This window comes from Cannabis sativa, chromosome 9, assembly GCF_029168945.1.
Source record: "Cannabis sativa cultivar Pink pepper isolate KNU-18-1 chromosome 9, ASM2916894v1, whole genome shotgun sequence".
Classification (NCBI taxonomy): Eukaryota; Viridiplantae; Streptophyta; class Magnoliopsida; order Rosales; family Cannabaceae; genus Cannabis; species Cannabis sativa.
Window position 1 is genome coordinate 15049374 of NC_083609.1, and position 144179 is coordinate 15193552.

Genomic DNA, 144179 nt, shown 5'->3' on the forward strand with positions numbered 1-144179 from the left:
ATATGGACTCCAAGCTTTCCTAATGGATCAAATATTAGTTCCCATATAATGTTAATTCTGAGAGTGTTATCAGTTGGATCCAAATCTGTAATAAGTTATAGATTAAGTGTTCACATTAAATTAATGGTACGTAAGGAATCAAGAGATAATTAGAAGGGTAAAATAATATTTTGACCAACTCTAGTTATGAACTAATAATTTGAAGACGAATTGCTTATATTGATTATATTAAAAGACTACAAGTAAGAACTCTGTAAATATAAATCTATATTGTCAAATAGTGTAATTTCATATTTATAGTGGAGTAATAATAAAATTATAAACCAAATTATTCTACTGATGAGATTGATAATAATCTTGGATTTATTGGAGCTTTAAAATATAGGTTCATTGTCCCCGAGTCACCTCTATACAACACTATACATGGGAAGGTTTTATTTGATGAATAGATTTTGAGTAAGAATTAATTTCTATGAGAAATAATTTTTAAGGGCAAAATAGTAATTTATGAAATTATTGTTTTGATTAATTATGGAAATTATGAAAGTGTTTTTTCTAAATATTATACCTAAAATTAAAATTTTATTTACAAAAATACCTTTAAGAAAATTATTTGCACAAATTTTGTTGTGCCACATCAGCATACATACCAAAATTCAAAACAATTACTGAAAATAGAAAAACTCGAAAAATCTCGTTTCCATAAATTTTTGTTTTTTGGGAGTTTTAAAAAAAGCAATCATTTAGATACTTTTGATGTGAATAAGACATTAATTGGTTACTTTTCTATTAAAAAATTATTTCAAAATTTTACACATATATAAATAATAAAATGACCATTTTAGTATGTGAGAAATATATAATTTTCGGTCTTCAGAAAAAGATGACTAATATTAGGGGTAAAAATGTTAAATTTTAATAGTTAAGAAAACATAACCTAACAAAAGCAATATAATTATGTAACTGTTATATTTTATGTAAAATTTCTAACAAAATATATATTTTAAGAGGCATGATTAAATAATATGGAATGTTCAAGAGATAAAAATACAAATTATTTATTATTCTAATTATTCTTATTATTATGTATGTCTATGTGATAAGAATAAATATGTAATATTATATATCATAATTAATAAAGCATTAATTATTGGAGTCTAGTCTACATTATTATTTTTGGCTTTTGGAGAGCTACACTTTTATTTATTTAGTCTATTTAGATACACGTGAGAAAAGACTAAATTAAATTATTATTATTATTATTATTATTATTATTATTATTATTATTATTATTATTATTATTATTATTATGTTATATATGTTATGATTTCTGATATTGAATATCATCCCACATGGGCACTAACTAACAAGTGACGCATTGTCTTCACTATAAATGATATTATTAAATTGAGTAGTTTGATTACAAAAATCTTTTAGTCTCTCTCGTGTTATATCTTATTTTCATTTTATATGGTAAGTGGGGAACTTTGTCGGCCTTGATGTTAATCTTTTTTTTTTTTTTTATTATTTTTTTTATATATATATATATATTTTATAGTTATAAAATATAATATTTTTATGTGTATTATTATATATAAAAAAAACTAATTATTATTTTTAAAATATATAAAAAATAATAATTTTGTGATAATTATTAAAAATTATAAAATTAATAAAAAAAAATTACATGTACTTTTATAATAAAATAAATGAGAAAGTTAATCATTTTTGAATTTAATAAACTTGTCTTATGGTTCATGATGAAGTTATTTTAAAAAAACTATTTAGACTTTTTTATTTACTAAAACTAACAATTTAACTACTATTATTATAAAGTTTTTATATTTTCGTTTGAGGTGTCGTTAAAATATCTTTTTCCATAAAGGTGAATGTAGTATGATATGTACAAAAGGAGCCGTCACAATATTGCTTATTTTTGAAAACTAAAAATTGAGGGATTTATATAAAAATATTAATGATAGAATTTTTTTTTATATGAAATGTTTAGATAAGATGATTAATTTTAATAAATTTTGTGAATGTAAAATTTATACTTTAAATTATAATGATGAAAAGGGAGGTCATGATCCTTACGACTATTTTCATAATAAAATATTTATATGTTTTACTATTTTGCGATAATTAAAATAATAAGTACCGTACGAAATTAATTGTTCAGTCACGCGATCGTTATAAATATCTTGTACCTAATGCAATCGTTATAATCTTTGAAAAATATAATTTACTTTATGATTACTTTTTTATTTTATTTCAGAAATTTATATTTTAAGTAGTTAATAATATTTTTACTATAAATAAGTGAAATAATATTATAATTCTTGATGTATTCACTATTTTTTAATTATTTGTAAATTAAAATGAATAAACTTTTAATTCTTATTTTATCACATTTTTTCTTATTGTTTCATTTAATTATTATTAAATATTATTATTTTTTTGAATAAATATTATTAAATATTATTATTAATTACTATAAATAAGTTGATTACCTATTATTAATTTAAATACGTTTAGATTCTAAATACATTTAAGTTGTATATAGTTTTTCTTTTTGGGTATAAATATATCAACATCACTTAAAAGATAAATGAATAAAAATTTTTAAAATATAAAATAAAAAAATAAAATTTTAGAATAATAGAATTTTGTCTCATATTTTTTGTCTTATAAATATATGGATATATTAGATAAATATATAAATTTGATTTGATGACTCAAACTAAATAAATGAAAATTAGAACTATTTGGGCAACATCAAGTTATCAACCACTCATATATTTTGACAAATCAAAATGAGTGTTAGAATATCGTTGAAAATATACTAATCATGTAGTTTTTAATCCATGTGAGATCTTTAAAAAAAAAATTACTAATAATATTTCTCAATATCAACAAATATATAAAATATACTAATTTTATTAAAATTCTAATAAAATCGATAAAATGGATGAAAAATATCAAAAAATGTAATCTCATATTTTTTTTTTAGTTGCTGAATTAAAAATAATGCAACCTAATTACTAATATTATGATAATATTTTTTTTGGTTAAAAAATAACCACTATGAAAAATATATTTCATTTTAAAATAATAAATAATTTAGACTAATAAATTATTATGAATAATTATTTTTTTTTTTTATCATTTTATATAATAATAGTCTTATATCTATATTAAACTGATACTAATAATATAAAATAAAAAAAATCTAAAATTAAATATATTATCCTATATTAATAAATTATTATGAATAATTATAGATTTTAATTATTGTATATACATAATAATATTATATATGTTCAACAAAATTAATAATTTAAAATTAAATTATATGTTTTCTTATTTATTGAGAAATATTAAAGATTTTTTTTAATTAGTAGTTGACACAAATTGAAAAATACGAAAATATGGGTTGCATTAATTTTTAAAAAAATTATAATTAATTGGACAAATTAAATTTACCAATTACTCACATAATAAATAAATAAATATCAAGCACATAAAAAATAATTAATACTAATTTTGGAACAAACAATAGTGATATATATACATATAATTTATAAATTTAGTATTCACAACAGTATCGTATCATTAAAGTATATATAGAAAAATATATATTTAAGAAGTGTTATTATTCTAATAAAATATTGATGATGATACGAAACATAAATATAAAAAGAATATATATTTTTAAGTAAATTAGAAAGTATGTGTATATGCATGGTATTTATGATGACATAGAAACTAATTTAAGTAATTGTATATATAAATAGGAGATATAGGTAAATAATTAATATTATGGTTACCAATTCGGCAGTTTGGAGTAGGTCGTTGTGATGACCCATGGAGTTAAGGGCTCTGTAAATAACATCTGTCTCTTTGAAAGCATCTGCCTCAACCACCACCGCATTGCTTCCAGCTTCCGACCAAAATGAGCTGCATTATCATTATTATTCATTTAATTAAAATTTATTATACACTAAATCATAATCTAAAGGGGTCCACCTTAGCTGCTACACAAAATTATTATATAATATATACTCAATACTAGCTCATTTATTTTTCTTCCACTTTTATATTCATATATTATATTATATGGAAGAGGTTTCAATGGTTACATTTTTATTGTAACTATCATGGTTACATTTTTTTTAAGCCATTGGATTATTATTAAATGGTTGTGATTAATTTGGAAATTAAATAAAAATAAATAATAAATAACTTGTAACCTGAAAATAACCTAATCATTTATTTCCTTATAAAACTTTAATTAAGATTAATTATATTTTAAAATTAAATTAATTATATTTATTAATTAATTTTTTTGCAATTTATTACTATATAAGGATCTTTTAGCAATTTATTTTTTTATACTTAAATTATTTAAAATTTTATACCAAAACTTTTTATAATTTAAAATTATACAAATATAATTTCATAATTTAAATTTTATTATACTTGTAATCTTAATTTTAAATTATTACACTTAATTATTTAATTTTTTTATTTAAATATTTAAAAAGTAAAAAATGAAATAAGTTGAAGGATTTTTTAGAAAAAAAATGGCTGCACTTGTTATCGATTGATTAACTTGAGGCCTCATACTTAGTTCATATAATTGTAACAAAATAATTAAATATCATTTAAAAATAATTAATTATTTGAAAATTTATTATAAGAAGAGAATTTTAATTTGTGTCAAAAGAAGTTTAATTTTTGTAAAAAAATAAATTTTATTGTAAATATTATAATTAAATGGCTTAATTATTAAAATAATTCAAGTAAGGATTTAAATATAAATATTAATTGCTAAAAGAGGTATCGTTAAATATTTAATTAATTATTTTAAGAAAATAGTTAATTATAATTAAATAATTCTAAAAAAGGAATGTCTACTATTTAATTAATTATTTTAAGAAAATAGTTAATTATAATTAATTAAATCTAAAAAAGGAAAGTCTACCTATTAGTAACCTGCTATTACAGGTTAAAAAAAAATGTAACCATATGGTTACAATAAAAATGTAACCATTGAATAGTCACCCTATATTATATATGTACCATACGTCATAGCATAATATATATACATGTATATCTAATTAAGATATATTCTAATCTAAGTCATTTATTGTGTATGTATAAGGCTAGTTTGGTACAGAATTAGATTAGACTAATTTCTCTAATTTAGTATTTTGGCATGCTAGAAGTCTTCATGATTAATCCAACTAATTTTATGTATTTGAAATTATTTATCCCATCTAGTAAAATGAGATAAATAATTTTATACAAGTGATTTTTTTTTTTTATGATTTTTTTTTTAAATTTTTTATTTTGTTAATATATTTTAAATTTAATAAGAATTTTAATAGAGTAATCGTTACAAATTTATTTATAAATTTTTTATTAAAAACTTATTTATTAAATTTAATAAAAATATATAATTTGGAATTATCATATATTAACTTTTAAAATTTAAAATAATATTAATTAAATAATAGTTACTTAAATTGATTCTAAAAGAAATAATATAATATAATTATATATTTTTTTAAAAATTATTAGAAAATTTATATCATTATTTTAGGAAATGAATATTTGTATTAAATTAGTGGTTAAAATGAATAATTTTATATTATACAAATATTTTTATTGTAATTACTTATTAACTATAAATATGATAAATTATTTTATTGTATATTTAACATTTTTACTTTATTTTTTTTTATTAAAAACAACTTAAGTATGCATTTTTTTTTTTAAAAAAGAGAACTTTTAAAAGTAAGTGTGAATTGTAAGAAAATTATTTTTTTAAAATAATAATAATTCTATATTATTTTCTTATATTTAGTTTAATTTGATAAAATATTCCTATCATATATAAATAATTGGACATATTTTACTTACTCTTTGAGAATGTCTTTGAGTACTGTACTCTTGCCAGCTCCCATGCCGCCGCCCATGAGCAGGAGCACCGGACTCCGCTCGCTCAGAGCAGCCGGCACCATGATGTCCGTACATTGGCCATCTTTATTCCTAGGGCTTCCTCCAATGGCTTTCATTTCTTCCACCAATGTAGAGAACAACCTAGTTACCTTTAGGTCTCTGGTTACTCTCTCAAACCTTTGTTTCCTATTTACCAATATACAATAAATTACTAATTATTAGATTCAATTTAACATGCACCTTGTTATATATAATAATATATATTTTATAATATTATACATATGTATAGTATAGAAAAAGAAGAAAAACAATTTCATGTTCTAAGATTATAGTGCCTCAATTATTGAGAACCAGAATTGCACCACCCATGACACATGGACGTAGTACTGCAGCTTGTCATAATACTAAACCCATGTGCGAATAAACTATACTTGAGGCTAGCTCAAGGGCCGTAGGTGGATGTGTGTTGAAAGTTCTGAGTTCGAGTCCCAAATAAAATATGGTTGTAATATATAAATGCTTATATTTAAAAAAAAAAAAAAACCATATGCGAATAAAATGACCAAATAAATGCGTAAGAAATCTACATTTTGTAATATATATTTTGCTAGCTACAATATTATAATGGTGTGATATGTCATTTTTGTCGTGATAAATATGGCAAAATTGTATTTCTTATTTTTATTATTACAAGGAGGGAAAAAAATTGTATAACAATAAAATTATTGTAGGAGAATTTCAATTAAATATTTTGTTTTATTTATATTCGTTGTCAACTCTCAAATCATATAAAAATTTGGTCGAGTGAGGTAGCCATAAAATTTTGTTAATTAACACTGTGGTGAATTGAATAATCCTTCCAACAAAAAATAGTAATAATGCATAAATGTTATATTAGATAGGAATTTATTAAAGTATAAGTTTTTTTTTTTTTTTTTAAGTACATGAATAATATATAAGAACATATATAATAATACACCTTTGGTTTGTTATTACATTTATTCCTGTTTCAACATGTAATAACTCTTTAATTCAACTTTTTCATAATCATATTGTACTTAAGACCACTTGAAATTTTTATTTTTTTTAATAATTTAGAAAATAAATTTTGAATAACTATTTAATAAAAAAAATGCAGATAACTATAAATAAAATATATATAATACCATTTAAAGAAAAACTGAAGTAAAATACTAGATTTCCTAACAAATATCAATTCTACCCGAAGAACACTTTAAGGATAAATTGATTTACCGCGTTGCTGCCAAAACGAAGCCTTTGAGCTTTGTTTTCGTTCCGGACTCTACACTGTAACACTGTAATAAAAACATAAAACACAATTAAATAATTTTTATTATTTATATAAAAGCATTAATTAGTCTGTACAAACACATTATTATGTACGGATAATATATTTATTCTCTTTTCCACTCTGCTAATCAATTATTCCCCTTTTGCTTAGTGGAAGAAAAGTTGTTAAGTGTTAAGTAGGAATGATCGAGACAACTTTAAAAGCTCTTTGCTTTGCCATATATTATATGGGTCAAATTGAAAAGTATAATAATAATAACTATATATACAATAAATTAAATACGTCAAAAAGTGAGTAAGAAAAAAGAAAAAGATTAAAATTAAGAAAGTTTATCCGGTATTATTATGTAAATTGTAAATTAGAGAGAAAATACCTGACTAATGATGAGAGAAGCTTGGGACCAATGAAAAGCAAAATAAGAGAGAATACATCTCTCAAACTCTTCCAGCAACATCACATACAGAGAATCCACTTCCTCTTCTTTACCAAAGTACTCATATATACTTTGCTCACATCCTTTTGGTTTTCTCAAATACTCCATAGCCAATCTGCATAGCTCTTCACACTCATTTGTATTCTCAAATCCCAGCTGCCTAGCTACAAACACATAATTATATGAAATGAAAACATTTCAAGTAATCGGAATGTTTATTAAGAAGATCATAAACTAAAGCATATATTATATATATATATATATATATGTATGTATATATACCGACGAAATGGGAGAATTTTTCAAGTTGTTGAACACGGCCAGACTGGGTTCTCTCTAAGCGAGGAATCAAGTGTTGGTCAACGAGCAACGGTGGCTGCTCAGACAACTTTGGCCGGCTGAAACGAGCGGCTGCCACCCTAGCCGCCGCATAACCGAAGAATGAAGCCGCAAGGATTTGTACCACTTTTCCTTTTCCATCTAAAGAAAAAAGAGATCGAGTATAAATTTATTATATATATATATATTATATAACGAAAATATAGATTGAAAGGGTAGTTTTGGGGGTTTACCTAGCTGAGACATAAGAACACACTGGAGGAGAAAGCACTAATAGCCAATAGGGTATTGAATGATAGAAGTTGTGACAAATTTTAAATATATATATATATATATATATATATATATAAAGATGAGAGAGATTGATGACCTTTCTCTTTTGAATGACTACATATATATCTTCTGCATATGAAAGAGATAAGAATTAAGGCATCCCATAATGTCATTTTCAAATTAAAAACCAATATATATATATATAAAGATTTTTATTTTATTTTATTGAGATATAAAGCTAGCAAAAGTTGAAGGGGTCAACTGTATCAATAACTTTATTTTAATAGAGAAATCGATTCCGGTAAGATTTTTAATCATTGCCATTTGCTTGAACATAATTATGTCGTGTATCGTGTGCTGCATGATAGATTATATAAATTTATGATGTGATCAATACATGATCACTCACCTCGCATACAACACAAGCTAAAGAAATTAATCAAGAGCAATACAAATTAAATACAATTGAATAATGCAGCTATGAACTAAGGCCTATAAACCAGTAATAAACCAGTAGCAAGAACCATAATTGAACAAGAATAAATAAGCAATTAAGAGCAATAGAAGTAGGAGGAAGAAATCAAACACAATCGAGTTTACGAGGTTCGAACAAGTGATGATGAATCACTTGCCTACTCCTCGGCCAGAACAGTCCCAATGGCTTCAGTCTTTATTGATGCTAGAAGAGAGGATTACAAGTTGTTTACAAGGTGTTCTTTGACACAATATTCACTCATGAAGCAAAGCTTCAATTACATAACAACTCATCTCACTAAGAATCTCTCTCTGTTAAACACTAAACTAGCTCTCAAAATCTCCCCAAGCATTGCTACCCGAATGCTGCGGCAATTGGCTATTTATAGCTTTTGTTTTAGGACCCGAATCCTAACTATCATAACTGACAGTTAGGTAAAACCGTTAGGGACAGTTGAAAAAATGTCTTAGCCAATGTTGATTATTCCTCTATTAGTGGCCAATCACAACAATTTATATGAATATTGGTTGTTAAACCATTTTAATTTATACCAGTTAATTCCAAAAATTAAAATTTTAACGTCATAACTCACTCAACGATGATTCTATTTTGCTTTAGCACTTTTTTGTCTTTTAGGCTCTGTTATAATAGCAAGTTTGCATACGTGGTACGATCCACGTCAGCGAATAATACCACCGTGTCATCAATTCTAAATAAATCCCTCCCCCCAAAAAATCTAAATTTAATTTTAAAAATAAATCAAAATCCCTCAATTAAATGAAAAAAAAAAAAGGAAAGATAAAATCTATACAAAATTCCCACTCCTTTAATAAAAAGAAACCTAAAATTAAAATAAAAACTAGATTAATACCCCTAATATAAAAACACCTACTGCTCGATTCATCCCCTCCCCCATTCTTCCTTTCTGTCATTGTCGACTCATCCCTCCCCCTATTCTTCCCTTCTGCCATTGTTGCACAGTCGAAGAAGAAAATGAAGAGGGCTCCACATCCCAAGTGCTCTTGTCAACACCCAGCAGTGATCAAAACTTTGTGGACAGATGCAAACTCAAGAAGAAGATTTGCGATGTGTCGTCGTCATAGGGCGAGTTGTAAATTTTTTCTTTATTCTTCTTTTTTTTCCTTGTTGGTCTGCTCGACTCCTCTTCTTGGTCTCCAATAGTGGTTTTTTTTTTCCACTACTGGTTGGTGGGTGTTATTTTTTAGAGTGGGTTGACCCACCAATGTGTGAAAGGGCTTCAAAGGTGGTTTCTAGGCTACGTAAAATTAGAAGGTTTGAAGGAGAAATTTCAATCATTTCAAGATCAAATATTGATGAGCATTATTACTTGAACAGTGTGGAAAATATAGATGAGCAATTTTTGCTTAACAATATGAGAAAAATTAATTACATGGAGAGTTTTAATGGGAATAGCAAAGGATCTAAAAGAAAAGATTTGCACTAGTAGAATTTTGATCATAAGTGTTGTTTTTGTCATTGTTCTCTTTTGTTTCATGTCATGAGTGTTGTTTGGATCCCAATGAAATATTAGGAATATATATCAGAATGTTTGAAAATATATTGTTCCATGTAATTTAAGGATATGTTTATTTCTTGAAAATATAATAGTTTTTTATTTAGTCCTGTTGTATGAGAACGTAATGAAAAACTTGAAAATTTTAAATGAAATGATTAATATATGAACATTGAAGCATTAGCAAAATATAATATTTATTCATTTGGTTGCTAGTGCATTGATCAAAGATCACGAAAAGGCACCTATACAATATTGTAGCATTAGCAAAATATAAGTTGAAACCCTATTTGTGATTTTGGTACATTGATCAAAAGATTACCAAAAGGAACCTATACAATTGATCAGTTTGAGCAAAATATAAATAAAGGCTCTATTTGTGTTTGGTGCATTGATAAGAAGATCACCAAAAGGAACCTATACAACAAATATCTAAAAGTAATCTAAAACAAGTTTCTGTTACAATAGGTTAATGTAAAAACAAATGTCAAACTTCTTGATGACAATCAATCCCGAGGCTAGCAACTTGAACCTTCGCCCCTCTGCCTAGCCTCTTTAGCAAGCTATTTCTCCCTTCTCTTCCTCCTCTTTAGTGATTACACATATAGATTTTTTACTTGGTGGCATACCTCCTTTATTCTTTTGATCCTATACAGACATATAATCTATGTCAAAACACAATACAAATGCAAAACTCAAAGAAATTGGCAAATCAAATTTTATATTATACTTCCTTTAGCTTCTCTGGTATATGGAGGTGTATGTAAATGACATGCTAGTCAAATCCAAAAAGGTTGAGGGCATGTGGAGGATCTAGATGAATGCTTCAAGATCCTCCAAAAGTACAACATGAAGCTTAACCCCTTCAAATATTCTTTCAGAGTAGGCTCATGTAAATTCCTTGGCTTCAACCATAACCTCTACCGAGGGATCATCCTCAAATTCTACCAGATCTTCAAACTTGTCTTGGAGACGAGCCATCATTTTCTTCATTTTTTCATTAAGTTTTTCTTGCTCAGCAAACTTTTTCTAAGTAATTCTAACTCTTTAGTCACTCGAAGCAGGTTTGGGTCATGGTCATAATAATAACCATCCTTATAATATCCATCTTTTACATAACCATCGTCGTCATCCTCCTCTTCCATGTCTTCAGGGTTTTGGTCATCGTCGATGCCATCACACAAGTTTTCAGCTTTTTCTCCTTAGTTTTCAATATTAGTAGTATCTCCTTCTCTTGCACGACCTAGTTAGAGATCGGGGGCGAGGCACTACAACAAATAAGTTCAATAGCGGCGGACTTATTAGCAGCGGACACAATCCGCTGCTTATTAGCAGCGAACACAATCCGCCGCTAATTAATAAAAAAAATTAATTACTATTAGCGGCGGACTATCCGCCGCTAATACCCCTATATATATCCTATCATACCCTCATTCCCCATTTCCCCCTCTTTTCTCTTCAAAACTCAAACCCTGATTTATCATCCCCATTCCGACCGCCCCTTTTGTTCTTGTTGTTCTTCCTCAAAAATCCTCCCAAGGTATGCGTATTTTATTACTCCGCCCATTTTTCTTGTTGTTTTAGTTGATTTTTGTTGAAGATTGATATGTTTTATTTAATTTTATTACTCCCATTCCGTTTTTCTCTTTGTTGCTTCAATTGATATTTTTTTGCTTTCTTTATTTTTGAACCTAGCACTGGCCAGAGATGGAGGAGGGTTGTTTTCGTGCAAAAATTCAAAATAAACGGCCCCAAAGTCCTAGACAACTCACTGTAAGTCATCTCCAATCTTCATTGTTTTTAACATTTTTTTTTTTAAATGTCTTTGTTTGTTTCAAGATCACTGTAAATTATTTAGGGTTAGTGTTCTTAAATTTTGGATTTTTTTTTTTTGTTGATCTGCTCTGTCTATGTATATATATATTTTTTTTTGTTCTGTGTATATATATTATATCAGTATATATATTTTTGAAAGATAATATATTTTTTGTGTATTATATATATAGATTATTTAAATGTATATGTAAAATATATATGTGTTTTTTATTTATGTGTATATATATAAGGTATATATAATTATGATAGATTTATTTATATTCTAAATATATTTTATAAAGTTTATATATATATATATTATTGTATGTTATTTGTATTTTTTAAATTTATTTGTCTTTAAAATTGTTATTTTTTCAAATTCATCAAAAAGATCTTTAGGAGTTTCAAGGAACTGGACACAATTTTGTTTTGGTGAAATGTATATTTTTATTAACGTGTATCTTTTTTTGTATTATTTTTTATTTTTAGTTTAGTTAATTATTTTTATTAGGTTTGTTAAAGATGTAATATCTTAAGAAAATGAGAATAATGAAAATATTAAAAAAGTATAATTTAAAATAAATTTGTTTTATTAAGATAAATTTTTAAGTTTAGGAACTAATTAAAAAATTAGTTTATATTTTAATCAATAATATAAAATTTTAAATTATATTAATATGTTTAAAAAAATAATAATTTATATTTATATAATTTTAGAAGTTAAGTTTAGTAATTTGACATTTTTTAAATAAATTAATAAATAACTTAAATATTTAAAATTCTAAAGCTTTTTTTTTTATGCAAAAAATTTAAATAAGAGGACTTTATTTATTTTTTAATTTAAATATAAATTATAATTAAATGAATAAAATTTTTATTTAAATTGTTAAGAAATAATTTGTTAATATAATTTTATGTTGGTTTAATTTTATTATCATAAAAAGTTAAGAATAATGAAAAATTAAAAAATATAATTTAATATTATTTTGTTTTATAAAAGTAAATTATTATTTTAGGAATTAAATAAAAAAATTAGTTTAAATTATAATCAATTATATAAATTTTTAAATAATAATAATTTGTTTTAAAAAATTATTAATTTATATTTATCTAATTTTAGAAAATATGTTTAGTAATATGTTATTTTTTAAATAAATTAATAAATATCATAAATACTAAAAATTAAAAAGGTAATAAAGAAGAATTTGTTAATTTTTTTTAATTTAATAATTTATTGTGATTAAATAAATAAATTTTTTATTTAAATTTTTAAAAAATAAATTGTTAATATTATTACTATACTTAAAAGATGAAATAATATGTGTCTAATTCATAAAATATTCATAAAATTTTATAATAATAGTTAATAATAAGTGGTTGAAAAGAATATATCAATGCTTTGGTATACTTATAAATATATACCATATGTGCATATGTGCTTTATTCAACTCTTATTTTTAACCAAGCTGAGCTGGGAAATCTAACACTGGGTTTATCATCAAATCAAGCATATGTGCCTTTTCCACCACAAGCTTCGGAAACTCGTAACGATAATAATCCGGATCAAGACTTTATAATTCGAGACCTTAATGAAGATGTTATGGAATAATTTGTTTATGCTTTTTAATAATTTAGTTTAATTTTGAGATAATATTGTAATAGAATTAATGTTAAAGTAATTTAGTTTGAGACAATTTTAAATTATTAATAAATTTTATTGGATTTAAATTATATTAATTGTAATTTGATTTATTATATATTTATAATTAATTAACTATTTATATATTTAAATAACTTATTTACAATTTTTTTTTATTTTTAATTAGCATTAGCGACGTCGCATTAGCGGGGGGACCCCGCTGCTAATGTTCTCTGCTGTCTCGAAACACGAAACTGACAAAGAGCATTAGCGGCGGGGTCCCGCCGCTAATGATATTATTAGCGAATACCATTAGCGGCGGGAACCAATTCCGTCGCTAATGGTATTAATAGCGGCCACTTATTAGCGGCGGACCATTAGCGGGGGACTTCCGCCGCTAATACCCTATAGCGGCCGATTTGGGGGTATTAGCGGCGGAGTGGTTCGCCGCTAATATAGTAAAATGTTGTAGTGAGGGAGTCCATCTCCTCCATAACAGTATCTTAAGGAGCTTTCTTGCCTATATGTTTTTGAGTGAACACCATGGTCAAGGTGTTGTGGTGGCTATCAAGCTTTCTTAAGCTCTTCATAATGTACCAAAACATTTATCGAGATTTTTGGAAACTAAATAAAATAGAGCTTTAGAAATAAATAAAATAGTAAATAATATACACGTGATTTTTACGTGGTTCGGGCGTTAATAATCCCTAGTCCATGATTCAGTTGTATTGGCCATTTGGCAAGTATTTGAATAATACAATATATGTTTAAAGTATAAACCCTAGCTCTTGTTGCGATATTTAGCATACGCAAGTGTACGTATCGTTTCAAGTAGTAGACTCACTAGGAGTGAGGTCGATCCCACAGGGAGTGTAGTTAAGTACTTTGAAATTAAAATTTTACTTCTATTTGATTAAATAAAAGATAGGAAAAAAAACAGTGAAGTATAAGAAAAATAGTTGGAAGCAACAATTCGAGAAAATTAATAGTTAATAAACTAGGGTGTCGATTTCAATTGTTTCTATTGAATATGGTCTAATATGATTATTTTCCTAATATTAATTCCTATGCAATAGCAGGTTTACTAAGGTAATTTATAGTCTTCTCAGATATATAAACCTCAATTACATGCAAACTTTCTACTCTCGTGATAAATTTAACATGCAACATGCATTAAACACAGAAACCCTATAAGCTATCTAAACCATATAGGTACTCTCGTCCTATATCGAAATTCAGTTCTATTCTACTATAGCATATTTGACACTCACTTCTCAGATCTCGCATCAAAATCATAAACAGTTAATTGGTGGCCAGGCAATTAAAAGTAATTAAGCACAAATAAAATAGAATACATAAAAATTAGGGGGAAAATAAATCATATTAAAACCATAAAATAATGTTAAATAATATCCATCTAACCCTAATTAAAGTGTTTAGTTACTCATGTTCAATGCAGCACAAATACACATATTAACTGATAGAAAAGAGATGAAAAATACAGAAGAGAAGAAAAGAAGAATGCTGAAAAATCCTGAGCAGTATGTCTTCAATATTGCAGCTGATCTCCCTATTCTGTATCTGAACTCTCACTTTTTCTCTCTGAGATTGCTTGCTTAAATCCACTCTCTACTGCTCTTTATATAGGTATTCAGGTCCCTCAAAAGGTGGAAAACCGCACTGTTTAAATTCCATTCGGATTTGAAATATCTGGAAAAATCTCACTCCAGCTTTTCTAGATATTTCTCTCTGTTGACAAAGAGGCGGGCCGCGGCATGCTAAATCCATGTCGCGGCCCGTGTGGCCATTAGATTGCTTCCGTGGACTTCTTCCAAGTAGGCGGGCCGTGGCATGCTAATACCATGCCGCGGCCCGTGTTGATCTCTGCACCCAACTTCCACTTGTTTCTATCTTTATCCGAATTTGATTCTGATATTTTCCACCAGGATATTTTCATTCGATATTTTATCCTTTTTCTTCTGATATTTTCTAACTCTTCATCTATTTTAAATCTGCAAAACTAAAAGATAAAAGCGTGAAAATGCTCCAACCATAATTTAAATTAAACCGAAAAATGTGCTAAAATTAACCTAAATTAAATACTAAAAATATCCTAACAAAATTCTCCCAAACTAAGGTTTTACTCGTCCTCGAGTAAAACACTCATTAAACAAGTCAATCTCCAAAACATGAGAAATTTCAAGTAGTCTCAATAACATGATTAAAAAAAAAAAAATTCACTTATGCATATAATCCAGAATTTTCATTTAGCTCGTGAAACCATAGAATGCAATTAACTAACAATTAAACCACTTTATGCATGCCAATTACAATCATCAATCCACTAACCCAAAATTCCATATGCTTGCAATACTTACTATTCTCCACTAATATAGATTAATGCACAACTAAGAATCAGAAGGTCTTTCTAGGCTTGTAATGTTAAGCTTAGGGTAAAGGTAGTTGAAATGGTCATTTAGACTTGTCTATACCATAAGCTTCTCCAATCATGCCAATCCCAATACCCCTTTTTCTAATTACATGAGAGATATATTTTTATTTCTTTTTTTCAACAAGATTGCAACAACTTTCTATTTATTTTTTTTTCTAGATTTGACACTGGTTGTCAGATTTTCTTTTTTTTTCTTTTCTGTTTTTTTTTCAAGTTGTTGCCAATCAATTTTTTTTTTTTTTATATTCTCTCAATTTTCACACCTTTTCCACACACATACAACAATTTTCCCATCCAAATTCCCCCAAACTAAAGATCCACTTATGGTATAATTAGGGTTGAATGTTTTGGATATTTATGGGTTTATCTTTTTAGGCTCAATATGTGTAGAACAAAGAATAGGTTAAGGCTCAAAAAGGGTAACTAGGATAATAAAAAAAAATTACAAGGATGGCTTGAAAGGCACAATCGATCCAAAAGAATGCCTAAATCACTTTCCTAGTCATGCATAATTTATTATTTCGCCTCAAATAGCAAGCAAGCAAGTTCTAGAATTTTCTAAACAACTTTCCACATTCCACAATCAGCATACATAAAATAATTCAATTACTAGCAAATTACCTAATATGATTCCATGTTCTTTCGAGTATAAAATTGAAATTAGTCAAGAATGTAATATCACCAAGCACACGGATGTTCCGAAAATAAGTGAACTTTTCAAATCATGCTATCTACCTACTTTTAAATTGACTCATATTAAGAAAATTGACTTAAAACAATAAAAAAACTAAAAACTAAAACTAAATAATTTTTTTTTTTTAAGTAACCCCCCCCCCCCCAAACTAAAGTGACACATTGTCCCCAATGTGACATTAAAGAAAAGAGAAAGGAAACTTACCTGAGCGCCACATCAGTATGGCGGTGGAGGTGGTGGTGGCTGGTATGGTTGCCACGGTGGGGGCTGCGAGAAATGGTCAGCATCCTCTGAGTTCATTGTCCACCTCGAAAAAGCAGAATTCAATTCTTGGACTTGTCTCTGAGCAAAATGATGTTGTTGCTCAAGATATGCATTGTAATACGCAGCTTGTGCTTGATGAGCCTGAACAAGATACTGGTTAGACTGAACCAGATAATGGTTTTGCCTTATGAGATGATCCAGTCTATCATGAGTGCCCTGGGTGTGGGTGTCCAATGGTGGCTCAGGCTGTGACATAGGTGGCACTGATGCACTGGTGCCAGCGCCTGCTACGTCCTCCTCCTCAACATCAGCATCACCCTTTTGGCATTTGCGTGCTTCTTCTGGCGGCTCTAATGAGGCAAGAGGGAAGTCATAGTAGATCCGACGAGAGATGGTCTGCATGGGCGCTTTTAAGACGTCTCCTTCAATCCCAGGAACACCCTGTTGCAAGCATAAGGCAGTGATTAGGGCACTGTGCACTGGCCCCGCTATTGTCTTCATCTCAGCAAAATGGTTGATGTTTCTCAAGATAACCCAACCAATGTCGAATGTCATTTTAGCCATAATAGCATAAACTATGACGCATCGCTCATAGTCTAAGGATGAAGTGTGTGACGTCGACAGTATTCTAGAGTTAACAAAATATGTCCAGGCTCTGGCTTCTGGGTTGAGTTGCCACCAGTAAAGGAATTTTTGGTTTTGATTCCCTTCAACATGAAATCGAGTGCCCTCCTGCCCCAACTCTTGGGCAATTGCAACATCAGATAAGACCTCTCTATCAAGTGCTATCCTTCTTTCATCTTGATCTGCACTTAGAGTAGGAAGGCTAAAAAAATTGTTGATGGATTCTACAGTGACTGAGACACTTACTCCCCGAACATAAACAGTGTTGTTGCCCCCTTTGTATGGGTAATTTGCAAAAAATTCACACACTATATTCTGATTAGCTTTCCCAACATGCTCTGCATCACAGAATTTCTGCCATTGCCGTCGGGCAATCTCCCCTCTAATTACTTCATACCCCAAATCACGCTCAAAAGGTGTATCTTGATATTCAAAACCCCTTTCCCGAATTATACTCCTCTTAATCAACTTCTCATACCTTTTAGCCGCTGGGTTATTCACAAACCTTGTAATTTGTTGATTTTGATCATCTTGAGGATTAGGGGCATGTGATGATGAACCTTGCATGCAACGATTTGCTCGTGTTTTGACTCTTTTGGTGGCCATACCAATCAATTAGCCAATAATAATTTTTAGTGTAAAAAAAAATTTTGGGCAGCACCTCCCCTGTATTTTCCTCTTTTCCCAAATTATTTTCTAACAAAAACTCAAATGAAATCCCAGCAATAATTCCACAACAGCCAATATAGTTCTCCACAGTAATCAAATAACACACAATCCAAACTAATTTCTCTTAAAACACCACTGTTATGAAGAGAAAAAAAACTTACTTGAAGAATAAAATCTGGTTGCACCCCAGATTTCCAATGAGCTTCTCTGAAATTGGTGGTTGGGTTTTGGTTGTGGATGATTGGTGAACAAAATTGGTGTTTTGGGAGAGAAAAAATGGAGAAAAATAGGATTTTTAGGGTGTTTTCTCGTGGCTGGTTCGTTGCTGGAAAAAAAAAAAGGAAAATTTGAAATTTTCATTGGGGACGAAGCTCTTTTCCCCTGATTTGTGCTTAGCGTGCCGCGGCATGCTTAATAAAGGGTGGAGCATGCCGCGGCCCGTGTCTCTTTGCAGGCATCTTCTAAATTGGGCATGCCGCGGCCCGTGTTTTAGCATGCCGCGGCCCGTGTGCTTCCTTCATGTGATACGACATGTAGTTCTCCTGCAGGGTTAAATATTAAAGAATTCTTTTTAAACACTAAAAATTAATTAAATTGACTAGTTTTCACGATTTCCACGGTTTTTACACAGCTTTTTATTATTTATTTTTTTTTCTTTTTATTTTTTATTTTTTTATTTTTTTTTTAACTAAGAATGTAAGATTTAAAACTAAAGTTTACTAAAAAAAACTACCAATAAATAAATAATTTAAAATGCTGAAGGTCCCCTTTACAGAGGCACCAATTGACTAACTTTCTTGGCTTCATCAATGTGGCCTCCCAAATAAGGTTTCAATCGTTGACCATTGACTTTGAAAGTCTCTGGTTTTTCTCCTTTAACTTCTACCGCGCCATATGGGAAAACTTGAACCACAGTGAACGGTCCTGACCACCTTGATTTCAATTTTCCAAGAAAAAGCTTCAATCTGGAATTATATAATAGAACTTGTTGGCCAGGCTGGAACTCTTTTCTTGCTAAATGTCTATCATGCCATCTTTTTGTTTTCTCTTTATAGATCTTGGCATTTTCATAAGCCTCGTTACGAAACTCATCCATCTCATTAAGTTGTAACAACCTCTTTTCTCCTGCTGCCGCCAAGTCCATATTTAATGTCTTCATGGCCCAGAATGCTTTGTGCTCTAATTCCACTGGAAGATGACAAGCCTTACCATAGACCAACCGATAGGGAGACATTCCTATTGGTGTTTTGAACGCTGTTCTATAAGCCCATAATGCATCATCCAGATTCTTAGCCCAATCTTTTCTTGACCGTTGAACCGTCTTCTCCAGAATTAATTTAATCTCCCTATTGGAAACTTCTGCTTGCCCATTACTCTGAGGATGATAAGGGAGTGCAGTTCTATGGCGTACTCCATATCTTGCAAGTAGAGCTTCAAACTGTTTGTTGCAAAAGTGGCTCCCTTCATCACTAATAATTGCTCTAGGCGTTCCAAATCGAGTGAAAATATTTTTCTGAAGAAAGTTGAGCAATGTTTTACCGTCATTCAAATGTGTTGCTGCTGCTTCTACCCATTTGGAGACATAATCCACAGCTAGTAGTATGTAGGCATTGTTGTAAGATGACGGAAAAGGTCCCATGAAATCAATGCCCCAAACATCAAAAAGTTCCACTTCCAATATTCCAGTCAAAGGCATTTCATTCCTTCTCGAGATATTCCCAGTTCTTTGACAACGATCACAGGATTGGACAAATTGGTGAGAATCTTTAAATAAAGTAGGCCAAAAGAATCCACTTTGTAAAATCTTTGCAGCAGTTCGATTCCCACTAAAGTGTCCCCCACATGGCAAGCTATGGCAATGAGTTAATATGGAAAACATCTCCTCTTCTGGCACACATCTTCTAATAATTTGGTCAGCACAATGCTTATAGAGGATAGGCTCCTCCCAATAATAGTGTTTGACTTCGGAGTAGAATTTCTTCAATTGTTGCCTTGTCAAGTCTGGTGGTATAATGTCCGCAGCCAAGTAGTTCACATAATCAGCAAACCAAGGTACAGTAGAATTCAAGAGAAATAGTTGCTCATCAGGGAAGTCCTCCTTAATCTGAACCTCCTTTGTATTCTGATTCTCTTCAAGTTCCAACCTTGATAAATGATCTGCCACTAAATTTTCCGTGCCCTTCTTATCTTTTATTTCTAGATCAAATTCTTGCAAAAGAAGAACCCATCGAATTAGTCTTGGTTTGGCATCCTTCTTAGTCATCAAGTATTTGATTGCTGAATGATCTGTATACACTATCACTTTATTGCCTATCAAGTAGGGTCGGAATTTGTCACATGCAAACACTATAGCCAGCATCCCTTTCTCTGTAGTAGCGTAATTCAGTTGAGCATCATTCAAGGTTCTGCTTGCATAGTAAATAGTTCTGAATACCTTGTCAACCCGTTGTCCCAACACTGCTCCAATCGCATAATCACTTGCATCACACATGATTTCAAAAGGTAATTCCCAATTTGGTGTAGTCACGATCGGTGCTGAGATTAACTTATCCTTGAGAATCTGGAATGCTTCAAGACAATTTTTCCCAAATTCAAAAGGTACTCCACTAGCGAGAAGATTAGATAAAGGTTTGGCAATTTTGGAGAAGTCTTTGATAAATCTTCTGTAGAACCTGGCATGACCCAAAAAGCTTCGAACTCCCTTAACTGAAACTGGAGGGGGCAAGTTCTCAATTGTAGATACTTTGGCTCTATCAACCTCAATACCTTCTTTTGAGATCTTATGTCCCAACACTATTCCTTCCGTAACCATGAAATGGCATTTTTCCCAGTTCAACACCAAATTAGAATCTTCACACCTAGTTAGTACCAATTCCAAGTTGCTTAGACATTGGTCAAACGATGAACCAAATACTGAAAAATCATCCATAAACACCTCGATGCATTTCTCTATTAGATCTGAAAATATGGCCATCATACACCTCTGGAATGTTGCTGGAGCATTACACAGCCCAAATGGCATTCGTCGAAAAGCAAAAGTACCATATGGACATGTGAATGTCGTTTTCTCTTGGTCTTCCGGTGCTATAGCTATTTGGTGATACCCTGAATACCCATCAAGGAAAGAGTAATACTCTTGGCCTGCCAACTTGTCTAACATCTGGTCAATGAATGGGAGTGGAAAGTGATCTTTTCTCGTGGCTTTGTTGAGTTTCCGGTAGTCTATGCAAATTCTCCATCCTGTGACTGTTCTGGTTGGGATGAGCTCATTCTTTTCATTCTTTACCACCGTCATCCCTCCTTTCTTTGGAACAACCTGGACTGGACTTACCCATTTACTATCTGAAATAGGATACGCTACCCCAGCATCTAACCACTTTAAGACTTCTTTTCTGACAACCTCCTTCATTGGTGGATTTAATCTTCGTTGTGCATCGATGGTAGGCTTCACTCCTTCCCCCATTAGGATTCTATGCATTACAGTTGAGGGGCTGATCCCTTTTATGTCTGCCAAAGTCCATCCAATGGCTTTCTTATGCTTCCTTAGAACCCGTAATAGCTTATCTGTCTCTATAGAAGATAGGGAAGATGCCACAATGACAGGAAGTGTCTTATTTTCTCCCAAATATTCGTACCTGAGATGATCCGGTAGGACTTTTAACTCTAGTTGAGGAGGCTTTTCAGTAGATGGGGCTGGCTTTGTAGGTATGACTCCTAACTCTTCATAGTATCTTCTATTCAAAGGTCCATAAGATTCGAGCCACATAGCATACTCATAAGCTTCCTTACCGTCTTGTTCCACCACCTCCTCTTGTACCAAAGTCAAATTAAGAGGGTCTTCAATGTGCGTCTTTGTCTCCACCAACTGGTCCACCACATCAATTGTGAAACAGTTGTCACTTGCCGTAGGGTAAGTCATAGCCTTGAGTACATTAAATACAACTTCATCTCCTTGTACTCGCAACTTTAACTCTCCTTTCTGGACATCAATTAGTGCTTTCCCTGTTGCCAAGAAGGGTCTCCCCAGGATGATAGGAACATTGTTGTCTTCTTCCATGTCAAGAACTATAAAATCAGCGGGAAATATAAATTTGTCCACCTTGACAAGAACATCTTCGATTACTCCTCTTGGATGGGCTAAAGAACGATCAACTAGCTGTAGTGTAACAGTTGTAGGTTTTGCTTTTCCTAGTTGAAGTCTCTTAAATACCGACAAAGGCATAAGGTTGATACTAGCCCCCAAATCACATAATGCATGAATATTCTCAATCTTTCCAATAGTGCATGGTATGGTAAAACTCCCAGGATCTTTCAGTTTAGGAGGGAGTTTCTTTTGAAGAATAGCACTACACTCCTCTGTTAGGGCCACTGTCTCAAAGTCTTCCATCTTTCTTTTCTTTGACAAAATCTCCTTCATGAATTTGACGTAGCTTGGCATTTGTTCAAGGGCTTCTGCAAAAGGAATGTTGATGTGCAGCTTTCTGAATACTTCAAGGAACTTACTAAACTGCTTGTCTGTATTAGTCTTGCGCAACCTCTGAGGATAGGGAATCTTTATATGATGGTCAATACTAATAGGGGGAGAAGTTTCTTTTTGCTGAAGACCATCAGTAGTCTTCTGCTTTTCTGGTGTAGGTGCTGGTTGTTCATCTTCATCATTCTCTGGCTTGGCTTGGCTCGGGCCATCATAACTCTTTCCACTTCTCAGAGTAATTGCTTTACAGTTCTCCTTAGGATTAACTTCAGTGGTGCTCGGCAGGTTTCCCTGAGGACGAGTTGCTATCTGCGTTGCTAGTTGCCCCATCTGAGTTTGCAAGTCTTTAATGGAAGATCTCGTCTCTGTCATGAATTGCAATAGTAAATCTGTTTGAAGACCAGAATTTCCACTATAGTTTTGAGTCTGTGGTTGCATTTGTGACTGGTTCTGATTTCTCTATTGATAGAACCCATTATTTCTACGATTACCTCCTTGATTAAACCCATAGTTGTTGTTGTTTTGAGAGTAATTTCCAATGGCTTTCGCTTCATCCATTGGCAAATCATCCACATCTGCCTGGCACTCAGAAAAGTGATGAAGACCTCTACATATCTCACAAACCACTTGAGCTTGTTTTACTTGATTGGACATTAATTTTGTTAGGGCCTCTACCTGAGCTGTCAACTTGGTAATAGCATCCACCGCATGCATACCTGCAACTTTTTTAGATGGACCTCTTTCTGTTGACCATTGTTGGTTAGTCATGGCCATCTCTTCAAGTAGTTCAAAAGCCTCATTAGCACTTTTCCTCATGAAAGCTCCACCAGCAGCAGCATCTATGAGTGTTCGGGTTTCATTCATCAACCCATTGTAAAAGTTGTGCACTTGCAGCCACTTCTCAATCCCATGATTAGGGCATTTTCTCAGTAAGTCCTTGAACCTCTCCCATGCTTCATAAAGAGATTCACTGTCCTGCTGGGTGAAGTTATTGATATCAGCTCTCAACTTGGCATTCTTTGCAGGAGGAAAGAACTTGGATAGGAATTTCAGGGCCAATTCCTCCCAAGTGTTGATAGAATGGGTTGGTAAAGAAATAAACCAACTTTTGGCTCGTTCCCTTAGTGAGAATGGGAACAACCTTAGTCTGATGGCGTCGTCGCTAACTCCGTTCATCTTGAACGTTTGGCACAGTTCTTCGAAATTGGCGAGGTGCATGTTTGGGTCTTCTGACGGCAGTCCCCCAAACTGGACTGAAGATTGAACCATCTGCAGTATGGCTGGCTTGATTTCAAAGTTGTTTGCGTCAACAGCAGGTGGCCTTATGCAGGATCGGGCCCCTGTCAAGTTAGGAAGTAAGTAGTCCCTCAGGCTACGGTCATTGTTGTTATGTCCATTAGCCTGGTCTTCTACACCTCCTCCGTTGTGTCCATTGTTACCATTATTGGCGTTGTCAGCCATGACTTCTTCTTGTTCAATCTCTAGTGCCGCTCTTTCCAATTTTCTCCTCCTTCTGTTTCTTCTACAGGTCTTTTCTATCTCAGGGTCAACAGGTAATCTGGCAATTGGTCCTTGACTTCTCATAAACTATTGAACCTGAAAGCAGAATAAGATCTTGAGACAACAGAGTTAGTACTTAAATTAGAAAGAAAAATCAAATTAGAACAAAATTTAATTTTTTTTAATAATATTAACTATCACTCCCCGGCAACGGCGCCAAAAACTTGTTGCGATATTTAGCACACGCAAGTGTACGTATCGTTTCAAGTAGTAGACTCACTAGGAGTGAGGTCGATCCCACAGGGAGTGTAGTTAAGTACTTTGAAATTAAACTTTTACTTCTATTTGATTAAATAAAAGATAGGAAAAAAAACAGTGAAGTATAAGAAAAATAGTTGGAAGCAACAATTCGAGAAAATTAATAGTTAATAAACTAGGGTGTCGATTTCAATTGTTTCTATTGAATATGGTCTAATATGATTATTTTCCTAATATTAATTCCTATGCAATAGCAGGTTTACTAAGGTAATTTATAGTCTTCTCAGATATATAAACCTCAATTACATGCAAACTTTCTACTCTCGTGATAAATTTAACATGCAACATGCATTAAACACAGAAACCCTATAAGCTATCTAAACCATATAGGTACTCTCGTCCTATATCGAAATTCAGTTCTATTCTACTATAGCATATTTGACACTCACTTCTCAGATCTCGCATCAAAATCATAAACAGTTAATTGGTGGCCAGGCAATTAAAAGTAATTAAGCACAAATAAAATAGAATACATAAAAATTAGGGGGAAAATAAATCATATTAAAACCATAAAACAATGTTAAACAATATCCATCTAACCCTAATTAAAGTGTTTAGTTACTCATGTTCAATGCAGCACAAATACACATATTAATTGATAGAAAAGAGATGAAAAATACAGAAGAGAAGAAAAGAAGAATGCTGAAAAATCCTGAGCAGTATGTCTTCAATATTGCAGCTGATCTCCCTATTCTGTATCTGAACTCTCACTTTTTCTCTCTGAGATTGCTTGCTTAAATCCACTCTCTACTGCTCTTTATATAGGTATTCAGGTCCCTCAAAAGGTGGAAAACCGCACTGTTTAAATTCCATTCGGATTTGAAATATCTGGAAAAATCTCACGCCAGCTTTTCCAGATATTTCTCTCTGTTGACAAAGAGGCGGGCCGCGGCATGCTAAATCCATGTCGCGGCCCGTGTGGCCATTAGATTGCTTCCGTGGACTTCTTCCAAGTAGGCGGGCCGTGGCATGCTAATACCATGCTGCGGCCCGTTTTGATCTCTGCACCCAACTTCCACTTGTTTCTATCTTTATCCGAATTTGATTCTGATATTTTCCACCAGGATATTTTCATTTGATATTTTATCCTTTTTCTTCTGACATTTTCTAACTCTTCATCTATTTTAAATCTGCAAAACTAAAAGATAAAAGCGTGAAAATGCTCCAACCATAATTTAAATTAAACCGAAAAATGTGCTAAAATTAACCTAAATTAAATACTAAAAATATCCTAACAGCTCTGCACTCCTTTTGTTTCTCTTGAAGAAAAAGAAATGTTGTCAAAGTTTTTGCTGAGGTTCAGCTAGTATCAATTTGTTCACCCTTTGTATATAAAAAGTGGGAGTATTTATATGCTTACATGTGGGTAAGGCCATTCCTTTTACCCACCTAGGGTTTTATCCCGTAGCCCATTGCAAGGACAAGTAAATACAACTTTGAATGTGACTGTCCGGTCTTGAAGAAAGTTCTTGATCGTGCGTTTCCCAGGAGTGGTGAGTACGTAGTACCGTCTAGATTAGTGACATGTGTTGCCCAAAGGTTTCTCCTTTATAAATTACTCTCTAGAAAAGTCGTCAGGAAAAAAGGCATGTCTAAAGGTGCGTATGCACAGTACCATGGCCTGGCACGGGGGACAAGATCTGATTCTGTGTTAGAAAAAAGGTGTAACCATCTATAAGTCAATTTCTGAAGAAATTTGATGTGGCCATCCATATTCATGTAGGAGTCGTCGTATGTGACCAATCTAGAAAGTCCTTACCTAGATGTCAGGTAGCCAAACCGTTGTTCTAGAACTTCATGGAGTTTGGGGACAAGTATGGTCCTTTCGCATCCTGGAGATGCTAACTGGGACAAAGGTAGCTCTCTGCACCAAACATTTATTAAACCCCTCCCGGATTAACGGGGCATCTCCACAAGGAATCGTGATGGTCATCTTTATTAATCCGGGAGGTTAACAAATCTTTGTCTCTAATTATGCCATGTTTCTCCTGCTAAAAAACATGGATAACAATATATATAATAAAATTGGTTTTTTTAAGTCGTATTTTGGCTTATGGAACATAGTAATTATTCTTATTATATATTAATATTTTCAATATAAAAATATAACTATAAACTATATAAGAAAATAATGTAAAAATAAAAATTAAGAAATAAAATGCAAAAAGATACTATATCTTTTTGACTTTTTCCAAAGAAACCTCATTCTTTCTGCGGCTTGGCCTGGTCAATACCTAGTTGGGTCGGGTTTCTTTTATTCCAATAAATCAAATTTAAATTATTTATTACATTTGAAAATATAAATACTTATTACTTATTATTAATATTAAATAATATTAAAATAATCATAAGGTCATAAGAAATATTGTTTTAATTCCTTTGATATATAATCACAATGTCGTTTTTTTAAATACTACTTAAATTACTTTGATCTAATTTATAATACACCAACACGTGTTTTTATCCGGAAGCTCACATCCATAAATTCTTTTGTTAATGTGATTTCGGGGATCATTCCCCTAATGCCTTCCCTTCTCTCCTTTGCCTTTTTCACGCTTGGCATCCAGGCATCTACGAAGGTCAACAGTAGACCAATTGTCTTCAAGAAAAATTTCTTCCACCCCATCATCCTAGTTAATTTAATCATTAGGGAGTTTTTTCTATCCCCTAACAGTAGACCTTTACACGAGTGTTGGGCCTATCATTTTGCACAAATCTGCCTCGCTAAGTAGAAGGGTGTCCAAGCCCAAAGGCATCAATGGCCTTCTTTCTCTGCATAGGTTGGTCGGTTGTATTCACATTTTTTCTAAGTGGAACTTGGAAAGTTTTTTGTTGGGGCTCACCTACCTTCCCATTCCCTTTGTCCTTTTAACGAGCAGAAGGTTTGATGTCGGCGAGGCTTGCCATTTTCTCTTTATGAGCAAGCTCTTCAAGAGCGTTCTCCTCATAATCTTCCTTTGTATCACCAAGTTTGGCTTGTAGACGTGCCAACATTTTTGTATCTTGAGTGAAAATTCTTCTTGCACCGCCAACTTTTGTGAGCCTCGACAAGCTCACCAACTATTCCAACCACTTCAGGGTCTTGTTCATAGAGTAATACCTATCTTTATAGTATCCATCCCTGATCTCACCATCATCCTCTTCTATTTCTCTATTGTCATTGGGTCAACATCATTCATTGTGGGATCATGGCCAGGATAAGTAGGTTGTGTGACAGTGGTTTTCCTGGTATCCACCACAGTTGCAAATACAAGGTAGCTTCAAATCTTCTTTCAACTCTGAATGAAAGCACCAAACTATTTACCAAGATTTTTGAAAAATGATTTAAATAAGAGCTTAAGAAATTAAATAAGTAAACAAAGGATGGAGATAAATGTTTTTACGTGGTTTGGGTGTTAATTAATCCTACTCCATGAGTCAATGTATTATGTCGAATGGCTTTAATGTAGTACAATGAGATCTTACAAGTTCAAAAACCCTAGCTTCTAGCTATTATTTACCTTCTAATTTTCTAACTTAGGCATTTTTGACTTCTAAAAGAAGAAAACCTAAAACAAGCTCTTTGAATCTCACTCCTTGCATGAAGGTATAAAGAGATATTTATAGGCTAGGATTTGGATTTGGGTACACCCATGACCCGCTAGGGCTTTTGTGTAAAAATAAGCCCACTATGAGGGTAAATACATGAAATACATGACTTTAGGCCCACTAGCAGATTTTTGGCTCGTGGGGCGAAGGCGTTTGTACGTCTGGCGACCACGTGGCCTGGCACAAATGTCCTACGGGTGTCGTACCTCTGAACTGTGGTGTCGGATACGTGCTGTTGGACAAAAGAAAGGTTTTCCTTTTGGTGGTGCGTGATCTATCATGCTCTACGTAGGCGACAAGATCTGATATAGTGGGGCTAGGCATTAAGAGGCAGCCACGTCATCTTATACTAGGCTTTTGAGGCACCTCTTGGAGTACCCTCTCTAGATGTGCCCTAACATTCATCCAGAAGGCTTTGTTTATTCCGACTTGGGAAGGCTGGAGGTTTTTCGATGTCCAAATCAGCCTCGTCTTCGAGGCAAGCCTTCTAGGCTTTGGATTGGCTCGGGCCCATCTTCTGTCTAGACTGGGCCTACCCTTGTGGAAGGGCTTTAGTCCAGGCCATTCTAGATTAATCCTATTTCGGAGATATCATGTGTTACCCTCCTAGAAACACAAATAAATATATATTTTTAATTAATAAATAAATATTTATAAACTTAATAAAAAATTAAAAAAATGAGAGAATTAAAGAGATAATTTATAGTGTTATTTAAAGAGACAAGGTTAATATTTTGTGCAATGTACGTAAATTTAGTTATTTTTTAGTTTTTATTTTAGTTATGTATATTTTTAGTTGTATAATTAATTTTTTTATATTATTTAATAAATAATATTATTTATCATGAAAAAATGTTTAATTTAAGTGATATTTATGTATATAAAACAATAATATTCAAAATTTATTGTAAACTATAATTTTAGTTTAGTCATAAATACTTTTAATTTTATAATTCTTTTTATTCTTTTTAAAAAATATCATACACTTTTTTTATTTTTTAATAATAATAAGATTTTTTTTTTGCTACCTGTAAAAGGTAGCAACATTACAACCGTGATTCTTTAAGAAACTTAAACATTTTCTCTATTTTATTGTTTAGAAATAAAACAAACAATAATAGAAATATATTTTTTTTATATATATATGTAGATTGGGTAAAAAAAATTAATAATAGAAATATATTTTTGAAATTTTTTCATTTTTACACTTCAAAACAGATTTTTTTTTTTTTTTTTTTTTTTTTTTTTTTTTTGCATTTTTACGGAATTCTATATAAAAACTCCTATTGCAACTAACGGAGCAACCTAAATTGCAACCAAAAATCGTATAGCATTCTACATAGAAATCACCGGAGAAACCACTTTAGAAACTCGAACCGTAAATTAAAAAAAAATTAAGAAAATAGTACATGGGGTATTTTTCCTATTTTTTTTTTTTAGATATGTGCAATAAGTTTAAATTTTAAATGCAATGTTAAAATAGACAATTAATATAAGAGATAAAAGATAAGAGAGATATTTGGAGTTTAAATTTGGATTGTAATGTTTTAAAAAGGAACAACACTTTTTATTATGTAGTCACATTTAATATAACATAGATATGTGGATGAAGTAAAGAATTGATAATAGAATGTCATTTTTTAAGTATGTGCAATGAATTTAAATTTACAATGTAACGTTAAAAAAATACAATTAATATAAGAGATTAAAGATAAGAGAGCTATTTGGTATTTATATTTGAATTATAATGTTTTAAAATTAATATTAATTAAATTTAAAAGTGTCATGTTATCATCTTATATCTCTCTTTATATATTTTTATATAAATAATGAGTTAATACTACATGCAAGATATACTTAGTTATAGTTTTAATTTTTATTTTAGTTGTATAATTAGTTTTTTTTATATATTATTTAATAAACGACATCAATTTTATTAAAAAAATATTTAATTTAAGTGATATTTATATTAAAAAAGAAAAACATAATAAAATCAAAATTTATTATTAATTATAATTTTAATTTAATTATAATATTTTTAATTTTATAATACTTTTTATTTTTATTAGAAATATCACACTTTTTCTATTTTTCTTTATAAAAATAATAATAATCAATATTTTTTTGGTAACGACAAAAGATAACGACATTACAATTATGATTTTTAAGAAATATAAACATTTGTTTTTATTATTAGAAATATATATTTTTTTAGATGTGTGGATTGGATAAAAAAATAATATAGAAAGATATTTTTTTAAAATATGTATAATAAGTTTAAATTTTAAATGCAATGTTAAAAAAAGTACTTCATATTATATAGCCACATTTAATATATATAAAATATAAAATAAAAGATGAAAGACCAAAGAGATGTATAGTAAATTTAAATTTTAATGTTTTAAAAAAGAATGCCAATTTTTGTTATATAGCCACATCTAAAATATCATAGATGTATAGATTTATAATTTAAAAAGAAAACGTGAATAAAAGATTATGAAGGATTTTTTTAGTTGTATATAAATACTTTTTTTAATTAATTAATTAATTAATATTATAATAAAAAAAATAAAAGAATTAAAGAGATAACCAATAATATTATTTAGAGAGATTCTAGTGTTATGTGACCGCTTTATAATTCTTTTTTTTTTTTTTTTATATATATAAATATATAATATTCATTTACTGTTATTTATTTTGTTCTTAAATAACAAATTTTTAAGCTAATTTTTTTTTACCACATTTCTATTATTTTCTTGGAAAGCTTGTGAAGTCTAATGTTATTGATCTTTTTCTCAACCATAATCATATTAGATAAAATTAAGATTTAGTATTTGCTACAATTAATAACTTTAGTTACTATTAATTTATGTGAACAATATCAATCAGTTCACCCTTATTATTACTTGGCCTAGCTACTAATTCAGAGGGAGAGTCAAAGTGGTGGAATATTTTCTGGCAACTTCACCCCAATGAAGGCTAATCTTTCTAAGAGAGGGATTAATATTAATACTGATCTGTCTTGCCCTGTTTGTGGTTCCCATATAGAGACTACAACTAATGCTTTGATCCTTTGCCCAAAAAAAGAAAAAGCCTTGAGTGGAAGCAATTGCAGAATGGTACAGGGTATGGCCTTCTTTATGCTAACTTTGTCCATGTGCATGTAGAGGGGTGGGAATTATTGTTGAACTTATTGACAGAGATACATTGGTCAAGGCAACTATCCCAGGTTGATGCGGCTATCGAACCGAACCGATCGATGGTGGCAGAAGCTGAAGCTATTAGGCAAGGGCTGTTATTTTGTATCAGAATGGGCTTTAAAGAGGTGATACAACAACAAAATTTAGATGCACATAGGCTGGCTAAAGAAAGGTTATTGCAGACAGCAGCTTGTGTCAAATATTTGCTCTATTTGAGTTCTGGTTTTTTCTTGTTCCAATGAAGTCTTAATTCCTATTCAAACTAGAAAAAAAAAAAATCCCAACACTGAACAATCAACAAAAAAATCCAGCAATAAACAAAAATAATTTGGAAGTTGATTTACTAAAAATGCCAACAAAGAACAATAAACAACAATAATTTATATTATACATAATGAATTAGTGAAGCGATACGATGAATCACCACGCTATTAAGTTCTACTTTAATAATCATTGTAGCTGGAATAATTATGATGGTATAGTATTTAGCTAAAACTCAATAGACAAAAATAAATAATATTTTTATAAAGAAAAAAATATATTCGTTTTAGATACCTAATAACTCATATTCCATTTACAAAGAATACCATATTTGAATATCTGAAATAAGAAAAATAAACTAACCTTGTGATTGAAGTTGGAGGGTCTCCAACTTCCTAAATAGTACCAAAGAATTTTCATCAAAATGCAATCACATGCTTAGTGTTACACAAAAAATTTGATCCCAAGTATAAGCTGAGAAAATATTAAGAACTTATGTACAGTTTGTACCAATCAGCCTAACACGCTTATGTTTAATTAATCACTCTATTTATAATTCAAACTATTCTGTATTTTTTTTCTCTTTTATTTTAGAAGCCTAACATGCTTCTTTTCTTTACCTTTGTTTGCAAATCTTCCTCCGAAGGAATTTTGCTGCCATTTCTTCGAATAGTTGACCACCATGCCATAAGCTCATCCTGCAATATTGGCAGACAATGGGAGCCAAAAACATAACTATCGATCACAAAAGTAATAATAATAATAAAATGAGTACCATCAAAAGTAATAATAATAATAAAATGAGTAACATATTTGGTCGTTTTGACTGTTTAATACTTGCTACGGAAGTCATAAACATTTAGAATAGTAGATTCAACCTATTTACTAAATAGGTAATTGGCTCCAAACAAGCTTTAGAAGAAAGCCTATGGGGCTTGACACGATTCAGCTATGTCGACATGAGGCCATCAAAGTCCCATAAGTACAAGAGTCATATCCGAGGCATGAAAAATAAAATAATTGCTTAAATACTTAAGTTTAACTTTTGATTGCAAATAAATACTAAATTTAACTTTTGACAATGATAACACCTAAATTATATTTTTAGAACTTTCATATGTATCTGACAATTAAGTGTCAAGTTATTATCTAAGTGTCATTTTCTAATTATTATATTTAAATTAATTTTTAAATGAAAAATAAAATAACCTGAATCAATCAACGATTGTCACGTGGTAATTTATTTGACACTTAACAGTCAAATGCTTACAAATATTCTAAAATTGTAACTTAAGTATTGTTGCCGTATAAAATTAAACTTAAGTATTTATCTGCAACCGAAAATTAAATTTAAATATTTATGTCACAAATTACTCTAAAAAATATTTGAAATAAATAATATCAACTCACATAGACAAGCAATCATGTGAATTTTCCCTATCAGGACAGTTTCACTATGTATTCATGGGGGTGGAGATAGAACAGAAAAGTTTATCTCTGTGTAAAGTATGATGATTGGATTGTATAATGTATTTCATAAAATAGTATACATTAATAATAAAACTAGAACATTAAATAGGAAATTACTAAATACATATAGAAAACTATTAAATATAATTTAATAACTAATATATAGTTAATATTATAACACTCCCTCTCAAGTTAGAATATAAATGCTAATCATGCCTAACTTGTTACAAAGATAATCAACCCACTGCCCATTCAAAGCTGTTGTAAAATCTTCTAATTGTTCTCCGATCTTCACATATCCTGTGGAGATCAGACCTTGTTGAATTTTCTCACGAACAATATAACAATCAATCTCAATGTGATTAGTTCGCTCGTGGAACACGAGATTTGAGACAATATGAAGAGTAACTTGATTATCACACTACAATTTTGCTAGAATAGAAGTCTTAAACTCGAATTCAGTCAAGAGCTGATAAATCCATATTACCTCACACAGACTGTGCCATAGCTCTATATTTCGATTAAACACAGGATTTATACACAACATTTATTTCTTACTCTTCCAAGAGATCAGATTGCCCTGACAAATACACAATATCTTGAAGTGGATCGTCTATTTACCTTGGAGCCTGCTCAAGCTACATCATAGAAACAATCAATCTATGTATGTCCATGATCCTTGTAAACTATACCTAGTCCTAGTGCTCCTTTCAAGTAACATAAAATTTGCTCTAATGCTGCCCAATGATGAATTGTTCGAGAAGACATAAACTGACTAAAGACACTAACTGGGAATGCAATATCTAGACGAGTTACAGTTAGATAATTCAACTTTCCAAGCAATCTGTAATTTTTCTTACGATCTTCAAATGGTTCCCCATCATGTGTATGATGCACAACTGGATTCATTGGAGCATTATAAGATTTTGCTCCCGATTTTCCTGCCTCAGTTAACAAATCAAATACATATTGCCTTTGAGATAGAAAAATACCTTGTTTACTCCGAGTAACTTCAATACCCAAGAAATACTTGAGCACCCCTAAATCCTTCGTGTAAAACTTGGTATGAATGAAAGACTTAAAGGATGATATGCATTCAGTATCATTTCCAGTAATAACGATGTCACCAACATACACCACTAACAAAATGATACCATCTTTTAAAGAACGCAAAGTGATTTGACTTACTTTTCAACAAACTAAATTTCTTAATAAACTGACTAAATTTACCAAACCAAGTATGAGAACTTTGTTTCAATCCATATAAGATTTGCGAAGATGACAAACTCGCCCTAACTTCCCCCGAGCAACAAACCCACGAGGTTGCTCCATGTACACTTGTTCCTCAAGATATCCATGAAGAAAAACATTTTTAATATCAAGTTAATGCAACGACCAATGATGAGTAGCTGCCATGGAAATGAACAATCGAATAGATATGAGTTTAGCAACAGGAGAAAAAGTATCACAGTAGTCCACTCCATAGGTTTGAGCATAACCCTTAGCAACAAGACGTGTCTTTAAGCGAGTAATTGTTCTATCTTGATTGAATTTAACAATGCCCATTGCACCCTATGGCCTGTTTTCCTGAATGTAAATTAGCGCCAAGTCTCAAGTACCATTTGAAACTAAGCCATTTATCTCTTCTATCATTGCAGCAAGCCAACCAAGATGAGACATTGCTTCACGAACAATTTTACGAATAATGATAGAATCAAGGGAAGCAATAAAAGAGCAAGAAGAAGAGGAGAAATAATTATAAGAAACAAAAGAAAAAATAAGATATGTACATTGGCGTTTACCTTTACGTAATACAATGAGAAGATTATCTTTGAGTTCTAGATTTAATGACGAGGATGCAAGTGCAGGACATGAAACGGGAGGTGGAGGAGGTGGATGCCTGGTGTACACTATAGGAGGCCTAGGAAGTGATGGAGGTGGTGAAGGTGTAGGCATTGACTATGATTGAGGCAGGTGAAGGAACAAGAGACTCGTTAGAACATATATCCAACGCTGAAGATGTGTCCGAATGTACCATCAAATTATCATTTTTCCCTGACGAGTAGGAGTAGGTGAAGATGAGAAATAAGGTGTATTTTTCACAAAAATAACATTAATAGAAAGAAGATATTTTTTGAGATCAGGAGAATAACACCTATACCCTTTCTGAAGATGAGAATAATCAAGAAAGATACACTTTAATGCCTTAGAGTCTAATTTGGTGGCATGTGAACGGACATTGCGAGCAAAACAAACACTGCAAAATACCTGAGGAGCAATTGGAAACAATGATTTACCAGGAAAAAAAAATTAAATGAGATCTCACCATTAAGTATTGAGAATGACATGCGATTAAGAAGAAAGTATGTTGTGGAAACTGCATCGACTCAAAAAAAATTAGGAACTTTCATTTGAAATAAGAGGGCACGTGCAATTTCAAGATGTCTGTTTTTATGTTCTACAACACTATTTTGAGGTGCAGTATCAAACCAAGAAGTTTCATGAAGCATGCCATTAGAGGTCATGTAAGATTGAAATTGAGCAGATGTAAACTCTTTGGCATTATCACTTTGCAAAGTACGAACAGACACATTAAATTGATTTTGAATCTCAGCACAAAAAGCACAATATAAAAAACAACTCAAAACAATTTTTCATTAAATATAACCAAGTTACACGAGAATAATCATCCACAAAAGTAACAAAATGTCTGAATCCAAGTTGAGACAAAATAGGAGAAGGATCCCAATCATCAGTATGAATTAACTCAAAAGGAAAACTAGCACGTTTATTGACTCGATGACTCAAACTAACACGATGATGTTGGGCAAAATGACATGACTCACAATCTAATGAAAACACCTTACTATATTGGGGATAAAATTTCTTAAGTAGAGGAATGGATGGATGCCCCAAACGACAATGAGCCTTAAAAGCAGAAGCAACACACGGATAAGTAATAGAGGCTGGTGGAAATGGATCAAGAACATACAGACCGCCAGATTCATGTTCTTTATCAATAATCTTCTTCGTCATAAGATTCTGAAACAAATAATGACCGCGAAAAAATGACATTGAATAGTTTAGATTACGAGTGAGTTGACTAACATTAGGCAAATTAAAGGACAAATTAGGTAAATATAAGATTGATGACAAAGTGAGCAAAGGTGTGGGAGCAACAATGCTAGATCCAAGAATATGAGATGGTGATCCATTAGCTAAAGTACCAGTAGAAGTAGACTGAAATGTGGAAAAGAGACTGGAATTACCTGTCAAATGATTTGTAACACCAAAATCAATAACTCATTTTTAAGATGTGGAAAGAAGACATACATCAGAGTTACCTGTATCAGCTATCGCAGTGACAGAAGGAGAAGAAGACTTAAAGTGATTCCTAATACCTTGAGAACTTGGCAAATTCATCAGTAGAAATAAAGATCGATTGGTGAGATGCATCACTAATGCTTGCAATATTAGCAGAGTGTTTTTGTCGATTTTTGAACTTTAACTTTCTACACTCAAACTTGGTGTAGCTTGGTTTCTTACAATAGTTGCACATGATGCTCCAGAATCTGTTGGTCGATAATCAGGTCCTTGTGAATTACTTCCTTTGTATCCACTTGGAGTAGAGTTTTTCCTAGTGGAAAATTGTTACGACTCACCAAGGCACTATAAAGAAGAGCTAAAAAAGTAGTTTTTGTGCGAAGAACACAAGTAAACACATCTTGTAAAGAGGAGACATCAGAACCAGAGAGAATTTCTAACTTTGCAGAGTCAAATTCAGATGAGAATCTTGCAAGAAAACTCATAATAACCATTTGCTTTCATTGGCGCTGTTGAACCTTCACATCAGACTAAATGTCAATAACACATTAAGCTCCACATATGTTTTTTTAAATGCCATAAAATAAGTCATAAGAGACTGATCTTGTTTATTTGCGCGATAAAAGGCTTTGCAAACATCATATATGCACGATATGTTGTCTTTACCAGAATATAAAAACTCCAAGTAATCCATTAGTTCTTTAATCAATTCACAATGATTAATCAAACTAGTTACCTCATTGTCAATAGAATTTCGAATTTGAAGAAACAAGCGAGCATCCTCATGTAGCCACACTTTCTTTAAATTGTCTTTTTATTTGGAGAATCATCAGTTAAGTGATCATCTTTGTCAATACTCCTTAGATATAGTCAAATTGTCTTACTCCATTCCAAAAAGTGAACCAATCAATTTATGGTTCGTGATTTTAGACATCACGGGAACCACATCGGAAACAACTAGTGGTTTTGAATCTAGTTATATCTCTGCCATAATCTCATAAACAAATATTGAAAGAGACGAGGTAGAATCGAGTAACGAAAAATAAGTAAAGAACGCCCAAATACGAAGTAGGGAGAAATACCAAACTACAACCTGAGACAGATGCAAGTAGGCTTAAGGGGAGCAAAAAAAAAAAAAACGAACCGGAGATGAATCGTCATCGAAACCTCTGTCACTTGCGCCTCCACACCCCAACGGTAGGTGGCGGAAGAAACGAGCGGCGCGTGAGCCACGCACGAGGAATCCGGGGACCGGACTTTGGGGTTTGGCAAATCGGCAGCTGGGCAATCCTTCTGAGTGGGTAGTGAGAACAAAAGATCCCCCTAAATATGGTTTTCGAAAAAGAACCCTAATTGAAAAACCCAAATTTGTAATGAACCCTAATTGAAAACCGAAATTTGAGATAAACCCTAATTTGGAATTTTGAATTCCTGATCTCACAACCAACTCTGATACCATGTAAAACATGATGATTGAATTGTATATTGTATTACATACAATAGTATGTATTTATATACAATGCTAGGAGACAAAATAGAAAACTACTAAATACAATTTACTCTAATTTCTACAACTAATATACAACTAATATTCTAACAATTTGCATTAAACATAGCAAGATGCTTTTGTTTTGTCAACTTTGAAACCACCTCATATGTACAATAATTTAGCATTTTCACCTACTAAAATTAAGGGCTTTGTATTATTATTTTTTCAAAAGAAGATAGTAGTGTAGCTAAAATATAAACGAGGTTCCATTCCTTTACAATTGTGTTTGTTTGTAAGGTTCTCTTCTTTAGACTTGTTGATTTGTCTTAGGAATCTCTTTATGGTTACCATTGTCCAATTAAACATAATACAGAAAATAAAATTCTAACTTACTTCTATTTGTATTATGGGTAACTAAGATGTCAAAAACATGGAACGTCAAAAATCTTGCAAAATTCTATGGTAGTGATCATAATCCTTCATTGTAAGAGGAGACGTTACAATTATGAAATTCTTTTAAAATCCTTCCTAGGAAAATCTATTTGTGAGCAATCTGGTCAAAAAATTGTGATCCACATTCCCTATTGTCAAATGGAATTATAAAATCCATGGATGAACACTTGACTTGAGAAGTGAGTGACCTAGTTAGATTATGTTTACCTCAAGAAAATCATGGTTGGAGACGTATTGACTCTCAACCAGGCATCTAAATCCTCCCACATCCACAAGAACAGAACTTTCTTGGTCTTGCGGTTTGTTCTCTATTTCTGTGCCTGCATATTTTGACAAGGAAAAGCTTCTTTGAAGTCAAGGCTTCAGTTAAATGTGTTGGTACAGTTAATAGCACACTGCTTGATCATTTAAGAGTTTCTCGATAAAAGATAGAAAAGCATGCTGTAATTCAAGGTGTTATACCAACTATGCAAGCGACATGGTAGCCAGTTCCCACTAGTCCCTCCTCCCACTTCCCAAGCCTCAGACGCAAAAAAAATCCACCAACAGGTGAGAGTGAGCTATGTGAATTCATCCACCTATATATTAAAATAACAAAATGTCAAGAATACAAGTAAAGAACAGTGGAGTAACAATGACTTTTAGATGCTAAAACCATTGTTGTTTTCCCTTAGATAACTCCATTCATTTCTAGCCGCTTAGTTTTTGTAAAGAAAGTACATATCAATGATAAAACTCCACCCAAACAAACTGGTTATTGGAATTTGATGGTAAGTAAATATTTCCTAAAAAAACTCTACTGATCAGTGGATATATTCCATTTCTAAGAACCATATGAATCATTAAGCAAAATAGAAAATAAATATACGGAAATATCTTTAGTTGGTCAAAACTTCCACAACTCATCTACTTGTCTGAACTCAAGCTTTCCTGTTTCAGTTCCATTTCTTTATCTCATTCAATAGCAAAACATAATTAATCAGTATGCGTACCATCAAGATAGTAAAAGAAATAGTATGCAAGTATTGTAAATGTTGTAATATAGTTAGTACTGTAAATATGTCAGTTTAAATAGTTACTTACTTCAAGATATTAGTACGGGACAAACGAAGTCTTCTTACAGCATCAAAGAGTCCTTTCGGCACATCTGAGTTCAGCTGACATGAGAAAGGAATTATCTGTTTTTCATTCAACAAGTCACCCCCAGAGCTTGTAGCAATATGTTTCTTAGATAACTGTTTCTCAACATCACCTTCAAATTGGGTGTCTTTACAAGTTTTGAAGGTCAAGTTTTCTTTGTTTACGATATCAAGCTGTAATTCGCCAAAAGAAGCATTAGATTCTGCTGGTAGACATTTTGTTGAGGATGTGTTTGGGCATGCAACAGCCCAATGATTACGTTGGAAACATCTTATGCACAAACAAGAGGATTCTTCTATCCCACCATATGTATTCACATTCCTTGAGAGTTCCTCAAGCTCGATTTCAGTGATATCTGAACAATCTTGTAAATGATGGTCGTTTAAGCCACAGAATAAACATTTCACGCTGGCACGAGCAGAATTACTCGTTTCTCTTGACAGATTAATGTGCTTAAGAGCATCCAATCTTCTTGCAAACACAGAAGCCATTGCACCCGAAAGTTTCAATTTAGTTGAAGGTAAGATAGGATTTAAGCTGTACATCGAATTTTGATCATCAAAACTTTCAACCTTATTAGCACTATTCTCCAATTCTTTACCCGAGACCAGCTGTAAATCTTCTGAGGACTGATCCTTAATCTCCAAAAGCTTTAGGCATTCGGTGGAGTGCTTAGGACTTACACCAGCATTCCAGTTGAGATGATCCATGTTCGGCGAGGAACTCAGGGTTTTTGGAGCAAACCGAGTTACCCAGGAGCTTCCTAGAGGATCATTTCTATGACAAAACTTAGAAGAAGTTTTTGCTGTAGATGGCAGCTGCTCTGCAGAAATAACTTTTTCAGCACTGATTGTGTTTTGTCTATCGAGAGAGGAATTCGAGCTTGTTTTCTCTTTCTCTTTACTAAACGACAAGTGCCATTTACTATTGTTATCTTCAGAGTTTGTATTGTCTTTTTCTTGACTACCTGCAACTTTATCCAATAGCATCATAGGCTGCATTGCTGAGTCCTCATTTACAGATGTGGATTCATTGAACCGTCTGCTCATGAGATGAAATGGTCTGCTTATGTTACTATTCTCTCTGTGACAGGCTATGGGTGTTGCATTAACATCACACATTTTACTTGATGATTCAAATTCCTTAGATCTTTCTCCAACTTGATACTCGACATTCTGCATTCTATGTTCTTGAACCCCAGCCTTTGAATAATACAAGGACTGAAAGATTGAATGGAAGCCAATACATTTGGATGCCGAATCTTTGTTCTTGTTGAGGGTGGTGAGTTTTTTATTAGGACTTTCAAGTTTATCATTATGAGGTGTAACACTAAGAGGAAAAGGCGCCTCGTTCTGTACTGATTTTGAGAAGCCCTTCATCATGTTTGATATCCAATTCATGAATGAACTATCTTGTCTGGTAAACGATGTCACACCCTGTGCACAATGAACTTGTTTCTTGAATCCTTTATCCCCAACAACCAAATCTTCTTCAAAGGTTCTTTTTCTCTTACCAGTTGGAAATAATCCAGCACTATTACAACTTTCAACACTCTCATGGTTGCCATCCTCTTCATCTTTAGAAGTAATTTCATTGAAATCCCCATCAGAAAAAGCTTTTTCCTTTCCCTTCCTCTTATTCACGTGCACTCTTTTTGTTGGAGAATTTTGATCCGGAAAAGTCTCGTTTGCAGTGACTATTACCTCATTCTTCTGCTGAGAACTTCCTTCAACTCCATGGGACAATTCAAATGCTACAATCTTATCTGTGGTCGCACCACCACAAGCATATTCAGTTTTGATATTCTGCAAATCATTCTCAGAAGTCGACTCCATTTTCTCAAGGCATCTTATACTGCCTCGGAAAACCTGATCAGCAAGCTGATCACCAACAGCCTTAGTCTTATTCACACAGTGTGCTATTTGCATCATGCAATTGCTGTCAATGTTTTTGCCTGATGATGCTTCGATTTGTGCCTCATCAGGTTTAGGCTGATCTCCTTTTACTGACAAAACTTCAGTAATTTTTATGCTAGCCTGATCTGGAAACAAAATTAAATCACCATGTAAACATCATGTTGTAAGAAAAAAACATATACAGATCGAGGCTTTAAAATTACATATGGCTTAGTAGTCTTCATTGGATATAGAAAATACGCACTATGGTAATGAGACAAACATAAACACTGCACCTCAATCCAATGAAAACTGCATGACTTTTCTAGATCCATATAAATTGTAACATTCACCTGGAGAGTTTGCAAAATAGCTATCTCTAATCTCAGTAATTTTTGCTATTTGGGATTCGACGTGACTGGAAATGTCGTCCCCTTTATTCTCTTTACACTCCTCTATTTGATCATTCACTCTAGATGTCTTCATTCTCTCTGCATTCCAGCCACAAATAAGTTCTTCAGAACACAAGATACTTGAACAGTAACTTAAACATTAACTCAAAAAGATAGCACACAACACAAAGAAGTGATCTTGTACACATTCACCAATCTATACTTCAAGTCAATGTACCTCAACAACTATTCTCACCTATCTTATACTGGTCACTTGGCTCATATACGGGCATGACACCTCCATCGCTTACAGGAGATTTTGTCCGAGTATATTCACTGGAACCTCCACTCTTCATTTGAAGTAATGTATTCAATATAGGGAAGTTCTCTCTGTGTAAACTTTTCTGTGTAGTAGTAGTAGCATTCCCGCCTATGATGCTCGGTGGTAAAAGAGCCACATTACTTGGACCTGCAACCCAGAAAAGTGAGCATTTTGTTTGTGCAAAGGTGGAATCAGCAGATTTTAGAGTCGAACCTTTGCGTGGAGACCAAACTAGCTCAGACAATGGGTTGTTGGCCACAAATGTTACGTTTAATCCTGAACCTGCATTTGCACCTGCACCTGAATCATTGTTCAATATTCCCTGTATGCACTGATTGGAATAACCCAGACCAAGTCCTAATTCAGTCACAGGTTCTATGTTCTCATTGTCTACATTCATTTTTCGTTCAATAAACTCTTAAATGAGCAATCCTGCTATGGCCAAAATTACCAGATTAGCATGTCATTTCATGTTGACAAAATATCAAGTATGAATGAGTACAAACAAAGTGGATCAACAATCACTGTGGTGACAAGATGATTTAGAGATTTCATTGCAATTCATTTAAAGTGAGATGTCTTAGTTACAGTTAAAAGTGTAGCACAAGTAAGACCTCATGACCTATAACACTTAATTCTGTCAGCCTCCGGTAACAAGTACATTTCGAAATTACGAATCCTAATGCCTATAGCAATTACTATATAAGTACCGAAAAGGGACTCAAACCTCAAACCCTATGATATTTGGGGACCAAGGAACTATAGCAATTACTATATAAGTACTGAAAAGGGACTCAAACCTCAAACCTAAACTATAACAAGTCCTCAGAAAAGACTTGAACCACATGCCTAACCATTGAAGCTACCCTTCCTTTAAGTGAAACTACACTAAACGAGCAGCTTAATTAACTGAAATTGAATTGATAACATAAATGAAAGAGAGAAGCCAATAATCTTAACAGCATTCATTATAAAAAGTTCATAATCCTGCCTAGTTCCAGACCCCAACCCACACTCTTTCCTTAAACTTTTCCTATCACACATTCATCTGCACTGAGTTTTTTTTTCTTAATATATCTGTATACTGAGTTCAGTCAGCTCTTTTTCAATCGTAGCTTAAATGATCAAAATAGTACTGATTACAAAGAGTATATATTCCCAATGTTTGAGCCTACTGTGTATTTTTCCTTGTCCCTTATGGAAAGTATAGTAACTAGATGTTCAGAAATTTTCACTTAGATCAAGTATCTAACATTAGCTTTATGAAACATATAAACGCTATTGTCTTGTCTACTTGATGATCCTATAAGTCTTGAAAGAACATGAAAATCACATGTTGAAATTAAAAGGATATGCATTTATTTATATATAAAAGTCAAGTCAATTACACTTTAAGTACACTTAAAAAGCTTTCTTTTATGCCAATAATTTAACACACAATACTTTTTCAACTAAAAGTAATAATTAATTAAACAAAATAAATAAATCAATATAATAACATCAAACCATGCACACATAATATAAAAGATTCATGATCTTCAGAATAAAAAAATTAAAAAATAATAATAATAATAATAATAATAATATAGAATTGAATTGTCAGTAGTACAAATTAATTCTTGTATAAGACCTTAAAAAAGGAAACAGAATCATTATCCAAACAAGAAAGTTATTTTTTTTTTCAGAAAGAGTAAACAGAAGGATAGTATCACAAAACAAATAATAAAACTACTATTGATAAACAAAAACAAGAGAAGAATATTAAAAATTTAGAAATACCCCATTAGGAGAAAAGAATTAGCTGTGGAGTGTGGAGTGTGGAGACCCACAATCGGCTTGTCGTTTAAATAGAACACAGAAGAAAGAAAGAAAGAAAGAAAGAAACCGTTTTACTTAGAATTATTCACTCTCTCTTCTTTGAAGAAAAACAAAACTCACAACAAGTACGAACGCAGACAGAGGGAGAGAGAGAGAGAGAGGAGTGTTGAGAGTGATGAGGAGTCCAGCCAAGATGGCTTGTACATGAAGCTCAGAACTTTTTGTGAGATTCTAAAGTAAAAGGTGGACAATGTTCCACGTGGACTCATTTAATGCCAAACACCCAAGCTTCAGACTTTATTATATCTTTTTCTTTTCTCATCTTTATAAAGTTACTTTTCTATTTTATCTTTCTTTTGTGCTGCTTTGAAGGACTGTCATGCCTAACACTATGTTTGGCAAGAAGGAAAAAAATGTTAGAATGGTGGAGAGTTTAAACAGAAGGAAGAAGATTGGTGGATGGAATGAATTGTTATTTTTATTGATGTTATTTGGTGTTAAGAGAGAAGAGACAAGAATATATTTAAAATTTATAAGTAAATTTTTTAAATTATTTATTATATTATCTATATTTGATGTATATGTAATTTTCAATAAAAAGATTTGTCTTATTATTGAATCCTTCACTTTTTTGGAAGGATTCATTTTTGAAGATTTGGAGGAATTGCTCTTCCATCAATCTTTCTTTTTCCTCTCATTTTATTTCTTGCCAAATAAATGATTTTGGCTCTCCTCCCACCCTATCTCCTCCTATCCTTTCTATTCTTTCACATTTTCTTCTCAACATTGGGGCAAATAATATTTGGACTAAGTATTTGTAAAAGTTATTGATCTTTATTTTATTAAATGATAAATTAATTTAAAATACTATAAAATAATACTTTGAATTCAATCTAAGATCAAAAAAAAAAAAAAAAAAAAAAAAAGTAACACAACCAGCTTGAAGTTAATTTCTAGCACGAACAGATGTGAACAATGTAATCAAGATCTAATTTATCAAACAAAATAGAGGATTCAATCAATAAATTCTATAAAACACAGCTTCTAAAACAATATGTTCCCTTTACTAAATGTAATATATTAAATATAACTAAATGGACTCAAACTTATATTATTTATTAGTAAAATTGTAGATGGCTCCATGTCAACTCTAGTCTCTTTATAGATTTAGTGATTCTTTCTCACTCTTTTCTGGTCTTTCTTAGTTTGTTTTTGTGAGCATGGCGATAATGCATGAGATGGAGAGTAATACAGTGAATGTTTTCGTTGATAGTGTTGACTCAAGTGTTGCTCAAACTCTAGAGAGAGATAGTAATATAGAAATTGAAATGATGGAACTCTTTGAAGATATTTCCTTGAATAATTATGGCACAAAAAGCTTGTGTAAGAAAAGTAATGGTAGTGCAAAAATAAGTTTGCTTCGGTGGTAAGGAAAATTCTGTTAGCTATCTGGAACATGGAGGGGAAATGTGGCGTTTGATGAAGTTTGATGAGGGTGTTTTGGGGTTCTTCTTCTCGGCGGAAGATGACTACTCTTATGTCATGGATAAATTACCTTAGTTGGTGGATGGTGTCTTGCTCCTTAAGCAATGGATGACTAAAGGGGAAGTCTATAATGTGAAGGTCGATTCGGCTCGGCTTTGGGTCCAAAAACAGGGACTTCCTACACGGTGCCTGTCAAATGGCAATGCTCCTTGTTGACCTCAAAAGGTGGCTAATCGATAGCAAACTCGTATGAATCCAATGTTTGTCACGCATTACACAACAAGAACAATAAAGTAAATAAGACAAGAATTTTTGTAGAGGTTCGACCCCCTTGGTTGGCGGGTAATGACCTACTCTCTTTTTAGTTGTATTGATACCTAGAGATAATACTATCCAGATCACTGTGGGTGAGATCTGATATAGCTCTCTATAAGGTTACAAAGCATGGATCAAATAGGCAGATCTCTAATGAGAGAGAGATATGGCCTTAGAGGCATGTGAGAGAGGAAGAGAGAAGCCACTTGGGCATGTACAAGAGTGAGAGGGAAGAGAGACTAGGATTTCAAACTTAGGCTTAGAACTTGATCACTTGGAGGCTAGGAATAGACCTAGATTTTCTAGGTTTAGAGTTAAGGCTCTTTATATAAGAGAGCCTAAACCCTAATTTACAATTGAAATCATTAGATATTTACATATTTAATTGATTAAATACAAAAGACTAAAATTCCCCTTTAAAGTAAATATTTTCTATCAGTTTGTTGGGTTGTTAAAGGCCCAATTTGCAGGTAGCTTGCAGTCCACGTATCAGGCTATACAAAGAATCTTGCCAAGTCAATCCTGGTCGGGCATCCACCTTGCCAGGTTAATCCTGGCTGGCCATACTCTTGCCCGATCAATCCTGGCTAGCTAGCTCCTGCCAAGTCAATCCTGGCTGGCCATGCTCCTGCCTGGTCAATCCTGGCCGACCATGTTCGTGTCAGGGTCTGGCAGGTCATGTTCCTATTAGCTTTACCAAGAGGAGGTTAGACTTTGGATGTGGAGGCCAGCCTTTGGCAAGTGGAGGCCAGCTTTGTACACTTTTTCCTTGTAGAGGTTAGGTTTCCTTGGTTGAATGGAAGTCCTTTGGTCTAAAAGTCACCTTTTCGCCGGCCAATTTGTGCCCAAATCCCAACCAGCCATACAAGCTCACCTTGGCTGGCCTATAGGCTTCTCTTGGTCAGCCAGGCATGTTGGTACAACTCCTTTGATGGCTCGCTTCACTCCTTTCGATTGCTGCTTGACGGTTTTGCCATATCTTGTATGGAGATCCTATCTTGCTACTAGCAAGGTTGTATTCCACATGTACTCTATCTTGGCTTACGTGGACATGCCACGTCAGGTGGACAAAATTTGGGATAACATTTTCCCCCCAAGTCCCTATTCAAACATCTCATCAGATAGAGACTTTCTACCTCTCGTCTTGTTTGTAGTAGTCTTTGTCGAACGACCTTATCTAGCTGAGTCTTGGCTTTTTGCATGGCATGCTTTTAGATCTTTGATCTTCACTCTCGATAAACTTCTCATCTTCTCTTCTTGGATTTTTCTTCTTTATACCTACCATTAACAAGTTTCAAGCTTTTTAAGCTTTTAGAAACTTTTTGATTCTCATGTTAGTTTGTAATCTCTTTAGTATATCGAACCTCATGACAGTTTTGGAATGTATAATGTGTGAATTTTTGATAGATTTTGGCCTTGTTGTGATTCTTGACACTTTGATCCATAAAGAATATGAGGCTGATATTCGAGTTTTGAAAGAAAAACACACAATTAGATTCAAAACTAACCTTTGCTGGCCTGGGAGATCTTGCTTGAGACCTGGCTGGCCTTAGTATTTAATTATGGGAATGGGCCAGCTCTAGTGTTTCACCCTATAAACCGTGTCATGCCTAGGTTTAGTGACCCTGGCCAGTTCTTGGCTGAGTCATAGGACCCTGGCCACCCCATTCAAGGCTTGGGAACCCTGGCCGGCCTGGGCCTTGGTTCTAAGCAAGTGGCTAGCTTTCAGTCCTCTTTTGACTTTGGCAACAATCTTGTTATGGCCCTGCAGGCATATACAACCTTAATCTCATACATGGTTCCCTTAGAAACTTTGTATGAAACTTAATGGTGAGTCTATTATAGTCGAATGTTCAACTTAAGACTCAACATTTGTTCAAGTTGTTACACTTAAGACTTGTACTTTGCTGATATCCAGCTTGTACGCTAACATGGTCTAGCAAGTACCCTTAGGTACGATTGCCCAAAGTTTTATCTATGGCTTGGAACCTGTAAGGAAATCTGCCTTAGTCGTAGCCCAGTACATGGTCCCTATAGGAACTCTGTCTGGTTCTTTTTGGTTGTACGGCTCTTGTAAGGCCTTGGCCTTATGTATGTGAATCAATTCATATTCGTATTTAGCCTCAAGGCTTTCATGTTCTTGCTTTTGGCCTATAGACCCTTTGTTTTTGAACACTACTAGCATTTAGCCTTAAATCCTTTTATCATGGACATATGATCATCCTAGCTATCTTTTTATGGCCTTGACATGTAAGTATCTAGATTTACTTTTCTTTATGATAAGCAAAAGTATGCCTGCACTTAACATAGAGGCAGATTTAGTAGCTTATTCTAAGCGTTAAAATTTCTCTGCATAAGTTCTACATGCTAGTTCGATGCATTGTATGGTGTAGGTGCTCCCCAAGTAAATGCATAAACATACGGTCTCTTGGTCACTTGTAATTCACTAAGGTTCATAGACCTTGCCTGGGAATTTTCTTAGGGTGCTGCTTGGTGTACGCATGTGGAACTGGCAATGAATAACTTTAAGAAGTAATCTTTGTTAGCAAGTTGTTTAGATACAGTTGGTCTTACGTGTAACAAAAGCTTACAGCTTAGTGTTCGCTTTTGAAATCGCGTAGTGGCTACCCCTGCACTGCTTATCGCGCAATGGCCATCACTGAAGAGTGATGGGAGGCCATGCTAAAAAGTAATGGGTACTAGCTCTTTTATGGGTCCCTGCACGGTGAACCGTTTAAGGAACTAATTGACAAGTTAGCTAGTGAGAGTACTTACTGAGATGTTCCCTATTTCATCGTTTGGGTAGAAGTACCATCTCTAAGTTCTCGTTGTACTCACCAGACTTGTATGAACCTTTATTGTTATCTTGTAACATGGTGCAGACCTTTTTAGTTTTGTTTGAACATGCTTGTTGCGGGATCTTTATTGTCGAGGAATATTCTTTAGGGAATAAGCCTTTTATGAGAAATCTCTTTTCTCAATCTGTTTGTTGAAGGGCCTGGTAACGCTTTGTGGGTAGACATATTGTTTTGAGTTAGCTTGGTCTCTTATTCTTTCCCTTTTGTTAAGGGATCCTGCTAGTAAGATGTTATTTTACCTCTTGGTCACTATAGACCAGAAGTATGAGAGCAGACTATTGGTGGATCGGGCTAGCCAGGGTACAGACTAGGTGGCCAACCACGCTGAAGCATTGCCTGACCATTTGGAGGAGGCTATGACTAGCTAAGTTGTTGACTCTATGGTCGACCAACTTGTGGAGGTGGTGGCTATCCAGGTTGATGATTCTATGGCCGGCCAGCCTACTAAGGCCAGAGTAAGCCAGCCTTTCGGAGGCTAAGTCGATGGTGTAGTTTGATTCCATCTACACTCTATTGGATTTTTCCCCAGCATGATTGTCGTAGAGCATTTGTGCACTCCTATCAATAGCTATTCAGTTTCTTTCTTGGTAACGCTCCTTAGAGCTGGTGTTGGGATACCATGTCTATGTGTTATGGTGTGACAGGAGTGGACATCTTGTAGCCATCCCCCTAATCCCTACTTATTTGGTAAGGTTTTTGTTTGGAGGTATGTTACTCTAGGTGTATCCATGTTGGTTGTCTAGCAGGTCTATTTCTTTTAAAATAGGGAGGCTTAGTTCTTGAAGAACTGAGTGGGTACCAAGTTTGCCTTGGTTGTCAAGGCACAACTAGCTAGTTGACCGAGTGCGTTGGTTGTTGTGTTGTCTTTGGGGACTTGCCTTTTAGTATAGCCTTTGAGCTGACTTAACAGCTCAAGTAGGCCATCATCTTCTTATATTGAGTTGTATATTCACCTAGGACATAACCTATGACTAGTTGAGATTCATGGTGTATGTCTAGGTGGTCAGCCTACGCTTCATGTGCTAGCATGAGGCCAACATTTGGAGCTTCATGTTCAACCTCGTTGCTAGAAGCTTTAAAACTAGCCTTGTTGCCTATTGCATCCATTGCCCCCAAGAGTGATCAATGTGCCTATTGGGTTGAGTTATTTTGCTCTTGGTTCCACTTCTTCTCTAGCTCTTGCTTTTCTCCTTAGCTTTGAGAGATTTGGGGAGATATGCTTCTATGATTAGCCATGAAGTTGGCAAGAGCTTGGCCTTTGTTAGCCATACTTGGTTGACGGGTGGCCTTATGTTGGCTTAGTCTCAGTGGTTCACTTGTGTGGTCAGCCTAATGTTTTAAAATTTTGTAAAGCCTGCTGCAACAGTTGATCGGTGTACATTTTTTATAGGGTGTGCTTGCTATAGTCATATTCCCGATTTATGCAGTAACTATTAAAAAATATTTTACTAGGACCTAAATTTACTAACAAGTATGTTTTTAACATCCTAAATATAAACTTCTAAAACGATAAAAATTAAATACATAAAAGGTATGAGAAACCTTATATTGGTTGCAGCAGAATTAAATGACTCCTTCCGCTCAGATATCTAATACTTGTATCCTTTCTGTAGTAGAGTATAATCAAGATCTGAGCCCGACACTACTTCAGTTGTTTGGATTCTTCACAGTCTTACACACTATGATTGAGGACTAACTTGCTATGGGTGGGCATGCACTCAATCACTAAGGCTCAAAGACTCAAAGTTTGATGGTGAAAAAGACTAAGAATTTCAAAATAATACAGAGAAAAGAAGAAGAAGAAGTCTCAAAACACTAGTTGTCTGATAAAATGAAAACTAGGTTTAGAAGCATAAGTTGGATAATGAGACCTTTCTTTTCTTTTTATACTAATTCACTTAGGGTTAAGATTGAATTATTTGAAATAAAAATGATAAAATAATAGCAAAAATAGGACCTTCTGGGGGGCCACATGTGGGCCCACCACTAGTTAGATTTTTGTCATTTTTCTCATTCATTTATTTATTTTTCACAAATACCACTTTTTACAATTTCAATCCTATAAATGCCAAAACTATTTATTTATTAATTAGACTCCACAAAGTCTCCTAATTAACAAATAAACCCTAAACTTCTATTTCTTCACAATCAAGCCATAACTTAGTGAAAAATTCATAAACTAGACATAGTCTAATTTTAGAATTATAATTGATTAATTAAAATCAATTAATTGTCTTACAAGCAGTTTGTCTCAACTAGTATGAGAAACATGGGCCTATATAACCGAGCTTCCAATAAGCAGATCTAGAATTTACCAAGTAAATTCTCTAACTTGTTAATTCCTCCTTGCACCACTATAGATTTAGAATCGTACTCTCAATTATATCGAACGTTCTATATGCTTCACGATATAGATACGCTATGAGATTATCCATTTGTTATTATCCTAATAATCAATGATCCTCTATAGATGATCTACATTGAGTAGGGACTAATATACAGTTACACCCTTCAATGTATTTTATCCTTAAAACACTTAGCTACCTATAAATGATATTCCAGTGAACTAATATAATCACTAAAATGAGTACTCAATCATTTATCTTTGCTAAGCCAAGCTTGAATGAAATCATCGTTTGACTTCTATATCCGGATAGAAGCTATAGATTCCGTATCTATGATTAGGGCTCCCACTCAATTGAACTACCATGTCCTTAACCTATATGTCATGAGAAGAACCATTTGGTCGACTTTAACGAACAGATTTAAGAACACAAATAATCCAACTGAGCTAGAACCTAACCATCTCAAGATTGAGATCACTTGATCTAAGATCAACTAGGTGATATTGAATTGAACAGATATTACGGTAAGTTTATCATATCTGATTCAAGTTCAATATCGGTCCCTTCCGATGCATACTCCATACATCCAACCAAAGCTTACTTTAACCAATGCCCTAGAAATGACATAGCCCTTATCCAAGGTGCAAGTAAACTACATTGTAGATTATCCCATCAATTAAACCCGGTATACTAATAAATCATGGAAATACATTTAATCACACAATGTTGATTACTTTCCACTGTGTTGACAACACAATAAACAAGAATATCAATGTGATAAGAATTTGGATGAATTTATAAATAAAATAAACAAATAAATGATCATATAAACAAAATAATACACTAAATAAATAAAAAAAAATAAATCTGTTTCTTTATTGATAATTGAATAGAAAAGATTACATTGAAATAGAGTTTTATTTAGGGCACAAAGCGCAACAGTAACGACCAAGGAGTCGTTGTGCGGGAAACTCACTTGTGTAGGATCTCAATCTGAGAAAGATCTTGTGGGATCTCCAAGCTTTGGTTTCTTAGAGTCTGTTCTTTGATTTCCAGGATTTGGTAGGTCATGTTCCTGCAAGCTTTGGCGAGAGAAGGCCAGCCTTTGGAGAATAAGACAGCCTTATGACTGCCTGTTGTTGACTTACTATGTTGGGTTCGTCTAGGCATGCTTTGACTTGGGAGTTTTGTTAGGAGAGCGAACCAAGTGCACTTCTCCCCTTCTCCTTTAGACTTCATGGCATAAGAGAATTGTTGAATTTCCCTCTTTTGCCATTGTATTGGTCAGAGCCGTCATTGTTGCGCTTCCCTCCACCATTCTCATAATTGGAGAATTGACAGAGATTGTCTGCACTGGTCAGCACATCAGACAGTGCTTAGGAAGCTATGAGACCCTGTGTTTGTTCGTCATTGACCTGCCCTCTTGTTTGGGCTTGCCGGACAGCTTGTTCCAACCTTACAAAGCCATCAGCTCGCTCAAGGAACTGCTTCATGTTGTTCGTTGAGATCCTCCTAATATCTTTCCAAAAGTCACTTAATAGTAGGATGCCTTCGAGTATGGCCATATATTGGCCTTCTTCTATCAGGCCTTTGACCTTGGTGGCATTATCCTCGCTAGCAACCAACCTTGCCCGAGAAGCACATCTTCTTTCTTAAGAAAAAACGTGACTTTCATACATGAATCTTAGAATGTAGTCCTTCAAAGGTTCATCTTGCGTTTGCTTTATTTCGACAAGATCCTCCAATCGCAAGCGTATTTGTCTTTAAGCAGAGAACTGAATATAAAACTCTCAGGAGAGCCCTTCCCAAGAATTAAATCTTCCTGGGGCCAGCTTAAAATACCATTGTTGGGCTATTTCAGCTAGAGTTTCCAAAAATATTCAGCATTTCACATCTTCAGATACTTGTTAGAGATCTGCTTGGATCTCAAAGTACTTCAGGTGTACTAGGGGATCTTATTTCCCCGTGTATATCTTCCAAGTTGACATCTTGAATTTAGGCAAGGGCAAGGCATTGATGTATGCCGAGAAAGGTGAACCCCTTGACATATCCAGGTCAAAGTCTAATGGTTTTGGGCTAGTTAAGCCCTTGATCATGTCTCGTATTTGATCCAATTGTGCTTGCACAGAAGGATCTGTTACAATAGGGGACTGGTTGATTAGCCTTTCTTGATTAAGATGTAGCCTCGAATTGGCCAGAGCCTGGCCGTCCATACCCTGGGAGAGGGCATATTCAAGGCCAGCCAGCCATGGGCTTGACAATTGACCATGGCCAGCCAGACTTGTGCTGGGCAAGGCCTGGCTGCCCACTCCTCCTTGGCTGGTCGGTGGAGCTTGTGCGTTGACATGGGGTAGATCACACCAATTGCTAGAGTTTGATGGATCTACACGTGTAAAGTGATAGTACTCACTCCTTAAGTTGTTTTTGTCTTAGTTGTTTCCATCTGTTCCTTGGCCTTGTCAATTAAAGATTTCCCTTTGAGTGATTCGCTCCCGGATGTTCTAGAATAAGACTTCACCTTGTTGGTCAACCAGAGGTTCACTTCTGGGATGCTGGCTGGCCATGAGTTGGACAATGGGGGCTTTATAGTGCCAAAGATTCTTGACCGCCCCCAGGCCAATGGCTATTAAGATTTTGCTATTTTTGCCATTAGACCTTCGCGGTAAGGTCTATCCTCCTCCTAAAGAGCTTGGTTGGTCAGTTTGCTGATAAACCCTCCCTGATCTATCAACTAGTCTTCCATTGGTTCTTTGATTGAACCACCTTATCGAGCCGTTGGCCTCTGTGTTGCGATGATCCAGATCCACCTGGTGAGATTGAAAGATATACTCTTGGTCATTTATCCATCTCAAGAATATGCATCTGTCCTGAGTGAATACATCGCAATCAATATCACGTGGTTCTTCAAGGAATTTGCGTCTCTACTAAACAAATACATTGTAACCAGCAGCGCATGGTTCTTCAATTAGGCCGGCTTGGCAGACGACCTCTCTAGGTCTAGCTAACTCAAGATATTCTCCCAAGTCCATGTGGGGCTAGCCAATAGTAGGCTTGAAAATTCCTGGTCCTATCAATCCTGCATAATACTAGGGATGAGATTTGGTTATTGTTCCTAGGGGCCGTTCCCCAAGGGTCCTTCCTTTCTGTGGGAGGCGCCTGTGGAAGGTCCTCCCTTGGAGGTAGGGGCCGATTGTTCAGATCCACAGTGATGTTTATAATATCCTGGCCAGCTGTAGTGGCCAGATTTGTGGTGCCTATTGAGATGGCAGGATTGATGACATCTGCATGGCATTAGTGTAGTGAGGATCACTCCAGCTAAGTTTGGATGAAAAAGGAAATCTCTAACTACTACTTTAAAGTATACTTTTTTCTTTCAACTTAGCTTACAGTAATGTAATTGTATTTAATTTGATGAGAAAAAGTGTTGAACAAAGTTTTTTTTGGTACTTCATTTAAGAAACATTGACATTACTCCCAGTAATCGAGTTTCTTAAGACATTGTGTACTGTACAAGTACTAAATAGTCAAGCGATAACAGGTAAAGTAAAATAAAAAGAAAGTATCGGAATAAAGTTTATATTAAGTTGGAATAATTTCTAATTTAATTCAAACAATTTTGATAACATTTTACTAAGGCTTATCCACATCGAAAGGCCGTCCAAGACGACCAACTAACACACTAAAGCTAAAAGTTAAAAACAAAAAATAAGAATGGACTAAGACAACATCCTAGAAGATTATTATGTCAAAATCAGCTTCACCTTATTCCTCATTCTCTGCTACTGGCGCATCAACTGTCGAAGGAGGAATGTTAGGATGCTTAGGGGTGTAGCCTTTGACCCCCACAACTTCTTCGATCACTAGCTCAACAGCACTCAAGTCAAAGTCTATTCTTTGGAGAGCATTAACATTGAAACGTTTCTCACAATGCCTTATAAAGTTTGGGACTTGCTTCTAAGGGAACGCTGACCAATTGAATGGTTGTGCTCTTCCATTAGATGACCAAGCACGGGAGATGGCATCAAAGCATAAGCCATCATAAAAGGTGACATCAGCAACATATTGCTCCTCCAGCTTAGTCACATGGTCCCTCAGAACTTTAACTTGATCTTCAAGCTGAGTTGTAGCCAAGGAATGCTCATCAAGTGCCAGATGAGAAGACTCTTCAACCTCTGAAGTCTTCTTTCGAGCAGTAGCCAAGCTCTTCTTCAAACTGCTCTCTCCAGCTTTGGCATTGTCAGCCAGTCATTGGAGACTAGCCATATTCTTCTCCAAAGATCAATGCTTTCTCTCAAGCCAATAACTTAGCAATAGCACGCTCTTCTGTAGTAGTGAGCTTTTTAGCAAGCTCATTCAATTTCTTGTGTTCATTAGCCATGGTGTGAACATAACCAAGACAAGCCTGAAAAAAAGAAGATAAAAAGAGCAGATATAATTATATTAGTGTCTATAATTGATTTCTTCTGTGTAATACTAATCGACAGGGCCTCATTGGTAAGTGCTACAAGATCTCATACATTGGAACCCATGGTTATGGACCCGAATCCATTAGTATGGAACATTTTCTTTTCCAAGTGGAATCCCCTAGTATATGAAAGAGTTAAAAAGTGCTTTCGTTGTTGTGGAATAAGAAGCCTTCAGATGACGATAGGTAAAAGAAATTCAATTCAAGAGGAGATAATAGAGAGATAGTTACCTTGAAGATATCAATAAAGCATCTTTGAGTAATGACATACGGAGGTTTAGATCTAACCAACTTCTGCAATGGCATGTTCTCAGCCTTAGAACCAATCAAGGCTTCACCATTGGCAAGAATCTAGGAGCCTTGCACATGCAGCTGCTCTATCAGGTTTGAACCCGAGTTCAGAATTCCATTCACAGTCTCATTTAGAATATGTCAATGGGATATCCTTCATCAGCTCCAACACCTTTGGACTTCTCCTTGTTGAAGTCTTAGGTAGGGGGAACAACTTTGACATGTCTAATCCTTTTTCTGAGCCTTTTCTTCATAGGAGTAGAAGAAGTAGCATGGATACCTTGAATAATCTCCCTGACTGGAGGTTAAGTCTCCTTTGGCACTGGTATCTTTCGCTTCAAATTTGAATAGGATTCCATAGCAGCCAAGAAACTCATATTGTCTATGAAGAAGAAAAGACAAGTGGTTAGTACAGCAGAAGAAAAGCAAGACAATAAGATACAACTACAAAGCATGGAGCATCAGTGACCTACTGATTCTCCATCTTTTTCTGGAACAGTTTGACTAGAAGTAGCTTCTCCATCATCTCGGTCTAAGAACACAGATATTCTCCTTGAATATTTTGGATTGTTTTGAACTGAGTTCTTGTCTCCTGACACTGTCTTAGACAAGATGGTAGATGCACTCTCATCATCCTCTTCATCTTGTTCGATTGGCATCATCCAAGAATCGTCAGAGAAGCGAGTATCAACATAAACTTGTTGACAAAACATTATCAAGCCAATTTTGAGGAGGTTCTCAATAGTAAACAAAATTCTCCCATCTCTTTCTCATGCATTGATTTCAATAAGCATTATATCTGCTCTCCTCTTCATGTCAACCAGCGGAGCAGGTCTTCTGAAGGGGCCAACCTTTTGAAAGGTTATATGTATTGATAGAAGGATTGGGCTATAGAAATATTCTTGATGGTATAGACCACAATTAATTTTGGTTATATTTTCTATATATGGACTAAATTGGTGGAAGTGGTAGAATCCCTCCTCTTTTTGAGTTGGACTTCTTTTCAAGTCACAAAGGAAGTTGATTTTGTGGGGAGTTAGGATCGGCCAATTTCTCAAGTAGTAGAATATGAAGAAGGTAGACAGGATTCTGTGCCATTAGGATTTATTTAATAGGGACAAACTCAAAAGAAATCCTCTATTAATATAAACCACGGGTGTGAGGGCAAGTAAGCACCCACGTTCATATGGAGCTTCGACTAGGAACTGCGACAAGGATTCTAGGAGCTAGTAGGACATTTAGATCTTGGCTTCCGAATGACAGTTTTTGGAAGGAGATAGTCATCTCTTATTAATTGTGTTTGGTATTCAGTGATGGTGCTAAATGTAAGAAGTCTCAACTTAAAGGCCAGGTCTCTCGGGTCATTACTCTAAATGGCAGCTTTGAGAAGTTTAGTTGCCATTACTTTCCAACCACGCACCTTGTCTAGGTTCTTAGACTTGGGCATAATCAGTTTAGCTCTAATGAACTGAGCCACATGAGGATCATATTCATCAGACAATCTTTTGCTTCTCTTCATCGGAGGCACAGTGACTTCAAAATTTTGTTCCTTGCAACTCTAGGAAAGTCTTTTTAGCTTTGGAAAGACAAACTCAAGGTGATTTCGAAAGAAGGAATTCTCAACTCACAAGGATTGTGTCTTGGAATTTTGAAGGCCTCATATAAGGTATTTTTGGATTTTAGGGAGTTCTAAAATCCTTGATGCAAGCTCAACAAAGAAGAAGAAGAAGAAGAAAAAATTTCAAAAAAAAAAAAAAATTGGCTCTAAAAAGAAAGAAAAAAAATTCTACCTTGATGTATAAACAGTGCTTGAAGAACTAATGAAGATGAACTCCAGAGGTTCTCAGAGAAGTCTTAAGCGTGGGAAGCTAAAAGGAAAGTGAAAAAATTTGATTGAAAGCTCTCTTATTTATAGGTGAGCTCAATATCCTAATCCTAAAGCAATTGTGAGTCTTTTAAATTTAAAGCTCAAAAGGAAAAGATAAATAATAAGAAAAGATGAAAAATATTTTCCCTTATCCTTTTAGCTTAGAATTTTGAAATTCCTATGCGAATATGAATAAGAATTCCAAATTTAAAAGGTAACAATAATTCTTAATGCTATTGAGATTAAGGTAAAGCTAGAGTTTACAATGAATAAGATAAATAATAAACAAAAGATCAAAAAACGTTTCTCTTCTTCTTTTCTACTATAAATTTTGGATGGCATTTAAAATAAGAGTAGGATTTAAATCTAATTAATCTTAACGCCATAAGAAATACATGAAAATTTTAAGTTTTCAAAGAAAAAGATAAAAGATAAGTGAAAAAATGATAAGTTTTTTTCCTCTTTTTCTTTGCTTAAATTTGTTTGAAAATCCCCTGATATAATAGAAAGGGAATTCAAAGTTCTAAGTCTATTAGGAATGCTTAAAAATAGAAATAATTGTCTAAGATTGTCAAAATTGATGCCCATCTGGTAGCTTCAAGAGAAACGGGCTCGGTTCACATCATTAAGTTAGTTCCACACAAGTGTAAAGTTTACTTCGAGGGCAAATATTAACCCAAAAAATTTCCTTGGTGGTTTGACACGTGGCAAGAAAGAAGACATCTCAGAGTTGATTAGTCCCAAGTCGTAGCAGTCGACCTAGGAGGGGTCCCTAGTCCTACGCCCAGATTGACTTCGGGAACTCCAAAATAGAATTTCGGACTTTGATAACTCATTTCCAACTCATTATCTTTCAGTATTCTGTGACATGAAGACATGGAGCAACCAAATCTAGGCCTTGAGAGCTGAAAATACATGAACTAGCACCTCGAAGGCCAACTTGGGAAACTAGGGTTTCACCCAGTGCCCAGGTTTTTCCCAAGTTGACATCCTTAACTAAGGTTTCACTTTCTAGGACTGTCTTAGTGAAAATGGGTGAAAGTTTTCATTGGGACATGAACTAGACATACAACGAACATATTTTAGGCATTAGAATAATATTCAAAGAACTTTCATTGTAGAGCACCTAAACCCCCGGTGCTTGGGCACCCTAGCACTTAGGTTGACAATCTGTCAACCTGGGCCACTTTTCAAGTGTCAAATTGAACATTCGACTCATTCATCTTGTTTGTCTTCATCAAAAGCAAGGAAAAATGTGCTTTTAGTGAAGAAATAGCCCAACCTGGGTGCTAGAATAAGGGCCCAGCGCCCAGGTTGACATTTTGTCAACCTAGGCCATTTCCTAGGATTTTTTTGAGAAGTCTTTTGGGAATATTCTACGTTTTTAGCAAAGATTATGATTCAACTATTTCTAGAGACCAATGGAACTTCCAAATGGCCTGAAGTTGGACCCAACACGAGGTTGACATATTGCCAACCTGGCCCCTTTCCAATCAGTTTCTCAAAAAAGTATTCTGGGCTTTTTTTCTATCATTAGAAATAATGAAGATACAAGCAAACTTGGGAAGAAAACCCTAAACCCAAGGGCTAGAAATTGAGCCCAACACCCAAGTTGACCTGGTGTTAGGCCTAGAGCCCAAGTTGACAATCAACCTGGTACGCTGGTTTCGATCACTAAAATGATAATTTTGCTCTGAGCATTCTCTCCGGAATGGTTAAAAATGGGGTAAGAGACCTCGTCCATAAGTTATAATTCCTTAGAGTATCAAAACGACACCCCAAAAGTTCCAAAATAAGCACCCAACGCCTAGGTTGACAAATAGCCTTGTGCGCTGGGTTCTACTTATCCGAATCTTATTTTGTCTAGACCATTCATCTAGTGTTTTACAATAACTAAGAGTCATGAAGTTAGAACAGTCAACTTCATAACTTCATATTTTCACATTTCTGACAAGGATCAGAAACCAGGTAGTTTCTAGTCTCCCTTTTCTGCAGAACATCAACATCTCCGAGAACTGGTGACCACTTTTGCCAGAACACAGAAATGGACTAAGTGATGTCGAAAAATACTTAGGCATCAAAAAATATATCATTGACACGTTTACCCACTTACCCAGCATCCAGGTTGACATCACATGTTAACTTGGGCGTTGGACCTAGGATAGCCTTCAGTAAAATGGTCATAACTCACTCAATATTGATCTGATTGAAGTGATTCAACTTGCATTTTGAAGCTATTTAAATGATTTATACAAGTCATGTCACACAATTCAATCACAATTTTGAAGTTACTGGCTCCAAATTTCACCCAAAGGGAGTTACAAATTTAAGCTACAACTTACCCAGAGTGGGTCCGTCGTCGCAACATGGACTCCAAAAATTGATGATCAATCTCAGAATTTAATTTTCACCATTAGATCATTATGTACGGTCAAAAATAGCCAACATGTATTTTTTCATATTTTTTGGATTATTTTATTCCCATTTAATAGGACCTCCTTTACCTATAAAAGGAGAGCTTCTCTAACTCATTTTTCACATTCAGAAAAGTAGCCATAAGGTCAGAGCATCTCTCTCTAGTTTTTCTCTCTAGAAATTAGAGTATCCAAACTTAGCCATTTTTCTATAATCCATCTCATGAGGAAAAAAACTCTAAGTAGACGTAGCTTCATTACTTTCACGATACAGGAAATGAACTACTATAAATTATTGTATCTCTCTCTTTATACTTAACACATATTTTATTCTCGCCAAGCTAGCAAGCAAGTGTGGCTTAAGAATCTCTGTTCAGATTTCTGAGTCAACACTTTTACTCCTGTAGTGGTGGTGGAAGGTGACTGTTCTAAGAAAAGAGAGAGGAAAAAATTGAAGAACGGTGAGGTGGTTAATAGTGGATTGAAGAGTAGATGAAAGTCTAAAGTGTAAACTTGCTGAGGTAAGAAAATTCAAGAGAATTATTCTATGGATATCACAAGTAACATTGATGAAATTCTTAATGTGTTAAAGTTCTAATTACTCTAGCCCAAAATTTTAGGAATGACGAGGAGGTGGCCACATCTAATGCCTCCACTGTCTCAGTGAAGTGCCTATTGAAGAACTATGGGCTTTTGATAACTCTATGGTATAGAGTTATTTTTATGCTTTTAAACTAAAAGTATTGTGAGAAGAGTAGTGAAAATGTGTTTATTTGCTTAATTTTAATTAGTTTTAGTGTTATTTTCTATTTAGTAATCTAACTTTGAAGTCTTGTAAATATTGATATTGTTGGGTGTGTTTTTCCAATTAATTGTGCTTGTTTGTTGTTGAAAAAAGAAGAATTAAATTGATAGGAAAATGAAAAGGAAGCAAGGAAGAAAAGGAACACAAGCCGAAATTGGGGCAGATTGCTGAAGTAATGCTGAAGCGAATTCAGCATCGTGGCAGTGGCGTGGAAACACGAGTTTCACTTATCCACCTCAGCAAATTCGGTCCAGTCACTCAAATTACACCAGCCAGCTGACGTGGAAGAAAGGGGACTAACCCTAGTGGGCCAAAGTGGGAAAGTTTGGGCTTCTATTTTGGGGTATGAAGTTGGTACCCTAAAAACCCAACATCTAAAAGAAGAGGAAAACCAAGTACACCATGATCATCTTCATTAACCAATACGTGAGCTGCTGCAACATTTTTCAGAGGAGTAATTACAGCAGGAAGTACAACAAAGAAGAAAGAAGAGGGCACCAAGCCTTAGTGTTTGACTTTTCTTTTACCCTTTCTTAATAGTTTTCTTTCTTTTCCTCTTTTATTGTTGTTTGTACTTAGTATCAAAACCTTTGTGAGATTGTAAACTTGGGCAGCAGCCATGGATGAGTATTTTTCAGCTTGGATTTTATTTTCTTACTTGAATATGAGCTAAACTTTTGAGGCTTGAATGGCTATGAACTTCTAAGTTGGGTATGATGAATTTTTAAGCTTACTTTAGCATTTGTTTTGCCTTTGTTCATTCAAGTGAGTTTCATTTTAATTGATTGTTGGTTCTTGGCCATGAATAACAATTTGCTAAGCTAGATCTTGTACCGGAAGGGCTAGATCTAGTAGTTCAACTTGAATGGAGCAAGTGAAACCTAGATTTAGGCTTTTCTTTGTAAGTGGAATAGGAATATTTCGTTTACCTTGCATAACTTACAAAATTAATGTTTGAATAGTGTTCTGCTTGCTGGTTTGATATAGGAATATATTGAACTAAATGGTAGAATTAAATTTGTGAGTGTTGGAAAATTCTCACAAGCCTAGAGGAATTTTTTGTTATCTCTGTGCAGAATGCTAGAGTAATGCTGAACCGATGCTGTAACACCTGGGAAAAAACCTGACTAGAAGGAATTAGCTATTCAAGCCATTTTTGCCATATTATATTTTTTATCTTGCAAACAATTTTTCTAGCAACAGTAGTTTTAATTTTAGCAAGTTTAATTCATGTCATTTTTAATTTTGAATCATTACTCAACCATTTGTGTATTATTTCCTCTTACTTTAAGTTTTAATTAGTTGATTTTACATCGAACTTTGTTTGCAATCCCTGTGGAGACGATCTTACTTATCACTTTATTACTTGTTTGACTGCGTATACTTGCGTATATAATTTTCACAACTGCTTTGGCGGGAGGCAACAGAGAAAGCTCTTCAGGGCCTAATTAGAAGAGAAGATGTAGAATTATTTTTCTTTTAGAAATAAAGATGGATTGAGAGTTTATGAAGCAAGTTATGGCTTAATTAGTGTTTGTGAATGTTTGTTGTATCTCTTCTATGGGTATGGCAGGAGGTTTTTATTTTACATGGAGAACTGACATTCATTTTTAAGTGGTCGAGAGATATGGAAGTGGGTTTCATGCTGAGATTACTAGATTATAGGGTGAATAATCATTGTTCTGTATTTATGCCACTGCTTATTATGCTCAAAAACTAACTTGTTGGACATGGTTTACTTTTATTGTTCAAGCTTGTAATCTATGCTGGATTTTTTTTTTTGGAGGCCTTAATGTTATACTGGACAGTTCTGAAAAAATATGTGGGCCAAAAGTTTTGCTTCAAAGAAGGTTAACTCTGGGGTTTTTTCATAAATATGAGAAAATTAAATAGAATTTACTTTTATATGACATAAATAAATAATGTAAAAAGATATGAGATTAAAAAATAATCATAGATTAAAATATGGGAAATAAAAAAACAATAAATAAATTTGATAAAAAATCTAATAATAAATTTTGCTGGAAAAATCATTATCGCCAAAAAAGTCGTCAAAAAAATCACAAGTGCCGGAAAGTCACCGAAAAAATTATTGTCGCTGGAAAAGTCATCGTCACTGAAAAAGTTATCGTCTCTAGAAAAGTCATCGAAAAAGTCAACGTCGCTAGAAAGTCACTGAAAAAGTCACCAGAAGTAGATGTCACAAATATAAATTAATATAAAACCGTTTCTATAAAATAATGAATAAAAACAAAAACACAGAATAACGCAAATCGATTATAAATTAAAATAGAACTAGTTCTATAACATAATGAATAAAAACAAGTAACACGCAATAATTCAAACCAGTTATAATTAAAAATAGAACCAGCTCTATAACATAATGAATAAAAACAAATAACAAAGAATAACTCAAACCGGTTATAATTAAAATAGAACCGGTTTTATAACATAATAAATACAAACAAATAACATAGAATAACTCAAATCAGTTATAATTAAAAAAAAAAAAAAAAAAGAGGGAATCGGTTCTAACAACATTGAAGCATAAATTAAATAGAATTGATTCTACAAAAAATAAGTAAAAATATACAACAAACAACTACTCAGAAACTGGTTATAATTAAAATAGAACTTGTTCTATAACATAGTAAATAAAAATAAATAACACATAATAACTTAAATCGGTTATAGCTAAAAAACAAATAGGAAATCAGTTCTTAAAACACTGAAACATAAATAAAAAACAAAACTAGTTCCATAACAAAATGAGTAAAAATGAATAACACGTAATACCTTATAAAACCAGTTATAATTTTTTGAGAAAAACATGGGGATCAATTCTAAAAATACCGAGGCATAAATATAAACAGAACTGGTTCCATAACAAAATAAATAATAACACACAATAACTCAAAATATAATATAACAAACCTAGTTATATTTATTAACTATTTAAAAATTTAAAATAAAAAATTGGTTCCATTAAACAACAAAGATAAAAAACGTACACACAAAAAATAGTTAAATAAAAATAAATAAATTAAAAATTAGTTTCTTGAATTAACAAAATCAAAAATCGGTTTCTGAAATGACTAAATTAAAAACTAGTTCATTGAATTAATTAAATTAAAAAACTAGTATCTCTGAAATGACTTAAATAAAAAACAGGTTGGGGCATAAATTATAATAGAGCCGGTTGCACAATAAAATGAGTAAAAATAAATAACACATAATAGCTCAAAAACCAGTTATAATTAAAAAAAAAATAAGAGAGAATCAATTCAAACTATACTGGGACATAAATTAAATAGAACAAGTTCTACAAGAAAATAAGATAATTACACATACACAAAGTGTAATCATCAACACATTTTTTGAGGGAAAATACTATGTTATTATAAATTAAAAGTGTGAGTCATTTACAACAATAGAGTAAATAGGTGGAGGTAAAGTCTCCAACCAAAAACTAGCTCCGTCCAACTCTAGAGTAAACTTTTTCAAACCGTGAGCAACCATATTAGCTATACCTTTGTCATGAGTAACATTTACTCTAGGAAAAAGGAAAGAAGACAAGATACATCCATAATTAAATCTTTAAAGAAGATATTCATGCTGAAGGTGTATTCAAAGCATTGGCAACCAATAAAGCATGTGTCTCAACTTGAGAGATGGCAATTTGAAAATCAAGCACCCATGTCAAACTATGAAACATCGCTTTAGCTTTAATCTCAGCATATGTAAAATTACCAACAAACTACCTTTGCAAGAGCAGCCACAACCTGACCTTTATCATCTCAGATCACCGCTCCAACTCCTATGGTGTTTTGACATGAATTCAAGGATGCATCTAAATTTATTTTAAGTGTACCTATTTGCGGAGCCTTCCATCGGACTTGATCTTGTACAATTGTGGAGAGAGTTGGTGTTGCACTATTCAATATGTGGTATTTTGCTTTAGCTGTACGAAAATTTTGAAGATAATTTTCAGCAAAAATGGCCATTGCTGCTGTTGGTTTTAATGGAGATCCATGAACAACTTTGTTTCTTTCCGTCCAAATTTCCCTGAGAAGACAAAAAACATTTTCCATTTCAGCTTTAGTAAGCATAGTCAATTGGATTGACTAAGTTGTTTATACCCAAATCCCTGACTTGATATGTGTTATTGCAATTGGAACATAATATTTCTAAATCACAATTCAATTTTATGAAAAATAAAAACATAATGTAAAAACAGACCTTGCCATGGCTTTCGAAGTGAAGAAGAAATGGTTGAAATTATTGTGCAGAGATTTCAAATGGTTTTAATAACCATTTCTTTCTCATGGATAAAATCAGATTGAGATATAGTAGTTTTGAATCATGGATCCTAATGTTGTGTGAGATTTCTAGGGTTTAGGGGAGAGCGTTTCAAAAGCCGATGACAGTGTTCCAAGTTCAACTGAGTGCCACCGAAGGTTGGAGTTGAAGACGGAGTGCCGAAGGTAGGAGTTAAAGCTGATGATGGTTTTAACTAATTGTCTAGTTGAAATAATTTTCTTAATTTTATTTAGAATAATAAAAAGGAAGGAAAATAAAAACTTAAAGTATGGTATTTTAATTTTTTTTTTTAATAAAATTATAGCATAAAAAATTCTATAAAAAGGTAAATAAAATAAAAAATCTATATCCCATTATAATTATTTAATTATGCCATAAAAAATAAATCCTTAAATTTTTTTCATAATTCATGTAACTTTTACTTGATTTCCTCTCGGATTTATGTGGCATTGATTTTGGTTTTTTTGGCTTTTGGTTCACATGGAAAAATGCTAGAAATCATGAAAATCGCGTCCGTAAGAGACTGAATTAGGAAACTGCAAATATGGACTAGTGTAATAGGTTCTTAAAGGCAGATGACAAGAAGCTGCCGAAAATCCAGAAGATGAGCCCGGTAAAGGGACATGAAGTCTAGCCCAAGGCGGGGATACATCATTGATACTCACTTTGGGGATCATGCAGGAAGCTTCGGACCTACAGAAGAGTTAGAAGAAGTGGAGGTTGATCCCACTTTCCCAATAAGAAGACTAAAGATCGGTAAAGGTTTGGCTCCAAAAATCAAGTCAATCTTGATAAAATTTCTAAGGGTAAACCTGAGCATTTTTGCACGGTCACATGGAGACATGGTCGGAATCGACCCCTCCATGATAACCCATACACTCAACATTGATCTAAGCATCTGACCTATTTAACAAAAAAGGTAGCTGATGGACAAGAAGCTCACCCAAGCGCTCAAAGATGAAGTCAAAAGGCTGAGAGCCAATGACTTCATAACAAAGGCATTCTACCCTCAGTGGGTATCCAACCCAGTGCTAGTGCCTAAACTCAACAAGAAGTGGAGAGTCTGCATTGACTTCACCAACCTGAACAAAGCATGTCCAAAAGACTGCTTTTCGCTACCGATAATCGACCAGCTAATAGATGCCACAGCTAGCCATGAAGTCTTGAGTTTCATGGACGAGTATTTAGGTTACAACCAGATCAAGATGCATCCACCAGATCAGGAGCACACTAGCTTCATGATAGACCTAGGCCTATACTACTACAAAGTCATGCCCTTTGGATTGAAAAATGCAGGGGTCGCATATCAAAGGCTGGTGAACATGATGTTCATAGATCTCATCGGCCGTAACATAGAGGTGTATGTGGATGACATGCTTGTCAAGTCCAAAAAGGGTGGGGGCATGTGGAGGACCTAAGCGAGTGCTTCGAAATCCTTCACAGCTACAACATGAAGCTCAACCCCCTAAAATGGTCTTTTGGCAAAGGCTCGAAAAAAATTCCTTGGCTTCATAGTCAATGCCCTAAGGATAGAAGCAAATCGAGACAAGATCCAATCCTTTTTGGACATGAAGTCGCCAGCAACTGTCAAGGAAGTATAAAGCCTAACTGGATGCATTACTACACTAAGCATATTTGTGTCCAAGTCTATAGACAAATACGTACCCTTCCTCAACATTCTCAAAGGAAACAAAAAATTCAAGGGGACAAAGTAATTGGCCCAACTACCGGTGCTGTCTAAACCCCTAGACAATGAAGAGCTAGGCATGTACCAAGTAGTCACAGAGCATGTTGTGAGTGCTGTCCTCAAAAGAGAAGAAGACAATGTACAACACCTTGTATACTACATCAACAAAAGGCTAATCGACGTAGAAAGTCGATACCCGCTCATGGGAAAGCTGACCTACAGCTTGCTCTTGGCTTCCAGAAAGCTGAGGCCCTACTTCTAGGCACACCCCATCAAGGTGTATACCGATCAACCACTGGGGCAGGTTTTGTAGAAACCTAAAGCATCAGGCTAACTACTCAAATGGGCCATTGAGCTTGGCCAGTTCGAGATCACGTACCAACCAAGAACAGCCATAAAGGGTCAAGCCCTTATCGATTTTGTGGTTGAGTGCACCAACTCAAATCTTGAGATCCCTAAAAAATTGGGAGAAAAGCAAGAGCCAGAGAAGAAGCGAGAGCAAGAGCAACAACAAAATCTCGAAGAACTAACATGGAAACTCCATGTTGACAGAAGCTGCACTGACCAATTATCTGGTGCAGGCATTGCTCTTAAAATACCTGGGGCAGCAACTACACAGAGCAATCAAGTTTGGCTTCACAGCCTCAAACAATAAGGTTGAGTATAAATCCTTGATAGTCGACCTTAAGCTGGCATATGGGCTAACCACCTAGGCATATTCAGAAATTCCCAACTAGTTGTGAATCAAATTCTGGGTGAATACACAGCTTGAGGTAAAAGAATGGTGGCCTACTTGAGAAAAATTAAAGACTTGCTAAGTTAGCTCAAAGGCCACACGATTAAGTAGATCCCTAGAGAACATAATGCCACAGCAGATGCACTTGCCTATTTGACAAGCAGCATCATTGCTGATAAAGTAAACTTGGTGCCCATACAGTTCCTAGAGGAACCAAGCATTATTGGCCCAAAAAAAGTTGACATGTTGGATGACACTCCAACATGGATGACACTTATTGCAGCTTACCTCCAAACTGGAGCCTTAATAGAAGACAAAAATGAAGCATGCAAACTGAGAAGAAAAGCTGCTAGGTGCCTGATCGTAGACGGGAAAATATACACACGGAGCTTCTCCATGCCTCTCCTGAGGTGTGTCACCAAGGCCGAAGCTGAACGACTGAAGATAGAAGTGCATGAAGGCTTCCACGGAAACCATGCCAGGGGCTAGCCTATTCAAAAAGATACTCTAACAGAGGTACTTTTGGCCAACAATGATCAAAAACTTTGTGGACTATGTCAGAAAATGTGACAAGTCCCAGAGATTTTTGAAGACACCAAGAGCTCCACCCAATGAGCTTACGATGATGCAGTCTCCTTGGCCCTTCGTAGTGTGGGGGATAGACCGAATTGGTCAGCTCCCAAAGGGAAAATGAGGGGTACAGTTTGCTGTTGTCGTAGTATACTCCAAATGGATAGTAGCTGAACCCCTGACGATAATCACATCCAAGAAATTCCTTGACTTTATTGTTAAGAACATCATATGCCGGTTTGGCCTTTCCTAAAAGATTGTGTCAGATAACGGTAAGCAGTTTCCCAGTGACATGTTCATTGATTTCTGCAATAAACATGGCATCATAGAAAGCTTCTCTGTCATGGCCCATCCTCAAGCTAATGGGCAGGTATAAGCTGTCAACAAAACCCTCAAGGACACCCTGAAGAAGTGCGTTGAGGAAGCAAAAGGCAACTGGCTTGAATTGCTCCCAGAGGTCCTATGGTCGCATAGGACTTCCGAGAAGACGACCACTAGGCAAACTCTATTTGCTCTAGCTTATGGCTATGAGGTGATGTTGCATGTAGAGCTAGTGCGACCGTCTCACAGGAGAATAACCTATGACCAACAAACAAATAGAACCCTGCTGGTAGAGTCCCTTGACGAAGTAAAAGAAAGAAAAGAACAAGCCAACCTAAAGCTGCAGGCCTACAAGGAAGAGGTAGCAAGGCACTTCAACAAACACGTCAAGAGCAAAAAATTCTTCATATGAGACATGGTGCTCCAAAGAGTGTTCCTGAACACTAAAGACTCATCAGCAGGGGTGTTTGGACCTAACTAGGAAGGCCCTTATCAAGTTATAGAGATAACTAGTAAGGGAGCCTATAAGCTAGGGAGGTACATCGAGAACATGGAGCTTGTTCTCTTACCAAGATACTAGAACGGAGAGCACCTTCATATATACTACCAGTAACCAGCTTAAAGAACTCTACTCCAAAGTAGCGGTTCTACCTACTCAACATTAGAGTGCAAAAAGTGCTAGCACTCACAGCCCTGTTGGGTGTGGTCTCCCATTGTTCTTTAACAGTGGCCTCTGCTTTACTAGGAGAGCAGGGGTAGCCACTTCAATCTAGAAGCTAAATTTGTGTAATATAGGCTAGTAGATTCAATTTATGTAAGTTGCACAGCAACAAAGACCAATTAATAAATAATAACAGTATTTATATTATGTTTGTTGTGTCTATGAACCACTTGCTCACAGATTAATTTTTTAAAGTTAATCTTTTAGTTCCACATGCGTGCTATGGTACCCTCGCAAGACAGAACCCATGCAAAGTCTGTGAAACTTGGTGAATAGCAAGTGACCCAGAGACTTATCTGCATGGTCACTTGGGGGGCACCCATACTATGAAATGCATTGAACTAGCACAAAGAACTTATGTATAGAAATTTTAACACTTAGTATAAGCTACTAAACCTACCTCTAAGTCATGCAGGCATATTTCAGCTTGGCAAAGTAAATTCAGACCCTTACTTGTCAAGGCCATAAGAAGATAGCCAGGATTGAAGACCACATGGTCGGTCACACTATCCATGATAAAAAAGCAACATGGCCAAATACTAGCAGTGTTAAAAAATAGAGAGATTACGACCAAAGATACGAACATGAAGGCCCTGGGACTGAAAATAAAGTAGTGTTCTAAAAGGCCTCAGGGCATATAAGATATGAAAGTAAAGTTCCAAAAAGGCCACAGGCCACATGGAACACAAAAGTGAGTAATGGTCTAAAGCTAAAAGGCCACATGCCATAAAAAGCCACAGGCTATGCAGACTATGAAAATATTGTCTATGTGATACAAATATAATGTTGAATATTACTAACAAAAATGTTGTCTAAATGTGTGCAGGGGCAGAAGGAGCTGAATCTGGAGCCGTGGGATCGAGATCCACGGCGTCTAGGTCGGCCCCATCATGAGTAATCAGTATGTTGGTCGGCCTGGTGGTTAATGTGTTAGCCAGAAACCTCCTCCACAAGTGGGTCGGCTAACTCCTCGTCGTGTGTCCTCGATGATGACCCCTCTCGATAGGCAACAACCTGGTCTGTTTCCATCCAGCTCTCAAAAAGTTCCTTCCCACGAGCCAACATTCTCTCCACAAAAGCCTTACTGCCCATGTACAATAGTTTAGCTCGAGGGTTGTGCAACTGGAACTCATAGGTAAGTTCAGAGGACAGGTCAACATACTCCTCCCTAATAGCCTGTTGGCCATCAAGAGCCTCCTACAACTTCTTCTTATGATCATCAAGTTCAATTTGCAGCCCAGAGATGAGGGTAGCTTGGGCGGTGTTCTCTACATTCCTGGCGCCAAGCATGGTCTCCAAGCCAGAAATCATCCTCTATCTCTCCGCCGGGAAGGCCTCCACCTCAAAATTGACTTTGTCCTTTACCACAAAGGAAGCCTCCAAGGCATTCACACACTCTTGAAAAGCATCTAAAGATCCCCGAGAGCCATCACGAGTTGAGCTCAGTTTCATCACGGCCTGAAAACAAAGCAAAATAACATCAGCGTCAAAAACCACAACACTGGCCGACTAGTCCTCCCTTCGGACTGCTATGGCCGACTAGCCCCCACATAAGCTTCAAAGGTCGGCCAGCCACATGCACGAAGCCACATGGTCGGCCAACCAATATAATGCCAAGAAAATGAATAGAGCTAAAGGTATAACTTACAAGAGAAAGATCCCAAAGCCTGGCAGAGTAAAGGATGTGAAATCCACTGTCGCCTAGCTACCTTAGATCCTCATCCAAGAAAGAAAAGGCCATTTCTGTGCGCCGATTGGCTACCTCAGTAGCCTTTTATCCAGCAATTGACCCCGTTCCTCTACTGGACCTCCGAGTACCTTGGTTGGCATGCTGTATCACAGGTTGTCCGGGTGGTACAGGCCCTGGTGGGGGGAGGAAGTGATGGCCTGGCAGCATCCTCACCACAAAAAGTCCTAGCCACCTTGGCCCTTACCCATCCAGTAGGCTCATCTGAAGATCCTCTTGTACGAAGTCTCAACCTAGAAGACATACCTGCAAAAAGAAAGTAGCAAAGTTAGAAAGCAATCATAAACATTCAATACAAGAACAGAAGCATGATGCTATCAACTATCAAATACCATCATCATCAGAAGAGGAACTATCAGAGTCCTCAACTACAGCCTTGCCCTTGCCCTTAGATGCAGGCACAAGGCGTGTATGTCTCCCAAAAACCAAGCCTCTAGGCCCAATATGAATAGAAGCATCACCTACCAAACGCCCGCTGGCCAGGCACTGGCAGAGAGCCTTATCTCTCCTCTCCAAATTCCATGCAATATGAGACAAAGGTACTTTATCATCATCCAAGTCAGGAGCTTGCCCATCTCTAGAGTAGGCCCCATCTGCAGTTGGCACTCTTGCAGCTCTAGGAATAGAAAAATACAAGCCATACTTCTAAAAATTGTCCACATTGGTCAACCAAATAATATTTCTTTGCTCAACCAATAAAGATAAGATGTGATTTTCCCTATCCCTTATTCACAAAGTAGGGATGAAACGTCTAAAGAGTGGCACATACCAAAATTCGTGGTGCCTGATCCTACGAAGACCATGTGCAATAAAGTACTTTTTAGCATACCCCCCAACCTTCGACATGGTTGTCCAGTTAGTGTCACCCAGCCATTGGTGACCAATCTGGCTAAAATATAAATATCCAATCCTGCTCTGCTTCAGCGTGGACTTTAGATCAAAATAGTACCTGATCTCGTAAGAGGTAAGCGGAGGCCAGCCTAGCTCCCTGTGAAAGACGAACATTGCCGAGAGATACTTGATGCTCTTCGACATGAGCTGTGTTGGGCACATCCCAAAGTAAGTAGCAATGTCCAAAAAATACTGCGAAGTAGCAGCACCACCCCATGCTCAATGTGGTGCTCAGACCACGCCAACCAACCCGAAGGGGGGCTATGTGCCCGACAGTTTCTATGGAGAATCTCGCAATGGACATCTCCTATTAAACCACTAGTAAGGATCTTACTAAAGGCCTCATCAGATAGAGTAGAAGCAGGCGTGACCCAACTCATTCTAGGTGGTCTCACATCCAGTATCTCCGGCTCAGGAGATTGCTCTAGGACATGGTCCAGTCCTAGCTTAGAAGGCTCACTGAGCCTGTTCAGTGGATTACCTTGGGCGTCATAGTGGCCCAAGGGACAGTCAGGGAAGATAGAACAAGTCTTATACCTCCTCCTCAATGGAGCAACCTCCTCCAGCTCAGATTATGCATTAGAACTCTTAGCTCCTGAGTCCATCTCTAGCTCAGCATCCACAGGGGGCTGAGCGGTCTCCTCCTCCATTCTAACTCAACCCCTTGTGGCCACCCTAGCCATGTGAGGATCATATAGAGGCGCCCTACGTAGAGTTTGTTTCGTTCTAGCCATAAGTACAAGGTAAATAAGAGACTTACACAGCTATCACCTCCCCTATTCAACACTTGGCACTAGTTGCATGGAAGAAATAAGGAGAGGTGAGAAACCTGAAAAAGCTACAAACATATTCAAGTCAACGGTACCCAAGGGTACCTTCTAGGTAAAACAAAGTGTACAAGAGCAATCAACGACCAAGTACCATCTTAAGTACACTTACTAAGATATGTAGTATGTCCTAAATTGTATAATTGACTATAATGGACTCACTACATAGCCTTATACAAAGTTTCCAAGAGAAACTACACATAATGTCACCGTTTTATATGCCTCCAAGGCCGTCACGGGACCCCAGCCGACGTCAAAAGAGAGAGAAAAACTAGCTGCCCACTTGGAGCCTTGGCCTTGGCCAGCCAGGGTTCCAAGTCCTAGTGGTCGGCTAGACCCCAAGACCCAGTCTAGTGGCCAGTTAGGAACCCGTTCCAGGCATAAGCTGGCCAGCCTAGGGACACAGTCTCTATGGCTGACTAGACCCCATGAAAGCCACCTATGGCCGGCCAGGCTTCAAACAAGGCCTCCTTGGGTGACCAGGATCTACATGGATCAGAAAACGTATTTTTCTAAGAACTCAAACATGTTTTTCATGTTCTTTGTGTTCTCCGTAACTCAAAGAGCCAAGAATCACAACAAAGATTGGATTTAGTTCTTTTTCGTCTAAAAATCACACATTATTTATCCTAAGGCTACAATGCGGATCAAAATACCGAAAGGACTACAATCTAATGTAAGAATCAAAGCATGTTCAAAACAAGAAATAATGTTCATGCATCCATGGCAAAATCAATCAAACCAAGTGAAATAACAGGAATAGAAAGCTTACCCACTACAAGATTTCATTGGAGAAGAAGGTGGGAAGCTTAGATTGTTGAAATGACGCAAAAATCCTAGGAAAAATGATGCTTGTGGGTTCGACCACCTAGAGAGAAGGAGGAGCTTTTCCTAGAGCAATTTCTAGTGAGAGAAAGTGAAAAGTTAAAAGTGAGAAGTGAAAAAAGGTTTTCCCCCCAAAAGTCACTTATGTAATACATGTGGACCCCTTTTCTTCACTTACCTCACCTACACATCATAAAGGCAACTAAAGCAGTTATTTCTCTACTACAATGAGATTAGACAATCAAGAAAAAGTAAAAGGCTAAAAGCGTATCAACTTTTATTCAGCAAAGGCTACAAAATTCTCGACCGCACCAACATAGTTGGTAAAGTCCCTATCCATACAGACGCCTGCATAGGGACTTGGGGGGAAAATATTATCCCAATTTTTGTCCTCATGACGTGGCATGCTTACATGGACAAAATCAGTGTCACATGGCAGTAAAACTCACCAATAGGAAGGTCAAGTCAGCACCTGAATAAACGGAGACCTCGACACTCAAACGAGCATTAGATGACAGACCAGCTCCCCCTCAAGAGCTGGCCAGCCAGCCTTGGGACTACACCATGGTCGGCCAGCCTGGCCTCCACAGAGGCCTAGCCGGCCAAGAGGTGCACTGTAAACTTTCCTAGACACTTCTACACGCGGACACCAACACATGGGCTGCAAATTGGGCCCTAAAAGCCCATCAGATTGGCTGAATAATATCTTGAATCAAGGGCACTCTGGTCTTTTGTAAATATCTAATAAATTATTTAAGTATTAAGGAATTTAAACTGTAACCTAGGGTTTTAGGCCTCTTATATAAAGGCCTTAACCTTAGCCTAGAAACTTAAGTTGCATCTAAGTTTGAAACCTGCCTCCAAGCTCTAAGTGTCTGATAAACTCTCTCTCTCTCTCTCTCTCTCTCTCTCTCTCTCTCTCTCTCTCTCTCTCTCTCTCTCTCTCTCTCTCTCTCTCTCTCTCTCTCTCTCTCTCTCTCTCTCTCTCTCTCTCTCTCTCACTTCCTCTCTCACACGCCTACCCTAGCAACATCTCAACACTTTTCGCCATTATTGATTCATACCTTGTAATCCTAAGTGTGCTATAGAAGATCCCATCTATAGTGATCTATTAGGTTTTCTCTCGGTGTAAGTACAACTAAAAGGGGTGTAGGTCATTACCCACTATCACAAGGGGGTCGAACCTCTATAACAAATATGTTGTTTATTGCTTTTCATTCTTATTTGTGCAAATACGTGACAAGCATCAGATCCATATGATCCCACTGTCGGTTGATCACTTTTTGAGGTAAACATATTTTTTTATTAAAAAATCAGTTAAATATAAAAAAAATATATTAAAAATTTATTTTTGTAAAAATTAAATTTTTCTGGGAGTACGTTTGAGTCTATTTTTTCCTCAAAAAATCTAAATTTGTTTAAGTAAACATACTATTTTTTTTTATTTAATTTCAAACTTTTTCAAAATAATTTTATATTTTTATTAAATTTATTATTACTTTTATTTATTTATTAAGATATGAGTTTATAAATATAAATAAGTTTTTTTTTTTTTTTTTCAAAACATCTTAGTTTGTTTAAATTATTTATTGGATTTTCAATAATTTTGGTTTGATTTTTTAAGATATGTGTTTATAAATATAATAAAATTTAAAATTATTTTTTAAGAAAAATTAAGTTTTTTTTTTAAGTAAACTTAATATTTTTTAATTAATTTAATATTTTTATCAATTTTTTTTTTTTAGAATTAATAGAACATTATAGTTTTTAAAATTAGTTCTTTTTAATAAAATGAGGTTGTATTGGTCAAAATTCAATGGGTAAAAATATTCATTTTTAATGGTAAAAGAAACGAAACCTAATTGAAGGAGCATAATTATGTAACCATTATGTTTTTAGGGACAATTTTTACTAAGCCATATACTTTAAGGGGCATTATTAGATAACGTGAAAAATTCAGGGAGCAAAAATACTAAATTTAAGTAATCTTCCAAACTTTTAATTAATTCACTTTTTCTTAAATTGTTAGTTTATTATTATAAACTAATTTATAAAAGCACGCACACCTGACGCTTTACTAGTTAAGGCGTTACAAAATTATATATCATTATTATATATAGTAAAATAAAAAATAAATATTATCTAAAAATAATAATATACCTTATAACAAAACAAAAATATACTGTACAACAAAATATATTACCAACAACCCACAATAACCCATAAAAAAATTAAAAAAATCGACATAGTTGTTAAATAAAAAAGATTTTAACAAATCTAATATAGGTATACTTTTATCTTTAAATAATTTACTTCTAATTAAAAAATTATATATATATATTAATTTTTTAGGGACTTTTTTATTTTTACACTTTAAAATAATTTTTTTTTTTTGTATTTTTACGTAATTCCACATAAAAATTCTTATAGCAACTAACGGAGCAACCTAAATCGTAACCAAAATCCGTATAGCAACCCACATAAAAACTACTGGAGAAACCCAAACCGTAAATTTAAAAAAAAAAATTAAAAAATAATATATGGAGTAATTTTCCTTTTTTTTATTTATGTGTCAAAAAAATAAAAAAGTCATTTCTCTACAAATTTTAAAATAAAAATATTTACTTATATAATACTATTATTTGGCATCATAATTTTCCTAAATAAAATGAGTCATTTGCACAAGATGAAACCAAGCTTCAATACAACCATTCCCAATAAAGAGTTCTAGTCTTAATTTGAAGAATTAGAGATCGTTAAAGGAATAGAGAAACCAAGACAATGATGGATGTAGCCAAATGCATTCATGATTTGAGATAAACAAAAATCATCCATATTAAATGTTGGACTTTGATTGTTAATGGTTTAGTTAGGCTTTTAATATGTTATATGGTTATAGATAAGATTGAATTTATATAAAGTGGGTTCCAACATAAATGGTATTTCATTTTCATTTATTTGGGGTAGATAGAGACAGTCTTTGCTGGCTGCCTCAATAATAATGATGAAAGCAATGCCCTAATTTTGGTAGGGACTATGGTGTGACTCAATCTCAACCTATCACTAGAATTAAAGGATTAGAATATATACATAGAAAACAAAGCAGAGAGAAAGCCCAAACCAAAGCATACCACTATGACTGACCATCAAAAACTGTCCTTTCCAAATGATTTGAGGTTTAAAATTACATTATTCATTCATTATTCACCTTAACCTCCACATTATAAACACCCCCCCTACTATCAACTCCCACCAAATGTGATAAAGCCATAATTCAGGTGCCATAAAATATAATATTTAATTAAAATTTTGATAAATTGTATCAAATACTATGTTCATAAATACAATATTAAATAGCTGTAGTATGAATAAAAAAAAAAAAAAATTAAACTTTTATTACCACAACCCCAATAAACTCAATTCAACTCAATCATTACAGTTTTGTGGAAAATAAGATTGGATTGTACAGTTTAATAAATATGTACGGCTCATAATGTCCCCACACTGGAATCATTGGATGTCACACAATATAACACCTTCAACTGCAGCCAACCAGGGACCAGGCCCATGTGCACCCTTACAAACTGGTGGTAATTTAGTTTAGAGCATTGCTATTAGGCACTAGTAGTGTCTAGCACATTCTCGACATGCCGCGTTGCGATTGGTTAACGATACTCCCTAAAAGCTATTATATTAAATTATATAAGACTTGATACTTAGTTGGACCAATAACAATATATTATTAACACATAAGAGGGTGTTAGACACCACTGGTGCCTTTTAATATTTCTCTTTAATACATAACTGAAATGTATTTAAAGTGAGGCAGATACATTTTTTTATGGATTTTAAGGCAGAAATTCATATAGAATTCTATTGTTCCTCCATGGTTAAACAGGTCGGAACGTAAGTTATCATGATTGCACTTGTGTTCTTCTATAACAATATTATATTACACTAGATATACCAAGACTTGAGTGAGTCTACGCCCGTGTGCAGTGCACATTAACTCATTTAGTAATTATAACACACTTTCAAATTTCAACTAAAAATGATCAGACTTTTCCAAATAATCATTACATCATCTCCGAGCCAATCTCTGACCTGCACCAAGTAATAAAGCTTTTCCTAAACCAGAGTGTAGTCCACAAACCACAGCCACAGTTCCTCCTACAATTAGCCATTTCCAATCAAGTCCGTGATCTTTCTGTCTCTTTCCGCACCCAGGTTCACCTGCAGCTGGCCCCAATGACTCCATGCTTCCATCACAAGGTATCTTTGTTGTTATGTTGGCCATAATCGCACTTCGAGACAACGAAGCGTCCACTTTCCTCATGTTCTGGTATGCCCTCACACCCGAGTGCAATTTCTTTACCGCACCCCACATACCGTGACGAACACCTAACTTAGCCACATCTTTGGGGATACCCATGTCCTCGTAGTGTATGAGGGTCACCTCACAAGCAGTCAGCTGCCCGTCTCCTTTACGAGATTCCACTGCAATTGGTTTCAACGTTTTGAGAATTTTAAAACACTATTAAACCATTCTTGATAGTTGATTGCATCAAGATATGTAGCCAAAAATTAAATTGTTAATTCAACAATTCTTACCAGCTCTAATAAGCCAGCTTGAAAAATAAAGCTCCACACGTCTAGGCTTGTCACGCTTGTGTAAGCCTGGGTACGAGACACCCTGAAAATAATGCAGCTCAGAGTCTCAGACAGTAAGACCTATTGTTTGTGTATTTGGAAATGTACAATATCTAAGTAAACATACAAAATAATCCCTAAAATCCAGTAACAAGGTCAAGGGTTCTAATTAGACACATTTGAATCATTCAGAGTTTGAAATAAAAATTATATTGCCCCAACCTCTCCTCCTCAAAGGGGTCTCAAACCCAGAAAGAGATGCAAAATCATACCTTAGTCACACAGTAGTAAGATTTTCCGGCCTCCCATATTCTTCGGCCAATGATATATTCTCGATCGCTGCAGAAAAATGGGAACTGCATAAAGGAGGAAACAAGAATAAATCCCACAACTGTAAAATTCTAAATAGAAAGTAGAATAATCCGGAAAAGGAATTAAAGTACGAAGGATTCTCTCTTTGGCTAACCTTTTTAATCCAGTGAACAATCATCGTCCCTGTTTGAGGGCATTCCTCCAGTATTTTACAATGCGCAAGCATTGTATCCCATTTAGGTCGAAACTCATCGTCCCAGAAAAAATCTTTAACCAGCTCTGGTGTTGCATCTTCAAAGACAGTCCTACTACGGTAAACTGTTGGACCTGTCTGATAAATAGAATCAATATCAGTCGAAATAAAATAGAATTGGACCCTTTTTCTAGGGGGAAAAGAAAAGAAAAAACATCAGACCTACACCATTAAGAAGTTTTCTTTTATTAAAAGAAAAAAAAAAGCATATTTTGTTAATTGACACACTTCGTAGTATGCCATCTACTCTATTGCCACCAAAGCCATTAGGCATCTCACATCTTATAACATGATGTCACCAAATAAGGACATATGGTGTTGTGTTCTCCATCTTTTGAGATTGTCTAAATATATTCCTTGATAACATAAACAAATTTTATAACTTGCAAATGAATTGAAAATCAAACCACACATATGAGAAATCAAAGTGTTGATATATACCTCAGGCTCATGGCGCCATGCTTGGTATGACATGCTTGGGGTAGACCTCTCCATCATACTTTGCCATTCCATTTCTCCATCTCTCCCTTCCAAAAAGTGTAGTAGGTGATCTAGATCATTCTCTGTGATTACATCCGGCTGTCTCTCAGAAGGTGTGGTGCTGTGGCAAGAAGAAAGAAAAGGGATCACACATCACAGCTGGAAAATCATATCACAAAGCACACATTCTAGTCTATCAACTACCAATATCGTTATTAAACCTCATAAACATCTTCCTATGTCAGGATTTACTCAACACATTCATCTCAGACCTAAATTACTGCATTATAAGCCCAAATTTCTAACTTCTTAAAGGTCATGAGGTTGTGTGGATGTTCAGAGTACATTTTCTTCACAGGAATTTATTAATGGCTTTTATGTGCATTGACTCCTCTGTAAATTAAAAAAACTACCTTAAATTTCCCAAGTGCCATGCCTACCGAGCACTCATTTGTACATTCTCAAAGAGCTACCGCAATAAGTAATATAATCCTAAGGCTATATCAGAAGATAAATTAGACTTCGTGGGTCTATTCCATATTTGACAGCCAGATATCTACATATCATCCTACATAAAAAGCTTATAAGAATGGAAAGCACCCAGGGATGTCTAGCCCAAATATTCAGAAAACTACATCACTACGCAAGAATAGTACATTTCAATAGTATTAGAGCTTCGAAAAACCTCTCTTAAATGCACGAAACTAAAACACATCGCAAAAAGCATACAAAGTTCAAACTTCAAAACCAGAAATGTAGTAAAACATCAAAATCCTAATACAATTCAACTTAAAATGAAAATTGTGATGACAAAGCCCAAGAGTACTCACCTAACAACATCGTCGTGGTTCTCTAACAAATCATTTGGGGAACCTGACCCACCCCTAGCCCCAGCCATGACCCCTGAATCTGGACACCTAGGCGGCAATTCCTTATCCTTGCTCCTAAAATTTGACCAAATCGTTCGACAAACTGAGAAAGCAGAGAGTGCTGTGAAGGCTAACCAAAGTCGGCGAGCCCCGAACCCTGGCGGAGCAGTCCAGAGGAACCGAAACTTGCTCCGAAGACCAAGAAAAACAAGACCGGTCCAACGAGGCCTCCAGGCCCACCCGATCACGAGCCCAATCATCACAGCAAGCCAAATTGGAACTGCACATAGCAAAATGTCGACTAATGTTTCGGTTATTGAAGGCCTCCGAAGAAACTCCACGAGATCGAAGAATGGCTCCTCCATTTTCTCTTATTTAGTCTAGTCCTGAAAATAAAGAAAATAAACAAATTAGTATACTAATCAGATCTTATTTCATGAGAAAAACTTTTTTTCTTTCAAAAATATGATCTTTTTGTTCTCAAATGAAAAAAGGACTAAACAAACATCCATCTCCCTTAAGCAACATGATTCACTTTTGTTAGAATATTAACTGTAAATTAGCTAGAAAATAAGGTCAATTGTAATTATTTCTTTTTCTATTTTCTCTGATTATTTCCTATTTTAGTTTCTCCTACTTTGTATAAATATATGCCATTTATATGAATAATACACACAATTGACTCACCATTTTCTACAACTTTAAAGAGAATGGAAGAAAGACAAATATATATACAGTAGAACCTCTATCCAAGAATACACTTGGGACCAAGTAAATTATATTCTAATTGGGAGGTTATAACTAAATAGAGTTACACTAGAAAAAAAAATTAAAAAACCAAAAAATATCAATGTAATAATAATAACAATAAATAATCATTAATACTATATCGTAATAGAAATATTTTAGAGTAAATATAATTTCATACATGTATTATAATTTAAAATAAAATTATTAATTTTACATAAATAAATTTACAAAATACATGTATATATTTTATTAAGATGTAATTATTCTTATATAGAGGTATACTTTGTTAATACGGGACTTAGAAAATGTATAACTAATTACAATTTAGAGGTTATTTTTATTTATAACTGGCCCAAATCGGGACTTGATTTTTTTATAACAAATTAGAGGTTATTCTTGAATAGAGTATTCTTAAATAGAGGTTCTACTGTATATATATATATATGGGTAAATACCATTTTAGATCCTCTGTTTTACAAAAGTTACCAATTGGACCCTGTGTTTTGTTAAATGACAAAATGGACCCTGTATTTTCTAAAATAGTACAAATAGGACCCTGAATTAATTTTTTGTCAAAATAAAGTTTAATTATAATTCGATCTAAAAGTGATATGACAAAACTGTTTACATTTTTTGTATCTGTTCGTATTAAGTATTGTCTTCAAGTTGGTTGTATTAAAAAAAAAGTTGTTAAAAAACTAAGCTCAGGGTCCTATTTTTACTATTTTAAAAAATACAGGGTCTATTTTGTCATTTAACAAAACACAGAGTCCAATCTGTAACTTTTGCAAAACACAGGGTCCAAAATGGTATTTACCCTATATATATATATATATATATATATATATAGAGAGAGAGAGAGAGAGAGAGAGAGAGAGAGTTTTTCAGCGAAGAAAATCAGTTGATCTTGACAGAAAGATGGCATGGCACAAAAGAAATTACATAAATCAAACTTTTATAACTTAACAAGCCATATTGAAAACACCTCCAATCTAATATTCTCTAACAGGCAAGCAGACATAATATTTTTCAACACAAAAACATGTTGGGTTTAGTCATTGGACATGCTTTGCGCTTGATCAGTTTGCAAGGTCATCAATTTTGTCCACATAAGCATTGAAAAAAAGTTCTATAAAGGGAAAAAGAGAAATTATTTAAACAAAACATAATCTGGAAGGGTGATCAAGATCATTATATAACAAACACAATGATGAAATTAAAACATAAACATCCTACATTTGGTCACATAAAATCAAAAAGACTGGATACCAAGTGAAAGAACTAGTAAATCAATTAGAAAAAAGAAGAAACCCGATCAGGAAAATCCTGAAACATTTGCCATTATTATAATTGCAGAAGAAAAAAGAAAAGAAGGCATCATCATGTCTGTGTACATTTGATCTGAATAAAACAAAAAGTATTATAAAATCATTAAAACGATATCAGAAGAACAATTATTAGTAGATATTATATATTATAACAAAAAAGGAAAACATACATAGAAATTGTTCCCATCAATAATGAGTTTCATCATTTGCGGTCAAATAACATTTGTGCTTATGGTGAGTAGGACACATGAAATTTTTATAAATAAAACTTTACGATGCTACCAACCATTGTTGAAGAACAACAACAAAGAATCTGTAAATCCACAAATTAACACAGACACTCATAAGGACTCACCTCAGATAAACACCATTCTTCTTGATTAAATTTATTCCAATGGTATAGAATGATTAATCATTGGAATGCCGTTAGGGGGATCCCCGAATAGAATTGAATTTTGGAGACCAATCATGGAGAAATGTGCTAAGAGGATGGATGGATGGAAATGTTCTTTCTTGTCTAGCTGGGGGAGATTGACCTTAATTCAATCGGTTCTTACTTCGCTTCCCTTATACTACCTATCTATATTCAAAGCACCAAAGGCAGTACTCCAAACACTTGAGAAGATGATGAGAGACTTTTTATGGGAAGGTGGACATATCTCAGGAGGGGAACATTTGGTTGCTTGGGAGGAACTGTGTAGACCAAGAGAGGAAGGGGGCCTGGGAATTGGACGCCTAGACATGCGAAATAAGAGTCTGTTGATGAAATGGCTATGGAGATTCCTTCTGGAAACAGACACGTTTTGGCATAGAGTTATAAAAAGTCGATACGGAATGTCAGACAACTTCTGGGAATATTTGGTGAATATTTGAGTTTGGTTTCATTTCAATTAGGGAATGGGGAGAAAATTCGATTTTGGGAAGATGTGTGGATTGGACAGAATTCTCTGTTGACCTCCTACCCGAATTTAGTCATTTTGGCTAGATCTAAGAATAAGTGCATCAAAGACATGGCAATAATTGAGGAAGGTGGTTTCAGGGTGTCTAATTGGGACTTTAATTTCAGAAGGAATCTGTTAGACAGGGAAGTCCCAAGTTTAATGGAGCTGGTGCAGCGATTGGAACATGTGAACATAGCCCATTCCTCGATTGATAGTAGGGGCTGGAAACCAGAGTACGGAGGCTCTTTCTCCTGCAAATCTGCCTTTCTTTGGTTTACCTCTAGTCACGGATCAACGGACTTCAAATGGACCAAAACTCTATGGAAATGTAGCGCTCCGGTAAAAGTAAAAGTTTTTGGATGGTTAGTGGCTCTAAGGAAAGTAAATGTGCACGAGGTAATTCAAAAGAGAAGGCCTTACATGGACTTATCTCCGGGATGGTGTATTTGTTGCAAGTCCAGTAATGAAACGACCGAGCATCTGTTCCTCCATTGCAAATACACTCAAAAAACTTGGTCATTACTTTATAAAGAACTTAGTCTGGACTGGGTTATGCCTTGTTTGGTGACACAGACCCTAATCAGTAAACCGGTGGGAAGTAAAAGAAAAGTTAAGCTTTGGAGAACTACAACGTTAGCACTGTTATGGGCGGTGTGGAATGAGAGAAATAACAGAATTTTCGAAAGGCAAGAGAGATCAGCAAAATTTGTCTGGGAGAGGATAAAATTTTGGACAGCCACATGGATTTTTAAAACCAAACATTTTGAGGCTTTTTCTTTTCTTGACTTAAGCCGGGATCGGAGTGTTTTGTTGTAAAACCCGGGTTTTCTCTCTTTTGTTTTCATTGTGATAATTTATTGTATTCTTACAATTATGTACCATGGTTTTCCTCCACCACAAGTGAGGCTTTAATATTATAGGGGGAGACCAGCCATATGGCCTCCTTCTCTTTTTTCAAAAATAATAACCACCCAAAAGCAATCAAGTTGGAACCTGAACTAGAGTAAATAAACCCACCCGTGGGCTCATATAATATACATATATATATATAAAAAAAAATATATGTTGCATCAAAATTCTGGTGCACACAAACTATTCAGCAACAACAAAAAATAATCAATTTAATTGAACTTGAGGGGAAAAAGAATTAGATCACTGCAAGTTGCAGCAGAAACCAAACACAGTGGACAACAACAACCTACTAGAAAGTACAAAACACCATCAAAACAATCAGCTGCAAATAGTATTTATATTGAGAACTCTATTTTTTTTTTTCTCCCTCTTACAAGACCAGCCCCCAAAAGAAGGCCAGGAAAAAACAAATTAGAAACCCAAAAGGCCAGCAGAATAGCCAACCACAAACAAATAAAAAACCAGGAAAGAAATGATATTCTGAATTCCAATCAAAAGGGAAACTCTTATTCTGCAATTTATTGATTGGGAAACCACTACCTCACTTGAGCAAAAGATAGCTAGCGACTTGTTACCTGGGTAATTATATGAACATTAAGCAGCATCCAAATTGCTATAGATCGAGCCCATATTCAAAATCCCTGTTTTGAAATGACAGGTGAAAAGAACATGAGTCTTGGCCTTAGATAAGCAACATTCAAACAATAACAAATCAAAAGAATACAAAATATAAAATAAAAAAAAAAATATCAACTTCAATGTTTGTCTTGAAAAGTTTTGGTAGATGAGAAAACCATTAAATGACCCCAATGTTAGAGTTGGTTAAATACCTAGTGAAAAGGTTAAGCACAAAGTGGTGCATAAACCTTAAATAATCTCACATAATAAGGATGTGAAATTTGACTTTTGAGTGTTGCTTTGGAGCATATATGGGCTACCCAAGAAGTTCGGGAGCATTTGGAGATGTCAAAGTGTGATTATCTCAATTTGGACAGTGAGTTTGGGTGGCATGTCACCCTACATAGTACATGTTTGGGCGACATGTCACCCAACAATGCATGAAACCAATGGTAGTTCCTACACTATTTAAGAATTCATTACAGTTGGAAAGCTTTGATCACACTTTTCAACACTCTATCTAAACCTCTCTCTCTTAGCTCTCAAGATTAGTAATTTTCTTCAAGAAAATCATCAAATTGCTCAACCTATATGATTTTCAAGGCTTGTTAATCCCAAAATTATTCTATTTGGTTGAAACCTCAAGCAACTCTAGGAGAAGGCTTGGAATAGAGCTTGTGGACAGCAATCTTCATTGTGTCAAGTCTTCATTCTTCAAAATTAGTTTATCTCGAACCAATTTATCTTCTAGGATTTCGTTCATTCTTCTCCTTTGTTTATCTTTGAGTTTCTTCCTGTGTTTATTGATATTGTGATTAATCATCCTAATTGCAATATTGCTTGTGATTTTATTCTTCCTCAACATGCAACACTCCTAAGGGGCTGTTTGGAGTATCGGGTAGAGTGGAGATATTGAGGAATGTGTACTCTACACTTTGTTTGCTTGGGTGTCTACACATTTGGTACCCTATGTTTTATCTAAATACAAGTTAGGTACCCTGTGTTTATAATAATGCTATTTAGTACCCTGTATTTTAAAATCATACAAGTTTGGTACCCTAAATTCAAATTTTTTTGATAAAATTTAATCAATACAATCAAACTGTCTAAAATTTTATGAATTCTGAATTCAAATTTAATTATTTGATTACATATAACTAAGATCTGTTTGGTTAAATTAATAAAATTGTATTGATTAAATTTTACTTTAGGGTATTAAATATGTATAATTTGAAAACATGAGGTACCAATTAAGTATTATTGAAAACACGAGGTACAAAATATGTTTTTCACGAAAACACAAGGTACTAAATGAGAACATTCCCTACATTTTAAGGTGGGAATCTTTAAGTATTTTGTGGGACCCACTAACATATTCATGGTAAACTCAACACATTTTCCTACTAGAGTTTCATTTTCCCTTCAATCCATACTCCCTGCATTACTTTCCAAGCCAACCCCACTAACCATAACAAACAGCCCCTAAATAGTTTGTGATGCTTTGGAAATTGGGAAGAAAAACATATTCCCAAAAATAAGTTTGGCTGGCGTGTTTTCTTCTTGATATGTTTAGTGCTATTTTAAAATATTCAAACAAAATATATGTTTGATTGGTTTATTTTATTTATCATTTTCTACAAATAACATAAAATCTTTATTAATTTATTACAAACTACAATCCTAATTTTGAAACACATGAACTACAAATCTTTAACAGTTGAACCTAAGTGGACACCACCAGCTACCATACCCTTGAACCAACATCATTAGCAACAATGTCCTTCAATCCCATTCCAAATTCAAAAGGGTGTGAGGGTGTCAATTTTATAGGGTATTGATATATCTATATATACACACACACTTTCATAACTTGTAAGCAATATAATCCTTACTACAAGGTTTTTTTGATTCGTTTTTTATTTATTACAAGGATTCTCATATGTTTGTACCCTTCGAAAGACATAAATGAAATATAAATGCCATGCTCAAGAGTCAAGAGTCAAGACCAGACAATTAACACCACTAAACCATATTTCACAAGGCATCCTAGACTATTCATGTGAGGGTAGAAGAATTTTTGGGCAGCAACCATATCTCACAACAAAGCATCCTCCGAATCACTTAAATCATATTTCCACCACCAAATCTACATACTACTACAAGTCTACAACAACTATCCTTAATAACTTCAAATATCAAATAGCACAAAGATTTGAAATTCATGTAACAAATGTATCGTGTATACATAGTTAACAGTCCAAAACAGATAAAGTTACAAGTGCATTTGACTTCTGCTCCTATCGGGTTGTAACTATATACTTTAAAAATGATTTTATTGCCATAATCAAATTGTAATCTGCTTTGTTAATGTCATTTATCTTATTATAAATTAAGAGTAGTATCAAAACATTACAAAGCACATTACCTTCTTGCAGCCTTAGGAATGTAAATGCCACTTGTTCTGTCTTTAATTTGCCACCACAGCTACACAAAGAAAGAAAACCAAGCAATAGATACCCCCAAATTACTTTCAATGACCACATTTTTTTCCACACTAATAATGTACAATAATCACAAAATTATCAAGAAAAGATATACAGTTTCAGATAGGACCTTCCGAAACTCAACATCTTAATCAGAATATTATACTATTCATTGCTCCAATGTACAATAGAAAAAAGTCATCGAATTGGTCAATTTTTACAACCCATTGATTGCCAAAATCCAATTCCAAAAAAATTGGAAGAAAACTAACGGCCACTACAAACCAAAACAAAGTTCAGACGAGAATCAAACAAAAGCGTCAAAATCTAAAGAAGAAATAAAAACAAACCCATCATACAATTCAACCGACAAGAACAATTGATACAGAAGAAACGAAACGCAGTTCAGACAAAAAAAAAACGGAGTAACTTCACCTGCGACTCAATGCGAACGAAATAATTTGAGAATTGAAGAAGACCAATTATAATCGATGAAATTTTCAGAGAACAAAACCAAAAAGATTCATAGAAACAAAGCAACATATAGAAAAGTCAAATAATCATTATGGCGATTAAATGCGCGAGCTAAATTTTATAGATAAATAGGAAAAAGTGGCATTGACGAGATCTGACCTGCTGCAATGGTGGTTGGCAGAACTAGGAGAATGAGAGAAATATTCTGGTTTTGGCGAAGGAAAGGCCAATCCGAAAATTGGATCCAAAAATGCGCTGTTGCTCCAAAAAGAATAGATGTTTTCGAAAACACTAGTTGATTAACGTGAGTTTCATTGCTGCTAATTTTATTAAGGTCGTGTTTGGAAGCGCACCTAAGAATTGGAATTGAGAGGTAATTGGGATTGGGAAGTCTAAATTACTCTATTACCAACCAAAAATAATTTTAATTATTTAATTACAGTAAAACCTCTATTCAAGAATACTCTATTCAAGAATAACCTCTAATTTGTTATAAAAAAATGAAGTCCCAATTTGGGCCAGTTATAAATAAGAATAACCTCTATATTGTAATTAATTATACATTTTTTAAGTCCCGTATTAATAAAATATACCTCTATATAAGAATAATTACATCTTAAAAAAATATATACATATATTTTATAAATTTACTTATGTAGAATTAATAATTTTATTTCAAATTATAGTACATGTATAAATATTATATGTACTCAAAAATAATTTTAATATGATATAGTATTAAGAATTGTTTATTAGTATTTTTGTTACATTGATATTTTTTGATATTTTGATTTTTTTTTTTTCAAGTGTAACTCTATTTAGTTATAACCTCTCAATTAGAATATTATTTTCTTAGTCCCAAGTGTATTCTTGAATAGAGGTTCTACTGTAATATAATAATTATTTAATATGATTTAATTTTTTATTTTTATTTTTTTATGTTCATAATTTTATTTTTTATAATGTATATGATGCTATTTGTTATTCCAATTTTTGTCCTCATGACGTGGCATGCTTACGTGGACAGAACTTGTGCCACGTGGGAGTACAGTTCACCCAAAAGGAAGGCCGAGTCAACATCCGAGTCAACGAAAACCCCAACACTCAAACGGGGATCAAGTGACAGTCCGGCTCGCTCTCAGGAGTTGGCCAGCCACCCCTGGTCGGCCAAGCCATGGAATAGCATCATGGCCGGCCAGCTTGGCCACATCACAAGGCCAAGGATTGCTCAGTGGGTCCCACAGGACCACCTACATGTGCATAATAGGAATGGGCTACGAATTGGGCCCCAAAAGCCCAATAGACAGGCTGAGAAGTATCTAAAATCTAGGGGCATTTTGGCCTTATGTAAATATCTATCTAACTATCCTATTTTCAAGGGATTTAAGTTGTAAACCTAGGGTTTAGGCCTCCTATATAAAGGTCTTAACCTCTAGCTGAAAACCTAAGTTCTCTAAGTTGCCTAAGCCTCCTCTAAGTTAGAAATCTCATATTCTCTAGGTGTCAAACTCTCTCTCTCTCTCTCTCTTCCTCACTCTCTCACATGGCCAAGCATAGGTTGTACAAGACTCTAGGCTATCTAACACTTGAGTCTGCCAGACATTGATCCATACATTGTAATCCAAAGGGCACTATAGCAGATCCCACCTATAGCGATCTACATAGTGTTTTCCTTGGTATCAATATAACTAAAAGGAGAGTAGGTCATTACCCGCTATCACAAGGGGGCCAAACCTCTATAACAAATCTCGTTGTTTATTGTGGCTTATTCTTATTTGTACACACATGTGGCAAACATCAGATTTGTCGACTCCGCTATCGGTTGATCACTTTTTAGGGTCAACAGTTTGGTGCTTTCATTGAGAGGATGGATATTGTGATCTGATCAAATGCCATGGTGAACACAAGAAGAACTCCTGTCGCACCATCTGCATCTCCAGGTCTCCCCCAAGACCCACAAATTGCAGATCCAAACACTTGGGTTCTAGTCACAACTAGGATCCCCGTAAAACTGTAGATGTGGTGAATCTTGTCACCACAGCAAGCACAATAAGTTTGGCCACCACAGCTGGCCAGCCTGACGTGAGCATCTCGGTGGATCCAAGTGGCAGGCCCATGCCTTCAGCAGTAGATCCACCATTGGCACCTCACATTGAAGGAAGGACCCAGGGGCGACAGCCTCTTGGAACAACAACTAGACCTCAAATCCGTTTATACGCTGGAGAAACAGGCCCGAAAGTGGGCGAGCCTCATCTGGACTTAGGAGAAGACCTTGAGTTGGCTAGACTCAGGGAAGTTGTAGGTCGCGCAGGGCTGACTGAAGAACCACGCGCTGCAGATTGTGATGTATTTGCTCAGCAGAGACGCGAATTCCTGAGATGGATGGATGACCAGAAGTACATCCTTTGATCTCACCAGGCAGAACTAGATCGCCACAACTCGGGAGGCCAGTGATCTAATAAGACGGTTCAATTAGAGAACCGACAAAAGAGGCCAAGATCTCTTTAGGGACCCACTTCAAGAAAGATTGTCGTCAAGTTCCTTAGGAACTAGGACGAATCTTCCCCTACCAGAGGGAGGAGAGACCTTTGCTCAAAGGTCAAACGGCGAGAACAGCCAAATCCCGGCAACCAGTGGCTTGGGGGCTGGCCAGGGATCTCTGGCTCAACAGCAATCCCCATTGTAATACCACTAACCGGCCAGCCAGTAGCAGGAGAACCCATGGTTGGCCAGGGTACATCATTTCCTCCCTAAGCAGATCGAGGTGCACAGAGGTCGATCTTCGACTCACGAGGACCGAGACTGGGTGGAAACACCTTAAATGGTGATTCAAGAAGTGAAATCGACCACTTCAGGCATCTAGATCCACCAAACTCTAACCATTGATGTGATGTATCTTCTATCAATACACAACCAACAACAGTCAACCGAGGAGTCGCGGGCAGCCAGACCCTGGCCAATGCAGGTCTAGCCGATCATGGAGGCATCATGGGCGGCCAAACTTTGCCCTTTGCAGGTATAGCCGACCATGAAGGAGAACTGGGCGGCCAGCCCCTACCCAATGTAGGTCTGGTCGGCTAAGCACAACAGCCAGGCGTAAACCTGGTCAGCCTAGGCCAACTCCCGTATCTAGGGATGGCTAGCCAGGGTCTGCAAGGCATGGCTGATCTTCACCATACACTCTCCCAGGGTATGGCCAGCCAGACCTTGTCTCTTCAGAATTTGTAGCCTCCCCAAGGAGGACCAGTCAATCAAATCCCCACAGCAACAAATCCTTCTGTGCAAGCATAGTTGGAGCAACTCAGGGACATGATCCAGGGCATTGTTGGCCCAAAACCTTCAGACCTCAAACTCGATCGGTCGAGGGGATCACCATTCTCGGCATATATAAATGCCCTACCTCTACTGAAGTTCAAGATGTCGGTATGGAAGATGTATACAGGACGAGAGGACCCTCTTGCTCACATTAAATACTTCGAGATGCAACTTGACCTCTAGAAGGTCACTAGTGATGTGCTCTATTGCATATTCCTAGCCACACTATCGAAGACGGCCCAATAGTGGTACTTTAAGCTTACCTCGAGGAGGTTCAACTCTTGGATTGAGTTCTCACAAGAATTCTACACACAATTCTCGTCCTCAAGACTTGTACCATCGTAGCTGGAAGACCTTGTCGAAGTCAAGCAACGACAAGGGGAACCTCTGAAAGACTATATTAAGAGATTTATGGCCGAGGCTACCAATGTCAAAGGCCTTACTGAAGAAGGCCAATATACGGCCATACTGGGGGGCATACTCCCACTAATCAACTTCTAGAAAGATATCAAGGGGATATCCACCAACAACAAGAAGGAATTTCTCGATAGAGCATACGACTTTATTAAATTAGAAGAAGCCATACGACAAGCCCAGGGCAGGGCATGTCAATAGCAGGCAGTCACGAGGCACCCAATAGCCTCTTGACCCACCAAGCACACAGGTAGGCAGTAGCAATGTTGCCCAGACCTCTAGTGGAAAAAACATTAGAAACAAGCGCAACACCAACAACTCTGGGAGGAACAGAGGCAAAAAGGAGAAGTATAACACTTCTCCCATGCCACAGAAGAATAAGGAGGAGAAGTATACTTGCTTCACTCTCTTGACAGAAAAGCTTGAGACCATCTTCATGGCCACTCAAGAGACGGTCCCATACCGAAAGCCATTTCCAATTAGAAGGGAGATGGGCAAGAGGGACATGGCAAAGTTCTGTAGATACCACAACAACTTCGTCCATGAAACTAATGAGTGTCAAAATATGAAGAGGGAGATTGAGTACCTGATAAGGCGTAACAATCCCCACCTACATCGTTACGTGAAAGACGATCAAACCCAAGCACAAGGAGGCCAGAATGGAAACCTTGAAAAGTGATCAACTGACAACAGGGTCGACAGATCTAATGCTTGCTAAGTGTATGCACAAATAAGAATAAGAAACAATAGACAACGAAATTTGTTATAGAGATTCAACCCCCTTATGATAGCTAGTAATGACTTACTCTCCTTTTATTTGTATTATACCGAGGGAATCACTATCCAGATCGCTATAGGTGAGATCTGCTATAGTGCCATTTAGGATTACAATGTATGAATTAATGTTTGGCAGACTCATGTGCTGGACAGCATAGAGTGCTATATTGCCCTATGCTTAGGCGTGTGAGAGAGTGAAGAGGAGAGAGAGAGAGAGAGTTTAACACTTAGAGAATATGAGGTTTCTAGCTTATAGGAGGCTTAGAAAACTTAGAGAACCTAGGTTTTCAGCTAGAGGTTAAGGCCTTTATATAGGAGGCCTAAACTGTAGGTTTATAACTTAAATCTCTTAAAAATAAGATAGTTAGCTAGATATTTACATAAGACCAAAATGCCCCTAGATTCTAGATGCTTCTCAGCCTACGAATTGGGCTTTTGGGGCTCGATTTGCAACCCCTTCTTGCTGTGTATGTGTAGGAGGGTCCTGTGAGACCCACAGTGAAATCCTTAGCTAGCCATGGCCTTGTGCTGGCCAGGTTGGCTGGCCATAGGGCCGGCCAGGGGTGGCTAGCCAGCTCCCGGGAGCAAGCTGGACTATCACTTGAGTTGTACTGCCACGTGACATAAGTTTTGTCCACGTAAGCATGCAACGTCATAAGGACAAAAATCAGGATCACATTTGCCCACCAAGTCCCTGTGTGGACGTCTATACGAATAGGGACTTTACCAGCAAGATTGATATTGTCGGGACTGCAGTTACTTTTGCCTAATAAAAAGTAGTGCGCATGTTTGGAGCATTTTTGTCTTGATTGTTTGATGTTGTCGTAATAGAGAAATAACTGCTTTATGTGTCTTTATGATGAGTTGGTGAAGTAAGTGAGAAAAAGGGGGCCCACATGTACATAAGTGAGTTTTGGGGGAAAACCCTTTTTTCACTTTTACTTTCTCTCACTAGAATTTGGCTCTTGAAAAAGCTCCTCCTTCTTTCTAAGTGGCTGAACCTCTTGGCAGCAATCTCCTTGGGATTTTTGCGTTATTTCAATGATCCAAGCTTACCATCTTCGTCTCCATCAAAATCTAGTTGCGGGTAAGCTTTCTATTCCCTCTCTTTTACTTTATTTGAATGATTTTACCATGAATGCATGAACATTATTTCTTATTTTGAACATGCTTTCATTCTTACATTAGATTGTAATCCATTCAATATTTTGATCCGCATGGTAGCCTAAGGATGAACATTGTGCTATTTATAGATGAAAAAGAACTGAATCTAACCTTCGTTGTGATTCTTGGCTCTTTGAATCACGAAGAACATGTTTGAGTTCTTGAAAAATCACATGTTTTGATCCATGCACATGCTGGCCGGCCAAGGAGGCTTTGTTTGAAGCCTGACCGGCCATAGGTGGCTTTCATGGGGTGTGGCCGGCCATGGGTATTGTGTCCTTAGGCTGGCCGGCCTATGCCTGGAACTAGGATTCCTCGTCGGCCTCTAAGCTGGGTCTTGGGGTCTGGCCGGCCTTTACGACCTAGAACCCTGGCCAGCCAGTTCTTTTCCCTCTTTGGACCACGATTAAAGTCTTATGGCGGCCTTGGAGGCATATACAACTTTGCCCTAATGTGTGGTTTCCATTGAAAACTCTGTATAAGGCTAGATAATGAGTCCATTATAGTTAATTGTGCAACTTAGGACTTACTCTGTGTCTTGGTAATGGCACCTAAGACAATACTTGGTCGTTGGTCGACCTTGTATCCTTTGTTTTTCCTGAAAGATGTCGTTGAGTGTCGTTGACTTGGATATACTTGTAGCTTTGTCAGATTGTTCACCTCCCTTTGTTTCTTCCATGCAGGTAGTGCTCAGTGTTGAGCTGGGGAGGTGACAACTGCGTAGGTCTTCTGTTCGTCTCGTATTTATGGCAAGAATAAAATAAACTTTGTGTAAGGCACCCCGTATGATCCCCATGTGGCCATGGTGCCTACAAGGGGTCGGATTAGAGTGGAGGAGGAGCCTGCTTGGGCTCCTATCCAAGTTGAGTCAGAAGCAGACTCGGAGACTGGAAGCTTCGATACATAGTCCGAGTTAGAGGAGGCCGCTCCAATGAAGGGAATAAGATATAGGACATGTTTAATCCTCCCTAACCATCGTTTAGGCCATTATGACGTGCGAGACAATCTGATGAATGGTCTTGGCGCGCCTTCAGTAGTAGGACTAGATCATGTCCTAAAATAGTCTCCCATGCCAGACATATTGGATTCTAAGCCGCCTAAGACAAGGTGGGTTTTGCCAGCTTTCGCTCTTTCTAGTGAGGCCTTTGACAAGGTCATTACTAGTGGCCTTGTTGGGGGTGTTCATTGTAAGATTCCTCGCAAGAACTGTAGGGCACACAGGCCCCCTATGGGCTAGCTGCCACATAGAGCATGGGGCAGTGTTTCCACTTCATCATTACTTCCTGGATGTCGCATCCTACTTGGAGATGTGCCCAACATAGCTCATGCCAAAGAGCATTAAATATTTGTTGGCGATGTTCATTTTGTATAGGGCACTTGGTTGGCCTCCACCTACCCCTTATGAGATTGGATACTTTTCTGAGTTAAAGTTTGGGCTGAAGCAGAGCAGAATTGGCTATCTCTATTTCAGCCAGCTTAATCGCCAATGGCTGGGTGACACCAACTGCAAGGCCATGTCAAAAGTAGGCAAGTATGCCAAAAATACTTTATGGTACAAGGCCTTCACGGAATTGTGCACCAAGAGTTTCAGTTGGTGCCTCTCTTCAGATGTTCTATCCCTACTTTGGAGATAAGGGATAGAGCAAACCACATCCTTTCTTTGTCAACTGAACAAAGAAATATTATTCGATTAACCAGTGTGGAAAACTTCCGGATACATGGCTTGTATCCCCCCGCTTCTAGGGTTGCGAGAATGCCAGCTGCTGGTGTTGTAACGCCCTGTCCCACAGGGACGTCACGTGTGTGCTTTTACAAATTAATTTATGGTTAATCTATTAGTTTACGAAAAGTGCGGCTTAATTAAAATAAAAACATAATTTTTATAAAAGAAAACTAATGTTAAGTACGGGGATCCCCTGTATAAAAACTTTTACAATTTGTTCCAAAAGTGGTATTACAACATCGAATTATACTTTCAAAATACAGTCAAAAGGAGTGGATCCTGTCCACTGGAAACCGAGGCACTGCGGTTGATATGTACATCGTTGGGAGACCTCTGACTTATGGCTGATCCACTTTGCCCTTCCCTTTATCTGCACCACGAAGCACTCGTGTGTCACAAAGACTCAGCAAGCAAGCAAGTAAAACACAAACATTATATAACACGAGATATCAAACAGTGCATAGCATACAATATTATTATTCACAATAAACGCTTATACAACACATATTCAAGCATTACATAACAACTATTCGTCTAATAAGACAAACTGTTCTTGATGTCTCATAAAGCATCCTTACCACTCGTCACCCACGAGCTTCATATATCACTATCGTTGCCCGATACAGCAACCGATAAGTAAGATGTTGGGTTTTATGCCCTAAATAAAACTCATTTCATATAATCAGATTTACTTATTAATAAAGATCAGAAATAACATTTTATGTTGCATGGTTCACATGTTTTATTTCATGATTATATATATAATGTATGAATTCTTTTTAAGTCCAGAACATATGAGTTGGTTTAAAGATTATAGTGTTGTCAGCACAGTGAAATATAATATTTATTATATGTTCAAAAGTTTATTCCCTGATTTGTCAGAACACTGGATTTAGACTGACATGGTATAATCAGCGATAGGTATTCTTGCACCTTGGAAAAGTGTTATGTCCTTTCCAGGACATTGGCAAAGTTTACCAGTATCGGATGTATGGAGTATACATCGGAAGGGACCGATATTGAACTTTGATTAGATATATTAAAATTTACCGTAAATATCTATTCAATTCAATATCACTAAGTTGATCCTAGATCACATGATCGAAATCCTGATATGGTTAGGCTCAATCTCAAGAGTGTTATTCGTGATCTTTGATTTGTAAGTTAAGCCTACTTTTGGGTTAGGGTGATACTTACATTTTGGGAACACGGTAGTGCAATTGAGTGGGAGCGCTAACATAAATATGGAATCTATAGCTTCTATTTGGCAAATAGAAGTAAAGGATGATTTCCTTCGAGCTTAACCAAACGAAGATAAATGGTGGAGATCTCATTTCACTTAGGTGAAATATCATTTATACAGGGTTAAGTGTTTCAAGGATAAAATACATTGTAGGGTGTTACGGTAATTTAATCCCTGTACAGTGTAAATCATCTATATAGAGGATCATTGATCACATTAGGGTTATAACAATGGATAACTAATGACGTGTCTATATCGTGGAACATATAGAGCGTTTCTATATGACTGAGAGTGCAATTCCAAGTTCTAAGTGTGGATTCAATGAGGAATTAATAAGTTAGGGAATTTACTTGGTAAATTCGGTTCGACTTATTGGAAGCTCGGTTATATAGACCCATGGTCCCCATACTAGTTGAGACCATACTGCTTGTAAGACTCAGTTAATTGATTTTAATTAATCAATTAAAATTCTAAAAGTTAGACTATGTCTACTTTATGAATTTTCACTAAGCAAGGGCGAAATTGTAAAGAAAAGAGATTTTAGGTTTATTTATTGATTAAGAGACTTTATATGTCTAAATTAATAAATATATTAAATGGCAATATTATTTGATAATTATTTCCAAGTTATTAAATAATTAGAATTGGCATTTAAAAGGTTAAATTGGAATATTGGCATTTTTGAGAAAATGGGAATGGAAAATAACAAAATGGGAAAGTTGCAAGATGAGGCCCAATACCATTTGTATGGCCGGCCCTATGCATGAGAAATACCATTTGTAGTTTCCATTTTAATGCCATATAATTCTAACCTAAACCTAGAGGGTTTTCTATAAATAGAAAGTGTTGGCTTGAGGAAACTAACACACACATCTTTGATCACTTTGTTTCTCTCAGAAAAAGCCTCACACGCCTCTCTCTCTTTTCTTCTCTCTAAATTTCGAAACTTTGAGTGAATGAGTAGTGCCCACACACATCAAGTGGTATCTCAATCATAGTATGGAAGACTATGGAAATTCTACATCAAAGAAGGAGAAAAGAAGATCCAGGTTCAGATCTTGGTGATGCTCTGCTACAGAAAGGAATCAAGGGCTAGAGATCTGAACGGAAGGAGTCATATTATTCCGCTGCACCCACTGTAAGGTTTTCTAACTTTATATGTGTTTATTTTCATTGTTTTAGAATTCATATTAGGTTGTTAATCCAACATACTTGTTAGTAAATCTAGATCCTGGTAAAATAATTTCCAACATAAGAAACCTATATGCTATTTCAAGTGAGTAATTACTCATTCACAATGAATGGTAATGACCGTATCTTTATCTCGATCATTATTGAGCCATACACGATAGTAATCATTACCTCGATCATAATCGAGTCACAAATAATAATAATCTTTCCTCACTTAACATGTTAGCTGTGCAATTAGCTTTCTTACCTCAGTTCAGTAATCAAGTGTGCACGCCGAACTCAGTGGAATAAAGCTCGATGATCCCGAGTCCTACAAAATCCAATAAAATAACTTAATCAAACTCCAAAACAAACCCTAATTCCATAACTGGACAAATTCTAACTCCCCACTGGTTCAAAATAACTTAAACATCACTAAAATACCCTAATCTAAGCTCTAAAAAACACCCCGATGAAAACCGATTTCAAAGCCAAAAACTAGTGTTTCCCTTGCTGGCAAAACTAGTTGATCAGTTTCACTATACCTGTGAAACTGGTTAATCGGTTTCCCTGATGCAGAAAAGGGAAACTCTGGTTTTTGCACCAAAACCCAACCAAATTGCTTCCAAACTTATTCAAACTCTCTAGAACAGTTTTGTACCATAAAAATAATGCATTCAAACAAACAGTTCTCAACAATTCATCAAAATATTCAAAACACCATGCTAGAACCAAAAATTAGGTTCTTAAACTAAAATTTCTAATTCCAAACCAAACAGCCATTAAATACACTTAATTTGAACTCAAGAAAACCCTAAATCAAACCTAAAAACATAATCTAAACTCAGTTTAGCACCTCAGACCTGAAATCCTAAAACCCTAACCAAAACTCAATCCATACTTCAAAAATCAACTAGAGAAAGATAGAGAACTTACCTCACAACTTAGGAGACTTCTAACCTTGATCAATCCTGCTAAAAACTGGTTGAAATTGCAAGAAAATTTCTAATTTCTTGCTTGGGGTGCTAGGCCTGCCGAAGGGGAAGAGAAAGACTTGGATAATATTTGGTTTTTACTTCTTTTCTTTCTTTATAAGCTTTATCCCTTTTATTTTATTAAACTAAATTTTAAATAAACTTATCTAACTAATATAAACCTCAATTTCAGCCAAAAATCCATATAGGACAAAATTAATATCCATCACTAAAATGACTAATTTGCCCCTTTTATAACCCTAAGACTAAAATCAATTCCTAGGGGTATTTTGGTCATTTCTAATTTTCCCGATTTAACCTACTTTTCAACATTTTAACCTAGTCCGGTATAACTCCAGTATAACACAATTTCAACTACCGTAATATTTCTGACCACCCTGTCGAGTTTTCACGGTCGCTGAACCCAAAAATATTTTATTTTAAAAGTGGTATTTACAATACCCATATAACCCGATAAAACCTTCGTAATTAATAAATTACGTTTCATTCATTGCTTTACTAGGTTGATGCTAATTAACTCATAATTAGTTTAAGTAAGATTGTAATCTTATCACATTATCTGAATAATCACATATTTAATACAATATGCCTAATTGAACACTATTATATTTTTTCAGGATATTACAACTCTCTCCTCCTTATAGAAATTTTGTCCTCAAAATTTACCTGAATAGCTCGAGATACTGCTCCCGCATCTGTGACTCTAACTCCCAAGTCGCCTATTCAATCTTGTTGTTCCTCCACAACACCTTAACTAGTGGAATAGTCTTGTTCCACAACACTTTCTCTTTCCTATTTAGGATCTGGACTGGTTGTTCTTCGTATTACAAATCTTTCTGAAGCTCAGTATCTTCATAGCTTAGGATATGAGTCGTATTAGACACGTACTTTCAAAGCATTGAGATGTGGAACACATTATGGACTCTATATAAAGCATGGGGTAGGGCTAGCCGATAGGCTACCTGTCCAACCCTTTCTAGAATTTCAAATGGGCCAATAAATCTGGGACTCAACTTTCCCTTCTTTCCAAACCTCTTAATTCCCTTCATTGGGCACACTCGAAGTAAAATAAAATCCCTAACCTAGAATTCAATATCTCTACGCTTTAGATCAGTGTAACTCTTCTATCTACTCTGTGAGGCAGCATACGAGCTCGAATCTTCTCAATGGCCTCAGTTCAGTTGGTGGTATGCGAGGTATTTGTAAAAACCTTTGACACTTATCACATTTCTTGACAAATTCGTGTGTGTCTTTGTTTATGGTTGGCCAGCAATATCCTTGTCGAATTATCTTCTTCAACAAGCTTTGCCAACCTGCATGATCTCCACAAAAGCCCTCGTGGATTTCCTTGGTGATCTCATTGGCTTCTACAGGAAGGACACACCGTAAAAGAGGCATTGAGTAGCCCCTTCGATACAATTTTCCTTCTACCATCGTGTAGCGAGGCACTGAATACAAAAGTTTTCGTGCCTCGTTTTTGTTAGATAGAAGTTGCCCGTTGAGAAGATAGTCAACTATAGGTGTCATCTAGGTGGGCGAGCTATCTATCATCTCAACTTCTTCCTTTTCACATATACTTGGCTCTTTTAACACTTCTAACGGTACCAAGTTCAATTCATCCAACTCATTCTGCGAGGCCAGTTTTGCTAAGGCATCGACATTAGAGTTTTGTTCTCTTGGGATTTGTTTAATTTTAAAATAATCAATCTTTTCCAAGTTCTTCCGAACCTTCTCTAGGTACTTTCCCATTTTTAAGCCCTTAGCCTGGTATTCTCCTAGGACTTGATTTACAATTAATTGCGAATCACTATGGCATATAAGATTGTTAACCTTCAACACTTTAGCTATCTTTAATCTAGCGATCAAGGCTTCATACTCAGCCTCGTTGTTTGAAGTGTCGAATTGAAATCTTAAGGCATAGTGAAACTTGAAGCCTTCTGGAAAAATTAGTATCCACCCTGCACCCGAGCCATGCTCGTTGGATGCTCCATCCACGTGTAGCTTCCAAGTATCCACATCTCGTTGAACAAGCAGATTTTCTTTTGGAGTTATTACTTCTATCAGGAAATCTGCCAACGCTTGGCCCTTAATGGATGTTCTTGGGTGATAAGTTATGTCAAACTGCCTCAATTTAATTGACCATTTTATCAATCTTCCAAAAGCATCTGATTTTGATAAAACCTCAAAGGTTGATTAGTTAACACCTTAATCAGATGTGCCTGGAAGTAAGGCCTTAATTTGCGAGATGCATGGATTAGGCATAAGGTAAGTTTTTCAAGAGGGGGATACCTCAACTCTGCCCCAGTAACCTCTTACTAACATAGTAAACAGGTTGCTGGTGCTTTCCCTCTTCTCGCACTATTGATGCACTAATCGCATTTTCTGAAACAGCCAAGTAGAGGAGTAATGATTCTCTAGTTATTGGTTTCGCCAAAATTGGAGGTGTCGACAAATGCCTTTTTATGCCTTTAAAGGCCTCCTCGCACTCTTCTGTCTACTCAAACATTTTGTTGCCTCGCAATACATTGAAGAACGGTAGGCACTTAATAGTTGATTTCAAGATGAATCTGTAAAGAGCTGCCATTCTCCCTGTTAAGGCCTGGACTTCCTTCGGTTTAGTTGGTGATGGCATCTCTATCAAAGCCTTGATTTTCTCAGGGTTTGCTTCAATGCCCCTCGTGTTGACTATGAATCCCAGAAATTTTCTTGAGGAAACTCCAAAGGAACATTTTTTCGGATTAAGCTTCATATTGTACTTTCTTAATATTTCAAAGCACTCCGCGAGGTCTGTTGTGTGATCTCCACTTTTTATTGGCTTTACCAACATATCATCGACGTAGAATTCCATGTTTCTTCCTATCTATTTCGCAAACATTTCATTCACTAGTCGCTAATATGTTGCCCCAACATTTTTCAAACCAAATGACATGACTTTATAACAATAAAGTCCCATGTTGGTTACGAATCTCGTATGTTCTTGATTAGGGACATGCATTTTTATCTGGTTATATCCAAAATATGCATCCATGAATGACATAAGCTCGTGTCCAGCAGCTGCATCCACTAACTGGTCGATCCTGGGTAGTGGAAAGCAATCCTTTGGACACGCCTTATTTAAGTCTGAGAAATCGATACAAGTTCTCCAAGTTCCATTTAGTTTTGGGATGAGAACAGGGTTGGATATTCACGAGGGATAAAACGCCTCACGTATAATGTCGTTAACTAACAACTTATACACTTCTTGCTTGAGCGCCCCTTGTCTCTCAGAATCCAAGGGTCATCTCTTTTGTCTCTTGGCTGGGTAATTTAGGTCGACATTCAAGTGGTGACAGATAATCTTAGGGTCAATCCCTATCATATTTGAGTGGCTCCAGGCGAACTGATCCGGGTTTGCCTTAAAAAACTTATTAGTTGTTATTTTAGTTTTTCATCCAAGTTTTTCCCAATGAATACACACTTTGTGGGATTTTTTAGATCTAAAATAACTTCTTCTAATTCCTCAATTGGTTTTAATAGATTTTGTTTATCTTGAATCCGAAGATCAAGATCCTCATCCTGCTTCTCGCCTTCTTCAGTCGTGACTGCCATTAGCTGATGACTGATCTTTCTATTCTGCAGCTCTATGCGGTAGCATTCGCGAGCTAACAGTTGGTCACCTCGCACAACTCCTACACCTGTTGGTGTCTGAAACTTCAAGGATAGGTGCTTAATTGAACTAATTGCCCCTAGTCCAATTAACGTCGGTCGACCCAGCAGTATGTTGTAAGCTGATGGTAGGTCGATAACTAAAAAATCTTGCATTATGGTAGTGGATAAAGGTGCTTTGCCAATGGTTAATGGGAGCTCAATTATTCCTTGACCGGTGACACTATCACCTGTAAATCCACATAGCTTTACCATGCAAGGTTTTAATTTTGCTCTTTCCAGTCCCATTTTCTTCAGTGTATCCTTATAAAGGATATTTACTGAACTTCCGTTATCAACCAGCACCCTTTTTATCCTTTTGTTGGTGAGCTGGATGGTAATCACTAGTGGGTCGACATGAGGATATCTCACATGCTTCGCATCTTCCTCCAAGAACACAATCGGAGGTTCCTCACTCCTAGTTTTCTTGGAAGATTCTAAAGCAAAAATAGACTGCTCGTTTTTAACTTCCTTTACATATCTCTTTTGGGCATTGTTACTTTCTCTAGCGAGATATGGCCCTCCCGAGATAACCAGAATGTCCTCTCCTTCAAGAGGAGGAGGTTGTAGTCCCTAGTTGTTTAGGTTATTGGGCGGATTTGGCTAGTTATGTCGATCACCTTATCTTTTCACATACTTCCAGAAGTAACCTCACGAGATAAGACTTTCTATCTCGTCTTTCAATTGACGATATTCTTCTGTCATATGCCCAATTTCCTTGTGATACTTACAAAATTTTGTTGCATCTCTTTTGTGTCTCGCATGCCTCATGGGCTCAGGTTTATGGAATGCAACCCTGTGCTCATGTGCGAGATAGATATTTTCTCGAGTTTCATTAAGCTCAGTATAAATTGTGTAGATTGGCACGTACTTGTCGTGCTTCTTCTGTTTTTTCTTGTTCTTGGTTGATTCCTTAGAGTCATCTTTCCTTTTAGAGTCTCCTGGATTATCAACCTTCGTCTAGACGGTAGTTGTCGAGACAGTGCTGGGTTTACTTCCCAAGCCATTCTTTCACAACTTCATTTCTTTTCTTGCTTCCTCTTTTCAAACAAACACCTGAGCCCTCTCATTGAACTCGCTGATGTTTTTCACTGGGCGACCCTGCAAGTCATCCCATAGCTCGCCTCCAACAGTTAAGAGATCAGTCGTGATCCCTGCTTGAAGGGCAGTAAGCTTGATATTTTCGTTCAAATTTCTAACCCTTGGAGCAGCTGTACTGAAACGACTCAAGTAGGCCTTAAGTGTCTCGTCCGGCTACTGCTTTATGTTAGTAAGAGAAGATGCTTCAGGTTGCCTGTCTCTTGTTGCCTGGATTTGTTTCTTGAAGTCCTTAGACAACGGTTCCTAAGAGGTGATTGAATGATGGGTAAATTTGTTGAACCAGCTGCTCGCTACCCCAACTAATGAGGTAGGGAATAAAATACACTGTAAGTTATTCGTTACGTTGCTGGCTTGCATTATCGTGCTAAAATTTTTGAGGTGAGCGACCAGATCCATAGTCCCATCGTATGACGTGACATGGGGGTTTTTAAATCCCTGGGGGAATTCAGCTCTCATAATGTCTAGGTCAAATGGCTCGAGCTCCTCGTCTGAGTCGTAACCAGGCAGTTTCCCCAATTCCCCACCTTGATATCTCTTGAACTTGTCCTCCAACTCGTTGATTCGTAATTGGATAGGATCCTCTTACTTTCGGTCGAGTTGTTGGCGTAAGTCAGGCTTCTTTTAATTCAATTGATTACGAAGATCTAGCCCTTGTGGATCATAGTTACTTACAAACCTCGTCCTTGAGTAACTTTCAGTTCTAGCTGTGCCCGTACTTTCTCGATCAGTACTGCGACAAGTTCTATCCCCTCCTTGCGTAGATCAACTATGAGTTATTGTACGTCCAGAGCTAGAACTTGCCTCATCACGTATCGACTTTCTCCTTTAGGAACGGGTTGATACATGCCCTCTATTGGGATTTGTATGTGCCCCTTCCCTATTAGTGCGAGAAGGACGTTGACGGTGTCTCGTTGGCAACCCACCTGTCCTAGGTTGAGTCTCAGGATCTCTCTCGTTGTCACGAAGGATTTCCTATTCCCTAGTCTGAGGTTGCCTCCTGTTCGTATTCCTGCGAGAAGATTCTAGTAAATCACGGTTTCTATTCCCCTGGGTTGTAAATTCCCAGGGCCTCCGAGGCACTTCTTGATGATGTGTCTGGTTATTCGGTTGCTCATCTTCAAGGGCATCCTCAGTTTCCCCAGGTTGTTCTTCCTGGTTTCATAGGGTTCCCTTGAGCTGTCTCCTACAACCTGGTTCGTGAGTCGCGAGGTCTTCCTCATGGCCTCTTTACCCCAGGATCAGGTTGGTTTTGAGCATTGTCTTCCTAAGGTGGCCTACCAGCAGCTGCCTCCCGTTCCAACTCAACATTTTGTTGGTTTGCCTCCTCCAAACGTCGCTTGAGTTGGCAATTTTCCAACTCAACCAACGATACATACCTGGTGGGGTCATAGGCACCCCCACTTAACACCTTGGTGGAATTGAAATATTACCTACCATTATATATAATACCACGAAAGTAGCATTTAATTTATGAAGAAATTAATTAAATTTAAATAACTTATTAGTACTATGTTTTATAAGAAATTTGTACATATTTTTACTTCTTTTATTTTTTTTTTAAAAAAATACAATAAAATAAATGTTATTTTCAATATTATGAAAAATAATAATAAAAAAAACTCGACGTAAATAAAATATTGTTTTTTAAAAGAAGATATGAAATTTTAATAATTTTTTTTATATTTTATAAATAACATGGTTAATATTTTGTTTTATTAAAAAAATATTAATTTTTTAAGTACATAATATGAAATATTTATGCATTCAACTAGACAATGTAATAATCTAATTAAATGAAATCTGCTTAAATATTTTCATACATTACAAAACACAGTTTTAAGCTTCTAGCTATATTCTCCTTGATTATTTTGAATGTCTGGTAACTATAGTAAAATAATAAAATTGTGAATTGTGTTTTCTAAGAAGGGCTTAGCTGGGAAGAGGAAAACGAAATACTAACTACCACGTTGATTGTAATAGATGGATGGCCTTTCATGCTAGTTTTTGCATATACATGGAAAATAAATCAAACCAGTTCTCCCCCTTGACAATATATATATTTTTAATTTGTCATAAATTGACCTATTTGTTTTGACATTAACTAAGTTGCGTAAAATTTTTCAGAAAAAAAAAAAAACTAAGTTGCGTAAAATATGTATACAAGTAACTAAATTGGTCAAAAAGTTCATAGAGCTATAAATACGCGGACCATCTTGTTTTGGGTCTTCAAAACTTGTAAATAACTAAATATTAGCTTAAAAAAGTCTTATACAACAATGTGAGATGGCAGAAACTAACACAAGTCGGTAAGAATTGAATTCCCTTTTTGGTAAGGTAATTAATTAATAACGAGTTGTTCTTATATTATATATATGCCAATAACTATGGTATACATCTATATTATCTATTATAAATATCTCCAAGTTTTAATTAATACACGTAATTAACTACTTGGGGCTAGCTCAAGTAGCATAAGTGGGTGTGTGAGTGTTAAAAATCCTGGGTTCGAGTCCCAAATAAAACATGTTATAATATATAAACACTTAATTAAAAAAAAAATTAATACACATAATTATAAAGAAAGAAAAAAGACCAATCAAATATGGCATGTCATATGTCAAGAAGTTGAAACATATATAATATGTGTGTATATTGTATTAATTGTACCCTTAATAAGTACGTAGCAAGTAGAGGGGATACGACTAATAGTCTAATAATTTAAATGTAATCATATATATATAGGGATATGATTTTGTCCCGTTATTGTACTTTCACGGATTGTAATCCGTGATGTACGGCAACCGTCAGATAAGGGAGTTATTTGATCTGACGGCTGAGATTGATCTAGGGGTAATTAGGGTTAAAAAGTAGAAACGCACCCTGACACTCATTTAATGTACCCTGAAACCCATATAATGTACTACGGAATACATTCCGTGAAATTACACGGGACAAAATATATATATATTTATGAAAGTGTTTGAAGTATAGATAAATAACGTGTTTACTAAAATATATATATAATAAGGTTAATTTGGTGTAATATTAAAGGGTGAGTACTAGAGAGAATGGATGTGACCCACATGGGTCTTGAAAAGTGGAGAAGAATGGGGTAAGACAAAGATAGATTGTTATGATTATGGCAGTCTTATATGGCCAAAAAGGACAATATTCAAAGCTTACTACATATTCTTTGCAACTCTCCACAAGCAAAGCCAATTTGGAGAAAATTCAACTCTACCAAAAAGATGCATAAAACTTAACTTTGTTTTCTCTTTTTCTTTTCTTTTCTTTTCTTTTTTATTTTGTTTACTTTTCCAACATTAAGTCACATTTTCACACTCATGACTACAACGTAACCTCTCTTTTCTTCTCTCTCTCTCTCTCTAGATCTCTCAATTTATTTTCAACGAATTTAGTAAAATAAAAAAGAATTATATACAATATAAGTTTACTGCAAAGCAAGAACCACTATTATAACAATAATTAAAATCATTATTGCATTATAGAATTTACAGAAAAACAAATTAAAAACTACCTACCTTGACCAAAAAGCTAGATATTGTAATATTCTAGCGCATAAATGCTTTACTAATTTTTGTCACAAACAGTCATCTATAAATAATATTCTTGCTGTATTAATTTTTATGTATACGTAATTGATAATAATTTCTCCATTATAAAAGATATTAAGTCTACGTACCTTTGATCATTAATCGTAAACCTAATTATTGCTTATTACATATGAAATATTGATAGATGATATAATAATATAAAGACAAATTATAATATACATATATAAAAACGGAGAAGATGAGAGAAACTTACTTTTGAGAAGGGAATTGTATAAACATACATAGCTGATTATGAGGGAGGAGTAGTAGAGAGAATGAAAAATCATGATAATTAATGATCAATAATAATTTCTTTGAGTTGAGGGGAATGAAGCCTGGTCCGAAATCATTCAAATTAATTATAATTGTGTTTATATATAATTAACAATATATATGTATATATGGGAATGGTTTCGAACCAGACAGCATTCCCCTCAACTATTCATAGAGAGAGAAACTACCAGATTGAGAGGAGAGGGGAGAGAGAGAGGGAGAAGAAGTAGGCAGTTTTATTAGAATTATTAATGTTAGAAGTTTTTGTTGATATGTGATTAGGCCATGCATATTGTTTTTACAATGGGCCCTTTTATACGTTCCAAACTCGAAAGATGAGTAAACTGTCTCCTCTAACTTTTATGGGACCCATTATTTTATTATAATTAATCTTTGCTTTTCATGTACACTCATCACTTGCAAAATTTTCATGTCTTAATTTGATCCCTTTATTTGATTAATTTATTTATTTAATTTGGTTTTCTTCTTCTAATTCAAACATATACAAGGCATAAATGTCAATGGAAATATACTTTTTCTTTTTTTTTTTTGCCTTTTAAAAAAAGAATAATTACATAAGGCACTATTTTTTGTAAAATATTTACATTTTTACGTTCAAAGAATATTTTTTTTACATTTTTACAGTTTTCCAAAAAATAAAACGAAAACAACATAAAATCAACAAGAAAACAACATAAAAGTAACATGAAAATAACAACAAAAAAACAATAAAAAATAACATACATATAACAAAAATTAACAACAAATGAACAAAATTTCAACATAAAAAGACCGTATTTTATGTAAATAAAATCAAAAAAATCGTAAAAATATTTAAAATTCCGTAAAACCGTATTTTTGCTGTTTTTTTGTTGTTTTTGTGCATTTGTGAAATTAACCCTTTAAAAAAACATACTAACCATTATTTTATTAGGCTATTTACAAAAATATGGGAAAAAAAATATAAGTTATGATATATATGGCATAAAAACTTAATTATACTAAATATGACATTCTTCTAAAAAAAAAACTTTAAAATACGGGAAAAAATAAGAAAGAATGCCATACAAAAACTTTAAATTGTCCTTCTCTTTTTTATTTATTTATTTTTTCTTTTTTCAAAAAAAAAAAATAAAACACTGTAATAAAGAAAAAAATTATCTCACCTGAGGTTTTTTTTTTTTTATAGAAACTCAAATAATATTAAAATAATTTTATTAAGACATTAAATTAATTAACTATTTAAATTCTATATAATTAAAAATTAATTTTTGAACAAAAAAACCTAGTTACAAATACCAAAAGTCATATATAAATTTTACATGTTTCTTAGAAGCTCTAAGACTTGACCTCCAAGCCACTACCAAAACTAAAATCAATACAAGACCAAATTTAAAATTAGTTACAAGTTTTCGAGAAACTCCAAGACTCGACCATCAACCCACTACTCAAAACAATCGCTGTCTACTAAAACAAAATATTTGCCACAATAAAAGTAGAAAATAAAATGAGAACATTCGACAAAATTGCTATCATCGTCGGAAAAGTCATCATTACCAAAAAGTCATCGTAGTTAGACATCGAAGTTGTCACCAAAGTTGGACGTTTGAGTTGTCATCAGAGTTGGACCTTTGAATTTGACAATGAAAAATCAGTAATATTTATCAGCTAATTAAAAATATGACACCGAGAAACTAGTTATGTAGATTAACCAAATTAAAAACTAAACCTTAGAACCAGTTATGTATTATAACAAAAATAATAATTTAATACAAAAACTAATTTCATATTACAATTAAATAAAAGATGAACAAACATATGAAGCCTAAAGTAATAAAAAGATATATCAATTATAAAAATCAGTTACTTAAAAAAGAAAAAATACATACCATAAAATAATTTTTAACGATAACTTATAAACTAAATAACAAAAATCTGTTACAATAAACAACTTAGCCAAAATCTAATATAGAGAAACCAGTTACGTAAAATAATTAAATTAAAAATTAATTCACATAAACTAATTACCTAAATAACTAAAATCAAAATTAAATATAGAAACCAGTTACTTAAAAATACGCTAATAAAAAAAATAAACAATAGAAAATACAGAAGCTCAAAATGATTACACAAAATAAAAATAACTTACGAACGATAAAACTATAAACAAAAAACCTAAAAATAAGAAAAATCATAAAGGAAGAAACCAGTTTCTTCTTTGATAAGAAAAATTACCAAGGGAACAGCATCAACATGAGTCTCACTCTTCTTCTTGCCATGGGATTTAGAAACTGGTTTCTTTTTATATTTCTTAATGACATTAACCAGTTTCTCATCATCAGCAACATTAGATTCGCACACTTTTTCCTAACAAATATAAAACACAATTCAATTAAAGGAAAATGCAAAAAAAAAAAAAACTATTAAAACAAACAAAGAGATCAAAATTCATACAACTAAAAAATAAAATTTATTTAAACAATACAATACACATATCAACCAAAAAATATAAGAAAACAACAAGACATACCGAATTAGAATCCTTCACAGCGGCCTTAGTTTTACTCTTCTTTGACGCACTAGCGTCATCACTAACAGACTTCCTTTTTTTGGTTGCAACAACTTCCGAGACAACCTTCTCAGTTTAAAAATCATCATCATCGTCCGCTTGATGGACATTAGAAGCCTTCTTACTATGGTGTTTCTCAGTAACAAAATCTGGATCATCAACTTTAACTTCTTGTTTATCATCTTGAAAAAATAAACAAAAACAAAATAGAACAAATTAATAAATCATGAACAAACACAAAGAAAAAGAATAACAAATTACAAAACACAAAAAACTGGTTTCACATAATATACTCAAAAACAGGAACTAACATATAAAAGATAAAAACCAATTTTGGTGGAACAAAGACTTGGAAAATTTAAACAAAACACAATTAGGAAACAATAATGAAACAAAAAAAAATGCAAAACCGGTTTCTAAAAAAATTTAAAACATACATTAAGTTTCCGGGGAGATTTCTTTGTTGCTGCTTTAATGGAAATTTCTTGTTCAACAGTAGCACGCTTAAACAAAACAAGAAAAAATCAGTTTCATCCAAAAAAATTCATAAAGGAAAAAATAAATAAACAACAAAAACCAGATTCAATAAAAACATAGAACATACTTTAGATTTACGGAGAGATTTCCTCGTTTGAACTTTAACAGTGTTTTCTTCTTAAACAGAAGCATCCTAATAAAAAAAATTAAAACCAGGTTTCATGAGAATCAATAAAAAGAAATTAAAATAAAACTTAAGATTAAAAACCAATTTTATTAAAAACATAAAACATACTTTAGCTTGTCGTGAAGATTTTCTTGGTCGACCTTTAGCCTTGATAGAAGTACAAAGGAAACTTTAGATTCTGATTTACTTTCTATTTGATAAAGAATCAAAGTACAAAAAAAATATTAGACACAAAGAACTTATCAATCATGATAATAAACATAAAAACCAGCTTCACAAAAAACCGAAACAAATCAAACCAACAAAACCAAAAATAGCACGTGATTTGGGCAGAAAACAAAATGATAAAATAACAAACATTAAAACCAATTTGAAAAACAACTTAAAAAATGAAAATCATAAATATGGGCTAAAGAGGGATACTAATAATGAAGTCTACAAATGAAACTTGAATGAAAAATTAAAATAAAAATAACACATAATGAAAATGCCCAAAAATAAAGAAACAATGAACACAAAAAAATTCTAAAAATCGAAACTACCTAAATCAACAAATAAAATACAAATTAAAAACCAGTTTCTAGTACTTACTAAAAGTTTATACCTAATACCAACACAAATCATACCCAAAAAAAAAAAAAGTTAAAAAAAAGACAACAACAACAACAACCCGATGCTTAACAAAAATTAAAAAATTAAAACTAAACAACAAAATACTAAAACATAAAACCAAACCCAAAACAAAAAATACTCAAAAAATCCATTAAGAACAAATACAACAACACACAACGCACTTCAGATGAAGCATTTTCTTTTAAAAAAAACAACAAACTAAACACATTGAAATGCTAATCACTTGTGTTGGTATTCACTGTTGACACAATACCTATGTTTAGTGTGCCTTTCACATACCTTATGATCCTTTTTAATGCTTCCTAATGTTCTATACCTGGATCTGTTGGAATATATTTTACCAGGATCTAGATTTACTACTATGTATGTTATTTAACATCCTAAATATGAATTTCTAAACCAATGTAAATAAACACATATAAAGCTTAGGAAACCTTACATTGGGTGCAGCAGGATATTAATGGATCTTTCCACTCAGATCTCTAACCCTTGTATCCTGTCTGTAGCAGAGTATCACCAAGATCTGAGCCCGAATGTCCTTCTCTTGATTCTGGATTCTTCACAGCCTTACACAATATGATTGAGATACCGCTTGATGTGTGTGGGCACTCACTCTATCACTCAAGGTATGAAAATATGATGAAGAAGAGAGAGAGGCTGGTTCGAAAATAGAAGGAAGGATGGCTCAGGAAATTTTTTTCTGAAGGCAAGAAGTTTCATCATCTTTTAAGTGTGAGCCATCACTATCTATTTGTAGACAACCACCTAAGTTTAGGTTAGGATTTATTACGCATTAAAATAATGGAAAAATTAAGTGGAAATTCCATAGGAGTGGCCGACCATAGTAATGGGCCCCACTTTGGAATTTTTCCATTTCTGACAAATTTTTTCCTTATTTCTCAAAAATGCCATTTTTCTAATTCTAACCATTTAAATGCCAAAAGTATTTATTTAATAATTAAAATAAATTATCAAATAAAATTGCCATTTAATATATATATTTGTTAATTAGACATAATAAAGTCTTTCAATTATTAAATAAGACTTAGAATCTCTTTTCTTCACAATTAAGCCCTTGCTTAGTGAAAATTCATAAACTAGACATAGTCTAATTTTAGAATTATAATTGATTAATTAAAATCAATTATCTGAGTCTTACAAGCAGTATGGTCTCAACTAGTATGGGGACCATGGGCCTATACAACCGAGCTTCCAACAAGCAGAACTAGAATTTACCAGGTAAATTTCCTAACTTATTAATTCCTTATTGCATCCACCATAAAACTTGGAATTGCACTCTCATTCATATAGAACGCTCTATATGTTCCATAATATAGATACGCTATAAACAATTAACCATCGTTCTAATCTCAATAATCAAAGATCCTCTATAGATGATTTGCACTAAGTAGGGATAAATTTACCGTTTCACCCCTTAATGTAATTTATCCTTAAAATACTTAGCTTCCTATAAATGATGTTTCAGTGAACTAAAATATAATCACTGATACAAGAGCTCTTCCATTTATCTCTATTAAGCCAAGCTCGAAGGAAATTATCGTTTCACTTCTATGTCCTGATAGAAGCTATAGATTCCATATCTATGTTTAGCACTCCCACTCAATCATACTACAATGTTCCCAAAATGTACGTATCACCCTGACCAGAAAGTAGGCTTAACTAACAAATCAAAGAACATGTATATCACTCCTGAGATTGAACCTAAGCATGTCAGGATTAAGATATTTTCATCTAAGATCAACCAGTGATATTGACTCAGAAAGACACAACGGTAAGATTATAATATATTTACCAAGATCAATATCGGTCCCAGTCCAATGTATACTCCATACATCCAAAACTAGCATACTTTGCCAATGTTCTGGAAAGAACATAACACTTATGCAAAGTGTAAGTACACTTCATCGCTGATTATCACATCAGTGTAAATCCAGTGCACTGATGAATCAGGGACTTTGTCTTTTGAAGCATATAATCACAATCACATTCCACTGTGTTGACATCACTGTAATTGTGAATGACTATATGTTCTGGACTTACCAGATTTCGTATATATTAAACCATAAACATGAAAACTACACGTTAACATAAATGATTTCTAATCTTTCATTGATAACAAATCAGATTAGATTGAAATGGGTTTTATTTAGGGCATAAAATCCCAACAGGATCATAGATGTATTTGCATGCTAACAACACTCATGTCATGTGCCAGATCTGGTTTAGTGCATACCATTGAGTACATTAGGCTCCCAACAAAACTGGCATATGGGATTCTGTTCATCTTAATTCTCTCAGTTTCATTGTTTGGAGATTGAGATACTAATAGTTCAAAATGTTGAGCAAGGGGTGTAGCAACTGGCTTGCGTTTGTCCATACCAAACTTTTCTAGGACCTTTTGCAGGTAGTTGCTTTGTGACAGAGTGATACAAGTTTGAGAAGGCCTATGTATGTTAATTCCCAGGATTCTTTTAGCCTTTTCAAGGTCTTTCATTTTAAATTTATATTCTTAGATTTATCAGTTTACAGGGTTTAACTGATATGATAATCTACAACATAGTTTACTTGCACCTTGGATAAGTGTTATGTCCTTTCCAGGGCATTGGTTAAAGTACAGCTTGGGTTGGATGCATGGAGTATGCATTGGAAGAGACCGATATTGAACATGGATCAAATATGATAAATTTACTGTAATATCTATTCAATTCAATATCACCTAGTTGATCCTAGATCAAATGATCTTAATCCTGACATGGTTAGGCTCGATCTCAAGAGTATTATTCATGTTCTTTGATTTGTTAGTTAAGCCTACTTTTTGGTCAGGGTGATACGTACATTTTGGGAACATGGTAGTGCAATTGAATGGGAGCGCTAATCATAGATATGGAATCTATAGCTTCTATCAGGACATAGAAGTGAAATGATGATTTCCTTCGAGCTTGGCTAAACAGAGATAAATGGTTGAGTACTTATTTCAATGATTATGTTAGTTCACTGAAATATCATTTATAGGTGGCTAAGTGTTTTAAGGATAAAATACATTGAAGGGTGTAATAGTAAACTAATCCCTATACAATGTAAATCATCTATAGAGGATCATTGATTATTGGGATTATAACAATGGATAACTAATAGCGTATCTATATCGTGGAGCATATAGAGCGTTCTATATAACCGAGAGTGCAATTCCAAGTTCTATGGTGGATGCAACGAGGAATTTATAAGTCAGTGAATTTACTTGGTAAATTCTAGATCTGCTAATCGGAAGCTTAGATATATAGGTCCATGGTCCCCATACTAGTTGAGACAATACTACTTGTAAGACTCAGTTAATTGGTTTTGATTAATCAATTATAATTCTAAAATTAGACTATGTCTAGTTTATGAATTTTTACTAAGCAAGGGCTTAATTGTGAAGAAAAGAGATTATAGGGTTTATTTGTTAATTAAGAGACTTTGTTGAGTCTAATTAATTAATATGTTAAATGGCAATATTATTTAATAATTAATTTTAGTTATTAAATAATTAGAATTGGCATTTAAGTGGTTAAATTGGTAAAATGACATTTTTGAGAAAATGACATGGAAAATGAGAAAAATGGCAAAATTACAAAGCGGGGCCCACAATCCATGGCCGGCCACTTGGCATGGATTTTTCCACTTTATTTTTTCATTATTTTAATGCTAATTAAATCTAGAAATAATTACATCACAATACATAGTTTTGAAAATATTTAGGAAAATGTGCTCAAATATTTTATTGATATCAATACCTAAATTCTTTCCAATAAATCCATAAAGGTGTACCGAAATCCAATTTTTTTTTTATTTTTGCTACCCACCACCCAACCATTAAGAGTTAACATCTCTCTATTTATTGTTTTTTTTTTTTCACTTTGTTTATTTTTTTTAACAACTCATCATTGATTTATTTATTTATTAATTTTTTTTTTATCTTTTTTGTCTTTATTTTTTCTTTTTTAGAAGAGAGTTGTCTTTTATCTTTTTCTCTTAATGAAATGAAATTATATATTTCTCTCTCTCTCTCACACATTTTTATATATTTTTTTTAATTTTTAATTTTATAATACTATATGAATTTTTATATTACTTTTAAGCTTATATGTTATAAATTTCAATATATTTTTAAAATTATTTATATGAATACTAAATAGTAATTTAAACACTATAAAATAAGTTTTTTTTTCTTAACCCATAAATAAGTTATGTTTCAAAATAATAAATACCTATATATTATTATACTAATAACTTTAATGGTAACTTTTTATATATATAAATATTTTATTGCCAAATGGTAACTTTTTATATTTGATTGCAATTTACTAATTTATTAAATATAGTTAAAGTCAATATGAAAAGTTATTAAAAATAACATAAACATATCTTAAATAAGTAGCCGATTTTATAGGTTACTAAAATGTGTTTTTTTTTTCATTTTATTTAAAAATGTTACCACATAGTATTTTATTAGTATACTATATGGTAACTTTAAATACAATATAATAAAAAAATTTACAATAATTTATGATATTACTTAATACGTTGAATATTATTAAGTTTAAAATTTTATTATTTTTTATTAATAAAATATAAAAAAGAAACAAACAAGTTACTTTTAATATTAGTAGTCTTTTTTCGGAGAGGAAAATAAATATTTCTCATATATTAAAATAATTATTTTATTATTTATATATGTGTAAAATTCTGAAATAAATATTTTAATGAAAAAGTAACTAATTGATATCTTATTCACATCAAAAGCAACTAAATGGTTACTTTTTTAAAAACTCCCAAAAAGCGAAAATTACTGGAAACGAGATTTTTTCAATTTTTTTATTTTCGGTAATTATTTTGAATTTCGGCATGTATGCTGACGTGGCACATCGATATTTGCGCAAATAATTTTCTTAAAGGTATTTTTATAAATAAAATTAATTTTAGGTATATTATTAAAAAAGTCCCTTAAATCTAACCTAACCCTAAGTGGTTTCCTATTGATAGGTAGTGATGGCTAAAGGGAAAAGATGATGCATCTCATTCCTTCAGTAAAAATATGAGCCTCTTCTCCTATACCAAAACTGAAACCCTATCTCTCTCTTCCTCTCTTCAAAACCGAAGCCACATAGTGAAAAAGAGTGAGTGCCCACACACATCAAGTGGTACTCAATCATAGTGTGTAAGGCTGTGAAGAATCCAGTTTCAAGAGAAGGAGATTCGGACTCAGATCTTGGTGATACCCTGCTACAGAAAGGATACAAGGGTTAAAGATCTGAGTGGAAGGAGACATTATATTCTGCTGCAACCACTGTAAGGTTCCTGATACTTTATATGTGTTTATTTCATATCGTTTTAGAAGTTCATGTTTAGGATGTAAATAACATACTTGTTAGTAAATCTAGATCCTGGTAAAATAATTCCAACAATCATCAACATATAGTTATAAGTAAATGTGATCATTGAAATAGACACAGTGATCATACTTACTTTTGATGAATATTATCATGATCATGTAGGAGTCAAACCTGAGATTCCACTGCCTTGGAGCCTGCGTGAGCCCATAGAGAGATTTCTTGAGCAAGCAAACTTGGTTTCCATATTCTTTGTCAAACCAATCTAGAACCTCCATGTAGACTGGTTCCTCAAGTTTCCCATGTAAGAATGCAGTTCTTACATCAATTTGGTCAACTTCTAAGCTGGATCTAGTAGCTTTGGCTATTATTGCCCTGATTGAGACTTGTTTGACCACTGGTGAGAATATCTCATTAAAATCTACACCTTCTTTTTGTGTAAACCCCTTTCCAACTAACTTTTGAATCTAGTGGATTCAACACCAAGAATTCCCTCTTTGTGCTTGAAAATCCACTTGCAGCCTACCAGTTTGCACCCCTCTCATTTTCTGACCATTATCTAGGTCTTATTCTTCACTAGAGATGACTTCTCCTCATCTATGGCTTGCAACCAAGCTATTCCATCTTTCCCATTAACTGCTTCATGATAGCTGGTTGGTTCAGAGCTATCCATTTCCTTTGCAATAGTTAGTGCATAGGCAATAAAGTCAGCATAGCCAAGCCTATTAGGTGGTTTGCTTTCTCTTCTTTCTCTGTCTCTTGCTAGCTAGTAGCTTCTTATATCACCATGACTACTCTCATCCTCAACTATGTCTTCTACCTATGTAGAGTTATTAAGTGATTGGTCCACCTCAATCTGCCTTTCTTCTTGCAGTGTTGTTTGAACAGTTTCAAGAATGACCTTGACTTTCATGGAAATTTCTTCTTCCTTAAACACAACATCTCTGCTAATCAAGCATTTCTTGTGTCCTGGTTCAAGGCACCATAGTTTTTAGCCCTTGATCCCTTCTGGATATCCCAAAAGCATACACGTAAGAGCCCTTGGCTTCAACTTATCTTGTTTGATAATGTTTGCAAGTTGAAAGTATTTCATCCAAAAAAAAAAAATCAATGAAAAATAAATTAAAAAAAAAGAATACTTGCAACAGTTTAAGTGTGGAGAAATAGTAAGTTTTATATATATAAAAAAGAGATATAAGATTGAATTGTTGAGGGAATTGATTGAAGAATACAAATGGAATTTATTTGAAAGAATATTGTATATGTATGCTATGGTGTGATTTGAGCTAAATGAACCTTATTTATCTACCTTTCACCCTAGCCTTACATTATAAGCATATAAAGTCCTATTGATCTTTAGATTGTGTGTAATTATATTAGTGGAGAATGGTTTGATAATTAAGCTTATGGAGTAGATTTTTGTTGAAATACACATTTATTTTGAGACAAACATTGATTGTTGACATGCATGAATTAATTTGAATGTTAGTAGTATGATGATTTGATTGCACACACACACACACAAATTGAGTTTAAAAAGTAATTTATCTTGAGTTGAAATTCTAATGATTGAAGAGTTTGGATTTTCTTGGAATTATAAAGGGATTTTCTTGCAACTAAACACCCTCAAATGTTCAAAGTTTAATGGCTTCCCTGTCCACACCTTTTGAGGTGTCTTAAAAGTTGTTTGGTACTGAGGGACATCTGTTTATTAGATAACATGCAGTCTTGAGGGCTTCTCCCCACAATGGTCTTTCCAAACCAGCCCCTACAAGCATGCATCAAACACTCTCTAACAAAGTCATGTTCATTCTTTCTGCAGTGCCATTTTGTTGTGGTGTGTTCACCACTGTTTTGTGCTTAAAAAGACCTTAGAGCACAAAACATCTTGAATTTCCCTGAGCAGTACTCCAGGCCATTGTTTGTCATGAGTACCTTGAGCTTGTTACCAGTTTGGTTCTCTAGAAGCGTTCTCCACTCAATGAAAGTATCAAGGCATGATTCTTATTTTTCAACAAGTATACCCATACTTTCCTAATGAAATCATCTATGATACTCATCAATTTCTTGATGGTCCTCAAAGGTCTGAGTGTACATAGGCTAGTTACTCTGTGGTAGTGTGTTTCCCTTTATTGAATTTTACCCTGCAAGCCTTCCCAAGCACACATTCATCACAGAATTCTAACCTTTCTTGTAGTTTCTGTTTGAACAACCCTTGTCTGTTTAATTCTTCAAGTCCCCTTTCGCTCACATGTCCAAGTCTGAGATGCCAAAGCCTGCTTGGCTTTTTGCAGGGTTGTGTACAGTAGGTGTTGCACTTCCAATGACTGTTTTACCATCGAGAAAGTAAAGGCCATTGTTCATTTGACCTTTGATAAGATCTTGTGTTCCATGACCAATTTTCATCACCCCACCTTCAATCTTTACAGAGTAGCCAGATTCGTTAAACATCCCAATAAATAGTAGGTTTCTTTTGAGTTTAGGGACATACCTGACTTGTTACAAGGTCTGTAATTTTCCATCATGGTTTTTAATCTCGACTGTGCCAATTCCTTAAATTGCACATGCCTTGTTATTGCTTAGGAGCATTGTTCCACTGTGTTCTTCCAAGAAAGAGCTGAGTAATTCCCTATTTGGTGTCATGTGAAATGAGTAGCCTGAGTCAAGCACCAATTCTCCACTTGAATCAGAACTTGGTGCCACTAGAACATCAACTGTCTCACATCCATCTACAAGATCAGCTTCCCCATGATTTCTGGTTCCTAATTGTTGACTGTCCCTCTTTAACTTAGCTTTCAAGGCAAAGCATTCATCTCTGAAATGCCCTTCTTTCTTACAGTAGAAGCACTGTTTTCCATTGTTGCCCCTTGAATTTGATCCCTCAGCTGAACCCTTAGCGCCAGTTCTAGACTGGTTTGGCTTATGATGGCTCTGATTTTCCTTGTGATTCTTGGGAAATTTTCCTTTGACAATCAACAGTCCCTCCCCATTGCTATCTCCACCCTCATCACCTTTCTTTTGAAGTTCTTTTGAATTGAGTACTGCCTTCACTTCAGTCGTGGTGAGAGTGTCCTTACTATACAAGATGGTATCAACAAAATTTTCATACATTTGGGAAGAGAACTAAGAAGCATTATGGCCTGATCTTCATCATCTATTTTGACACCAAGATTATCATCCAAGATAATCTTTTTGAAATCATCAAGATGCTTCCTTAATTTTTTGGTTTCATCTATTTTTAGAGTACACAATCTCTTCTTTAGGTACAATTTGTTGGCTAGTGATTTCTTCATGTAAATTGAAGAAAGTTTGCTCCACAAACTTAGTGCCTTCTCTTCATTTGACACTTCCTTAAGTACCTCATCCCTAAGACTAAGAAGAATGGCACTGTGTGCCTTGAGTTCGATTTCCAGCTTCTTCTTCTTGTTTTCAACCAGCTTCATAGCCTCTTCATCAAGAGCTTCATGAATTCCCTGATGCACAAGGAAGTTTTCATCTCAATCCTCCATAAACTAAATTCATTTGTTCCATTAAACTTATCCACCTCGAATCTTGCAGCAACCATTTAACTCCAACAGTTTCTTAATGTTTGAAGATCAATCTTGGAGGCTTAAATGTGGATCTTGAAACATCCTCTTGACACATTTCTCTGATACCACTTGTGGTGAATCAAACTCACCCTTAATTCTCACTGTTACTCAACTAATAGTGGCAAGATTTAATTCAAACAATGACAACAAAGACAAGAAAATATAAACCAGAAAATCGGAGATAGAATAAGAGTAAAGAACATAGAACTTTCAATGAACACTTAGAGAAAAAATAGCAAAACTCACAGCCACTTTATTCCTTCATGATCATTTGTAATAAAAAGAGAATATCTCGAATTGATGAGTACATTTGTTTAGAAAAAACAGTACAAGGACAAGTTACAATTGAACCTCACTTGAGTCCCCTCAATCAAAAACATGAGGGAGACTTTAACATCCCTCTAATCTCTAAAAAATGAAACTCTCTAAGTGTATGAATCTATGTACAATTGAATTAAAAGCCTTGATTGATCATAAAGGGTGGTTGCCTCTTATATTGGTTGTAGAAGCTTGACTTGACTGGTTTAGCTCCAACTAAATTAACTGTCATTTGCCAACTAGGATGATTAGTGAGCAGCTAATGTAGCAGAGGACAACAATGATTCAAATCCACTGCAATTATAAAAAAATTTAAAATAATGCCACCAAACTACAATTTTTTTTATTTTATATTTTAAATGTTTCAATAAATTAATATGTATTTTGCCCCTAAACTTATAGTTTGACCAAAAAGATTCAAGCCCAGAATTATTACCAATGTTAAATATCCCCTATAATTGTTAGTAAAATATGGGATTTCTATTATACTTTCTTCTATTAAATAATTAGCAATTTTATATTTTTGATTTGTTACCACTGCGACCTTTCTTTTATTAAAAAACATAAATTGAAAAATAAAAGTACATAATTTTTTTTGTAACACAATTCAAACCTAATTTTAAAAAAACGTTTTGAAAGATTATAAAAATAAAAACAGTAAAGTTGTCATAATTTTAAATTAACTAAATAATTTTTAAGAACAAAATATTAAAAAAAGTGTTTTGTTAAAAATAATTATTATCAACCAATTCTTTTAGATAATAAAGATGTTTGGATAAGAAAGAACAGACCAGTTTAAAATTTAAAAAGAGAAATACTAATTGTAACCTCCTATATTACAATTTCTTAGTCAATTTTCATGTTCGAAATTGTATGCCAGAATATGTTTTTTTTTTCACTTTTTTTCATAGTGATATTTGTTATAGTTACAATCTCATCCCTATAAATTTTTAAAAAACTTCGAATAGTTTACACTACTAAAAACAAATTTCTTGATATTTCAGTTTAACACTCATATGTTCTAAAAATTTCAAACTTATTTTAAGCACTGTAAACTATTCAAAAATTTACAGGGATGATGTTGTAACTATAATGAAAATTGCCATGAAAAAAATTAAAAAAAAATAATTCTAACATGTGTTTTCAAGCACAGAGATTGACTAAGAAGTCGTAATATGAAGTTGATGATAGCACTCCTCGTTTAAGAATGGCTTCCTTTGAAATACCCAAATGGATTGTTATGTAATATTAACGTTCAAAATTTAGGGAAAATATATACATCGATAATAGGTGAGGAAGTACGATTTCTTAAAACAAAAGTTCAATGGACAAAGTATTTTTTTATTCTTAATGTTTTATTTTTTCATATTTTGGTTTTTTTTTTTAATGATGATGTATAGAATTATTTTAAAAAGTGATGTGTTAGTAATGTTGGGTGTGCAACAAAAACCCCATATTGGCTAAGAGAATGATTATAGGTATATAAGGATGGATAATATTTTTTTATTAGTATGAGCCCTTTTGGGAATGTGCCCAAGAACAAAACTACGAGGGCTTAGGCCCAAAGCGGACAATAACATACTTAGAGTAGAGAGAGATGATGTCCAACAGTCCTTTACAAGTGGTATCAGAGCTGGATCCCAACATTAGCTATGTGAATGAATTTTCTAAATGTCAAACAAAGGTGATGAGCCTCGATGTAACCTCACAATTGAAGATTTGTATGGTGCCTTGTATCGAAAGTCTACTTGATATTGTGATAGTCAAGTAGCGTGTCTCGTTAGTGATTACGGTGATACAAGATGGAGATATGTGTTTGGTGCCTTGTGTCGAAAGTTTTCCTAATAATGAAGGTTAGGCAGTGTGTTCCGTTTGGTGATAGCAACGGTGAAAGATGGAAGATCGCTTGAGGGAATGCTATGTGGTCCTTTGTTTGAGGGGAGAATTGTTAGGTATGCAACTAAAGTGCTACATTGGCTAGAAATAAGAAAGATCATGGGTATATAAGGATAGACAATATTTCCAATGGTATGAGGCCTTTTGGGAAGATGCCCAAGAATAAAATCGTGAGGGCTTAGGCCGAAAGCGGACAATATCATACCTGGAGTGGAGATAGATGATGTCCGATGGTCCAACAAGCGAATGTGAGAAGGAACGTCTTGGCGACCAAGTTTTAAAGAGTCTTCTAGAGGAAGCTTTAAAATATCTTGGTCCCTAAGTTCTCTTGATGTCCAAGTTTTGTAACTTTATAAATATGTTTTTTGTGTGTGAGAGAGGAGGTGTGTGAGAAGAAGAGTGAGTTGTGAAAAGAAAATTGAGTGTGAGTTTGTAGTGTGGTGAGAGTGAGAAAGAAGCAAAGGGTGTATTGGGATTAGGGTGAAGACATTGAGATATTGAGTGTGTAATTATGAGTTATAAGTGAAATATATCTCTCTTTGTGAGTTTGGTAATTTTACCAAACTGGGTAAATTTCTTTGATTCGTTTCTTTAATTTTTTTTGCTACGCTTGAAGTTTATTATTTTTCCCAACAAGTGGTATCAGAGCCAAGGTTCAGTGCTACACCAAAAATATCAAAGATAATGTCTTCCATAAAATTTGAGATCGAGCTTTTTGATGGGAAGAATAATTTTAGTATCTGGCAGAGCACAGTGAAAGATGTGTTGGTACAACAAGGGCTCTTAAAGACACTCTAGGGAAAGAAACCTAAGAGTATGACTGATGAAGTTTGGGAGGAGTTGCAAGCAAAAGTAGTTTGTACTATTTGCTTAATTTTGGCTCCTAAATCAAAGTATAGTGTATTGAATGAAGCATGTCCATCTAAGTTATGGAAAAAAGTTATAAAACCTTTATATGTCAAAATACCTAATAAATTGACTATATTTAAAGAAATAATTATATGAGTTGAAGATGATTGAAGGAGATGATGTTAGGGATCATATTAATAGATTTAATAAGTGCATAACTCAATTGTTAATTGTAGAGGGAAAAATTGATGAAGAACATAGAGTTATTATTTTGCTCGCTTCTTTACCAAAATTATATGAGATACTAGTGACTACACGAAATACTACTTTAAATGTGGATGAGGTGTCAATTTTTTTTTGGGAGACAGATAGTATCAAGCAACCAAGTGGTATGTTTCACATTGATCAAGATCTTGTGATGAGGTCTAAATCAAGTCGTGGTAGGAGTACATCGAGAGGAAGATATGATAACAAAAGAGACAATCGCGCTCATTCACACACTTAGAGGGAAGTAAAGTGCTACTATTGTCACAATAGGGACATGTTAGGTAGAATTGTGAAGAGTTTGACCAAGCATCTTGAAGCAATGAGGAACCAAGAATGCATAGACACATTATATTCCACAAATATTGCTGGTGAAAGCTTTGAAAGTGACTCTGATGTTCTCTCCATCATAGTTGATCAAAGCTTTTCTTACTCTTGAATTTTGGAATCTAGTTGTTCGTTCCACATGTGCCTGTATAAGGAATGTTGTGATATTTGACAGTTGTACTGTTTTGATGAGCAATAATTCTAGCTCTAAAGTTATTGGAGTAGGAATTGTTAAGGTAAAGATGTTTGATGGTGTTGTGAGAACACTAACTGATGTGAGACATGTTCCAACATTCAGGAGGAGCTTAATCTCTTTGGGAGCTTTAGATACTCTTGGTTATGGCTATTCTGCAAAAGATGGTAAAATAACTATCGTGAAAGGTGGCTTGATAATTATGAAGGGTAGGAAAGGACAAATTTTGTATAGATTAATTGGAAAGACTATTTTAGGTGGAGTCAACTCACAAAAGGTATTCAGTTAGAGTGAAGGAATGTGTCCAGGTGGAGATTGTTGGAGTTTGACTGAAATTATTTATTTATCTATATTTGTAAAGTTGCAATTTCTTTTTGGGTAATTATTAATTGTGTGAAAAAGAAAGTTTTGGTGGCTAAGTTTTGAAGAGTCTTCTCTAGAGAAAGTGTTGGAATGTCTTGGTCCCTAAGTTATCTTGATGCCCGAGTTTTGTAACTTTATAAATATGTGTTTTGTGTGTGAGAGAGTAGGTGTGTAAGAAGAAGAGTGAGTTGTGAAAAGACAACTGAGTGTGAGTTTGTAGTGTGGTGAGAGTGAGAAAGAAGCGAAGGGTGTAATGGGATTTGGATGAAGTGATTGAGATAGTGAGTGTGTAATTTTGAGTTATAAGGGAAATATATCTTTTTTTTGTGGGTTTGGTAATTTTACCAAACTGAGTAAATTTCTTTGTTTCGTTTCTTTATTTTTCCGTTTCGCTTGAAGTTTTTATTCCCAACAAGTAATTTGTTACCACTACTAATTTTTTATCTTACTAGTGATATGATAGCAACCAATTACCGACTTATTAATTTTTATAATGATTAATTTGGTGCTACTAAGTAGTTATTTTAAAAATCATTGTGTAGTTGTTACCGCTACCCGTTTCTTAATAAGAAAAAGAATATATAAAAGAAAAAAATTGATAAAATATATTTAAAAAATCATAAGAGAATTAAGGTCTCAATCATCAAATATCAAAAGCAATAAGCACTCTACCATTACATTCACTATAAATAAATTCTGAATACAGCTAGGATTCTTTGATCACCAAATAATACTACTACTTGTCATCAAATAAAGTTTGACTAAGGTATGAGCAACACCATTACATAACCTCTTATAATGGACAAAACTAAAAACTTAGAACCTATTACGAAGAACAATGATATCATCTAAAACAATACCCAAAGATGTTATGGAAGAAATATTATTTTTAATTTTAAGCACAACATTCAAACAATCAGACTTAACAATGATGTTGTAATACCCAAAAGAAAGGCATTAAATCAAAGTGTTGCAGATTGCCAAAGCTTCAGCCCCTTCAGGAGTAAAACAACCATTCAAATTCCACTTGCCAAAGCTTTAGCAACTCCCAAATCATCTCCAATCATCATACCCAAACCACTACACTTGCCCGACAAATTAATTGCAACATCTGTATTAACTTTGAAAAAGCTAAGAACGGAGGAGCCCATTCGAGGACCATCTAAACTAAACTTGGCCTCCCTTCCAAGCAGCCATGAGGAACAACTACCCTTGGTTGTGAGGGAGAACTAACCACCACATGCTACTTGTTGTTAAAACTTCCAAGAAATTCACGAGCCCAAAGAAACTCAATATTATTATGGACTTTCTTGTTACGTTAGAATCAAATTCTCCGCAAAATCACCATAACCAATTCAATCATCTCTTTTGATAAGGGATCAACATATCTATGATAAAAGTCACCACAATGTACCTCCAGATTACCCAACATAAATTCACAGATTTTTTTACAATGCAACAAAGAATTACACACCCAAAGAGCATGAAGAGTAGTTTCTTCGGCCACCCCACATATTGGACATAATCCATCAAATAAAGGACCATGTCGCGCCAGATTAACTTTAGTAGGAATTCAATTATAGAATGCTTTCCAAGCAAAAAGTCTTAACTTGGGAGGAAGATTAAGAGACTAAATCTTTTTCCACCAACTAGACATTCCACTAGACGGGGAGGCACGAGTCAAAGCCAAGTTACGAAGTGCTAGCCAATAACCACTCTTGACCAAAAACCAACCTGAGTTCTTAAAATTTCAAATTAGTTTGTAAGAAATATCATCAGTGGACCAAGAAATAGATAGAATAGCCTCAACTTCATTAGCCAAAAGGCTAGATAAAATTAGCTCTTCATTCCACCTTCCCGAGTCATCACGAAGCATAGAAACCTTATCTGGCCCAAGCCAATGAGGAGTTAATAAGAGGCTTGGCAACACTGATGGGATCTAACTATTAGTGTAAATAACAATACCATTACCATTCCCAACCCGCCAAATTGCCCTAGAGTCACAAAGTTCATTACCCCAAAGGATATTTTCCCAAACAAAGGAACCTCAGTTAGACTTTATAATTTCGGAAAAATACCTCTTTCTGAAATACAAACCTTTTAACCCACGACCAGCCAAAGAATTAGGAACATTGTAAATGCGAGAATCTTGTTTAGCCAAAAGAGCTTAATTAAACAGATGAAGGTCCTGGAAGCCTATACCACCATCTTTCTTATGCAAGCAAAGTTTTTCTTAAGTACACCAGTGTATCTTTTTTTAACATTATTTCCACCCCACCAAAAATGAGCACACATATGGTGAATATTTTTAACAAAAGCTTTTAGAAGCTTAAAAAGGTTCATAGAATAAGTATGGATAGACTGAATGACCGTTTTTATGAGGATCTCACGGTCCACTATAGAAAATAATTTGGATCTCTACCCGTTTATCTTTTTTCAAAGTATTTATATATATAATATAAAAATAAATAAAAAAGAATTTAAAAAAATATGTAGTTTTTAGATTTTTTTTCTTTGTAAATTTAAAAATATGTTATGTATTGTCCTACTAATTAAATGTATATCTTTTATACGGACAAAATTATTTAAGCAAAATTAAAATGATTTTTCTTTTACAAAAGTATAATAATGATATTTTTATATATTTATATATATGATAAACTAAAAATAATTAATAAAAATAAAAGTACGAATTGATTATGTATGTTGTATTTATATTTGAAATTAGTGTTTTTTTTAGCATTGCAGAAGGGAGTCTATATTTTTCTTTTGAGTTCTTTTCCCCATTCAGGATCTCGTCGGTCCTTTGTCTGGGCTTGGTCTAGTTTATGGCCGGGAGGGTATGTTGTGTTAGGGTTGATGTCTTGAAAAGTTTATAAAGACATTTCTATTTATAAATATAAGTTGACATTATTATGCTTGAATGTTAAATTACTGATATTTAATATTGAATAATTTGTACATAAATATCAAAAAATTCTTTATTCATACATAAGGTTGTGATTTGTATTGTACAGGAAATTAAGATCACTTAGCGATGAATAAAACGATCAACAACATATTTAAGTTATAGAATCTTTAATCAACGAATGCTAGTGCAGTTCACTGATGTCCATTATTCAGTTCAAGCAATCTCGATTCGAATTGTTGATGTATTATGACATCTAAGTAAATGTATTGTAGATGATAGAGATTATATCTGAAATAGACCGATATGTAATTAGAATGTCTTTATCAAACGTGTCGTTTACTATAGAGATCTAATACATATCATAAAAATGATCAGTAGCAGATCGTCTTGAATCTTGAGTAATCATGAACTCTTGTTCACGCTATTAGTTTCTTTGATTCACTTGTTAAAGTTTCTCAGACAAGATGATTCTTACAACTTCTATTTTGGGAATCTAATATTGTGGATGGCTGGGATGATCTACAATTATGGAATCATGATTTTCTAACTCAGTGAATGTTAGTTTCCTTTAAGTGTTAATTCTTGAACTAAAGAGTTGTGCACAAATTAAAATTGGATCTAAATTTTACTTTCAGTAGTGAATTAATTGTACTAAAGAATAAAAAAGTAATTAGATAGGTAAAATGATAATTTGACCAAAACTAATTATGAACTGACACAAAGAGGGCTAATCAATGGAATTGATTATATCAATAGACACTGCAGTAAACTCAGTAAATATAATTCTATAATTACTTATAGTTCAATTGTATATTTATAGTGGAGTAATACAGAATTAATAAATACGATTATTTGGTTGATGAGATTCAATAAATAATCTAGTTAATTGGAGCATAGAATTATAGGTTGGTCCCCGGATAATCACCTTGAAACACTGTCAAGGATAGGAATAGAATCTGTATGTGGAAGTTCGAAAAAAATCAATTTTAATTTTTCAAAATATTAATTATTTATTTTGTAATAAATAATTTATTTTTAAATTTATTAATTAAATAAATTGGGAAAAAGATAAAAGTTGTTTGGACAAAAGACGCCACCATGTCTTGTTAAGACATAGGTGGTGTTGGGTTTTATGCCCTAAATAAAACTCTTTACAATCTGATTAGTTATCAATATAAGAAATTTGAAGTGATTTATGTTTGCATGAATTTTACATGCTAATAGTTTAATATGTTTATTACATTCACACACACAAAATCAGTTAAATCTAGATCATATATTTATTCACAATTACAGTATCGTCAACACAGTGGAATGTGATTGTGATCATATGAATCAAAAGACTACGTCCCTGTTTCATCAGTGTTTTGGATTTACACTGATGTGATAATCAGCGATGATGTGTACTTACACTTGGAGTAAGTGTTATGTTCTTTCCAGGACATTAGTAAAGTATACTAGTTTCGAATGTATGGAGTATACATTGGACTGGACCGATATTGCAACTAAGTTAAGATATTACAAACTTACCGTTATATAAATCATTCCAAGTCAATATCAGTAGTTGATCTTAAGATTTTAAAAGAATCTAAATCCTGATATGCTTAGGCTCAACTCAGGAGTGCTATTCATGTTCTTTGATTTATTAGTTAAGCCTACTTTTGGGTCAGGGTGATACGTATATTTTGGGAACATGATAGTATGATTGAGTGGGAGTGCTGAACATAAATATGGAATCTATAGCTTCTACTAGTGTATAGAAGTCAAGTGATGATCCCCTTCGAGCTTAGCAAATAGAAGTAAATGGATGAGCTCTTATTTAACTGACTAATTATTAGATCACTAAACACCATTTACAAGTAGCTAAGTGTTTTAAGGGGCAAAATACATTGAGGGGTGAGAACGGTAAAATTATCCCATCTCGATGTAGATCATCTATATAGAGGATCTTTAAATCACAATAAGATTGTAACAATATTTAAATGAGATAGCATATTGATATCGTGGAACATATAATATGCTCTATATAAGTCTGAGAGTGCAATTCTAAGTTCTAAGAGTGGATTCAACGAAGAATTAATAAGTAGGAATTTACTTGGTAAATTTGGTTCACTTATTGGAAGCTCAACATACACATCCATGGGCCCCATTCTAGTTGAGAACATTCTGCTTGTAAGACTCTTCGTGATTGATCAATTATAATTCTAAAGTTAGACTATGTCTAATTTATGAATTTTCACTAAGCAGGGGTGAAATTGTAAAGAAAAGAGATTCTAGGTTTATTTATTTATTAATGGACTTTATATATCTAGTTAATAATTAAATTAAATGACAATATTATTTAATAATCTATTTTAGTTATTAAATAATTAGTTTTCGCATTTAAATGGTTAGAATTGGAAAATTGGCGTTTTTGAGAAAATAGAAATAAAATTTGTTAAAACTGCAAAATCAAGTGGGGCCCATTATCACACCATGGTCGGCCACTAATTGTGGAAATTCAAATTGATATTTTTATTATTTTAATACCAAATAATTCCTAACCTAAACCTAGTAGTTGCCTATAAATAGAAAGTGATGGCTCAGTCAAATAACAAGTTTTCATAACATCTTCTGACAGAAATTTCTCTCTTTAGAAAAACTGAGCCTTCCCTATTTTTCTATACCTTGGCCGAAACCCTCTTCTCTTTTCCTTCTTCCTAAAATTTCGACCCTAGTGAAAGAGTGAGTGCCCACACACAGCAAGGAGTAACTCAATCATAGATTGGAAGACTGTGAAGGATCAAACTCAAAGAAGAAGGACATTCAGGCTTAGATCTTGATTATACTCTGCGACAGAAAGGATACAAGGGTTAGAGATCTGAGTGGAAGGAGACATTAATTCCACTGCATCAATGTAAGGTTTTCTTAACTTTATATGTGTTTAATTTGTCGTTTTAGAAAGTTCATATTTAGGGTGTTAAACAACATACTTGTGAGTAGATCTAAGATCCTGGTAAAATATATTCCAACAGGTGGCACCACCTATACTGTTTAGGACACAGTGATAAGCGCTCCCTGTTGTAGGAATATTGCCACTGAATTTTTTTGGGTTAATTAATTATTCAAAAGATAAATATTTATTTAAATTTTAATTTAAAAATTAGTTATATATATTTAGTTGGTTGAGATACTCCTTCAAAGTAGTTAAGAGATTCTCTTCAAGTAGTTGAGAGGATTCTCTCCGAGTAGTTGAGAGAATTTCTCAAGTAGTTGAAATATTCTCTCAAGTAGCTGAGAGATTCTCTCAATCGTTTATAAGAAATAAATATCTATAATAGAACTGGCTATAAATATTTCTTCAAATAATTAAATATGATTTAAATTTAAATATTTAATTAAATAAAAATTTATTGGTTTTAATTTAAATATACCGTATAAACCAAAAACTGATACGTATTACTTTTGTGAAGCCTAAAAATAATTAAGTAGATTAATCTCTTTTCCATCATCACTCCAAAAAGAGTTCTCACCCATGTGTTAAGAATTAAACTAAGAACTCCATATACACTATATCTTACTAGCCCACATTAGTCCTTGTGTGTGGTGGAAGATTCAAAATGTTGTAGTGTGAGTTCTTCGTCATCATCTAAGGATACAACATACGAAAAGAAATAAGGATACCCTGATAGATTTCAAGAGGTAAATTTTCTTTTCGTCTATTTAATTTTAGATCTGATGCCTATACATATGGTGATTTTAAGAATGTGGTATGATAATAATTAGAAATTATTATTTCAATGTGTACTTAATTACCATAAAACTAACAAATTGTATTAGAGCCATTCTATTATGTCTATATTTAATGATGTGTGGGTTTTATTCATTTATATGTATGTGAATAGATGGTAATGATATTGTGAATGTATGTGAGATGTGAATCGTTAATTATATGGTAAAAAATTATGTGTAGGATTCCCCTTTATTTTTTCTAAAAAAATTATGTAAGTAATTAATGGGGCATAAGAATTTTTATGTAAATTTATTTTTTTTAAATTATTTTTATGAAATATTACGTTGTAATGTTCATGGCATGTGAGCTCGATTTTGTATCTCAAAACCAGGCCATGCTCGACCACGACCACAGTTGCATGGAGCTCTCATCCATTAGACTCCGACCATGCACCACCATGGACCATTGTGGCTTCGGGTACAATGCCCTTCCAGTAGATCACAGGCCCCTCTGTGCATGCGGACACAAAGGACGTTCAATATCCTAATCGTTCCACCACCCTGGGCCTCAACGGTCTAACACATCTAGGCAAGGATGAACCTCGTCCAAGGCTTATCGGTCCTACTTCGTGCTCTCATCAGTGTCACAACTTCTCACGAGGCAATACACAGGTGTTCAAACCTCGTCCGTCTGTATGAGAAGTTGACTTGTTTGGGTTGATAGATCCTTTTGATTTGCCTAGTGTGTGGGACTTTAAGCTCGTGGCCTCACTGTGGCCATGGTGGCTGGACGCCATAAGGTATATCTTTATATATTAAAAGTGCTTATCTAACGGCATTTCTTGGTTTAACAGAATATACTTAAAAATAAAAGAATATTCTATTAAATTTAACGATTAGGTTTGATCTCCCGTTAACAAATAAACCCAATAATTAAACCCAAAAAATCAAACAATCTTTTAAATATTAACAATCTCTTTTTAAATTAAAAAAATCATCTTAGCCACATATCTCTCTAACAAACCTATCTTAAAAAAGAATATTAATAATTTTTTTTTATTTATTTTTTAAAAAAGAAAAATATAGATAAAATGTCTAGAAAAGATAATATAAATGTGAGACAGTATATGGGTTGCCCCTTTGTAATTACCTAGAAAAGATAAAATGGCTTAAAAAAATAAAAAGAAGATGAAATGGGCTGTAATTAGTATTTACCTTATATGTTTGTGCTTATTTTTAGTTTTATTTTTAATTTTACCACTAAGAGGAGAAGGTTGAAAAATATTAGAATATGAAAATATTATTGGTGCTTATTAGTAATTTCCAAAGAATGTGAAAGTCTATAAATATATAGTTGTGTAGCTATTATTAGATATGAAATGAGATAATAGAACTTTTTTCAATTTGAAGATTAATGTACAGTTTACTATTAATAACATACATTATTATAACACAACTATGTTTTACTTACTAAATATACTGACACATATTTTATTTTTATAAAACAAATCATTCAAATAATTATACTATTTTAATTATTAATTAAAATAAAAAAACTAAAATATTAAATAAAACTAACACTACGTGGCTTGGCACGTAACAATCACCTAGTGTATATATATATGTATAATATATACTATATTATATAATGTATATGATATATATGGTGCTCATATAGTGTATATACACTGTATATGCACTATAAATTATCATAATTATTTTAATTAATAACTATATTATTTTATGGAATATTCATTTCTTAAATTTAATTTGAATATTAAATATATATAAAATTAGTTTTAGATTTTAAATTCAAATCTTTAATCACTTTAATTGTTTAAGATAATTATTGTCTTAAATTTAATTAAATGATAAAAAGATTTTATTATTTAATTAAAGATAATTAAAGACAAAATAATAGTGATAATTATATTGTCTAAAATGAAGTGTTTATTTAAGAAAAAATTAATTAAAAATATTTTAACTAATTTAAGGGTTTTAAAATTATTTTAAATAAAAGAGATTATTTAAAATAATTAATTCAAAATATTTAAATTAATTTAGAGGCTTGTGATATAATCCTACAAAATTACCCTTAGAATGAATCAAGATGATGGAGCTTAGATTTATAATTTAATTTTTAATTTTTTTAAGAGTTGTAAAATTAGAAATACTCAATATTTTACTCGGTTCATTATCATTATTTATTTATTATTTTCAAATAAATTTTCATTAATAATTGATTAATAACACGATCATGCATTAGTGAATAATATTGTAAAGACCGCATATGAATAATACTTTGAATTATTAAATAATTAGGGTTTATGTATGAGATTTTTATTATTATTGATAATAAGACGATTATGAGAATCTATTTGAGTTCATATATTTATTTATTATGTTATTTATGTAATTTCTTAATTTCTGTGAATGTGTCCGGAAGCTGTGGAAAGCGACGTTGGGCCTATAGAGAGTCGCATTTTATATAGTTTAGAATAATATCGGAGTATTATAGTAGATTTTAGAAGCGTTAGAATTGTCGGGGTTTTAATTACCAACTTACCCTTTTTAGTTGGTTAATATAAGGATTTTAGTTAAGGGCAATTTAGTAAATTGCCAAAGGAAGATTTTGTCTTATTTGATTTTATTTAAAATCTGAATTTAAGCATTTCTTTTAAAAAAAAAAAAGAAAGAAAAGTCAATTATTTCTTGTGTGAAGAAGTAAAAAGAAAAACCTAGAAAAATCACTTCTCTCTTTCCCTCTTTCTCTCGATTTGGTAGGAACCAGCACTAAGCTGGGATTTTCTTGTTCAATTCATCTAGTTGTTGTTGTAATTGAAGCTCTAATTCAAGGGCCCTGTAAAAAACGTCGAGCTGCACTTCCACTCAGGCTGACCGGCACACTTGAGCACGGAACGAGGTAAGATAGCGTAAGAATATATATATGAATGTTTATGCTTGTTTTGGATATTTATGTAATTACGGTGTTACCAACACGAGTAACCAGGGTACGTCGTGTTCGTGGTATAACACTTAGTAATTCTCGGGAGTACAGTTAGGGCTCTACCAACACAAGTACAGAGTTGGTACTTTAGTGCATTTGGTATAGTAGCCGTACTACCCTTAAGAACGTTCTTAATCATTTGGTGAGCTTCGTTGTTAAGCTCAGGGCAGCTTGATCATAAAGCTGGCAGTGTGCTACGTTTATATTTCTTGCATATCTTACTGAGTCTGTTGACTCATCAGTTTGCTACCTTGTGTAGGTAAAGGAAAAGCAAAGCTGGAGGAACAGTGAGGCGGAACTCGGCATGATTGTACATATCGCGGCAGTGCAACCTGGAGGGTTTCGGTTTATAAATATTTTGGAGTCTGTATTTTGAAGATGCATGTTCGCAAAACTTTTCTAAAAAAAAAAATATTTATGTAATAGTAAAGTACTTTTAACCTAAATTTTTGATACTCGGGATCCCGATCCATATGGTTATTAATATAAATTATTAAAGTTTATTTCCGAGTTTATTATTATTATTAAAATACGGGCGTTACAGTTTGGTATCAGAGCCAGGTTTCGATCCTGGGACCTGTGGGTTATGGTATTCAAGGATTTCCTCGATAATTTTGTAATTGTATTTATCGATGATATTCTTGTGTACTCTCGGTCAGAAGCAGAGCATGACCAACATCTTCGAATGGTTCTGCAGCGGCTTAGAGATCATAAACTTTATGCAAAGTTCAAAAAGTGTGAGTTCTGGCTGTCGCAAGTGTCTTTTCTGGGGCATATTGTTGGAAAAGATGGAATTATGGTTGATCCAGGAAAGATTGAAGCGGTGAAGAATTGGCCTAGACCTAAAACAGTCACTGAAATTCGAAGTTTTCTCGGTTTAGCGGGTTATTATCGGCGTTTTGTGGAAGGATTTTCCAAAATTGCGATGCCGTTATCCGAGTTAACTAGGAAAAATCAGCGATTTATATGGTCAGATAAGTGTGAAAAGAGTTTTCAAGAGCTAAAGCAACGATTGATTACAGCTCCTGTTCTAGCCTTGCCTTCAGATCAAGAAAATTTTGTGGTGTATTGTGATGCATCAAGGCAGGGTTTAGGCTGTGTGTTAATGCAAGCAGATAAAGTCATAGCTTATGCTTCTCGGCAATTGAAAGATTATGAGCAGCGTTACCCAACTCACGACCTAGAACTTGCAGCAGTGGTGTTCGCCTTGAAAATCTGGCGACATTATTTGTATGGTGAAAGGTGTGAGATTTATACTGACCACAAGAGTCTCAAGTATTTCTTCACTCAGAAGGATTTGAATATGAGACAGAGAAGGTGGTTAGAATTGGTAAAAGACTATGACTGTGAAATCTTGTATCATCCTGGAAAGGCAAATGTGGTGGCTGATGCCTTAAGCAGAAAAGGACCTGATCAGATATCCAACATGGTTATGATTTCCTCTCAGCTAGCCTCGGAAATGGTTAGAGCAAACATTGAGTTGGTGACTGAGAAATTATTTAATCTGACACTTCAGTCAGATTTGTTAGAAAGAATCAGAATGGCCCAGTTAGAAGATCCTGAATTGGTAAAAATTCGAGAAGATGTCTTAGCAGGCAAAGCTAAGGACTTCTTCATTTCTGACAATGGGATGTTATTGTTTAAAGCGCGGGTGTGTGTCCCTGATTTCAGTGAGCTTAGAAAGGAAATTTTAGAAGAAGCTCATACTACCCCTTACTCATTACATCCAGGAACCACCAAAATGTATCAAGATTTGAAGCCCTATTTCTGGTGGTATGGGATGAAGAGGGATGTAGTGGACTATGTCACTAAATGCTTAACCTGTCAGCAAATCAAAGCTGAGCATCAACGACCGGCGGGATTACTTCAGCCATTAACACTTCCAGAATGGAAGTGGGAAGACATTGCAATGGACTTTGTGGTTGGTTTGCCTAGAACCACAGGAATGTACGACTCAGTTTGGGTTGTGGTGGATCGTTTTACAAAGTCAGCACATTTCCTACCTGTTAAGGTAACCTATTCAGTGGATCAGTATGCTGATTTGTATGTGAAAGAAATTGTTCGTCTTCATGGAGTACCGAAGTCAATCGTTTCAGATAGGGATCCTAAATTTACCTCAAAGTTTTGGGTAAGTTTGCAAAAGGCTATGGGAACTAATTTGAAATTCAGCACAGCCTTTCACCCTCAAACAGATGGGCAATCTGAACGAACCATCCAGATACTTGAAGACTTGTTACGAGCTTGTGTCATGGATTTTGGAGGGTCATGGAGTAAGTATTTGCCTCTGATTGAATTCTCCTATAATAATAGCTATCAAAGTACCATAGGAATGGCTCCCTATGAGCTGCTCTATGGAAGAAAGTGTCGTTCCCCAATTCATTGGGACGAAACAGGAGAACGGAAATACTTGGGCCCTGAATTAGTCCAGAAAACGAATGAAGCAATAGACAAGATCAAAGCTCGAATGCTTGCTTCTCAAAGCAGGCAGAAAAGTTATGCAGATCCTAAGCGACGGGACGTTACATTCCAACCTGGTGATCATGTCTTTCTACGAGTATCCCCGATGAAGGGAATCAGACGCTTTGGGAAGAAAGGTAAATTGAGCCCTAGGTTTATTGGACCTTTTGAAATTCTGGAAAAAGTTGGGCAAGTTGCTTATAGGTTAGCCTTACCTCCAGCATTATCAGCAGTGCATAATGTGTTTCATATTTCCATGCTGAGGAAGTACGTGTCTGATCCAATGCATGTTCTGAGTTACGAAGCACTGGAATTGCAACCTGATTTATCATATGACGAACAACCAGTGCAAATTCTGGATAAAAAGGAAAAGGTTCTCCGAACCAAAACCATATCATTAGTCAAGGTACTCTGGAGAAATAGTAAAGTGGAAGAAGCCACTTGGGAACTTGAATCTGATATGAGGACTCAGCATCCTGAGTTGTTCAGGTAGATTTCGGGGGCGAAATCCTTTTTAACGGGGGGATAATTGTAAAGACCGCATATGAATAATACTTTGAATTATTAAATAATTAGGGTTTATGTATGAGATTTTTATTATTATTGATAATAAGACGATTATGAGAATCTATTTGAGTTCATATATTTATTTATTATGTTATTTATGTAATTTCTTAATTTCTGTGAATGTGTCCGGAAGCTGTGGAAAGCGACGTTGGGCCTATAGAGAGTCGCATTTTATATAGTTTAGAATAATATCGGAGTATTATAGTAGATTTTAGAAGCGTTAGAATTGTCGGGGTTTTAATTACCAACTTACCCTTTTTAGTTGGTTAATATAAGGATTTTAGTTAAGGGCAATTTAGTAAATTGCCAAAGGAAGATTTTGTCTTATTTGATTTTATTTAAAATCTGAATTTAAGCATTTCTTTTAAAAAAAAAAAGAAAGAAAAGTCAATTATTTCTTGTGTGAAGAAGTAAAAAGAAAAACCTAGAAAAATCACTTCTCTCTTTCCCTCTTTCTCTCGATTTGGTAGGAACCAGCACTAAGCTGGGATTTTCTTGTTCAATTCATCTAGTTGTTGTTGTAATTGAAGCTCTAATTCAAGGGCCCTGTAAAAAACGTCGAGCTGCACTTCCACTCAGGCTGACCGGCACACTTGAGCACGGAACGAGGTAAGATAGCGTAAGAATATATATATGAATGTTTATGCTTGTTTTGGATATTTATGTAATTACGGTGTTACCAACACGAGTAACCAGGGTACGTCGTGTTCGTGGTATAACACTTAGTAATTCTCGGGAGTACAGTTAGGGCTCTACCAACACAAGTACAGAGTTGGTACTTTAGTGCATTTGGTATAGTAGCCGTACTACCCTTAAGAACGTTCTTAATCATTTGGTGAGCTTCGTTGTTAAGCTCAGGGCAGCTTGATCATAAAGCTGGCAGTGTGCTACGTTTATATTTCTTGCATATCTTACTGAGTCTGTTGACTCATCAGTTTGCTACCTTGTGTAGGTAAAGGAAAAGCAAAGCTGGAGGAACAGTGAGGCGGAACTCGGCATGATTGTACATATCGCGGCAGTGCAACCTGGAGGGTTTCGGTTTATAAATATTTTGGAGTCTGTATTTTGAAGATGCATGTTCGCAAAACTTTTCTAAAAAAAAAAATATTTATGTAATAGTAAAGTACTTTTAACCTAAATTTTTGATACTCGGGATCCCGATCCATATGGTTATTAATATAAATTATTAAAGTTTATTTCCGAGTTTATTATTATTATTAAAATACGGGCGTTACAAATATGTCATACATAGAAATTCCACACAATTTAATTATCATGCATCTCATAGTAAAAACGAATATATTAGAATTGTTTTATGCGTTTATGTGAAACTAGAAGCATGTAAACTAACTAAGATTAATTTAGAATTAACTTAAAAATTTAAAATTAACCTAATTTATATTTAAATTATAAATTTAAAAGTGTTTTAAATTTTATTTAATAATTGTGACGAGAAATTTATTTATAATTTGAGACTTTTCTTATAAATAAATTAATCAAAATTATTAAAAGGTTAATATATATTAAGAGTGACTATTTAATGGTTATATTTTTGGAATAATTATACAAGGCACCAGTTTTTGTAAAAAAATTAAATTTTTACGTTTAAAGATTTTTTTTTATATTTTTACGGTTTTTCATAGAAATAACATGAAAACAATAAGAAAACTACATAAAAGTAACATGAAAATGACATTTAAATAACAACAAAATAATAACAAAAAATAACATACATATAACAAAAAATCAACAAATTAACAACATAACAACATAAAAAGACTGTATTTTCTGTAAATAAAATAAAAAAAAACCGTAAAAATGTTTAAAATTCTGTGAAACCGTATTTTTGTAATTTTTTGTTATTTTTGTGTATTTGTGAAATTATCCTTATATTTTTATTGTAACCATTATGGTTACATTTTTCTTTTAATTATAATAGCAGGAAGTTATCAATAGGTAAAACTTTCTTTTTTAGAATCAATTAATCATAATTAATTATTTTCTTAAAATAATTAATTGAATATTTAACAAGATTTTTTTTAGCAATTAATAATGAGTAAATACTCATTTGGTACTCTGTGTTTTATTTAAATACACACTTTGTACCCTCTATTTTAGATAATGATCAATTAGTACCCTCTATTTACAAAAATTACTACTTTAGCACCCTTAATATAAATAAAATTTTAATATTCCCAAACTACCCTATTTTAATAATTAATTTATCATTATTATTATTTTATTTACTTAAAGATAAAAAAGTAAAATACAATTATTACAAAAATATTAATATCACTATCTTATTTATACTCTTGAAGAAACACGAACTAGTACAAAAATAATTAATATTAACATATATAACATGTATATAGAAGATCTGCAAGTTGAAATTAGATTTAAGATGAATATTAGTTAATTGCAAATAACCATAATAATAAAAGACCACCAATTCAATTATTATCCATTAATCATACTAAGAACCTCTTTCTGTATATTTGTAATTGTAAACAGCCATAATAATAGAAGACCATTATTTATGATCAATTGATCTTTCTCTAAATTTTTCGTCTTATTTCATAGATCTCAAATAAAGAATTAGAGGGGCCGTGTCGATCTCTTGCAATGATAAACATGAATTATTTTTGTATATTATTTTCTATTATTAAATAATAATAATAATAATCATAATAATAATTTTTAAAATTAAGTACTTTGATAATATTAAAGTTTACACATATTGAGGGTACTAAAGTGGTAGTTTTTGTGAATAAATGGTACTAATTGTTCATTATCTAAATATATTTTAATAAAACACAGGGTACCAAATGAGTATATATCCATTAATAATTATAAATAATTTTTTACATAAATCCCGACTATAACTAGTTTAATAGTTAAGCCATTACTATAATATTTACAATGAAACTTTTTTTTTTTTTACAAAAATTAGACTTCTTTTTACACAAATTAAAATTCTCTTCTTGTATAATAAATTTTTAAATAATTAATTATTTTTTAAATGATATCAAATTATTTTTTTATAACTAAGTATAAATTTTTCTATTCGAGTTTGAGGTTGCTTTGTTTTTTGGGGAGCTTGACTTTGTTTTTCTGACTCTGGTTTAGTTTTTTAAGTAACTGACTCCTTATAAAAAAAAAGATGGACGAGTTTAGCCATTTTTTTTAAATATACATTCAACTTATTTTACTTTTTACTTTTTAAATATTTAAATAAAAAAACTAAATAATTAAATGTAATAATTTAAATTAAAGTTATAAGTATAATAAAATTTTAATTATAAAATTATATGTGTATAATTTTAAATTATAAAGAATTTTGCTATACAAATTTTAATAATTTAAGGGCAAAAAAATTGCTAAAAGATCTTTATTTAATAATAAATTACAAAAAATTAATTAATAATTATAATTAATTTAATTTTAAAATATAATTAATCCTCATAAAAATTTTATAAAGAAATAAATTATTAGGTTACTATTAGGTTATAAGTGAATTATTATTTATTTTTATTTAATTTCCAAATTAATCACAACTATTAAATAGTAATCTAATGGCTAAAAAAAATATAACCATGATGGTTACACATTTAATGTAACCATTGAAACCTTTCCTATATATTCATGATGGAAATTAACAAAATAAACATATTAATCCTAAAGTAGTGGGTGAGAGAAAGATTACATGTCAATGCAACCTATGATCTCCATTATTATTAGTCAACACCGAAGGAGTATATACTGGAATTGCAACGACTTTGTTATTGTCCCCCTAAGGAAGGTATTTATCTGTACTGTTGTTTAAGGTTGATTTCTTGAATAAGATAGGAAGAAGTGATGTATTTCAGCTGGATATTGACCCTAAGGCGATGTTACTAAGTTAAGTCATGGAATCTGAAATAATGGGTGACCTCAAGTCATTGAGCGTATGAGACAATTCTCATCTTTATTATTTTGAAATCTAAATATCTCATATTTCCATTTCAAAATAAAAGTACCACTGACCAAGTTAATAACTAACCCAACAAAGCTTAGTTGCACTTTGTGAGTGTAACCAATTGTTTCAGATTTCATGACAATTGAAAATGCGGCCTTAAGGGCCAGTATCACACTAAAATACATCACTTCCGCTTATCTTATTCAAGATATCAATCTTGAACAACAGTATAGACACATACCTTCCTTAGGGGGACGAAATCTAAGTCGTCTCGAGGCCAGTCTATACTCCTTTGATGTTGACCAATAATGGAGGTCGTAGGTTACATTGACCTGTACTCCTTCTCCTAATCACTATTTTAGGTTGATGTGTTTGTTTTATTAATTCTCATAATTAATACATGTTAACCACTTTAATAATTATAATTAATCTATTTATAATAAAAACCTCAAAGTATAAATAAATTTCCTGTCATAATCATTAAATCTGAATTAATTCTTTATTCATAATTTAAAACTATTTTAAATTACCAATTTAATTCTAAACTAATCTAGCCAGTTTACATGCTTTCATTTTCAAAACGGTAAACACATAAACATAAAAGACGATCATAATATATCATGTTTCTAATATGAGATGCATGATAATATGGTTGTGTGGGATTTCTATGTATGACATGTTACTCACTAATACATTAGTATTTTATTAATTAACTATTAAGGAATATTTATTTAAAAACAATAAATAAATAATGATGATAAAGTAGGTAATAATTGGGTATTTTTAATTTTACAACCTTTGCAAAAAAAATAAGAGAATAAATTATAAAACTAATATCCATCACTCGAAATGTACTTTTATAATTTGTAGGATCGTCATAAGCCTCCAAATTAATTAAAATAAATTTAATTAGTTAATTTTAAATCAAATTTTAATTTAAGACATCTTTTAAACCCTTTCAATTAATTAAAATAATTTTAATTAATTTATTTTTAGATAAGCTCTTTATTTAAGACAACTTTATTATCATTTAAGTTTTTTTTTTAAGATAGTAATATTTATTATTTAATTTTTGTTAAGACTACTTTTGTGTTAATTTGGTTTTAAGTTTGAGTTTGAATTTCAAACTTAAAATCAGTTATATATTTTTAATTCAAAAATGAATTTGAAAAAATAAATATCCCTCCAAACTTTATTATTTTATCTTAATTAAATAAAATAATAAAATTATTTTATTATTTATTATTAAATAATTAAGATAATTATCATTTTAAATTTAAAATTCAAATTTATAACTATGATATTAATTTGGAATCTAAATCTAAATAAATATTCTAAAATAACATTTAATTACTTACATTAAAAAATTAATTGATGATTTATTGTGTATATACTATGTAATATATATACATTATACACATTATATATACATAATTGAGTATACATATATGTATATAGGTACGAGTTTGGAGTTTGGATCGGCCACCATGGCCTCATTATGGCTGGCAGCTCCTAGGAGCCACCATGGCCTCAACGTGGCTAGCAACTCCTGGGAGCCACCATGGCCACAGTGGCCATGACCGACCACCATAGGTTCCAGCCGCACACAATTTGCACAAGGACGAACAGTCGAGAATCAAGAGACCCAAGACCCGATTGGGTCATTAGTGTCTCATCGAGTTCGAAGAACCCAGCTCACGTCGAGCTAGTGAGAGTCGAGAGGGAACAACCAAAAGCTATTCAGGCCTAGGGAGGGTGGCTCAGACCACTAGGGTCCTAGTTCTAATGGTGGTTCAACCACCATGGTCCATGGCCACATGGACCGACCATTGCCTTAGACCTGAAAGGGTCTCCTCCCTTTTCAACCTCACACTAGGAAGGACAATAGTCCTTGCATGAATCTCGTGCATGTTTTAACGTAAACTTTGCATGGTCGGGGTCCCTCCATGAGCATGAGCTCACATGCATGTGGTCGTGATCTTTATGGTGCATGGTCGGAATTCAAGTTTAAAAATCAAGCTCACATGCAATAAATATTACATTGTATAATTTTTACGTAAAATTAATTTCTTAAAATAAAATTACATAAAAATTCCTATGCCACATAATGACTTACATTATTTTCAATAAAAATGAAAAATAATAACAATAAAACCCACACCTAATTATACCATATAATTAATGATTCATCACCTCTCATACATTCACAATAATATAATCATCCATTCACATACATATCACATATACATAAATGAATAAAACCCACAAAACATTTAATGTATACACATTCATGGAATTGCTCTGATACTAATCATTAGTTTTATGTTACTAAATCAAATACACATCAAAGGGATTCTGTATTACTGATTATCATTGTACCATATCTCAATGGATCTCCAGATGTTGGTACATTAAATTAAAATATAAAATAATAAGTTTAGAACATATACCCATTGAATATTATCAGGGTATCTTTGAAATTTCTCATATGTTGTATCCCTTAATTTAGATGATGAGGATGATATACAATTAAATTCACACTAGTTCTTCCAAATCAATCCATCACACACAAGGAATAGTGTGAGTTATTAATATAAAGTGTATAATATTGTTCTTGTTGATTTCTCAACACATGAGCAAAAATAGTTGACAGAGAAAATTATTTTCTTTTTCTCTTCTTTGTATTTCAAAAATAGCTATTGAAAATCATTCACTAATTTCTTAAATTGGACTTCTATTTATAGTAGTCAAAAACCCTTTAATTAAATTATATTTAATTATTAAAATAAATAAATATCTATAACTGAATTCGATTACTGATATTTATGAAGGAATCTCTCAACTACTTAAGAGAATATTTCAACAACTTTGAAATTCAATAACAACTTTTCAAAATCAAATATTTATCTGATTAATTTAATTAAATAATTAGTTAACCCAAAAAGACAAACTTGCATAAGGATAGATGTCTACCTTGGAGGATGAAGAACACTTGAAGGCTTCCTGAAGATGAAATTTCAAGACTTTTTATAAGGCTTGGGAGTGGAGATAAAAATGGGAGGAATGAAAAATTTGATTGAAAGCTCTCTTATTTATAAGCGGCTTCAATTTCTTAATCGTAGAGCAACTGAGAGGCTTTTAAATTTAAAGCTTTAAAGGAAGAGGTTAATGATAAGTAAAAGATATAAATATATCTTTGTCCTTCTCTTTTCAAGCTAAATTTCTTATAGAAATAGGAATAGGAATTCAAATTTAAAAGGTAACATCAATTTCTAATGCTACTAAGATTAAGAAAAAATTAGAGATTTAAAAGGAAAAGATAAATGATAAGCAAAAGATCAAAAGTCTTTT

At 34.0% G+C, this 144179-nt stretch overlaps 3 protein-coding genes, 1 long non-coding RNA gene and 1 other non-coding gene across 16 annotated transcripts in view; 1 reads left to right on the forward strand and 4 right to left on the reverse strand.

The window, feature by feature from the left end:
• The window catches only part of LOC115722337 (calmodulin calcium-dependent NAD kinase), a 20814-nt gene extending 12372 nt beyond the window's left edge, over positions 1–8442 (reverse strand). For both annotated transcript variants that reach the window (XM_030651530.2, XM_030651531.2), the window contains exons 1-6: positions 8282–8442; positions 7992–8189; positions 7650–7873; positions 7219–7280; positions 5926–6150; positions 3828–3957 (exon numbers count right to left, since the gene is read on the reverse strand). In XM_030651530.2, coding sequence (XP_030507390.1) covers positions 3828–3957; positions 5926–6150; positions 7219–7280; positions 7650–7873; positions 7992–8189; positions 8282–8294 — 852 coding nt within the window. In that variant the 5' untranslated portion in view covers positions 8295–8442. The remainder of the gene's footprint in view (positions 1–3827; positions 3958–5925; positions 6151–7218; positions 7281–7649; positions 7874–7991; positions 8190–8281) is intronic.
• A 15423-nt stretch (positions 8443–23865) lies between these two features.
• On the forward strand, positions 23866–23972 carry LOC115724384 (small nucleolar RNA R71). The gene has a single exon (XR_004013177.1). It is a non-coding gene; the product is annotated as a small nucleolar RNA R71 (small nucleolar RNA).
• Positions 23973–32067: 8095 nt separating this feature from the next.
• LOC115723040 (uncharacterized) lies at positions 32068–44615 on the reverse strand. Of its 8 annotated transcripts, none has more exons than XM_030652439.2 (8): positions 44093–44615; positions 42527–42745; positions 42248–42460; positions 41953–42090; positions 39648–41745; positions 39027–39142; positions 38772–38884; positions 32068–32526 (listed from the first exon to the last, which is right to left on the reverse strand). In XM_030652439.2, the coding sequence occupies exons 2-8, from the start codon at positions 42711–42713 to the stop codon at positions 32419–32421; spliced, it is 2973 nt and encodes a 990-aa protein (XP_030508299.2). In that variant the 5' UTR covers positions 42714–42745; positions 44093–44615; the 3' UTR covers positions 32068–32418. The 8 variants fall into 8 exon arrangements, 7 of the variants coding, with proteins under 7 accessions (XP_030508299.2, XP_030508300.2, XP_060960448.1 ...); XM_030652440.2 differs by having other exon boundaries at positions 42527–42748; positions 44093–44533; XM_061104465.1 differs by having other exon boundaries at positions 42527–42595; positions 44093–44530.
• Positions 44616–77594: 32979 nt separating this feature from the next.
• On the reverse strand, positions 77595–88100 carry LOC115722250 (uncharacterized). 4 transcript variants are annotated; one of them, XM_030651406.2, is made up of 9 exons: positions 87851–88100; positions 87160–87218; positions 84692–84757; positions 80147–80571; positions 79278–79437; positions 78738–78914; positions 78544–78627; positions 78233–78314; positions 77595–78118 (listed from the first exon to the last, which is right to left on the reverse strand). In XM_030651406.2, the coding sequence occupies exons 4-9, from the start codon at positions 80548–80550 to the stop codon at positions 77703–77705; spliced, it is 1323 nt and encodes a 440-aa protein (XP_030507266.2). In that variant the 5' UTR covers positions 80551–80571; positions 84692–84757; positions 87160–87218; positions 87851–88100; the 3' UTR covers positions 77595–77702. The 4 variants fall into 4 exon arrangements, with proteins under 4 accessions (XP_030507266.2, XP_030507267.2, XP_060960404.1 ...); XM_030651407.2 differs by lacking the exon at positions 87851–88100 and adding an exon at positions 87653–87794; XM_061104421.1 differs by lacking the exons at positions 84692–84757; positions 87160–87218 and having other exon boundaries at positions 87851–88051.
• A 7121-nt stretch (positions 88101–95221) lies between these two features.
• On the reverse strand, positions 95222–98844 carry LOC115723325 (uncharacterized). Its single transcript, XR_009684420.1, has 2 exons — positions 97766–98844; positions 95222–95454 (listed from the first exon to the last, which is right to left on the reverse strand). It is a non-coding gene; the product is annotated as an uncharacterized LOC115723325 (long non-coding RNA).
• Between the last annotated feature and the right edge of the window lie 45335 nt (positions 98845–144179).

Bases quoted from the DNA above. Each gene is read 5' to 3' on its own strand.
- LOC115723040 (XM_030652439.2), bottom strand. From the start codon at position 42,713: ATGAATGTAGACAATGAGAACATAGAACCTGTGACTGAATTAGGACTT. The intron at 41,746-41,952 runs GTGAATGTTACA...TTTTGTTTCCAG, and splicing joins CTATTTTGCAAACTCTCCAG to ATCAGGCTAGCATAAAAATT. The intron at 32,527-38,771 runs GTAAACATAATC...CCAATATTGCAG, and splicing joins CCAACCATGATTTTCTTGAG to GATGAGCTTATGGCATGGTG.
- LOC115722250 (XM_030651406.2), bottom strand. From the start codon at position 80,550: ATGGAGGAGCCATTCTTCGATCTCGTGGAGTTTCTTCGGAGGCCTTCA. The intron at 79,438-80,146 runs GTGAGTACTCTT...TTCTTGCCACAG, and splicing joins AACCACGACGATGTTGTTAG to CACCACACCTTCTGAGAGAC. The intron at 78,315-78,543 runs GTATGATTTTGC...CATTATTTTCAG, and splicing joins CTTACTACTGTGTGACTAAG to GGTGTCTCGTACCCAGGCTT.